Genomic DNA, 137880 nt, shown 5'->3' on the forward strand with positions numbered 1-137880 from the left:
ATGGCTGCACAATGGAGAGGAATAGAAAGTCTGGACGAAGTCAACGCGGCGATGGTGTCTAAGCTCTTTCGAGAGGAAAGCAAACGCTGGAATCCCATTGCAAATACCCATCTGAATCTTGTATGGGAAGTGGTCTGCCGCTTTGTTCATTTGGCGTTGGAGCACTGCGTCGACCGCGGGTTTCTCCCTGACCTCAAAAATCTCCTCATCTACAAACGTCTCGAACAACTTCACCGTTATGCCGAAGAAAAGCTCGAAGAGTTACTTCGATGTCATGATGGTATGAACCCGGCGATACACGACTTCATCAGTGAGTTGGATGAAGATGCTCTTACCTTCGGAGTTCGGACTAAGACGACAAGAGAAGATATTAGAAAAGAGATGCTTCAGCAGCTTAAATCTGCTCTTTCAGCAAAGGAATGGAGAAAGATCGTGGCAGAAGCATATTATCACTTGCAAATTTTCACGAATGATGACAGTTCACTTACCGACAGGTTGTTTGAGAAGATGAGGGCAACTCTCGAAAAAGTTGCTTTGGAAGATGCTTCGCATGGTGCAGGCGATGCGGAGGCTGGAAACCATCACACATCTGAGCAAGCTGCAGTACGCCGTGCTATATTCACCATGGAGAAGTATTACAAGGTACTCGGATTTTACATGTGCAGTGAAACATTCAATGCTAACATTCGATCAGGCGTCACTGGTTTCCTTCGTATCACATGTTAACGCCATGGTGGTTCACAATGGTCTTCTCGAGAGGCTTCCATATGAGATTTTCACGCCCGATATTGTCTCTTCACAAACGTCGGAGATTGTATCGAAGATTGCTGGAGAAAAGGAAGATGACGCCAAAAGACGTGCGGAATTTGGAGAGAAACTTTCCGCTTTTGAGGATGCGCTGCGTTCTTTCGAAGACTTTCAAATTAGCATAGCTTGATGGATGCCTTGTTGCTGAAGCTGGAAGACGTCAGGACTACGGCAGGGTGCACTTACGCGAGGGGCGGGGCTTCTGTATACGATATTCCACATCGGGCTTTCCAAGGGTCTATTCCATGATTGTGCCGCAACCAAATATTGAATTACACTTACCTTTCCAAGAGAGATATTCAATGTGCTGGCTTCATCGGTCCTATTATTAGATTCTATTGCTTAATAGTCACTTCAAGCGGTGATAATGACTTCCACTTGAAGACAAGATTCAGTTGCAGTGCAGCTTTACTTCAATGCAATTTCAATCTCTTTCCTGTATTAGACGGAAAATAGATGATCTGGATCAAGCCTTCGCGTACCAAATGAGTTTTTGCAACATTGATTCTCACCCCCGCACGTGAATTAAGATATCATATTGATTTCAGGAAGAGTAAATCACCCCAGCAGCCTTCAAATTGAAATCTACTTAGCAGACATTCTTGCTGTTCATGAGAGTTAAGATGTGTCTTGCGAATCAGAACATATCGCCGTAAAGGTAAGTAAGTATTACGTTGGCTGTGTGAGAAGGTGGGCAATCAGTCTATCATTACAAATGGCAATGTTTTCGCATGGCCATTGCTAATGCTAGATGTGTAATGCCCTCGACCAGGAGATTACCGAACCCAGGGTCAATTGCTTCAACTACTCCAAGCTTGCTGGGCTTCACTACCTCTTCGACGGTAGTTACAACTATCTATCAATTGGTGGATCGAAGTCTGCAATTTTGCTGCCCAGATACTGTGTGAATTGATTCACCAAATCGAAATGCGTCACAAGAACCGGTCGAGGTGCCAAAGTTTGGCAGTCTTTCGGATTATAGAAAGAAAAGTCTGGAAGTTTGAGATCAGAAGGCTGCTTGAGGCCGCAATTGATGATGACGGTAAAAGCAAAGAGGGCAAAGAGCGTGTCAAATCGCTCTTTCCAGCCTAGCGGGTCAAACACCAAATGTACCTGGGCAGTCCTCCAGGAGACCACCCTCTCCACCTATACGCGATCCACCCAGGTCAAACTACATGGCAGCTCCGATTCCGCATCAGCTACACCAGGTCATGACTGCTACCTTGTCGACCAAATCACGTCAACCTTGGCAGTCATGACGATTAATATTAGCCGAAGTCACTACCGGAGGCTCGTTGTAACGGCATGTTTAGCCAAGATATCCGGAGAGATGAAGACTCGGACGATAGAACTCCCTAGCGGGATCAATGACTGTATGTTACCGGGCAGCAGGGGATACGCAAGCGAATACTGGGGCCGGAGTAAACTATCAGAGGACAGAACATTCAGAGCTTCGTCCACGAACCTATATTCAAAACGACATGAGAAACTTTCGAATTGGCTTAGCGACTGTATTAAGCACATGTTAGGGAATCTTGGTGCCATTGCAACACTGAACAGAGACTACGATTACAACGACATGTGCACTCTGTTTCATAAAGCGGGTACTACTACAAACAAAACCCAAATAGTTGTTAACCAGGATCGATTGGATGGCGTTAGTGGCTCAGCCGATACGCTTGAGCTATCTTGGGCCATCATGTCCCTCAATCTGGCTCTAGATTCTGGTTTGGAATTCCTCCGCCCTGCTGATGGTAGGACAACCCCACATGCAGCCAGCACAGCACCCATTACCTTCACGGCCGCATTCAATGGAGAAGAATGGCGATTGGACGTAGGAGAGCTCATTAAACTCGTTTTTATCATAGCACCACTTTCGCTTGCCGCTCCATCACTACCTTGGAATTTCACAAGAAGCATTAAAACGGTCAGCGCTTTGTCAGTACATGAAGAACAGGCTGTTGCCCCAATCGACACTTCTTTCGGAGTCTTCATCGGCCTGAGATCATCGGATCTTAACACTATTCAAAGACTTCCGAGAGCCCAACCATTGTCAAATGTTCCGTTCAGGCGGGACGCCGCATTTTTATCAAATTCACGACTAGTCCAAGGCTTCTGTAATGAAGCCAAAACCAACGATCCTGAAAACCATGCGACTGAGACTCATTATCTGCAAAAGCTGGATCACCTAATGCAGAATGCCGTTGGTATCTTGCCGAAGGAAAAAAACGCTCGACAATTTGACGTTTCAGGAGACATTTATCAAAGTCAAATGTTGGACTTATGCCTATACTGTCTTATGTTTCCGGTTGCGTTGGTCTCGGGTGGCCTTGTGTGGAGCTTTCTTGTGGGCGAAAGCATACCAGGCGTTCATCCCTTCAACTTGGCCCATACTCATAGATCATCAGGGGTCTCCCTCTACTCATATCTAAGATTATTCACGTCTCGGACTGGAAATGGAGGGGGTTTTTCTTGGGGGAGGCAGCATGACGAAGCGTCACGGAAGTCTCAAGCCTAACCGGCTTTGATCCACAAACCATCCTTTTTCATCTTCTTGCGATAGAGGCCGACAAGATTTTGAAAACAGGCAGACCCTACCATAACTGCTTCTCAAAGGAACACGTCCGCGGTGGCTTCGCCATTGACGTGATCCAGTCAAGATTATGACCATTGCAGGCGCTGCCCTCGTCTGGCTTCGACTGATCCCTGGCTCTCGCGGAGTCAAAACCTTGGAGATCGTCGGAAGCGCAGCTGACGCCGATGTCTCTCTGAATCCTCCAGGCGAGCAGGACCAAAAGCAATATCGGGCAGTCATCATTCGACAGAATGTAAGATGGCTCAAAGTCTTTGGGCTTTACGAATTGGACTGGGTTCAGTTTGGGTGAGAGGACTATTGGCTTCGATCGAATGCTGATACTGAGCGTGCCCATTAAGTATCAGGACAATGGTCATCGCTTTGCAACAAGAGAAGATCAGTTCGCTTGGCATCTTGTCACCGTTTTAACTTTGTTTTCCTCTTTTCTTTCCACGCAGGCGGTCTTCGCAACGCTCACCCCAAACACAATAACAAAATTGACCCATCAAATGCTGGCGAGTTGTCCCTCTTTGCTCCACTATCAGTCTCCCCCTCAATTGTTTTATCTTACTAAAGGACCATCTGCCCAAAGGTTTGATAGCCTGGCGGTGTCTTCTAGCCGATGAGAGCCTTGTGATGAGCTGAATATTTCACTCGCGAATAGGGCAGTCTTGCAAACCCTTTGCCCATGAGTGTGTATGTGCATACGCGCGCCCTTTCCTGCGGGTACTTTGTTTACTTCGAAGACAACTCTCACAATAGTTTGTAGATGGCAAGATCTTCGAGTTTTGCTAGCCGGGCAGTTTCAATTAGTTACCCAGGCAGTATCTCTTGTGACTTTAATCGTCGCGCACTTAATACTTCAATACGAGAATTGGTGATTGTGATAGACGACGACAATAACAACGACAACGGAAGTGAGTACACAGAAATATGGTCGCTTTGGTATAGCAAAATGAAGGGGTCCTCAGTAGGGTATACAGATAACGCGCGTGTAGTGGACACTCCCCGGATAGTAGAACTCATATGCTTTCTTACATCGCTCACTTGGTATTACGAGCTTGGAGATGTGCCATTTCACGCATTAGTTCTGTGTTCAAACTTTCCTGTCATCGGCATCAAACTGCTTCATCCTCTTCCCAAGCCATCCCCAATACCCAGCAAACATCCCAACCCCCTTCCACCCTTCACAAAACGCCCTCGTAGCCTCCATCCTCTCCCTCTCAACCTCCCTCTGCCTCCCCTCAACCCACCTGCCCGCCTTTCCCCCCTCCACAACCCCCATCTCCCCAAGCCCATACACAACCCTCGCCTCGCAGACAGGACACAAATAAGGCGGCTGCCTCGCGTCCTCCCCCAACCCCGCCGTGCCCTGCATGACACAGGCATAGTACACACAGTGATCCATCCCAAAACAGTGCCCCAACTCATGCGCCGCCGTCCTCGCGACCCGCGAGAACCACAACCCCCTCTGTTCCTCCTTCGTCTTGGGCACAACAGCCTTCTTCGCAGCATTAATCGCAGCACCCAGCGCCGTGCCTGTCCTCTTCTTCAGATCAAGCACCACTTCACCGCCAGTAACACCCGCCGTTGCCTTCCTCCCCCCGCGCTTCCTCTTCTTGTTCCCACCCACCTCGCCTCCACCCCCATTCTCCCTCTCAAACTCCTCACAAAACCCCTCCACGAATCTCGCACAATGCGCCAGCGGCCACATATGCCCAACCTCCACCCCAAACGCCAGATCCAGCACCGGCCTGTACCGAAAACTACTCACCACCGAGATCCGACTGCCGCCAAACGCCCGCCCGCAACAAAAGTCGTCCTCCTCGTCTTCATACAGATCCTGCGCCGCCACCAGCACGCACGCATACGCGTTTTCCGGCAGCACCCCCATCAGCGCATCCAGCAAATCGCTCAGGTTCAGCTGCATCCTTGCAATCTCATCTTTGCTCGGCCGCGCCCGCACGCCCACCACCGTCTTGTCGCCCGTCGCCAGCCCGACCATGTCCGCCTTTCCCCCGGCCTCCCAGCGAACGAACCTCATCGGCGTGGGCAGCAGCTTCACCTCGAGTGGATGATAAAACGCCGCCAAGTACCCCACCAAGTCCCCCGTGTCAGGATGCTCCAGCCGCGGGAACTCCGCCGGGTCAACCAGGTCCTCAACGTCAGGCTCAGCCCACTCCCGCATAAACGCCGCGCTGTCATCGATCCGCGGGACGTCCGCAACATACAGCGTCTTGCGGTCGTGCGTGATCGGGTTGCGGTACCCGCCGTTGATCCACGACCGCAGGCTCTGCGGGGGGTACCGCGGGTGCAGCGCGAGCTCGTCGTCGGGGAGGACGAGCGGGCCGGGAAAAGTGGAGGCGTCCGGGGCGACGGGGCCGGGCGACGATGCACCGCCATCGGGGACCCTCCCGGAGCGCGTCGTTGCGGCGATGCGTTTGTCAACGGGCACGCGCTCGAAGCCGGCGGTTTTGCGGCCGTAGGTTGACGCGTCGAGGAGGACGGTCTGGTGGGTGCATGCTTTCTCCTTCGCGGGCGCCATGGTGGGAGTCGACGGTGTATGTCAAACGTCCGTCGGCCGCTGGTCAAAAATGAGGGACAGACTTATACGATTCCTTCGCATCCCATGTCCACCGAGATGCTCCAAATTCTGTGCCGCGAAATGAGTCACATACACGCATAACCACCCCGCCGTGAATTCCGAGACAGAAGAGGAGTGAACGGTTTGATGAAGGGGCTAGTTTGCAGCTAGAAGCCAGCGAAACCCCGCTTTCCGCGCTGCTGCCTACGATGCCTAACTCAAGCCACTTGCGGACGATTTCTTCAGCCTCGCATCCTATAGCACTATTCCTGTCAGCACGAGCATCCCTTCTTGCGACTCGTGTAATTCCAGGCCGGGTCGTGTTGACACTGCCTTGCCACTAGGCTGACTCGAAAGACGTGCGGCTCGCCTGGGAGTAATCACTCGTCCGGACCCTCGATATTCTTCGTGCGCACCCAACTTGCCACTCGCCCGAGTGAGTCGTCCGCTCTCACATCCAAAATCAACAACGAGCCCAAAGGAGCAGAGGCAAACACCCAGAAAGCCTCTTGCATCACTCGATCCAAGCAGACGTGCCCCGAGCAGGCCTCCAGCCTTGACTTCGATGCCTCTGCCTCGGCCATCCGCGGGGGACGGAGCATGTGTTCCTCCAACCCAGTCCAGAAGCACAGAAGAAACGTCCCTTATCAGCCTTTCCTTCCTGCAGCCCTACTAACACGAAAATGACGCCGTCAGTCCGTCTGCCCTCTTCACGCTCGGCCGGGTCTGGCCTTCTTGCAGCCCTGCACTGTACTGCACCTCGCCACCGCCTTAATCATGCCGTCGCGCTTGCGCATAACAAGCCGGCATGGCCCCTCCAGACGATCCGCCCGCAACACGCAGCACATCACCCTACGCGCGCTGATCCCGCTACCACCGCCGCGGTACCTGCATCCCGCATCCGCGAAGGTGACGGCCGACCGGATATCCCCCAATATCACACACCTCATCACCGCCGTGCATCGTGGGATAATTATCCCACAAACCAATATCACCGCGCCCGCCCGCCCATTCCCCCCAACGGCCAGCGTCAAGAACATCGTCAAAAGTCTTGCGCGACGCCATCGCTCTCCCGCCCGCGATCTCTGACGCGCCCGGCCTTCCCGCGACCGCTTCGCGATGGTCGACGAATAAGATGATGCCACACATAAGGACGTTGTCGACGCCGAAGCTAACAAGCAAAGGCGAAACCCCCCCCCCCCAAAAGAGAAATCTTGCTTCATCTGCCAAATTGAGCCTGTACAGTCGTCAGCTTCAAATCTCTCTCGTCGCGCCGCGAAAACCATCACTGTCACAAAACTTCGTAAACAAAGAAAAAGCCAACATTCCTCCCCCGCGTCAGGCAAGGTTCACAAGTGAAACCAGCCCGTCTTCCCCGGAATCCCACCTCCGCGAACCGCGACGTACCAAAGCGCCTAACCTCCCACCCTTCCGCACGCCCCCACGGGGAATATACTCCAGATGAACTCCCCGAAAAGAACGAACAGCGAGAACACATCAAACCTTCGCATCCTATCGCCGTGAAGCGGGCGCAACTGTCAAGGCTCAACTTCGCAGGGTCTGCTCGTGCTCTGCCTTTTCGTCCAAAGGCCACTGCTGCATCCGTGACGATGGGACATGGTTTACCGCTGGCCGCACACGTGGTCCAATGGACAGGTGTGATGGGCGGCAAGGCAGCGCGTGAAAGACGTCGGGAGGACCTCGTCACCTCGGCAGGCTGCGCGCCTGACATGACGTTGGGCATCCTGTGCCGTCCGCGGAATGCGAGACCGGCGCATGTCCATGTATCGCGAATGCGACCAGCAGCCGATAAGTGGGAGGCCAGCCCCGTATGGTATTGAAGCCTGACTGCAAAATTGATATGGCGCAACCTGGAGTAACATCGCCAGTCGATGGTTCTCCCATGGTCCCAGGTCATCAAGTGAGCCCTGTTTCCCATCAGTGCGTCGTACCCCGAGATGGCGGTAGATTGGGCAGATCGATCCGGGGTCTGGTATGTCGCAGCCAGCACATCATCGCCAGACTACTACACTGGATAAGGTCCTTATCGCGGGTTGACGGGCGATCATGGTCTAAGACCTTTGTGGCGCCGAGCCTTTGCATCACAACCATCGTTCTCGGGACCGAATGGTCCTGGCGCCAGTCCATGCTGCCACGAGGTTCGCGGGGTGTAAGGTAAGAAGGGCCTTGCGAGTACGTGTGCATCTTCGCCTCTTCGCGACTTCGCGAGTACAAGAGGTCTGCTCTCATGATAGTGGGCAGAAAGAAACGTAAGTTGACTGCTCTTCGTGTTCCGCATTGACTTTGTCTTTGCAGCGCAATAGTCAGTCTCCACTGGTTTTAATCGAAGATCTGGGGCTGCAAGCCGGCAATACCAAGTTTGAATGACTTTGAAGGGAGGGAATTCAGACTCCAGAAAGGTTTAGGCAACCTTGAAAATGAGAAACCTGATGCAGGGCGTTCAAATCTGTTTCGGCATCGCAGGAATATTCTCTGAGAAAGCCGCGATCTATTTGCGGTTATCTGGTAGCCTGTTTCCGCATTTGGAACCGCCGTGCACTCGAGATGGTGACGGAAGATGGGCGCTGGTGCCTCGAGCCCCCAGGGGTATCGTGCGGCGTGCGAAGAATAGTTCTCCCCAGATGGCCATGCCGCACCATCGCGGATGGCTGGCAGACCATGGCAACGGGCCATATCAACAAGCGCACGACCGAATCGACGGCAGGATGAAGCCCGCCGTCCCGGACTTGGTGCGGTCTGACCTGGCCGAAACCACCGTTTCTTTGCCAAGAGACTTCGAATGACTGCAGAATAGCTGCCATTGTCTTCTGTGGTCATATAATGAATAGCTTCAGGTTACCTCAAAAGATTCAAGCCAGTACAAAGGTTAAGTGCCTCATCTTCGAAGCACAGTATCCGCCATCTGTAACAGATCGTAATGGAGTACGTGGACACACGGGCAGTCTTCCTTCATCCGGGCATCGAATAAAGAACAAGATCTCAAACTGCTCGGTGCCGCCTCAACGGGAGGCTTGCGACCGTCGTCTTTGCCCTCGTGGTGGCCATTCCCCTGGCCCAAAGATAGCATCAGTCCGCCGCCACAGGGTCATTAACTTCGGGCACCATCGGCACCGGAGAAAATTCTGACATGTTCTGTTGAGAATGGAACACCGACGTGGCTTGCCGCTTGCCGCTCGACGGACTGATCGCTATGTGGCTGCATCCACCGATAAGTTAGAGAAAGAACGCTGCCGCCTCAGACTTTTCCACCGGCGACGATCAACTGTCAAAGGTAGCAAGCCAATGGGTTTCTGCCCGAGTCGAGACCGGTCTGAAGGCGATGTACCGCAGGGCTACATCATCCCGGGGCAAAACCCGATCAGCGTCTCTCGGAGGCTCTGCAACTTTGCGTTCGACCGATGCAGCCTTGGAGACCAAGAGAGTAGGCGCTTGCAACTTCACATGCGAGTAAGCAGTCCTGGCACTCAACGATGGGCCGCAATGCGACGGAATCGCCGTAACAGGAAGTATGCCCTGCACAGGATAACTTCGCCGGCCTTCCGCTGAAGCTCTAACGCGCGGCCAGACTGCGGATAGTCCCCGTCACCCGTCTCTTCCCTTTCGCTTCCGTCTTCTTTGCAGGTATTTTGCAGGACTGACGAATGGCCTGCCATGGTAACCCTCCATCAGGGTAGGGCTAATGCAAGGGACACAAGACCGAAAAAAAAACCTCACTCCCGGTCATTCGTCGGGCTGGACACATCGACTCAACAAGTGAGTCGCCTCTGACGCTGCACACCATCTTCCAGGCGCGATCCTGCGCCAGTCAGATGCAAGTTGGAACCGCAATCGTTCGCGTGAAGCCAAAGTGGATGTACCGACCCTTGCAAACTCGGTCGGATTCCAGGGCACCCAAATGCAATTTCTGCTCCTCTGAACAAAAGTGCCAGTCAAGGAAAGCTCAGCATAGCCCGGCAGACTATTGCATCCCGTGACGAAAACATTCGCTCCAGTCCATGATGACCCGTGTTGGACAACTCCGTCGAGATGATTTGTTCTCGTATTTCTCAAACCTAGGCACAAGCCAACAGGCACCGAACAGTGGAGCGAGGATTTGACCCGCAAAAGTGAGCTTCGTTATGATCATTATGTGATCACATCTCAACAGATCGTGTCGGCACTGGATGTCGTCAGATCCGGCTGGGTCATGAGGAGCGCCCCCGATCTCGCTGACCCCTCCTGCCCTTCATCGGCGTGCTTTACCCAAGACCGGCGGCTGACGGGAGAAGGGGCCTGAGAACACAATCTCGGCATGTCAAGATGCCTGTCCCGCTACAACAGGGAAGAAGGATTCGTCCCCACACCGAAATCCACCGCCCGGCCCAGATGAAGTGATCCGGGGTAGGAAAGCATTCGATGTGCTACGGCGCAGCAACAAGATTTTCCATCGATTCAAGGGTTTGGTCGCAAAAAGTGCCAGATGGGGATTTCATGAACGGCTGCAGATGCAGAATCAGGTTTTCAGTGGCAGGCCTGCATAGGTAAGCAAGCCGTGCAGCTCCAGGCATCTTGTCAGCGAGACAAATGTCCGGCATGCAATGATGTTGAGACATGTGGCCCAAGACCCTAACCAAGTAACCACGTACCAAGAGGCCGTTAAGTGAAGTGGCCGACGGATAACTGGCGAGTTGCCAACTGATGATTAGCTGGCTAGCGAATGGCCTGCGTGTGCAAAGCAGTGTCTGGAACACCTGCGGTAATAGAACGCGCTCCGAAGAAGACACCCATGCCCTGATATTTACTAAGGTAGCAAGTGCTGGATCGAGGACGTGCCTTCAGCCGACTCTTGTGCGATTGCTGGCGCAAAGCTGATCCATCAATATACAACGGGTGATCAAGAAAGACCAGGTGACTCGACCTCTATGCTTGTGTAAGTGGCAGGTTTGGGGGACGCCGAGACGGTTAAAGTTGACCAGTTTACATCGCTGGCCTGCCTCTGGAGGTTACACACGCGCGGTGTGACAGGGCCTCCTGTCAGCCTCGAGAACCAGACGGATACAGGAATGAAAGGCGAATCAACATCCCGGGGGCGTAACCGCACCGCCGCCGGACGTGGTCCGAAGCGAAGTTGACAAAGGCGAGCTCCCCGCACCGGTGAAGTTTGAGCAACTCCCCGCACTTCGTGCTCCGTCGCGAGATGTTAGAAGTGCAAACCCAATTTGTAAGACGACTTTGTCACATATTGTGCGACCACTTGGATGGCGCGAATGTGATGCGATTGTGATCTTTGGGAGATGGATGCGGGGAGGCTGAGTTGTTCAAAGCGTAGAGAACCGTTCACATTGAGGTAGGTGATCCCCGCTCCACGTGCGAGAGAGCCGCCTTTCGATTTCGAGGTTGAAGTAGTCAGCTTCACAATTAAAACCTTGCTTTGTATTACTTTCAAGCGTCTGTAAGTGCTGGGAAGTGTGGGCGCTGGCCTCCGCGATTCCACGAGGTCACTAAGGGCGTGCCGAACGATTCGGAATACATCCACGCGGCAGGTTGCCGGTCCGGGAAAAGTATGTGTTTCGAATTGCTCTTTGACGATGTCCATCGATCAGATGGGGAATGGTGAAATTGCCAGCTCAACTCTCGATGTTGTCTTACCCTGGCCGTGGGACAGAGCAGGTCTAGATAGACGATGTGACCTTGATGCCGTCATGGTGGTGAGCCGGTCTTTCGAGTCAAGTCTTCACGTCGCAAGTTCCCAGGCGTCGAAGAGTCTGCAGAGTTTGCGAGACTCAAGCAGTGACATTGATTCAGGAACAGGAAATGATCGGCAGAGTCAAAGTCGTCTTTAGGTTTGTCTGCCAGTCATCCAATTGGGCGCAGGGAAAAGAAAGAGAACTGTTAAAAAATGGAGATGCTCAGGATGACCTGTCCATGCACCCGTTGCATGCGCAGACTGGGTTGTGGCGATGCGTTCGTTGTAGACGACAGTCCCAGGGCATGAACGAGCCTTTGCTTGACTTGTGTCATTCGTATCCCAGTACGAACCGCCGAGGCTGAGCAAAGTTGCGACTCAGCCCAGAATAGAGGCAGTCGGAATCTAACTAATCATCAGTCCAACCGGTCAGCTGCTCCAGCAGAAGCGGCGCATAGTAATAAGGGCAAGTGGTGCCGGCGTTTCGCTGATGGTCGCACAAAGGATCTGGCGCCATTGCATCTCTTGGAGGCTCCTAGAAGCGGTACCAACAGCGAACCGCAGCGGCGGCTCAGTAGAAGCTTCCGGGGAGTTTGTGTCTGGCCCGCTGGCAACAGTGAAGCCACAGCATTTCGATGTCGGCTGTCTAGCATCCCGAAGCTCTGACTTTGCAGGGCATGGGTACTCTGTCGGCGCATCGCCCGCATCGAGTAACTCGCCGGTTCCATTGGAGGGGGCGAAATCAGTCCACTCTCCAATATTCTTTCTTTTCCGCAAAGAATCGTGACAAGCCCTTCCACTCAGTCCTTTCAATTGACTCGGGACGGCACACAATGGAGCCGCGACGAACTGGTAGGGGATGTGTGGACACGGCGACCGAGCAAAGGAAAATTTCGTGTCCGCTGTACGGATAGGTCCTGAGCGTCAGAGCCTGAACAAGGCATTTTCTGGGTTGGGCTGTGGGAGAGTGTGGGTTCAGATGACGCAACCGAGGCTCTTAGTCATTCGGATGAAAGTTGCAAGCAAGGCCCAGTGGTTCCAGCTGGAAGACTTTGAAGACCCAAGCATCGACATCGTGGAGTGATACGGGGAAGGCTGTGAAGAAAACCCACTTGCGATCAACGGCCAAGTTCTCCTCACAGTGCGTTCGAGAGTGCGCGCTGGGATGCTCCTAGACTGCTTATGCAACTCTGTTATGACAACCACTGCCAAACAAACAGTGATCAGACAGTGACGGTGTTTGTTGTGATGCACTGACCTATTCCTAGACGGTGACAATTGCTGCGGGGTGGCGCTCTCTCCACCTTTCGTTAATGGTGGGCACTCCAAAAGAGACCACTTCAGACTTCCTTGCAGAGACCTCTGCGATATCGCAAGTTGCAAGAAATCGCCGTGGTAGCAGTCGTTGCTTTGACCTCCGGCGTTCAATTCAAGATCACGGAACCAGGGAGCAACTCCGTTCAAGTCGACGATGGGTGTCCCTTGCAGCCTGGGGGCTGTGATCCGAGGCGAGATAGCAACACGTTATTTGTCAATTGGGGGTAGCCTGTGGCTCGCCAGGCTCACCTTGATCAACTTCCACTGTTGATTCCATGGCCGAATTGACTTGATTGCACCCATTGCCTGCGCAGCTCTCATCGAGATCCCGCTCATAATGTTTTGCTCGGCTCATATGTCGATCAGCTCCATATGCGTAAACCGGCTGTGTTGATCTGCTCGGTTCAACAGATGGCCCAGGCTTCTCGGGGTAGAGAATGACGTTCGCCAGCCAGTTAGAGCAAATGATTAGAGAGAGGCGTCTGGAGTCATCGAAAGATCCTCCAGAAAAAAACCTCCGAATGGCCAATCAAGCCCAGTTGAAGATGCCCATGCAATGGCACATGCGAAAAAGTTGATCCTGCAGCTGAGCAAGACCGACCGCAATTCAGTCCTTTGCCTCGGCGTTAGGTGTCGCTTGCTGTCGCCCAGAGATTCCGCCCCCAAATTTTCATCGTATGGTTCCATTACATTCCATCGGCTCCCATCCACTGGGACCGGCAACTAGCCCCCAGCAGGAAGGAGACGTCCACCTTCCTTGACACCCACGCCACAGCGTTGCGTTGCCCACCAACCTGGAACAAGCCCGTGGACAGGGCAAACCAGAACAGCATCGCAAGGACAACGGCGACAATGAAGAAGGCCGATGATGGCTAAAGTGGCCGGGAAACTCAAAGACCGAAAGTGGAATGAGGGGCCGCCGGGGCTTTTCCGCTTGCGACGGAGCTCACGAGAGACTGAGTGGCTAGCGGTCGAACCAGCAGTATCAAAGTCTGACAGGACGCGACCTCTAAAGCCGGCCTCTTCCTTTTCTCGACGGTGGGGCTACCAAGGCCGACGTCGCCGGAACCAGACTAAGGGCTCAACGGCGGATGTCATGGGACTTTGAAAGTTGCCGCTGTCTGTGTCGACCGTAGTGAAGGCTGAAATCTGGCGACATCCATAGCGAACTTGCAAAGACTCGTCGCTCGTTGGTTCAATGCTGGACTTCGTGCCCGTTTCTGCTGTCATTGTCGCTAGCAGCATGGGCCACTCTTACCTAGTAAGCTGTGGAGCTCCTCATTGGCGACTCGTCAGCTCTTCCTACTGGCCGGGGAAGCAAACCGAGGCCTGTTCCCTGTGGGGGTTCAGAACCCAGGCAAACGGTCCAAATTCCGACCGCAAACCTGGGTCTTTCCGACTCATTGAAGAGAAAGCCAGGGCAGGGCTCACCGATGTGTCCGGATTTTGAGACCGACATCCACATACTGCATACTGATCCTGCCAAACTGCAGAGCTGGAGGCAATTCAATGCACCGCACCGATCATTGAGAACTTGAGATGGCAGCGCGAAGCGTATCATGTAGACCAAGCAGCTGATGCCCGTTTTGTTTTGTTGCAGGTTTGGTTTTCGGATGGCATGGCATTGAGTTTGCCCACCACCAAGAGTTCGGCAGGGAGCTCCAGGCGAGCGACGGTTCGTTCGGACGGGGTGCACCGTTTGGCGGAAGGCATTCGCAGGCAAGTTGGCAGCGACCTTGGTAATCCGTCATCGGGCAGTGAGCTCTGCAACGGCTTACTGGCGATGCATAAGTTATGCACTACCTCGTGGGTTGTGCAGCTCCGCCGGTCCGGCGGGCAGACCCATCAGCAGCCGCCATGTCCATGTCCACCGGGCTCTTGGAGCTGGTCCCAGAACCGGCAGAGCGTGAGGTCCATCCAAGTGGAGAGAAGACCAGCCCAGAACACTGAGCGACCCAGCACAAGATGCGGTGCTGGGATACGTATCCCCGACGGTCGAAAGTAGTGCACGGCGCATCGCCCAACGCTGCCGGGGCGTTGGAAGAGGTTGCTGTCGGCTCTGTTGTCAGTGGCTGGCACCGCGCGAACGTCTCCCGAAAACCCTGCCCGCCACGGCTCACGGTCTACGGGGATCGAAATCCGAGCAAGGATGAGGTGGAAAAACACAAGGGGGGAGAAGACGCTTGGCCGCTTTCGTGGCCCCGGTCGAAGCACCCAGAGAGGGAAAAAAACGTTGAACCTGAACCTGGCACCCTGGGCAGCTGTCTGGGTGCAAGGGAGAGCAAGGTGCCAACCGAGCTGTAATCCCTGGACTCCGCGAGGGAAACGAAACGGACTTTGGGTTAGCGTCTACGGAGACGGAGAGGCGGTGCGATAGCGACAATCAAGAGCAAATGGCGGAGAGGGCCGAAGGCAATGCCAACGAGGGAGACGGGAGGGTGCAGCTGGAGGGTTTTGCAGACATGTAAGGCAAGGTAAGATGCGTGAGGCAGGTTGAGTTGGCGGCCGTGGTGGTGGTCGAGTGACGATGGCGCTTGGAGTTGTGTTCGTTGCTGACGATGAGGAAAGAGGGAGGAGGGAGGAGCCGGAGGACGGGAGAAGCCTTAGGCAACGTGAGAATGACGAACGAACGCCTGCGAATACGGACTCCCGTCCGAAGACCTAGGTAAGGTACCTATCTACGAATACCTACCTGGTTTATAAGGCAAGAGTGACTGACGAAACCGAGCCTGCCTGCCTCTTGCTCTTTCCTGCCTCCCGTCCATTTTGGGTGGTCGCTCCTGCCAATTGCGCAACGCTGGGAACAGGCCCAAAAGAAGATGGGGAAAGAACGGGCCAGGCATTGGGCAGCCCTGAACCCTGCGCTGTTGCCGTTTGCCCACGCTCCCTCTGCTGCTGCTGCTGCTGCTGCACGCACGCACCTGCCTTTCTTTTTTGTTCGCTGCTGTTGCTGCGGTCTGCCTGCTGCTTTCTGCACTCTGCACGTTGCACCTTCCGCGACCAATGGTGGCCGTCCCTGCTGCTGCAGCAGCGTTGCCGTTGCCGTTGCTGGAAACTGGAAAGCCGCGCCCAGCAGCAGATGCATCTGAGGGTGTGCCGTGTCCAAGATTGTCCTGCAGAAAAGACGGTCGGTTGGGTGCTGGACCTAACGTCCTCATTGATTGACGGGTGAATCTCCCGGCAGGATAATGTCTGAGAAGCCCTGCCAGTGGCATCATCCTGCTTCCTGCTTGCCGTGTGCCAAATGACGGTGCCGTTTGAAGCAAGTCCGGCATCTTGATGACTGCCCTCTGTGCTCTCCAGACGGCGTCATCGTGTAAGGCAATTGGATGGCACACCTGGACATGGGCGAATACGTACTTGATGGCTTTCAAGTACCTAGGTGCTTTACTGGCCCTACGTGCTTCAACCAATGTCCCTCGCTGTATTTCGTGCAACTAGCAAAAGAGTAGTCAGATGCGAGTCAAACTAGCTGTGTGCACCGCGTTCTGCCGTGCGGTTGGCAGAGCAGTGACGCACACCAGCTGGCTTGAGAATCGCCTCGTTGCAGAGCTACGGGCAGCCATTGATCTGAAGCTCAAACAGCACGGAGCAGGTTGAGCCGACAACCAACCCACCCCGCGGCGGGCCAGAGACATTTCACAACTCAAGTCATGCTGACGCTGACACTGTCTTGATCCGTTGCGGTCGTGTCTTGAACGTCGGAACCGGAGTCAGCCCCAGGGAAAGACAACGGCGTCGTTGTCGTTGTCGGGCGTTCTTGGTCCACCACCGAGTGCCGTCCGAGTCTCTAAGTCTCCGTCTATCCTTGGCTTCTGAAAATTCCGTCCCCCAGAGAATGACGGTAAAGACGGATGGAGGTACGCTACGTACAAAGCGCCTGTCCCCATCGCACATGGGTTCCCTAAAAAGACGCTCGACACGGACAAGGGAACGTGGCTGCGGCACAACGCACCGCGCAGACCCTGAACGGCTTGGGCCCTCTTGTCTCCTCGGGAAAGACCCAGAGGGCAGCGAGTGACTCGGCGGCACTGGATGGAGGCAGACTGTCGGTCACAGAGAAAGACATGGCTCTCGTTCGTGGACTCTTGGGGAGGAGGAGCCTGGGAGGGGGGGAAACTCCAGCGGTCCAGCGCTCGTCGTGGGCCTCCTCCACTCTCCTCCACACTGCGCCTACCGCTTGGTCGGCGGCGCACACGGACCATCAGGAAGAGGCTTAAGCTATCTTGGGCCTAGGAGGTTGCAGAAGGTTGTCTGGCAAGCTTAACGGAAGAGGGGGCCAAAATAAAGAGCCTGCTTCTTTTCTTCTTTGCTTCTGAGACAGCCGAGGCGGCGGCGGCGGCGGCGGCGGCGGATCATGAGGGAGGAGGGACGACTCTCAGCTAAACAAAGAAAAATAACAAACAGAAGAGGCTTGCGCCAGTGCAACAGCAGGAGCCCTCTCTCTCGCACTTTGCATTCGTTTCCGAGCTCCCCGAAGCCGCGGCCTCGAGTTTCCTTCTGCTTCGTATGCAGCTGTCGTCAATGGGGCGGAATGGACTACCAACGGACATGGACATGACTTGAAACTGTGCCCATTTCATTGTCTACGACGTTGGAAGCTGAAGCAAATGACTCCACGTCCCTTGTTCTTCGCCCGTTGCCGTTGACGTCGCCCGCCCGCCGCCGCTCTGTCCATCGGCTTGGCTTGAAGCTGGACTGCTGCTGTCCTTCTTTCATCTCCCTCGCCTCATCCTGCCGGCCGAGTGCGGGTTCTCTTCATCTTGCCTTTTTGCAGAGTGTGTCATGTCGTGGGATTGAGGGAACATTGGGGGACGGTAGTGTCGTCGGGCTAGTTTGGCGCGTAAAGAAGTTCGAGTATCCGGTACGGATACTTGGGTACCTCGCCTCAAGCAACCTTGGGCTGGACAGGACTGGGATGATGGGTCTCGTCACTCTGCTGCTTGTACCGTTGTACCTTGCCTTCCAGCGTCCCATTACCCGGGCCAGAAGGAAAGAAAAAAAAAAAATCATCGCAGGATGCAGGAAAAAGAAAGAAAGACCAAGGGGATGGGGGCATGTGCCGCTGTCCACTCCAAAATGGAAAGCTGCTGCCGCTGCACGGCGAACGCAATGTGCCTTCCCAGTTTTACATAGGCAAGTACGTGACCCTGCGGTGCCTGCCTTCCATCAACAACGTGCCTTCCTTCCCTCCTTACCAATCTGCTGCCAAATGGCAACTACGAATACACTACGTATTCCATCGTCAACCGAATATTAGAATGGGCAGTCTATCGCTCCTCCCCCGATCCATGTCATGTCCCGCGCAGTGTGCAGTGTATGTATGTACTTCCATTGGTATCTTCACTAGCACCCAGCAGCACCTCACTCTGCCCCGTCTCCATTCTGCCTTCCCCCAAAGGCTAGCTTCGTTAGGCTGCGGTTTTCAGCAAGGTTTCCCATCAAGCCTTTTTTTTTTTTTTTCTTCCCATCCTAGCTCCCGGCCTTCATCCACACAAGAGAGAGTCCAATCCACCAGCACCAGCGGTACAGCGGTCCAGCACCATCCACATCCACACCCGCGCCCACCACACCCCCGGTCCCTTCCTCTGTTGTTGTTTCCTAGGTACCTTACCACGTCCACACCCCCCTGCCCGCACTTCGCTCGGTGTCTTCCCACCAACGAGCCCACATCCACCACGCTCAACTCGGCCGCCCACCCCCCTGTCCACCAGCTCACACCCTTGCCCCGTCTACCCTTCCTGCTTTTTTGGCTACGCTCGTCCAGACATTTTCCTCGCCCACCCTCCTTGCGCTGCAAAACCATTTGGGAACCCTCTTCCCGCCGTCCAGTCTTTCCCGTCGTCTCTTCTCTTACAGCAGCATTCCTAGCAAGACGTCGCCAACCGCCAGCCCGCCGCCAGTCGACCGACCTCTTTTCCTTGCTGCTGCCGTCCAACCCAGCAACCACCACGCCCACGTCTCATATATCGTCGTCGTCGTCGACCTACCGCCTCCCGCTTCCGGAATCTGCCTCCGTCGCGAACTGCCTTTCCGCACCCCGTCAACCGCTGTCATTCCCCTCACGTGTCTATCCTGCAGCAAGACCCGGAGCTACCAGCGAAACTGTCGCATTTGGTCCCGCGCACTCCCGTTTGATTGGAAGAGGACGACTCTGCACTGAAGGAAACAACAACGCACGCATATACATACTTAGTCTTGCCCGCCCCCCCAGTACAAGCACATCCGCGCCCAACCACCACGACCCAAACCGCCGAGGTACCCTGCACCCAAATCGTACACGTGGGACGAGTCACCGCCATATACACAAACGGTCGCTTGCACCTTCGAACCGCATCATTGGAGAACCCCAGGAGACTTTCTCAGCTTTCTCACGCAGTCACCGGCCACGGCCATCACCAACCCCGGAGGTTAACCTTGAAACATCACACCGACACGTTCTGTGGAAAAAGAGAGGAAATTTGGAAACCAGACCGTCTCGGAGAATGTGGAGGTAGAGAACCGGTTCGCAGGAAACACCCAAAGCGGCGTCAGCAACAATAGAGTACTTACATCCCGTCACAACTCCAACACCCCACGAAAACCACGGCAACCTTACACAACTTCACCAACAACTACATGACGGATGTGTGCCTGGCAATGACAGAAGACTAAAATCGAGCACCACATCTTTGCCCGATCTCACAGCCACCGCAGTGTCTATTTTTTTAATCCTCCGCCTACCCCACCACGTCTGCCAGGGTACAACAACACAGCGGCTCCAGCATCGTCATACTCGCTGGGTCTCCCCAACCGCCACCCCAAATCCTGACCATTGCCACCCATTGCTCCAACAACAACATCACCAGCAAGCACCTCCACCACCGCACGCCTTTCTCAAACGCATCTCTCTGCTTCGGCGGGGCAGCCCCAGGCCACGGCAGACAAAATGTCGCCCAGACTCAAGCCTTTACTCCTCCCTCAGCTTGTAGAAGAGCGCCGGAAGTTCGAGGAACAGCACCCCGATCTTGCGGAAGCCGAAATGGACCACCAGTATGTTTACTACACAACAAACTCGTCATCTTCCGACGTCGCGTCTCCGGTCACGCCAACGTTCTCGACCCGCGGACATCTCCGCTACTCAAGCTCTACATCTTCAATTGACCTCCCGCCAACCTGCTGCAATGACAGCCCGGCATCACCAACGTCAACCTCCCACTCCAAGTCCTCCAAGCGCCCTCTTCCGGATGTGCAAGAGGAGCCTGTGGAACGCGATGAGCTTGACGAAAGCACAATTCTAGCTGAGCAGTTTGACCTCTACGACTGTTTGTGTAAGTTGTTGGCCTATGCCTCATGAGCAAACGGGCGTCTGCTAACACTGCGGGATAGGCGACGAGCCATGCATCCACCACGGTTACGAGAGCGCCGAGACGCTCCACAGTGTCTACCCTGCCGACTTCGACATTGACTATGACTTGGGCTTTGGAAGCGACACCGATTATTCTTCAACCTTGGAGAGGAAGCGAACGGGAACCGAATCGCCATTCTCTGGCTTGGCTACCCGCATCGGAACCCGCTTTCCTCAACTGTCTCGTTGGAAGTCTACGAAGCGGTCGCAATTGACTGCCTCCCCAACGACTGAGCTGACGTTTGAGACTGCTCACCCTGTCACCTCTAGGGCTGCGTCGAGCCGATCGTCTTCACTCTCTGGCCCCTCCCGCCACATGAACGAGCCCTCGATCCCTACCCCTGCGACTTCGTTTTGGGAAAGCAGCGAGAGCGTAGATGGTCCCGCTCCCATTGACATCGAGAAGGCCAACGAGAGGGAAAGCATTGAACGCGACCGGGCACTGGCTTCGACACCTCTCCTTCCTCCTCTTCTCAACACGCCTCCAACCGAAGCCCCGCAGCCTAGCCCTCTTCAGTCTCCCACAGTCGCACCAACCATCTTGTCCATGGACGTTCCCTCAACTCAGTCATTGGCCCACGTTGTGACACCCTCTCTCAGCACGAGGCCGTCGGTCTCCTCTTTCCGCCACGCTCAGTCAAGTCAGGAATTGCCCATTGGCTTCCCATCCATCTTGCAAGACCACGATGAGTGGTCAGACCGGCTTGGTCACGCGAACTTTAGCATTGCACCTCAACCATACGAACCTGAAGAGGCCAACATGGAGTCCCTCCGTCTTCTGCGCGCCGACTGGGAAGCCGCTCGTGTTAACTACACCAAGCACCTCGTCCGAACCGGCGAGAACTATGGCGAGACCTCCAAGATCTACGCCCTCACTGAGGCAAAGTGGTCGGAGATTGAGAAGAGCTGGCGCGCTTTCCATGAGCAGACGATGGAGCGCATTGTCGCAGGCAGCAAGGCCAGCGCTCAGCGGCCTGAAGCTCCCCGCAGCCGAAGCCGTGGGCGCGGTCGCGCGGGCAGCGGCGGTTCTGCCATCCTGCGTCGCCCCACCAACGACGACGTCTTTGCTAGTGAGCAATGGCGCCGTTTGGAGGACGGCCTGCCAACCACGATGCCTCGCCTTGTCGACGCCGAGGGCAAGTTTCCAGAGCGCGGAGATGAGGACATTGTTGGACCCATGGAGCGCGACACAAAGATGATCCGCGCTGGGAGCGAGGAGCGCAAGAGCAGTCGATTCTGGCGCAACCTGGCTGGAAAGGTTGGCCTCCGAAAGTGAGGCGACCTCCACCACAGGTCCTCCTCAAATACAGATCCTGAAGCTGGGCACTTCAGACGCGAGCCCAGGGGCTCGCTGATCTGCTGTTACGATTAATGCCCTCGAAACAACGATGACGATCACAGGTCGCTGACATCGGCGACCTCTACTCTTTTTCAACGCTTGTTCTTTACGAGATACCCACCTTCGTCACTCCTTGACCAACACGCCTCGACTAGGCTACGTTTCTTACGACACCTCATGAACCTCGCGTTGCTTTTACGATCTTTCCTTCACCTAGAAAGGTCCCCAGTCGGACCGCACCAAATTTTATTGTCTTTTATCTATTGTCTAAAAACCATATTGTCTAGAGCAGCAAAGCGCCCTTGGCGGCGCTTGAGGCCTGTAGATACCCTCCATATTGCTGGGAGGAACGTATGGAGCCACTGGGAGGTGTTCAAAAAAAGGGAGGCAAAACGATGTTAGACCTGGGGGGAAACCCAGCCGGAGTTACAGTCCAGGCCCACGGGGAAGTGGCTGCCTGTTGTTTTGTGGATTTACTCGGCGTACCACAGGAGCGAGGCTTGGTGCTACGGTTGGACCGAGCCCGGTCATCTTGTACAGAGCTGTTCTTTCTTGAAAGAGCTTGACTGCCGTTGACAGGTAGTCGAGCTCAGCTGTGCCCGCTTTGGTCACAGCCTCCGGCCTTGCGCCGAGAGTGTTTGTAGTAAGAGCCTGCAAAATGGCCCAGAAATAACAAAAACTAGTTGATAATCATCTGCCTCGTGTGTCTCTTCTCATGTGAATCATTTCGTATCGACGTCTGCTCACACCATCTTCTTCGCGTCTCGTATCATGAGCGGCGCTGCCTTGGTCATGGTAAGCACGTCGCGGTTGGGGAAACACGACATCCCGGTCTCTCTCCCAACCCCTCACTTGGCTGCTTGCCTGTCTACCTCATCCAACGCGTCGCGATCGCGACAAAATGCAACGTTGTCGATCACCCATGCGGCGGCCTGCGAATCTATCTTCCGGGGCTCAAGCACGCCTTCGCCCTTCCCGTGTTCTCATCTGCCGCTGACAGAGCTGCGCCCGCATTGCAGCCGGCAGCAGCGTTATTGTCCGTTCCGTGAGGCTTGTCCCCGGGAAACTCCAAGGGAAGCGGGGGGTTGAAGTGTTGTCTGCCATTCATGCAGTCGCAACGTGCACTGGAGCGGGAGTGTATCGGTCAGCCGTCCTGAAGTGTAAGTGGGTTTTCCCATTCGGCGCCACGTCTGTTTCAGACGCGGGTCGCCGTGATTTTCGCTGGAGGGGCGCATGAGGCTGAGGCTGATGCGGGCTTTCCCCTCTCTGACTTGCCCTCTCTGAGTTGTGTGGAAGCCTTGTGAGGGGGGACTGCACTATGTGGCGGCGCGGGATGAGAATGAGGCGTTTTTGGGGACGGGGAGGGGATGGCTGTCGGATGGCGGGGAAGTGCAGCCAGCGCGGGGATTTCGGGGTTGGGGGGAGGAGGTGTTCTTTTTCGATTTGGATGAGACTGGTGTCATGCAGGCCGCCGCCGTCTTTCTGAGGCTTTGCCGTGGGAGAAGTGAAGGGTACCGGACCTCGGGACGGACCTTGCGGATGTGGGCTCTTCTTTGGATGCGTTGTGCTTCTTGTATCGGGACGGAAGTGTATGCTGGAAGTTGTGGTGTTTTTGTGAGAAATGAGATGTGAGCAATGATGTTCGGTTCCTGCTGAGGGGGGCCTCCATCGGATGCGACGGACGGGAGGGTGCAGATGGTAGGCGCGGTGGCGCCGCTGCGAGGGCGGGAAGTGGGCTTGGGATGAGTGCGTTTGACGGCGTTCTATTTCCGGCTTTGGGGTGTTTCGGATGGGGATTATCGTAGATGAATCGGAGATGGATGGTGGGTTTGGTGGTTTCTCAAGATGCGGGTGAGGGCACTGCGTCTGGGCCGGGCCGGGGCCGGGAATCTGCGACGGATCGAGGCCGATCGGGGCCGATGTGGAGATGTACACGGCAACAGGTGGGTCTTCTGAGGCCGGCCGAGGTTGAATGCATGATGATGTCCCCCTAGTCGAAATGTCAGCGCCAGTGGCAGACGAGATGACAAATGGTGATTGGGATGGGAACAAAGGTCTGATTTATAATGTGCTCGTGCGCGATGAATCGCGGATTGACACCGTCTGATTGCTTTCGAGCGGAATATGAATGCCGTTGAGGAAGTTAAAGGACGGACTTTTGCGACTATGATGTGTAGGATTTGAATCATTCAAAAGAAAAATGGTTCCTAAGACTTGCCCATTCTTGAGTACAATGGCACCCATCCGCATCGCGCTCATCGGCCTATCCGCCAGCGCGAAAACATCATGGGCCGCGGAAGCTCACCTCCCGTACCTCCTCTCCCCACGCGGCCGGCGGCACTACGCCGTCGTCGCGCTTCTCAACTCGAGCGTGAACGCGGCCGAAGCAGCCCGCTCGCATTTCTGCCTACCCGACAACGTCAAAACGTACGGTGACCCCGAGCTCCTCGCGCAGGATCCGGATGTAGATCTCGTGGTCTGCTGCACGCGCGTCGATACGCACTCATCCGTCATCGCCCCCTCCGTTCGAGCGGGCAAGGCGGTCTATGTCGAGTGGCCCCTTACTGAGAATCTACACAGCGCTGAGGAGCTTACTGCGTTGGCTGCGGAGGGCGGGGGAGGCGCGATCGTCGGGCTTCAGGGGCGCGTTGCCAAGGTTGTGCTGAAGATCAAGGAGGTCGTGGAGTCCGGCAGGATAGGGAGGGTGTTGGCAAGCGACGTTGAGGCGTACGGGAATCTTCTGGGGCGGGACGAACTCCCCGCGGGGCTGGCGTATTTCGCGGAGCGGAGGGTTGGCGGGAATCCTGTGACGATCGCGTTCGCGCACATGGTTGACTATGTCCATCATGTTCTTGGGGAGTTTGAGGAGGGCTGGGAGAGTCGGATGCAGATTCAAAGAGCCGCGGTGAAGGTCATCGGGGACGGGGAGGAGAGGATGGTGAGATCCGATGTTCCCGACTTCATTGCGGTGCACGGCGCGTTGAAAGGAAGAAACACGGTCGAGGGGGCGACATTGGCTGTGAGGTTCCGGAACGGGACGCCGTTCAAGGGCCGGCCGGGTTTGGCGTGGAGGATTGTGGGGGAGAAGGGGGAGGTGGAGGTTGAGAGCCCGGCTGGGCCGTATTTGCACTCAGATTCATACGACAAACCGATCAGGATTAGGGTCCATGATCATGGGAGGGATGTTGTGGAGGCGGTTGAGTGGGAGTGGGAAGATTGGCAGGAGGAGTTGCCCGTGAGAGCAAGGAACGTTGGGGAGGTATATGAAAGGTATGCGACGTGGGTACGAAATGGGAAGCGTGTAGGTGAAGAGAATTGGCCTGGCATTGAGGATGGCTTGGTGAGGATGAAAGAGTTGGATATTTTGTTCAAAAGGTTCGATGAGCAGTTCGTCTGATTGCGCTAGACAGTGGACACATGTGAGGTACCTACAACAGGCCTCAGTGACAACGGCTGATGTGCCCAAAGCATCTTAATCTGAAAATTCGTCACCTCATTCAAAGCTCGTGGTGACTGGCATTTCACACAGTTCTCATCAGGTAATACCTGCCATTGAAATGTACTGAGATGCGTGTAAGTGGCTAACTGATCCTTCTCATCACCACGGTCCAGGCCACCCGGGGCCGGGCCATCCAGGGCCTTCTCTCCTTCTCAGCAGATCAAACCACATATCTGGTCTAACAACCGCAAAGTCATCCCCCAGCTTCTTCACCATGCTATTGACACTCGCCGGCGTCACATCAAAGGCACTCACAGCCCCGGCTACAAACAAAGGACCGCGTCCCCTATAACTCTCCGAGATGTTCTTCAACGTCGTAGCGCCGCTGTCTTCGTTCCCGATGCTCACCATGTTCGTCACCGGAAAAGCCTCAGTGACATTAACCTGCAGCGCCTCCAGCGTAGAGACAAACGATCCGTACAAGATCCCCCGAAGTCTTTGCTTTCCCACAGCATTCTGAAACGCGAGCGTCAGCTCCGGAGTCAACGGGATGTCGGTAGCGTTAATGCGGTCGTACACGAACAAGACGCTATCAGTCCGTGTCTCCCGTACGTACTCGCCGCTTTGGGCGAGGAAGTCGGACAGAGCCCTCTTCGGCCAGACGCCCGGGTAGGTGTACCCTGCGCCGTCGGGTCCGGCGATGAGCAAGTCGTTCTTGGTGGCAGTTCTTTGGTAGTACGAGAGGATGCCTGGCCCGATGTCGCGGAGGAGGGGGCTGATTGTCCAGCCGAGGGGGACTGATCCCCTTTCCGGATCGTTCCAGTGGGTGAACATGGCTCGTTGGTCGTATTGCAGGTTGTCGCCTTCGAGGTAGATTAGGGACAGGAAGACTTTGGGGAGTTTTCTTGGTGGAATGCCCCAGGGAGGCTGTTTGGGTGGACTCTTCGACGGATCTTTCGAAGGATTTTTCGAAGGGTCTTTTGATGGGTCTTTCGACTGTTCCGTTGGTTGATCTGCTGGCTGTTCCTTTGGCGCAGACTGTTCCGCTTGGTCTTTCGATCGGAACCCACTGAACAACGTCGGATTGAAGTAAAAGTCCGCCGCACCCACGTATATGCCGTTCTTTGCCAGTTGCGTAACTCCGGTCATCTCGTCGCCGTTGGGAAACCAGCCGAGGTAAGCTGCGTTGGGCTGGAACTGACGAAGAAGCTTGTCCAAAAGGGCCGCCTCCCGCGGCCTGTTGCTGTCCAGCCAGATGCACGGAGCCGCGGTGCCGACGATGTAGTCGCGAAATATCGAGTTGACCTTCTGGTACCCCGGCTTCTCCGCCGATGCGGAGACTAAATACTGATTCCACATCGACAGTGTGAGCGTTAACTGAGTGGCTCGTCTGGGGTAGTCGAACTTGTAAATCATCGCGGCTGAGCCGTCTGCAAAGCGCCAGCCTCCAGGGTAGTCGGCCAAGTGAGAGCCCCCATCGTCAAATAGGAAAGCGTCTTCTGCCTCGTCACCAGGTCGGAAGTCGGCCACGGTCTGGTTGTCCGCTGTAAACTGGACTCGGTAGACCGAAGGACCAAACCCATCGGCAGGGAAGGCATCTGTGATGTTGATGTAAACAGTCTTACTGGGGTTGATAAACCGGGACAGGTCGGTAGTGTAAGTGCCGTTATTAGAACTATCCGTAACGGATGAGTTGGCCTTCAGGAGAGTTTCCCAGGTCCTGTTTGCGTACAACACAGTCGAGATAGGTTTTATCGCTGTGATGAGGCGATCCGTGACCTTAGGCCACACGCTCCGGGCTGCGTACTCGTATAACTCGTATTTATCCTTGAAGCGCCCTCTCAAATCCTCAATGACAGATATGTTGAAGCGGCGCGCCAGCTCTTCGGTTGCTATTACGGCTCCGTAGAGGCCAGCCAGTGTCGAGGCGAGATTGATTGTGTCTGGTAGTTTTATATCATAAACGATGGCTCCGCGAATTTCAGATTTGTACTTGTCAACCAGCCGAAAGGGGTCACTCGTCACATCGGCACTCTTGAATCCTTGACCTTCGATTTGCCGCAGCCAGGCTTCGTTGACTGCATCGTCGGAGTTCGAGGAGTCTGGTGACCAGTAAAGATATAAGCGTGGTTGGCGCCGGTTCACCAGTCCCTGCAGAGAGACGAGGAGGATTTGCTCCTCGCCGGACAATGCCGTGAGTTTCGCGTATTCAATTTCTTTTGCGGCATCCGGGAACAGCGGCAATGCTCGATTTGCTGGCCAGTCTAGGCCAGAGACGCCAGGCGCTGAGGAGCCCAAAGCAGCTAAATTGCTCAATGCTAGAAGCAGCAGGACACGCATCTTTCGTCCTCTTCACAAGTCATATGACCTGGCCGTGATACAAGAATGAACGAACAATGGTGCGACTTTTCTATGCAAGAAAGCGACCATCCCGGATTCATAAACAACTCATGAGAACTGAACAAACGAGGCGAGCGAAGCGGGGAACAGAGGTCCATGAAAGTTTGCTTCAAATTCCTCAGCTTAACTCTGTTTCAATGACTAGTGCATTACTTTTGCAGCACTACGAAACATCGTCGCAGAGTTCACTCTGGTAGCCGCACTCTTGTAGATCGTCCAATCTTGACTGACACCGGGTCATCTCGTCTCATCCGAACGATAAGTATAACATGGCTGCTTGATTCGTATCTTCAGACGACGTCTACAGTTTACGGCGCACTACTAACAGTTCCCGGCCTAAACTCTATTTCACCGGCACTTTGATTGGGACTGCGGCAGCTTCAGCGGCTGCAGCGGCTGTCGAGGTGGGAAAAACAGACGTAAATCAAGTCCTTAACTCCCTAGTCGTTCTACTCGCCTTTGACCCCTCCCCCTTTCGATAGGTTTCCATGCCCTATCGTCTTGGTTCTATTTCCCAGACTTGAGAAAGCTTTTCCTCCCACGAAACCTGTAATAGACTTCCTGGTCATGTCTCCCAAAGATCATGCCTAGAGTCTTGCTATCCGGGCGGGTAACTACCTATATTAGGTCTAGTAGTTGATACTTTTACTAATTTTGTTGCTGTTCCTATTCCCCTCTACATCTCTATCATTGTTCTTATTGTTGTTGTCGTCGTCGTCGTTATTATCGTTGATTATCCCTATTGCCGTATATCCACTGCCCGCCTGCATAGCAAAACTCCATGCCTATTGTTTGCGTAATTGACACCATTGCTAGATACTGTTCATCTCTTCAATCCAAAGACTACCTAGAAAGGCTTTTCCCCCACGGTGGAGCCACCTATTGCAGAAGCTTCGCGATGGGGCATATGAAACAGAGGCGTGGTCTGATATATGAATTCACTGTGGAATCAACAAATCAATGAATTTTCCTGCTTTCCAAACGCATTGTTTCTTTACGGCTACCTTACATTCGCAAGCTTGGCCTTCTGAGCTATTGATCTTACACCGCATGCACTGTTGTGGCTTAATACTCACAGGCTCAACACTAACTATCCTTTTCCTGTGATCAGTGTGTACTTATCCCCAAGCCTCTCGCGACTGAAATTTGCAGACCCCTTGTAATATGATTGTCTTCCGTCTGTCCAGCATATGCATACATATCCTTTAACATACCATCGACTTTCTCGCTGGAAGATATTGCCCGGAAGGTGTAATCGTTCTAGTCGGCTACCTCACGCTAGACGGTTTAGCACTTGGCACGTTTTTGACTGAGGTTAGACGCGAGTGGTAGCTGTGGACATGGATGAAGAGCAAGATGACGAAGACCTGGCCACTGAAAAACTGGAGAAACCTATCGATACCCCATACGATATGTATTCGCGTCGCCCGGAACGGAGCCTGATTCTCGTCTCTCGAAGCCCAGTGGCGACTAAACCACCAGTGTATTATATCCAACATCGGAGGAAATTCAAGCGCCGGCTCCGTCAAAAGTATCATTTGCTCCGTCCTCGAGGAAGCCGATCCACCGTCTGCGAATGTTGATCTTGTAACACTCTAACTGCATGAAAGAGTATGTTTCAAGTATCTTCTTCTTCTGCATTTGTTGCATAGGACGTAGAACGAAATGAATCTATGGATGCGCCTCCCTCCAGTTCGATCGACTGGCGTTGGACGAACTGAACGAGCACTTATGAGTATCATTTTGTTGGCGATACAATTTAGGAAAATTGATCGTGCGATTTCAACATAGCAGATTGTCATTCTTACACCATACGAGATCATCACCCTCTACAAAAATTTCAAAGACACAGTATGATTGACAGAACCACGCAAAGATCCAAGTGTTCGAAGGATGGCTCCTGCTTCTAAACGTGCGGGCTCAACGGACCAGCGTTTGACTGTTAGTCTGTCTTAAGTGACTGCTTTTCTTGGAGTGTTGAAAGAGGCGAGACGGACGGTAGGTGCGCAGGGCCGGTAAGGATGGCATCGCAAAAGGCTTTTGCCGCTCACGCAGCGATAAAATTATCATTGTCACTTTTATGACCAGATCACCAAGCTACTGACCGTCATGCCTTGTGCATCAAGACTGCCACTTATGGTTGTAGAAATATTTTAGTAACAGAGGTCATTCAGGGCTCTTCAGAATTAGTCTCAGTCGCAACGGAATTTGAGTTGAATGTGAGCGGAGGGGGGTGCACCAAAAGTTACTACAGAAACTTTGCGCGCCACTCACCTTCTCTCTTCTACAAAGGTAACACTTGATCAAGGCGTGGGTGTTTCGCCATACTCAAACTCTACAGAGAGGGAGGGTCGCACAAGGTCGTTTTTTTCTAGACAGGGGTGGTAATTTCTTGAGCGGTATGATTTCTATAAATTGTCCGCTCTTTTTAGAGTCTCAGGACGTATTGAGTTTCCCTTACAATCCGAAATTCTCCTTCTCTTTCACCCCACCTCACCTCAAAACACACAATGGCATCTCAAAACCCATTACCGGCCCCACATTCGATTCTGTATGAGGCAAAGTGCTGCTTGTGGAGGGCGGGTTCTGAGTCCTATCGCTGGGGCTTCTATCTCTATCGGACAACCTACGATGACCAAGCACTTTAGGAACGGTACCTCGAACACATCCACGGGTGCATCGATGCCCAGCTCGCTGTCGAGACAGAACTTGATAAAGAACGTTTAAAGCGACACTTCCGTCTCGCCGTTATTGAAGAACCAACCCTCAACGAGGCACCCGTCGAGCTAGTCCGGCAAAGATTCAGGACGTGGGTTTCAGACCTTCCACCTGAAGGCGACCAGCAGCAAGATGTACCTCCTATCGAGCACCGCGATCCCGTCCTTTTCAGCTACCCGTTATATGTGGACACTGAGTGCCTTGAGTCTTTGCTGGCCTACGATAAGGCCGTCGAAGACGGTCAACATGAGGATGACGCGTCTGACCTCGTCTTCGTGAAGGCAATCAACGCCGAGCAGCCGTGGGCTAGAAACGATAGCGAAGATGAGGAAGAAGATATGGACGAAGAAGATATGGACGAAAGAGATATGGACGGCGGTAACAACGATGTGCAAAAGGATAATCAGCATGACCCGGAATACTACTGGATGCTCGTAACATGCACTTACCTGGGCGGTTACTGGGAGCAGATGGGGCTCGGCTGCCAGTGGCACATGCAGTTCTCGTCGTGCAGGTACCCACAAAAGCAACGCCGGGAGCCTTCGTAGAAACGGGTTCTCGCAGCTATGTGGGTTGAAGTCTCAGATAATCACGTCTTGCCGAAGATGTGTGCTCCGCCATGGACGCTTGTCGGTAACAGTTACTTCAACCACCTTGGGGCTATCACTTCATGGTCAAGGATCCACACATTCATTCTAGTACTGTATGTCAACCCGCAGCAGGAGAGACATCATGTTTATCCAGCCATTGGCATTCACGACATCATTCACAGGCTGTGTATGGCTGGTCTCGAGACTTTGGTCGAGGACGAGGTCTGCAACGAGGATACTTGAGTCACGAGGAAATGCGTATTTAAGGTGTTCGTGACTGTCGCAAGCTTATGAGTCAAGGCAAATACAACACCAACATGAAATCCGAAACTCTTCAAAGTTGGACTCAAATTTTCTATGAATATTTACTCAGGCAGCCTACGTACGGTCTTGCACGACTTGGAGGGATGCAGCAAACCAAAAGGCTCAAACGTGCCCACATAAAAAGCCCTGATAATGCCAACAACCATCAATAGGTGTATTTAAGTTGAGCAATCACACCTGTTATTCCTATCCCTATCATAACCCACCTTCTCTTCGATGATAAACTTGCGATTGTTTTATTTTGGCGGCATCACGAGGATATCCAAAAGATCTGTAGAGCTAGTTCTTTCTCCAGTGACAAGGTGCTTTGGGGCAGCTCACGGTAATTGCCGCTTCTAAGATTGTGGCGTTATTGATGGAGGTGTCCGGTGCAACAGGAACGCAAGCGTCGGGAAATGAGGGAAGGATTGTCGCAAACGTTCAATCCTGGGGTAATCTCTCTCCCAAGCAAATTAAGAGGCGTGGTCATCCACTGGGCTTTAAATGCCGATACCCTTCTCGAGGATGCCAACACACAAAGATGACGTTATCAAAAATTCCTCTTGGGATAATTGTGATTACACAGCCAACACGTTGCTGACGGCGGGCGATGTGAAACCCTGGTGGAGGAGTGTCTGGATCTACTCTGCCATCCGTGCCCGGCATCCCCTGCCCCTTCTGCTGATTAAGCTAACGGGATTTCTGCTTCTGGCCGCCTCTGACCACAGACGTGAAAATCTGAAACCAGCTCAACCCGCGCCCAAGCTTTGGTTCCCAATAGATTGGATGAGAAGGCTTAGCTTCATTGACTTTGGGCTGTTCAGACGACAGCTCCGCTAAAAAGCAACCTTGAAACTACTGTCTTACGATGGGTTTCCTGACCTACAGAATGTGTAGAGGCCAGAATATCCCGCGGCGTATCTGATCAGGCCGCCGCTCACAAATATAAATGCGCTTGTAGCTTCTTTGCAGACTCTTCGCATTTGATCCAGGTTTCCATTCGTTTTTCATTTTAATCCTCCAGTCGTTCATTTCTGTCGTTGATAGCTGGCCTGTCTACACGTATTATACGTCTTCTAAATCTTTGAAATCACTCATTTAGTTTGAAATCACTTCTTTTTTTATTCATGCCATCATGCATTACTCGTTTCTTCTTGTACTAGCGATCATTACGGTCGGCTATGCGGCCATTCTGCCTAGTTCTTCAGCAAGCGGCGACATTGGGATGGTCGTGGCAAGACAGTCGAAGTCAGCGTCGGAAAACTGTCTGAAGAGCAACTTGATCCAAAGCGCAAGTGCTTTGACCGGCCAAGAAAAGGGAACAGACGGAATCAAAGCAGGGCAAGCAAAGTCGGCGACGTAAGTAAAGCTTCACTTCTATAATGCGTCGCTGAACTGACTTTTCGTGATAGAGATAAAGACAACTTCATCAACTTCTGCGAGGGCCAACAAATCACCAACGGCAAGCAAATCACGGCAGGCTCTTGCAATGGTATCCCGATGGGCAAGCTCCCCGCCCAGAAAAACATGATCTCGGCCATGATTACGAATCCGCAGCCTGGCACCAAACTTCAAGCTGGCCAAACGTTCAATGTTTCTGTGCAAACGACGCATCTCAAGGCTGGTAACTTTGTCAACCCGACAACCAACTACTATACCGCGCCGCAGGATCTCGACGGCAACGGAGACATCATTGGTCATTGCCATATCACTATTCAGGACATCGGCTCTCTCACGTCTCAGACCCCGCCAGATCCGTCCAAGTTTGCATTCTTCAAAGGTATTGACGATGCGGGAAACGGCAAAGGGCTTCTCCAAGCCGCGGTCGAGGGTGGCCTTCCGGCGGGCACGTACCGTGTGTGCACCATGATCGCGGCCCAAAACCATCAGCCTGTGGCTATGCCGGTGGCTCAGCGCGGTGCACAGGACGACTGCACCAAGTTTGTGGTTGAGGGATCCTCGAATGGCGGAAGCAAAACAGGTGCTGCCAAACCAACGGCTAGTGCTAAGCCGAAGAAGAAGCAAGGGTAGTTTCGTGCCAAGGTTGGAGAGCAAAATCTCCTATTGCTTGAGATTGAAGAGCTTGGTTCTTTCGGAGTGGATGGCTATAGAAAGTAATCAAGAAATGCTAAAACTCACGAATGAGAGATCTAAACCTATCTTGGTATATCACTTTACTGCCCGCAAGTACACCTTTTGTGCTAATGACCGCGAGGGACCAAAAGGGAAGCACAGGAAATTCTGATCTCTAGAAAGTTGGCTGTGCTATCCTATTTTTTGCATGCACTTAGCCCGGGTAAAACGGCTATGCTTTGAATTCAATACCTCCGTGCAGCTTATTATGTCACGCCGAGGATCGTTGAGATCATACAAGCATACACCTAGATCATCATACGTCGGCAGCGCAGGTCTCCACGTCCGAGCAATGAATCTAGACAACCTCTGAACTCAAGTAAGGCTGTTGATTGTTCTTGATATCAATCATGACGGCGTTACGGGCAACGTTGTGTTGGGAACAGACGAGGAAATCAATTATGATAGCAGCCGGTTTGATGTGCAACTTTTGGCCCTGATAATGATCTAGTATTATAAAAGAGGTCATTTGAAGAGTATCGGGCTTGTATTCCACTCGAAAGGAGCACCCTCGCTTTCAAATAGGCGTTGTTGTCTTGAAAGCCAATTTTACTGAGGGCAAGGTCGATCAATCCAAGAACGTTGATGATTACGTTATTACAAGTGTACATGCACCATGTTTCCTTTAACTTCGCCCAGTAGCGGGTGCCTACACGTCATTCAGCAATAAAGCTCGATCGCCAGCAGTCGAAAAACGTAGACATGGATGCTGAGTGCTGTCGCACACTCTATGGGCCATCATTTTCCATCCGACGTTTCTTCACAGGAACTTCTGACTCTTCTGTATCAAGATGTACCATCACAGGGGTTATTGCATGCATTAGTGCTGACTGCTTACTTGAACTGATTTGTGTCTCCACTGACAATCCCCCTCATTCCACAATGCTGGCCGCAACCCCTCAATTCTTCTATTCCCACCTGTAGCTGCGTACAACACTCCGTCATCTTCATAGCCTTCCAGCTCAGTCAAACGATAACCAACTATCTAAAAATGGCTTCACAGTTTGTTCTTTTCGATATCCCCGACAAAAATGGCAGAGCCTGGTCATTCAACACTTGGAAAAGTATGAAAAGCATGCGCCCCATACGACGACTTCTGCTGACGCCAAACAGCTCGCCTGGCTCTCAACTACAAAGGCGTTGATTACAAGAGCGAGTGGCTTGAGTATCCCGAAATCGGGCCCCGATTGAAAGCTGCGGGGGTTGAAGGAGATTCTGAACAGTACACACCATATACCTGCCCCACGGTGCAGTTTCCCGATGGGACCTATGTCATGGACAGCGCAAAAATCGCCAAACGTCTCGAAGAAGAGTATCCTGAGAGGTCCCTAGATCCCGAAAATGATCTAGCGCAGGCTGCTTCTCTATTCCAGCGCAAGATTTGGGGTCCACTGCAGCCCGTCTTGATGCCCGAAGTTTATCGAACGATACTTGGCGAACGCAGCAAGCCTTTCTTCTGGGATACTCGGAAGAAGGACTTGGGTGGCATGACAATTTACGAATTTGAGAAAGACCACGGCGGCGAGAAGGCATGGGAGAAGGTCACGCTGCCCCTTCAAGAGGTATCTGCCCTCCTCAATAAGACGGAAGGGCCCTTCTTCCAGGGTAGCCAGGGTAAGTTACTATCTTCTGGTCTTAGACTGAGGTCTAATGAGATCTCAGTGTCATATGCCGACTTCATCTTGGTGGGCTTCCTTGAATTTGTCAAGAATTACGCTCTTCAGCATTACCAGAGAATAATCGGGCTGTCCGATGGGCTAGACAAGTTGCATGAGGCTTGTCTTCCATGGTTAGAACGAGACGACTGATGAATTCCAGCGACACCATGCTGCTCGACCTAACTTGTGGTGTTGTTAGACATATGGTCCAACATTTTGCGAATAAAGACAGCTCCGGCCTACAGTGTTTCCTGTCGTACGTTGATAAGGAAAACGCGATTATATGAGGATGAAGCCTTGAACCTTAATTCAGGGGAGGAGGGAGGGGAATACAGCAGTTCATGACTTTCAGATCTGATTAAATCTTGCCACAAACCCTAGAGGTATTACGGCTCCAAAGGCCCCCAAAGTGGCGTGTATATACGTCATTTTCTATGAGTATCCCAGCAGTGCTTATAAAACTTTGATTCTTGTTCCGTTTCCTCGCAGACATCTCAACCTGTTTCAAATTGACTGGAACCTAGTCTCCCAAAGTCCAGTTTCCCCAATCCCGATCCACACCATGTCATCAGAGAATCCATACCCTCCCTATGGCTCCTCTCTTAGAGAAGCAAAATTGCAACTCTGGCAGCAGGGATCTGGTTCTTATTACTGGGGCTTTTACGTATACCGAACTACGTACGACGAGCAGGAACTTTGGGAGCGATACATCGCCTACATAAATCAATGCATCGACAATACGCTCAAATTTGAATCAGAGTTCGACAGAGAGCGCTTGAAACGGCATTTTCGCCTTACGATCATCGAAGACCCGTCGCTCGCAAACGTATCTACTGAACATGTTCGGCAAAAATTCATGAAGTGGGTATCGAGTCTCCCTCCTGGCGGAGACCAACCTGGCGGAGACCAACAGGGAGAGGTACCCCCGGAAGATCAACGGGATCCCATCCGTTTCGCTTATCCTCTATACGTGGATTCTGAGTGCCTCAACTCTTTGCGGGCTTATGATGAGGAACTTGAAAAGACTGGTTATGAGTTGAAAGCACACCGACTTGTTTACATAAAAGCAATCAACGCCGAACAGCCACAAGTCCACAGCGGCGCCGAAGTCGAGGACGATGATGCGGATGAGGAGGCAGACGAGAGCGAGAACGACGATGGCGAAGAAGAAGAAGAAGAAGAAGAAGAAGAAGAAGAAGAAGAAGAAGAAGAAGAAGAAGAAGAAGAAGAAGAAGAAGAAGAAGAAGAAGAAGAAGAAGAAGAAGAAGAAGACAAGAACAATGGCCATGGAGACGTTCCGGATGACCTAGAGTTTTATTGGATGCTCGTGACTTGTAGATACCTTGCTGTCTACTGGGAAATAATGGGGCTCGGTGGTCAATGGGAGCGACAGTCCTCATACCCTCAGAAGCGACCTTGGAAAGAGACTTAGGCCGAGATCTCTTTGGTCGTTGCTGAAAAATTGGACACTGGAGTTTAGAAGAGCTCACTAGCGACGCTCACGGTCAAGAAGAAAACAGAAGTGACGAGCGTTGGCGGTAATAGCTTCTCAATAACTGAGGATTTCATTGATTTCTTTTTGAGGAACATTCCAGGCTAGAAATTGTGCTATGGAATAACCTACTTCAAAGTGTGAAACATAAACACAAAGCCCGCCATAGATTTGCTCATACGATGTCGTGTTAGATCATGTATAATATAGGTGAACTGTGAAGGCGGTAAAACACAAACACGGCATCTTAGTTGGCGCTGCTAGCAGGAACATCTGTGAAACCGTGAAATTTATGAACTGCACGTGGCGTCCACATCGACGTCATCAAAGTAATCAATGTCTGTAACATGTTCATAAGCAATAACAGTTGCCCCGAATACTTTGCGATGCGAGGTTGCTTCCTCATCGACGGAGTAAAATACAAACTTATCTTTTATCAGCCAAGCTTGAAGTTTTATCAGTTTCATAAGTTCATAACTGCCTTCCACGATAGAAAGTAAGTCCTACTTGCGCCCACCCAGTGATACATACTCTAGCACAGAAAGAGCGATATGCCGATGCACCATTTCTGAATTGCTTCTGTTTTCAGAAAAGCCCACAGAAGTCGGTGCAAAATAGGAGGAAACTTCGATAACAACATTGCCTCTGACTGCCGCGGACGTGTGCCTGGAAAGAGCAATTTGAGTGGGCTCCTAGAGCTAAAATAGAATTGAAACGGTTCGACTGCCGAATTTGCCAAGAGCCTGGCATCGAAATCGGATTGAAGTGAGGGGAAATCAAAGAGATAAATACAGAACAACCATCGCGAGCAAAACACCTGTCAAATAGCTTGGTCGCATGAGGTCAAGCCGAGCTGTAATCTTGAATAAATTGTACGTCAGCAGCACATGGCGAGTCGAGACCCTGCGAAAATCGCCAACCGAAGCTCCCATCCCTGGCGAAAACTCTCACGGAGATTTTGAAGAAACAGGCAAAACGACCGACAGTGAACCACCCGCCGCGTGCTCAAAAGCTGGCTGCACTGCAAAAGAAGTCGGCCTCTGCGTCCGATCCCATCCCGGCGCACGTCAACTTGGCGCGCGGGATGCCAAGTCAAATCCAGGCACGAGGCCAGAAATTAGCCCAGAAACAACCCATTTTTGGGGTCTTGCGGCCTATGGTGCCTGTGAGAGGTAAATTCAAACTGTCTGGGGAGACCGTGGGTTAGAAATAGATATGGTTGTCTGGGGTTAACAGTGATTGTGGGGCGGAAGTCGTCTTAACGCCGTCTGATAAGTTCCATATCGCTGGCCGATCCGGGGTCTGGTGGCTTGCGCATGAACGACAGCGGGAGAGCAGCGATATTGCCGAGTCAGTAGTCATAAACAATCCCTTAGCCGATACGCAGACACGCGAGAACGAGGCTTACATACTGTTCAGACCCAGTTTCGCGGGCCAAAAAATCAGGGGTCGCTCAGGAACTCAGCCCTCTTGGTTGATTCCCGGCCGACAGGGCGGCATGTCGGAATGGTTCACGTCAAAGATGTGACCCCGAGGACCCACTCGGCCATCAGCTTCGGTAGCTTTTTATGGGATGGCAGCCTTGAAAAGGCCATCTACTTGGTAAGCGACTAAGCTTAACAGTGACAACTAAGATAGGAGAACCCTCATGACAGTGGTGCAATTGGACGCTGAAAATAGCGGGCTTCCTTGTTGGCGATCCACAGATCCCACCGGTAGGGTTCACTCACTTAGACTTAGAATAGAGGTAGAGATCGAACTAGACGAACCATCTAACCGAGGGGAAATGGGCAATAGTGGTCATGATATATGATTCCATCAGATTTACAATGACATAGATTATAAAGTCTTTGAAAATCCCGTTAGACTAGAGAGTTCTGGATCATCCACCCATCTTGTTCTCCTAAGGTCACCAAGCGCAAGCGCATCTACTACCTTCGCTTTCACTTCTCTGCTCTTTTCTCCACTTTCTTCTTGATGAAGCTGGCCAACATGTCGACAAAACAGGTTTTGTCAGTTATTGCTCTTCTTGCCAGCTACGGCCTGGCGACCCCAGCCCCCTTCCCAGTCAGGGGTAACCACCACGGCCCCGAAGGCTTCAAGCCGGGCTCCGGCATCCGACCCTCCGGTGCCGTCTCGTCACTGCCCACAAGTACTCCCGATCCCGTTACTCCCGATCCCGCCTCCAACCCTCTCCAGCCCGCAGCGAGCGGCACCCCGGGCAAGGGCAACAGCACCGGCGGCGGCCCCACCCTACCCGCCGGCTACAAGAAGATCGTCTTCCAGGACGACTTCTCGACACAGAAGGCCGGCGCCCTACCCGATTCAGCAAAGTGGAAGTTCGACCTCGGCACGAGCTACCCCGGCGGCGCTGCGAACTGGGGCACGCAGGAGATCCAGACGTACACCAAGGACTCCAAGAACATCGGCATCACCTCCAGTGGCACGCTGGCAATCACGCCTATCAAGAGCGGCGAGTCCTGGACGTCGTCCCGCATCGAGACCACCGCCGCGCAGGACTTCAAATGCCCTGAGGGCGGCAAGCTGCGCATGGAGGCGAGCATCAAGGTCCCGGCCTCGGACCCCGCGACGCAAGCCGGCATCTGGCCCGCCTTCTGGTCCATGGGATCCTCGTTCCGCGAGAACGTCACCTCCTGGCCCAGCGTCGGCGAGATCGACATGCTCGAGGTGTCCAACGGCGTCGGTACCGTGTTCCAGACCGCCCACTGCGGTGTCATCGACGGCGGCCCGTGCAACGAGAAGACCGGTATCAGCTCCAGCGCCGAGTTCCCCCGTGGACAGTTTGTGAAGGTTGCTTGCGAGGTGGACCGCTCCGCGGGTGGCAGCTTCCAGCAGGAGAAGTTGGTGTGGTACGTCAACGACAAGCCGACCCAGACGGTCACCGGCCAGCAGATCGGCGATGCGACATACTGGAACAACCTGGCTCGCACAAACAAGATGATTTTGCTCAACGTCGCCATCGGTGGCGAGTTCCCCGATGCCAAGGCTGGTACGAAGACACCCAATGCGCAGACTGTCGGGGGGGAGAAGTCCATGATGGAAGTCAAGTATGTTGCTGTTTACAGCACATAAGACGATTCGCCGAGACATTTCTTCCTCTCGACATTTACTTTCAATTCTTATCTTTCTCTCACGAGATTATGGGATCGGATTTGGTTCAACGAGTTGGGCGTGTATGATTGAATTTGAGCGAGCACTGCCCGGCCTGCGTGGAATTCATTAGGATTTCTCTGCACTTGTACATTAGCCATATCGGAATATAAGAACATAAACACTTTACCTTCCTATGCCTATTTGACGTCCTTGAATAGCTATTTCCATTTGGCTATGCCTTCTCGTTCAACATGTTCTTGAAACGATGCAGAGGAAGAAGTCAATACATACGTATAAAACGATTCACCCGCTAGGTTCACCCGTTGACATGTTCGTCTGGGACTACATTCAAGACAAAATCTTGACAAAATCGAGTTGGCATTCGGCAGTTACAGCTACAGTCAGAAGGAAAGGAAATCGAATCGAGTGGAAGCACGTGTTGCTGTCGATGAGGTTCAACATTGGATCACATTGTAGACGGGACAAAGACTGTCTGAACAAGGTAAATAGTCTTGTTTGTGCCACTCAATGGGGCGTAAATCGCAGAAGTACGCGAGAATATTATGTACAAAGAACTTCTAATATGTACCTGAAAGATACACGTCCTATATCTTCTCTCCTCTCAACAGCGGACCGGAGTCGACGCTGCTTAGTACTGAGCGGCGCGGCGGGCCTTGCGGGCAGCACGGCGGCGCTTGCAGCCGGTGCTGGGGGCAGTGGGGGTGGCAGCAGCGGCAGAGGTGGTGGAAGGAGCGGCAGCGGAGGGAGCGGCGGCAGCGGAGGTGACGAGAGTGGTAGGGGCAGCGCTGGAGGGGGCAGCGGCGCTGGTAGCGGCAGGGGCGGAGGCAGCGGCGGAAGAAGCGGGAGCAGAGCCGGAGCCGGAGCCGGAAGAGCCAGAGCCGTAGACAGCAGGGCCGGGGATGACGCTGAAGACAATGTTAGCTGCCATTTCAAATCGACATTGATATTTCATGTACTTACTAGTTGGAGATGGTGTTGTAGATGTTGATCAACAGGCCGGGGTCGGTGGCCTTGTAGGCACCAGGGAACGAGACACCCTCGGGCTTAGCAGAACCGCTACCCTCGACCTTGATCTGGTAGCAAGACATGTAGTACTGAGCACCACCCTCAGAGCCGGCGGCGTGGAGAGCGACGGTCTCGGCACGGAGGAGGTAGTCACCGGGGGCGATGTCGGAGGGTATGACGAAGTTCTGCTTGCCGCAGCCCTCGTTGATCAGGTCGTTACCCCAGGTGTTGTTGTTGGCGAAGTAGCCGGACTCGAAGACCTTGAAGAAGGAGCTGGAGCCGTCGGCAGCGGCGGCGTCCTCGACGGAGGAGAGGTAGATCATGACGGGGCCGTGGTGGGCGCCGCCGATGGCCTCCTCGGAGCAGGCACGGGTGTTGTGCTGGTGCATCTCGACGGTGATGGTGTCACCGGCCTTGACGCCGCAGGTGGTGGAAGCGGCGGCGGAGCCGGCGTTGCAGCGCATGTCGTTGGAGGTGACGTCGGTCACGGGGGAGTTGGAGGCGGGCATGCGGACGCAGGTGGACTCCTTGTCCTCGCCGTTGACCCAGAGTTGCTGGAAGATGGCGTGGCCGGCAACCATGTTGGCCATGGAGGCGGTGAGGGCGAGAGCAGCGATGGTCTTCATCTTGACGGTTGGTTGAGGTTTTGGTAAAAAGAAGGACGGTGATTCCGGGCGTTAGAAGCGATGTGCACACAATGGTGAAAATGAGTGAAGTGACGCCGGCGTCGAGCTGTAGAGAATGACTGAAAGTAATGAGTGGACAGATGAGTGACTGTTCTGTTGGAGAAGAGAGCGAGATAGAGTTCCTGGTGGTGAGACAGAACTCTACTCATATATGTGTGCCTCTTACACGCCGTTTCTCTTCTCCTCCCTCGTCCGTCACCCCACCTTCGGATAGGTCATGCCAGTTCAGACCTGCCAAGCCTAAACTATGGAAAGGGGCAGGCGTGATCCCGTCCCAGTACCCACGATGCCGCCTCATCGGTTCGATGATACCCAGTCACGATCCAGGATCTCGCCATGGGCGTTAATCTCTGGTGAGCACAGGCAAGGATGGCTCGCGAGACTCTCGAGAGAACCGCTACCGCCTCCGAACAACCTGGCCGCAGTCTGGCTCGCGGCGAGAACCGCGATTGGAGCAATAATCTTGAAAGGGGTTAACGTTGTGGGGAGGCCGTTGTTGTATCTAAATTGCGGGATACGTGCCTTGCAGCTTGGCAGGCGGGTGATGTGCTCAGTTCGGTTTGGTCGAAGGGCCATGCTACGGCCCTGCGGTTTTTTCTCGCATCCCTATGGTTGGCCCTTCTTTGGGAAGCAAGCCGTCCCAACTCGACCCCAAAAGACCCCAAGCTTAATTTAACCCCTTGACGGGCCACCTGCTTGCGCTCAACCGAGCCAACCACCTACGACGACCCCAGTCTGCGGCCCCTCCAGCTCACGGGTTGCTCGTCCGAACCTGAAACACAAACAGCATCTTGCCCCTGGCGCTACTGAGTCTGATAGATAAGGTCAGCAACGCGTGTTAGTGGTGCTGTGGACGTTCTCAAAGAGAGTTCTGGAGCTATCCGCGAATTTTGCGATGGTTTCTGCGGTTGTTCGGATCGTCCGCTGGTGAGCAATCTATTTGCCTTGGCCCCGTCGTTGTGAATTGCAAACCTTAGAATCTCCAGATCTTCCCGCCCGAGCTTTGCGAAGTTCGCCAAGGTCTCCACATCCTGGACAGTTTTGGCTGTCAACACTGGGCTTGAATGATTCCGATTGGCCCAGAGCCGCTCACTGATCATCCTCCTCGACAGGGATGCTGGTCGATGGATTGTGTCAACCAAAGTGGCCCGAAAGGGGCCTTGCCTGCTGGGATTGAACCGCCCACGAGCGGGAGCCACTACGGTACACGTGCGTTACGAGTAAAGGAGTTGGAAAGGCCCCATTGAGGTTCTCACCACAGCCGCTCTTGACTCAATATGCTTGCTCACGCGCTTCTCCGTTGTGGCTTTCCCTCCTCGATTGAGCGGCAAACCGTCTGAATTCAGCCGTCGAAAACGCATTGGCCTACTCTTCTTGCTCGCTTGTCGTCCGAACTTCGCGAGCCCATGATGTTTGTCGAGGGAGGATCGTCTGCGTCCTCGGCTCATTCAGTTGAGATATGTGGAGAGTGGACAACATCATTTCCGAGTGAAACGGGCCTAGAGATCTTGGGCGACTAATTTTTTTCTGCTTATCCACGGTTGCCACGAAGCAAAAAGACGAGACTCAAGAGGCACAGCGGGACAAGGGCTTGTGCACGACTGACCGCTGCCTGGGTTAATCAGCTTGAAACTCGAACTTTGGCTCGGCATGGATGAAGGATGCAGCATTACTAAGGGATGTATGAACACCAAGAGTCAGGGCGGCTTGATGCCGCTGCGAAAAAGAAATAAGACCAATTATTGTTTCTATGCAAGCGCGGGACGTTATTATCCATACGTCATTCGCACTTGCAATTGAATGTTGCAGTCAATTGTCACTGAATCGCAGGTCGAGCCGAGTTTTTTCGCGACGAGCGACTCGCGAGCCCAGGCGACGGCGATCATGGCACGGAGATTGGACGACCAGCCGCTGTCGGGGGATCGACTGAAAGCGATCCTCCGGGTAGGCGAGAGCCCCTGCATCTTATTACCCGGTCTTATCCTTGGTTGCATCCGTCGATGAATGGCAAGATATCTCTCCCAACCGCCAACCAGTGTCTGGGTTTATTATGAAAATCACACTCATAGTTGGGAGTGTCGGCACGAGAATCCGAAGAACCATGGCGCACCACAGGACGCAAAAAATAAGCTTGAAGTAGGATAGGTGAGTTTAGCTCCTCATTCTAAACCATTCTGGGTGAGACACATTGACCCACTTGGCCTGAGAAAACTTCTGGAACCAGTGGGCTCTTCCACTTCCAGCATCATCTCCCTGTATTGTTGATAAAGGCATCTTCGCCCACTATCCGCTATCTTCGTGAAATTCTTGCTTCATGCGAGAATTGTTTATTGCGCTTCGCCTCTGTATTGCCAATAGTTTCCGATTTTCCCCTTGTCCATGTCAACGGAGAATCTGAACCGAGAAGCTTGGCTTCAATGTTGTAATCTGCGATGCTGGTGGACTCGTGGCCAACGCATCCACATGTAGCTTCAAGCATGTGTGGCGGCACGTGTAAAGTCTTGGTCGTCGGTGGGTTTCAGGGCTATCGTCCCTTTAACAATGTGGAAGAAATTCGTCTTCCCGGTTTGTTATGCATGTTTCCGTCTGAGCACTGCCGTGGCTTCTACGGTAAAGTGACGGTGAAGCCATTCACGAGGAAACCCTGGTAAAGCATCGAACAACGCTACCACCGACAATCGGATAGGCTCTCGTTCCACACGTGTGTGCTGCTATTTCCTCTCCTCCTTCATTTAGTTGTTCCCGGATTCAGTCTCACCGCTGATCGGTAACAGTCATGACTTGCGGCAGAGGCGCGGGGGCGTTGCGCATCTCGACAGCAACCCTGGTGTCGTGAATGCGTCTGTCGAACTGCTTGAAGTCGAAAACGCCCTCCAGTTCACGTCTGATGGTGGCCAGGTGTTCGTGTGCTTTGAGGATCTCATCAGGCTTGTTGTCTTGGTGAACGTGGACCTTGATGAGGAACATCCAGCGGCGTCCAGGATCAGCCGGTGAAAGATTCTCCCATGGCGCGAGGTGAGTGAGGGGCGCCCCCCCTCCGTTCATTTGAAGAATGTAATGCCGTGAAAGGCAGAACTCAACCTCATCTCTGAAGAATTGATACGTCTCCTCAATAGCCTCGCTCTTGAACCTGTTCAATGTGAGTTAGTAGCCTACACATCTAGTCGCAACGTACGCACAAGTAGTTGTTGTCCTTCAACACGGCCGGCAGGTTTCGCTGGTCCCAGATCTCCGTCTTCTTGCGCTGCGTAACCGTCGAACGGCCCCCCTGAGGCGGGTCGGGAAAGTCTGTCCACCGCAGGGTGCCGGGGCGAGTGTTGAAGTCAACTTCCGGGGCAGTCGGGCCGAAGTCCTTGTCCTTGAAGACCTCATAGCGGGCTTGAAGAATGTACGACTGACGGCTGAGTTGTTGGTGAAGATCCTTCCACAGCATCTGGATGTCTTTTCGGGGAGTCTTGACGATCGAGTTCTGGTTCGAGATGCCGCCGGGCTTAGCAGGGCCCTTGAAGTAGAGAACGCGATGGAGACTCTGCCACGCTGGCATGGCGCAGAGGCCACCTAGCACCGCGCAAGCCGCCTGGATGTCGTCATCGTCGACGAGCGTCGTCAAAAAGAGCTCGTACATGACGACGATTGAGTGCTGGGACGCTGGAGTGAGATGACTGGGCTGGGCACGATGAGGCCGCAGTGGTGAAGCTCGGTGAGGTGAGTTGGACGTCGGTAAAATCGCGGGGAATCTGGTCGCTGGTCAATTGGAGGTCACGTGGAATTGATTGGTCCGTGCTTGCTCTTTCCAAAGACGCGCTCCCGGCGCGTTCTGTGCACCTGCCGTCACTGCCCCACCAAAGGTCACAGCTTCCCCGGAGCGCCTTCTGGGTTCCTTACCTCGATATGCGCTTGTCGCTAATTCTCCTCCCCAACCGACCAATCTCCGCCTCGATTGGAAGTAGACTGCTTCACACAACTCTGAAGATGTCGTCTTCAAATTCGTCGGCGGCGAAGCGGAAACAGAGAGACTCGATCTCTCCTCCACCAGTCAAGCGAAAGGTCCAGAGCGGGACGACCAGTAAGTAGCTTTGCACATACGCATGATTGTGCTCAATCCAGCTGACCATTTTCAAGAGAGCGCAGTCGCAAATTTCTTCAAGCCCGCCTCCCAGAAGCCGAAAGATCGCACGATATGGACAGAACGAGCCCCGAATGAAGACGCCCCAGCGACCCTTTTGGTTGGTCGTTACGAACCTGAGAAACCTCCTGCCGAATCGAAGAAGAGAACGAAAGTTGCCGCATTCGATCTGGTATGGCAGATCTGACACGACGTGACTGCTGAAGAAGTGTGGTGTTGACGCACTTCGCCCAGGACTCTACATTGATCACCACAGCTTCTGGCAAGAAGCATTCAGACGACGGAACAGACTGGAAGTGGTGGCATGCCTCCGTTCCCGGACGGCTGAAGGAGCTATATAACGATGAGGGGTAATGATCGTGTGCAACACATTTAGAAAAACCAGCTAACATGGCCAGATACCGAGTCGTAGTCCTGTCCAACCAAGCAGGGCTTGTACTACACCCAGATCCGAAAGCCAAGGGCCCCAAGTCAACAAAAGACCGAGTATCTTCGTTCAAGCAGAAGGTCAACGCCGTCCTCACACAACTCGATATACCCACCACGATATACGCAGCGACAGAGAAGGACATCTACAGGAAACCTCGGCCGGGCATGTGGAAAGAACTTTGCGAAGACTACGATATCAGCGACGAAGTCGACCTGGAGCACAGCGTGTTCGTTGGCGATGCAGGTGGGCGGATAGCGACGGTGAAGTCCGCCGGTAAGAACGGCTCCGCCACAGCAAAAGACTTCAGCTGCTCAGATCGAAATCTGGCCCACAACATCGGCATCGACTACAAGACTCCAGAGGAATTCTTTCTTGGCGAGGAACCGCGCGATTTCGTTCGGGGATTCGACGTGATACACTACTCCTACCCAGAAGAATCAAAGACCAGCTCATCAGACGTCCTATTCGAGAAGAAGAATAAGCAGGACATCGTTATCTGCTGTGGGCCACCGGGCGCCGGTAAGAGCACATTTTTCTGGAATCACCTGAAGCCGTTGGGTTATGAACGGATCAATCAAGACATTCTCAAAACGTACGTTGAACCCTGAGAAACCGTCTGAGAGACTGAAGTTGACATTCTCATCAGACGTGACAAGTGTGTTCAAGCGGCCAAGGAGTTCTTGAGCGCCGGCCAGTCTGTCGCAATAGGTAAATATTCATGCTTTCCGCGTCTAAGAGTCTTGCCTGACAGTCCTCAGACAATACGAACGCCGATCCTGATACCAGAGCTGTATGGGTTCAGCTAGCAGAGAAGCAAAAGGTCCCAATTCGATGTGTATGGCTGAAGACGCCATTGAATGTCTGCGAGCACAATGATGCCGTGCGGTCGATGAATGCATCAGTAGGTTCATCTTGCTCTGAATCCATGGCACCAATATTGATTTAATGCAGCTCAATCCTGAATCCCGGGTGGCCTTGCCCAAGATGGCCTTCAACGGCTTCAAGTCGAGGTTCAAGGAGCCCAAAGAGAAGGAAGGGTTCCAAGATATTACGGAGATTGAGTTTGCCTTCCGGGGTACTAAGGACGAGCATGATGTGTGGGCAAGATATTGGCTATGAATGGAAACGGGAACGAGTGTTTGATGTGAGCATGAATATGCTGGAGCAAAGTGCTTTGCAGAAATAGCATAGCTTATAAAGATCCACGCTCAGCCCTGGCATTGACATCAAACTGTCCATTCAGCGGTAATCTTAACGGTGGAAGGTTTTCTTAGATAGACCGCCTGGATTTCTTGCGCTAGAGCGACTACTTTCCCTGTGGCTATACTCTAATTACTTTACTCTCGTCGTCGTCGACGTCGTCATCGTTTCTATCCTCGTCGTTACTTCTATCTTTATCGTCGTTCTTATTATAGCCGTCGTCGTCGTCCTCGTTTTCATCCTTATCGTCGCTATTGTTTTTATATGATAGGAGTAATTAAGTGCATAGGAAATATAGTTGCGGAGGCATAGGAAAATGGGGCGATCTCTTCTTACAAGGCTTCTCTCATTCCTTTCCAGATAGCGACGGGTGAAATTCCTAACCCGACATGAACCCTTCACAGCGCGTCTAGCAAGTCAAACATCCATTCAAGCTAAGAGGGCGTCAGGATACAAGGAATCTTCACCCACAAGCCTCTTTAGTTGCTGCGGCGAAGTGCTAACCCAAAAGCTTTCAGCGTCCCAACTTTACCATCTGTAAAAGTACTTATTCATTTTCATATATCCTACTCATCTTAGGGAAATCAGGCAGGTCAATAGAGAATCAAATAACTAATCGATTTATATTTATATTCTAGCAAAAGGTTTTTTATGTGATAGCGATCGCAAGCAACTTGCTCGACGTATCAGTACTTCTAATCTAAGTATCCTCATGTCAAAATTGATTCAGGCCTCACATTTAGGAGAACGTAATCAGAAGACAAGATTAGGCAACGTGGTTAATTTGATTATGACAGGTATGTATAAATGGCATTGCCGAGGAGTCTTAACACTTGCGGCTACATTAGCAAATATGCTCGAACGATCATAGGATGAGACTAACCAATGCAGACTAATATGGGCACAGAACATCCTTCTCCCAAGAATTGATCATTCTCCATTCCTTCGAGGCAGAGTTTCAGAACAATTTCTTCTGATGTGGACTGACAAGAAGTTACACAGGCGACGGAGATGCTGATCGGCATCGTCATCATGACCTCAGTGGAGCAAGATACCAGGTTTTGTCATTGCTCAAGGCTCTACACTACTACTAAGGAACCTTTATAATGGCCTTAACTTATTGAGAATAATACGAACAATTTGTCTCTGGGTCGCATTTCCGCATCTTTCGGGAAAACCCACGTTGGCAGATTTGGCGCAAACACCTTTATATCTGCCAAGACTCCTGGCGCAGCTGCCCTGGCAATTTTCCACCACTGGCATCAATCCACCTCATCCCACGATTGACCCCGCGTAGGTCATCACGCATCACGCCCTCGGGTCAAATCCGCCCGCAAGCGATCTCGAAATTGTTCTTGAATGCGACCAAAGCCACCTTTCGGCCTTTCCAACTCCTCCTTTGCCTCAATTCAGTTATTCCCATCATCACGGCAACACAATGTCCCTCGCCGACCACGCACAAAAGCTCACCAGCACCCTGGAGCAAGCCAAGCTCGTCCCCGGGTCCGCGGCGGAGCTCATCCCGGAGGGCTTCAAGCCCACGATCAAGCTCGGGGTGTCGTTTGCTGGCAAGGCCGTTGAGACGGGCAACTTCTTCCGCGCCGGGGAGTGCAAGCTCGCGCCCAGCATCTCGTTCGAGGCCGAGGAGGGTGCATCGTCGAATGCTTCCTACACGCTGTTCCTGACCGACCCGGACGCGCCCACACCGGACAACCCGCAGTTCGCCTTCTGGCGCCACTGGGTCCTCCCCGGCCTCCAGCCGCTGAGCGGAGAAGCAGTTGTCGGACAGACAAAACCGGCGTTGACGGAGTTCCTCGGGCCCGGGCCGAAGGATGAGTAAGTGTTCAGTCTTTGTCTTCGGGCAGGTTCCCGTTGGCTGGAGTGAACGCCGCTGACTCTGTTGATGCATAGTTCGAAGCCCCACCGATACCTGTTCTTGCTCTACCGTGAGCCTGAGGGCCTTGACCTTAAGAAGGACGACGTTGGCGGAGAGGAGTTTGTGCAGAGGCGGTCGTGGAAGCCGGCTGAGTTTGCTGAGAAGCATGGGTTGAAGCTTGTTGGTGTTAATTGGATGACTTGCGCTGGAGACGGCTGGACTGAGTAATTCATATAACTCGCGGGACACATCGATAATTCTAGACGATCAATCAATGACTCAATCAAAAGCCTAAGCCATCTGAACGAGATAGGAGTGAGAGAAGCGGTCACTTGCATAGCTGTGAGCGAAACTGTCGGCTGGCAATGGCTTCATATTTTTGCATGCTACCGTAGGTGTCACGGTCCTATAGTCTAGTTGGTTAGGACGTCGGATTCTGACTGCCATCAGATCCTTCCGTAGGCCCAGGTTCGAATCCTGGTAGGACCTTTTTGATGCCGCTGCGCGAAACAAGATGGCCATTTTTGCTTTGTCTATTTCAACATTATCCAGTTGAAACCCGGCCAACTGCGTGGAAACATTGTGAGGTTGTTCTGACTTTCTTTTGCCGTGTTAACTAGTTTATTCGCGGGCGGCTTCTTTCGCAATGCCAAAGTGGTACAGTGAGCGACACAGCAAGACAAGGGTCCAAAGTCCCTAACACGATCCAAGTTCCAGCGGTCGACTGCTTGAATCGGCGCTAAAAGAGCACCTACCACATCCTCACTCAGCGCGCGTCTCCAACGACACCAAAAGCTAAAGTGCTACGACGCGTCTTGGTAGTGACTTTTTTTTTTTTCAACACTGATGCCATTCTTTTGAACACAGGCCATGGAGCGTTTCGTCATCAGGCGGCAAAGCTCGCTTGCGGCAGCCAAGAGGATTCTGGCCCAGGCAGACGACGAGCCTAGTTTTGAACCAAAGAAAGCTGCGCCGAAGTCAAGAGCGCGCCAGGTCGCTTCCAAACCCCGGGCGCCACCAGCAGCAGCGCGCAAGGACGCGTCTGAAGCGGACTTCACTCCGGAGGACGCCGAGCAGGACGAGGGCCACGAGGTCATTGAGCCAGTACCCAAGCGGCGCAAAGTCGAAAGGCCGAAGAAAACGAGCAAATCCGACACGGCGAAGCTCTATGCGAAGCTATTTGAGTCCTCAGGAGATGTTTGCACAGACGCATGCACGCCTCCCTCCCGAACACACGCAGACTCATATCACCGCCCACTGCTCCTCCACGGCCAACCAGGTAGGCGGGGCCGGAATGCTCTGCTCTCATGGTTCGACTCCATCAGCACGACCCGCGGCATGCCGTGGCGCAAAGCGTGGATCGACCCGGCCACCGTCGCGGACGCTGCCGAGCTGCGCCGCGGGCTGGAGAAGCGCGCTTACGAGGTCTGGATCAGCGAGATCATGCTGCAGCAGACGCGCGTCGCGGTGGTGATCGATTACTGGAACAGGTGGATGGCGCGGTGGCCGACGATCCAGGACCTGGCGGCCGCGGAGCCGGAGGACGTGCTGAGCGCGTGGCGCGGGCTGGGGTACTACTCGCGCGCGACGCGGATCCACGAGGCGGCGAAGCTGGTTGTCGGGGACGCGGCGTGGGAGGGGCTGATGCCGGCGGACACGGCGGAGTTGGAGGCCAAGGTTCCGGGGGTTGGGAGGTACACTGCCGGCGCGATCTCGGCTATTGTCTTTGGGAGGGCGGCGCCGATGGTTGATGGGAACGTGCTGCGGGTGTTGAGCCGGCAGTTGGGTGTTTTCGGGAACGTGAAGACGGACAAGGCGACTATTGATCTCCTTTGGGCTGCGGCGGATGCACTGGTCAAAGCCGTGGCGAGGGATGCGGTTGGTGATGACGGGAGGGACGGAGAGCAGGCGCCGACGAGTGATCGGCCCGGACGATGGGGACAGGCGCTGATGGAGCTCGGGAGCACTGTTTGCACACCGAAACCGAACTGCAGCGAATGTCCCATCACGACGACGTGTCGAGCCTACGCAGAGGGCCTCCTGCTCGCTGCCAAGTCGAAGAAGCCCAAAGTGGAGGACATCGAGGACTTGTGCTCGATATGCGAGCCGTTTGAAGAAGACGGCGATGAGGGGTGTCTGTCTGGGAATGACTCTGATACTCCCCCGAAGAAGCCGACGAAGGGCGTCAAGGGGGCAAAACCCGCGGCGCCCGGGCCCAAGCAAGCCACTCTCGCCGCGTTCAAGTTCGTTTCTAAGAACGCTGAAAAGGACGACGCATCCCCGAAGCAGCGCCCGACCGTTGACGCGAAAGCTCTCGAGACCGTCGCCGAGCATGCCAGGAAGTTCCCGCTCAAGGTCGTCAAGAAGGCGGTTCGCGAAGAAGAGGCCCTCGTTTGCGCGATCCGGCGCGCCGATGGGCAGCTCCTGATCCACCGCCGCCCCGAGAAAGGCCTGCTCGCCGGACTGTGGGAGTTCCCTAGCCATACCCTCCCTGCTGCGACTAGCAACACGGCAGCGTCGCGGAAGGAGGATGCTCAAGCTTATGCGTCGGAGCTACTTACCAGCGGTAAAAAGGTGAAAATGCGGCATGCGGGAGAGCTGGGAAGCGTGCCGTGGCTGTTTTCGCATCTCAAGTTGACCATGCATGTCCACCTCTTTGAGGTGGAGGGGCCTGGAGAGTATGCGTCTTCATATGCGCGGAGTAAATGGGCTTCCGTGCAAGAGGTCGAGGACGAGTCGATGGGTACGGGGATGCGGAAGTGCTGGGCGCTGGTGCGGGAGAGGGTGGAGGAGTAGTCGAGCGGGTTGGATGAAGCAGAGGCTGATGTCCTGGATAATACCCGGCGTGTTTGTGTACCTATACGTGTAACATTGTAATGAGACTCTGACGCCGCGGCTGAAGTCGTCAGACCAATGGTCAAATCATTGAAGGCCTACATCGATTGCTACTTACCCGTTCTGGATCACTACATCCCATTCTATGCTGCCTCGACACCCCTCCAAGGCACGAAGCCGGCTGCGCATCAAAGTTTGACGTTCACGGAAGTCGCCGACCCACTGTTCATCCTCCGCTCCGGGCTCCATAGCCCCGGCCGCGTTTCCTGGAGTCTTCGGAAGGGCCGGATGGGCCCCATCTTCTCACGATGGGGCCGGCTTGGTGTTGACGGTGGATACGCTCGCATCGTGCCCTCGACCCGCCCACAACTTCCACCAAATTCTTGACCATCTTGCCCTCGCGATGTTTACAACCACAAATCAGCCTGCCCGGCTAGCTCAATCGGTAGAGCGTGAGACTCTTAATCTCAAGGTTGTGGGTTCGACCCGTAAGCGCCATCATCATCCAATTACACCTAGCAACATCATCACTAACACATCCCAGCCACGTCGGGCTCAATTCCCGTCAGCGATTGACTTCAAATCCTATCTTTTTTGCTCTCCCTCTGAATTTATCAGGGGTTAAAACTTTTGTTAGCTAGCGAGTATAAACCACGTTCTATACTTCCTCGTAGGCGTGGCCGATGCAGCAGTTGCGATACGATGATAAACCCGTCTCATAATCTCGTCACCCTTCCTTCCCCAAAACCAAGACTTGGCCAAGAAGTCCTCGCCGTATTTTCCGTGGCCCCCAAACACCTCCTCCCTGATTTTGGGGAATCCCCCTTGACCACCTGTTCACTTGATGATTTCCCCAAAAACCAAGCATCTTGGCGGGCCTTGGCACCGCGGCCTGCGAGCCTCCGTCTCCTGCACCACGGGATCCATCCCGCTTTCAGACGGCCGCGGAACCGATCGACTGTGCATTGCGGCTAAATGCGATGCTTATCTTTATCTTGATGTAGGGTGACGGCGGTAACCACACCGGGCTCGGCTTGCGTCAGGGGCCGGAAGATAGAGTTGACTAGGTCATGTCTGATCTGCGCGGTGTGTTTGGGACGCCTCCTTTGAGGGGTTTGATGCCAACAGAGCGCTGCAAGACACGGTGTTCAACTTGAGGAGTTTCTTGTAGTACTGATGCCATCGCGTGATCGACGGCTAGGAACGTTTGACGGTTCTTTCATAAGAGAATGCCCCCGGGTATTCCTTGGAAGACTTGAAGTTGAATACTGCTGTGGTCTCCTAGGATTCCTTTTACCTCTTTGTCGCGATGACGTCGTTTGTTTCGTTCCTCTTGGTTCTAGGAGTTTGTCTGTCATGTGCTTTGGCTCAATCGCCAGATCATTCTGTCAACACAACTCGTCAGTGTGATTGGAATCCCGCGGGGCCACTGCATCTTCCACTGCGTCAGACGACATGCTCCCTGCCGTATGGTCCAGAAGAGAAACCCGATAGCTCGAGGCCGTCGCCATGGACACATAGACCGGTGTGCACCAGCCCCAAGACAAAGTCCAGATACTGCGCCTTCGTCAAGAATGACTTCCACGGCGACTCCGCAGTCCTCATCCTCACATCTCCGGAGACGGCAGCCGGAGATCTCGGTTTGATCGAGGACGTCGATCCTCGGTGGCTCAGCCCTGGTTCATCTTCCTCGCCGCCGCAGATCCCGCCCTACGAAGTCCGGAAGATACCCGGGAAAGATCTGGGCGTCGTGGCTAACTCGACGATTCGCGCTGGAGAGGTCATCATGCGCGACTACCCAACCATCTTGCAGACCGTGTCGACAGAAGTGTGGGAGCAGATCGACCCGAGAGAGGCGCTATGGGTTCTCGAGGAGGGCTTTGTGCGGTTGCCGAGGGAGGTCCAGATCAGAGTCTTTGAGCTCGCGAGGAGTACAGGCGGGCATGTGCTTGAGGATGTTCTCCACACGAACACATTCGCGGCTTCGTTCAATAATGTCAGCCATTACGGGCTATTCGCCAACGTTGCGGTATGAAAGAACTTGTGTTGCTTGACAAAGGATGAAAGAAGGACTAACTGAGAAACAACAGAGAATCAACCACGATTGCAAGCCAAAGTTGGTGGTCCCGCGACAATAGGCGATTGTAGGCTTACATGATACAGCGCGGTGACTCGGTACTCTCCACGAACGCTCGCCTTGGAGGTAATGGCGTACCGGGATATTCAGCCAGGGGAAGAGCTCAGTATCAGCTGTGAGACGCCATCCTCTTTCTACATCACTGGCACTCGCCAAGCTGACACCAATACACAGACTCGCCGCTCAACATGCTCTACGCAGACCGCCAGCGGACCCTGCAGGAGTGGGGATTCAACTGCACCTGTACGCTCTGCAGCTCCGCCTCCGCCGTGGCCGTCTCAGACGCCCGCCGCGGACGGATGCAAGAGATCGTGTCGGCGCTCAACAACAAAGTCTTCCGTTCGTCGCCGGCGCGCATGGCGGAGCTCGCGGAGGAACTGAACGACGTCCTGGAGAAAGAGGGGCTGTCGGCGCAGAAGGGCGACTTTTACGACATTCTCGCGCGGGCTTATGTAGACATGGGCGAGGTCGAAACGGGCAGGAGGTATGCGCAGTTGGCGGTGGAGAAGCTGGTGCATTTTGCGGGGTACGACGACGAGAGGACGGAGAGGGCGAGGGGGCTTTTGGGGGAGTTGGGGAAAGTTGGGGGAGCGTAGGAGCAGCTTACACGGGTACGGGGGAAACGGTGTGGTGTGTGACTGATCATGAACAAGGGCATGTTCGGGGTAATACATGACGGAAGACTGTCACTCCCCTTCTTGCTGGTGTGCTGTGAGTGGTATTGGCCCGGAGTAAAGGAACCCCGGAGAGGAGGACGGGGGTGAGGTTTCCTGATTCGGGGTGCCTCGCCTAACACCGACGGGATATATCTTTTTCAGGCAGTTCCAACATGGCATGGCGTTGGGGGAGAAAGTAAACCGTTTTTTTCTTGGGGGCGCTTATTATTTTCCGACTCGCGCACACCTGCTCACGGCTATGCGGCACCGTTCCATGACCCAAGATGCTGGAACCGCGATTAGGTTCCTGCGGGAAGGGTTGTGACGCCCGACGATCCTCCCGCAACATGCTTTTCCCCTGAGCTGTCAAAAATAAGAATAACGCGTCTCTGCTATGCGTTTCTGAGGGTTGGGGGAGTTGAGGCTCTGGCTGGAGCCGCGTCCATGTGGCGCCAAGAGGCTTGGAAGGGCTTGGACGACCGCTGCCAAGGCTGCCTTGGCATGCTTCTCTGAACGTCGTGCGGATCACCAGAAGATTCAGAGAAGAAAGCCGACGATGGGAAAAAGACATTTGTAGTAAACACAGAAGCATTCTGTTTTAGAAATAATAAAAGGCAAGTTATTTCGAACAAAGACGTTAAACCATTTGACTGTGACACAATGTTGCTCTTTGCAAACGAGAACCTTGTTCGGTGTTCGATGCACGTCCCATCAACACCACAGAAAGACATCACCACCGACACAATGTCTTTATCACGATGGTCCAAATCAACCTGCGCTCCAGTATTTAAATCGGCCCACGTGCGATGGCAAATCCCTCTGCTCTCACCAAACCAGAACGCAACAACACGTCGCATCACATATCTCGGCTAACAATACGACGGCATAAACGAACCCGCGCTATTACTTACACTACCACCACAGCACAGACTTCTTTCCCCAGAAACCCCCAGAGATCTTCGCTGCCATGTGCATCCAGTACATAATCTCCGCAATCTGCACCGCCGCCGCCTGCGGCGTGCCCCAGAAGGGCTGCCGGCGCGAACACGTGGTCGTGTCGCGGCGCGAGGTGTGCCACGCCGCGGTGCCGGCGCGGTGCATGTGCTTCTTCGGCTCGTGCGGGCGCATCGTCACGCACTTTGACGACAGCGACCTGGTGAACATCGCCGAGGCGCCGTGCGAGGCGTGCGACGAGCTGTTCGTCGCGGAGCCGGAGGAGGTGCTGCTGCTCAAGATCTTCGACGCCGAGTTTGCGGAGATCTGGGCCGAGTTCTTTGGGCCGAAGCACGCTGAGCGGTGCACCGAGGGCAAGTGGCTGGGCAAGTATGACGCTGAGCAGTTGTTGTTTTACCTTGAGGACGAGGAGGAGCCCTCTGTGATGCACGACGATGGCGACATTGTTATGGAGTTCTGGGAGGGTGCGCCTGTCGCTGCTGAGGATGGTGAGTTTCATGCCATTGCGGGTGAGCCTGATGCGACTGAGTTTGAGGGATATGGTCTGGATGAGTTGTTTGAGTCTGCAGAGTGTCGCGCGGAGGATATTCCCCTTCCGTCGGACGGTGAGGCTGTGATGTTGACCTGCGATGGAGCGCAGCACGAGGACACCCACCAGATTGAGATTCACGATGAACAGGCTCAGGGAGACGAGAACTAGCAGGGACCTGGGCAGGGGACAACTAGGTGAGTGTACGCATGCTGGGAGGAAACTCGTAGATTGTTTGTGTCGGGCAAATTTGACTACGTAGACAGGACGCGCCAGAAAAGATGACCACGTAATACACACAAAACAGGATTCTCAAAGGGGAGGCCGAAGATCATCACTCGGGTTCGCGCTCTGGGTGGAAGCTCCGACGCCGGCGGATGTTAGAAAACGTTGACAGCGTGCAATGAGCGATCTTTTGCAATTTTCAAGTAAACCCCGTGACCAACATCTGGTGAAAGTCTTGGAAATCGTATGAGGTCCCAAATTGCATGCACTCAGAAACCTCCGCACGTTGGTCGGACTCGGTGGTAATTTACACGCCTGGGCCCGCGGTGGCTGGGTTTACCTGGTATGGGCAGTATGGAGCAGCGGCAATCCGTGCTCCTTTTGCGCCTTTCGCCATGTGACGAGTGGGGGTTTATTTCTTTGGCAGAAATTTCGCGTCAATTCCAAGGTCTCATCGCGTGCGTGCGGTGTGTGTGAAGTGAAAGTGTGGGTGGGAAAACACCGAGCTCGCGCTGCGAGTTGAGCGCTTAGATATCCCCAGTCCAGTTTTTACCCCGTAAAGTCCCCATTGAAGGAAGCTTCTCCGTGGGGACTTTGGGGTTGGGGAGCAGGCGAGCAGGAAAAGGGGACCTGGGGAGTTACTTTGGGGCAGAGAAAGGGTGCAACGAGACGGATGGTCGGATATCCTGGCCATCTGGCTGGACGGATGGATCTCTGCCTGCGTACGAATCACCGGGCGTGCCACTGCGCAATCATCGATGTCCTGGTTGGCCGAGACGGCATGTAAGCTTAAACTACGGGGATTCATTCGCGCGAGATCCATCTCGCCTGGGAGGATTGAGGGGAAAGCTAAGCAAGCAGACTGGAGTTCGTGGAGCAAAATGATGGGGAGGCGAATTGTCGGTCGAGGCCCGATGGGCCTGGCCTGGTCATCTGCATTTCTCATGTAACAATAACCGGCGCAGGCATACAAGCCTACAAGGGGCTACTGCCAGTATGACTCGATTTTGAAGGCTCCGCGGGCGTAAAAACCGCAGCCGTCGGTGGTTGACGAGCAAGTCGCCCTCACGGAAGATGGCCGAGCGGCAGTTGCACGCGCGGACAAACCCCGTCGACTTAGTCCCAAAGCAGCCCGAGCAGGGCCCCACCCGGCCGGCGGCGAGCTGCGGTGTCTCTGCCGCCTGCGAACCTGCGAAGGACCCGGGCCTGGGATTGGCTGCTTTGGGCAAGTCTTGGAGCAAATCTGCTGGTTTACCTTAGGCTGGACTTCTGGTTCTGGAGGCACTCACAGCGGTTCCACGTAAAAAGTTGGGACATGGATCATGGGACGACATGGGGCTTTTGCGAGGGCTTCGGCCTGGCGTTGCATCTCTCTGTCTTCCCACTCTTTCTTCTCCCAATGTTTGGTCAGCAGCAAAAACTGGAAACGCACGCTCTCGACGAGTCAGAGCGCAGCTATTATTCCTGTGAAATCTTTGGCATTGCGGGGGAGAACAGGACGGATGGTCGTCTCCAAACTTCCAAAGCGCGGAGAATGCGGAGCGGTGCACCGCTCTCCCACCTAAGGACAGGGGGGGTTGTCTACTAAGGCTGCTGTGGTGGTTTTGGCCCCGACTTGGCTTGCGCACTTGGCAAGCAAGTAAGCACCGCTCCCAAGGAACATCACGTCACTTGGCACTGGGCGGGATCGTCCTTTGTCGAACTCTTGGTCCAATCCAGCGCCGCGGAACACCATCCTGCCGGTGCAGACAAGCCTTGAGGCGGTTTTTTTCTCTCCTCGCGTGCATCACACCCTCCCTGGGCAGATTTACCCCAACCTCACCTCTCCCAGCGACCGCCGTCCCCTTCCCCCAGCCGGGACGTAAGCGGCCTTGCTTCTTCGGGCGATTCATTTCTTGTTGAGCTGGGAGACACTACTGCATCCTCTGCCCGTGGAATTGTCTCTTGGTGTGTTGCATTACGGGAACTTGCGGGAGCTTCTTGATCCCAAACCGCTGGCTTGAGAACACTAACTGTGAGAGATACGAGTCTATCGGCCTTGATGCGCGGGGTGATGGCCGTCCTCTAACCTCGCGTGGCCTCATGGGCCATCCCAGAGGCGCGAACGGTCATCTGAAGATGAGCGGAAGTCATCCCAGTTCTCCGCGGCAGGTGGTCGATTCTGAGAATTTAGACTTTGTATCAGAGCTTTTTCCGTTAACTCAAGGCCCCCCTTTTCCGTCGAATTTCTCGGGGCCAACTTTTGGGATACCAAGTTATTTCTGACACCCGGTATCACATAGATCTAGAGTCCGTTTTCCAGATCTAGTAAACCGAGGGGACCCCAAAACCGTTGTCTCTGCATGGTGCATCACTGTGGATAATACAGCTGCGAGATACGGCAAAACTGCGCCGAGAAAAACAACGAGAGCGAGAGAGAGAGACAGAGAGAACTTACAGAACGGGCGCGTCCGACAATACGGACAGCGGAGAACATCCCGGCCAGGCTGGCAGGCAATGGTTCAACCAACCCCCGACTCGAGTAGTCCGTCCTACGTGCTCCTCCTCCTCCTCTTCCTCTTCCTCTTCCTTGTCTTTTCCCCAACTACCCCAAACCAAAGCCGCCGGCGCGCGGTTGCTACAGCCGGATATGGGCAAGCTGCCGCCCACTTTACGCACCAAAGGCATCGTCTCTCGTCTCTCCCCACGCATCTCCATGTTCATCCCCATACCCTTCCCCATTCAGGTCATCAAGACATCCTTGTCTAGTTTCGTAACCAGGACACCATTCCACCCGTTCCTCCCCTCGCAATTTTTCACGATGGTGGAACGGAAGTTGAGCGATTGGTCGGTCGGCGGACCATCCCCCCGATGTGCCCCTACGACCCTTTTCCCACGGGGTCGCATTGACCACTGGCTGTCATCTCGCAGAGGGCGGGGGGAGGGATTCCAGTCGTGTGCGCGTGGTGTGTAGTTTGCATTTGTGATCTGGGTTACTCATGTAAGCTGGTGTTCCCTCCGATCACTTCCCTTTTTCCCTCCCCAGATCTTCTTGGGGTATTAATATCAACCCCCTCTCACCCATTCGACGGTTTCTTGCTCTTCAACCGTCGTGTTCAATACCTCAACCTCACGCCCCCTTCTTGTCTCTTTGTACAGCCCGCCGACGAGTCTTAACGAGCGAGCACCGAAAAGAAACAGCTTCCAAAATGGCTGGAGGTGGTGTCAAGAAACCCATCAACGTCTTCAAGCTCGGTGAGCTGGGCGAGCCCAAGGGCGTCTTCAACTGGCGACTATGGTTCGCCGTCGTCTCCTTCGGCCTCATGGGCGCCGCCCGTGGTGTCGATGAGGGTCTCATCTCTGGCGCCTTCGGCTCCAAGGATTTCCAAAAGTTCATCCACTACGACCAGTACAGCGATGTTGAGAAGACCAACATCAAGGCCAACGTCTCTGCCATGGTCCAGCTCGGTTCCGTTGCTGGTGCTCTCTTGTAAGTCGGCGCCCTCTCCCGCCGGGTGGCGTTTGCGCTTGGCTCCTTTCTCCGACTAACACAACCGGTTCAGTGCTTTCGTCATCTGTGATAAGATCGGCCGTATCTGGGCTACCCGTCAGCTCTGCGTCATTTGGATCATCGGTATTGCCATCTTCATGGCCAACAACGGCCACCTCGGCGCCGTCTACGCCGGCCGCTTCATCGCCGGTCTGGGTGTTGGCCAGACGCCCGTCGTCGGCCCCGTCTACCTTGCTGAGATTGCTCCGGCCTCCGTCCGCGGCCTGTGCACCTGCGTCTTCACCGGTTTCGTGTACCTGGGCATCGTCCTCGCGTACTTCACCAACTACGGCTGCCAGATTCACCTCGGCGACGCCACCCACAACCGATGGCTCGTGCCTACCTCGCTGCACATCATGTTCGCCGGCATCATCTTCATCCTCACCTTCTTCCAGTTCGAGTCCCCTCGTTTCCTGGTCAAGCAGGGCAAGATCGAGGAGGCCACCACGACCATGGCTCACCTGCGTCACCTCTCCGTCGACCACGAGTACGTCACCCGTGAGATCTACAACATCCAGGCCGCCCACCACGAAGAGCTCGAGGCCAGCAAGGGCGCCACCTGGTTCGGCAAGGTCAAGGAGCTCTTCCTCGTCCCCAGCAACCTGTACCGTCTCTACCTCAGCACCATGGTCCAGTTCCTCTCCCAGTGGTCCGGCGCCGGCTCCATCACCCTGTACGCCCCCGACCTGTTCAAGATCCTCGGCATCACCGGCCAGAACGAGTCCCTGCTTGTCACCGCCGTCTTCGGTGTCGTGAAGCTCACCGCCGCCATCCTCTGCGCGCTGTTCCTCGTCGACGTCATCGGCCGCAAGCGCGCCCTGCTCACGGGCATCACCCTGCAGGCCGTTGCCATGATCTACGTCGCCGGCTTCCTCACCCACGTGCCGCTCCTCGGCGTCGACGAGAGCTTCGTCCTGCCCGAGAACCTCCTCGGCGTCTCCCGCGGCGCCATCGCCATGATCTACATCTCCGGCTTCGGCTGGGCCCTCGGCTGGAACTCCATGCAGTACCTCCTGACCGCCGAGCTGTTCCCCCTCCGCGTCCGCGCCCTCGCCACCTCCTGGGCCATGACGCTGCACTTCGCCAACCAGTACGGCAACTCCCGCGCCGTGCCCAACATGCTGCTCGCCACCGACCACGGCGGCATCTCGCCCATGGGCACCTTCTGGTCCTTCGCGGCCATCACCATCATCGGCGGCGTCTGGGTCTGGTTCTTCGTCCCCGAGACCGCCGGCCGCTCGCTCGAGAGCATGGACCGCCTGTTCGAGCTGCCCTGGTACAGGATCGGTCTTTACGGCAACGCGGACGCCGAGGAGCGCGACATTGTCCACAACGAGAAGCAGGAGGCCGCCGAGGGCGTGCAGGGTGCCGCGACGCACGCTGAGAAGAGGGAGGTTTAGAGACTGTATAATGTGTACACGATAGATGCTTGAAAGCGTCTGATGGTTGAAACAAAACAAAAGGGCCCATATAATGAATGCAATATGCTCCCAAAGAAGTAATGATACGAAATTCAAGAAAGAATCATGTTCAAAAACCTTTTCGTCTTAAAATCTGATGTGTCGTTTGGCGTGAACTGAACCTCGCTTGATGTTGCTCAAACAGCAAAGTAAAAGCTGTGATCGGCCTGCATGGTGTGCGCATGAAACCCTGCAGGGAACAGAAATCTTACAATATGTATGTGACGCAACTCGACGTATTGGATGAAGATCAGAGACAATTTTACACGGACAAAGACCGCACGAAAGCAGGACGGAGAAGACCCCGTCTGCGGTCAAGGTGGGAACAGGGGGGCCGGAGATAGCCCGCACCCCCTGTGTCTGTGGAGAAGCGGAGAATTGCCGTGAGTGACTACGGCTACGACGGGGAAAGCCCGCGTATGAAAGGTGACAGGGTTCGGCCGAGGACGGGCCATCGGCAAACAGTTATATCAACACCTTCGGAACATCAAGGAAGGATGATGCAGGATGGCCTGGGTAGGATCTGTTGAGGGACGGAAATGCAACCTGTCGGCGCGGCCGTGGCATCGCGGAACGAATTGGACGTCCTCGGCCATTGATATACGCGCCGAATACGGGGCGGCCGTGTTGTTCGTCAATGACTAGTCGAATGGCTTGATTCTGCTGCCAAAGGAACCGAGAGACCGGATCCGGCCACGCTCCCAACGAGAAGATTTCAGTGACTTCGTGGAATGGATCATCGGCATATCTACGGCTCGCGAAAGCGATTCCCCCCGTGTTTGGAAGGCGACCATCCGTGGCGAGCGATCAAAACATAGGTGCCACCGCCCCTGGACCAGGAACGAGTGTCAAGCTACTGGTGTGAGGCTTAAGGTCAAGGGGGCGACAGGTTGGATCTCGGTCCCGAGTCACATGGGGAAAGGGTTATCGAATTCAATGGTTCAAACTGACGATTCCTGTGGCTCAGCCCGGCTTCAATGGGATTACGAACCCGAACAGCTCGCGTCTGCCCTCGTCCTCCCCAAGCAACGCGAAAATGCCAACCATCAGAGCCCATCCAGATTCCAGACCCCGTCTCAATGAAGCTTAGAGCACCCAGGAACCTCTTCCCCGGGTGCGCCACGAACGCCAGCGGCACCCAATCGTATCCCCCGTCTCCAAGACCACAGGACGCCCAAAGCTCCACAACAGCAGCCGATGTCTCAGCCACAGCTCTGCCAATGGCCCCATCTTCTTCAACGAAAGCAATGAATCTCTTTGAGAGGAACGACGTTGGCTTGAAGCGGACAGCGGACAGTAGCAATGGCGGCGCTCGCTTCCCCAGAGCCCGCGCGCTGCCAGCGGCCGTGCTGCCTTTGAAGGCGCTTTGCGTGCAAGCGTGGCCGATCTCCTGGGACTGGGCCATCGCGCCGCCCCCTGACACGCATCGGCAGATTCAGTGGCCAAGAGCATCATAGAAGTTCAAGCCCGTTGGCCGTTTTCGTCGGGAGGGGGACGCACCGCTCTTAATAGACATTGCGCCCATCATGCACCCGCATTGTGATCCCGTGTAACCACTGTCTCTTCGATTGTCTTCGTGTGTGTCATCCCATCGGCATCAACCGTCCACCATGAGGTCCTCTCTGGTCTCGTTGCTCCTTGTGGGAGTCGTGAGGCTGGTGTCTGGATCTGCGTTCACCGACGCCTTGGGCGCGGCCCCGCAGTGTGCTGTTCGTGAACTTTGCCCGTCTTACGTACGATGGATTTCTTGCTGATGCTTGCCTTTAGGTTACCTGCGCTCTCAAGGCTCTGCCTCAGTCACCCTGCACCATCGATAATACAACATGTCTGTGTACGAATCCTGTGTTCAATGGCTTCGTGGGAGACTGCGTAAAGACGGCATGCACCGTTCAGGAGGCGCTCAGTATGTGTGGACGGACGATATCACTGACATCGATTGCTGACCTGCTGGGTAGCCGTCACAAATCTGACATGGTCGGCATGCGGATTCCCACTGACTGATACGACGAACACGGCACGATACACGTTGATTTTCTTGCTCATCCTACCGGTCTCGTTCTTTGCCGTCCGGATGATCGCGAGAGGCCTACATCTGACAACATGGGGAGTCGAGGACACGACGATCGTGCTGGCTTTTGTATGTCCGGCGTTTTGCAATGCTACGTGGAACGACACTGACTTGAGCAGATATTCTTCCTGCCTTTTGTGCCAATAACATTCGTCAGTAAGTCTTAGGAAGATCTCTCGAAACCGAGGCAATGGCGGACTAACATCCGGGTCAGTGTTGAATTATGGCCTTGGCCAAGACATTTTTAAGCTGCACCCCTATCAAATCACAATGTTTCTAAAGGTAAGCCTGAAACCCTACAAGACTTCCACAAGATCTTGTCATTAAGCAACCACAGTTACTCTTTGTCCTCCAATTGTTTTACATCCTCGACCTTGCGGTAATCAAGGCCTCGATCATATGTCTCTACCTCCGAGTCTTCAGCATCAGAAAGTTCAGAACAGTTTTGTGGTGCACGCAGGGCTTCAACTTCCTCCTTGGATTCTCCTACGTCCTCCTGAGCCTGGTCCAATGCCAGCCACTTAACCACTATTGGAACGGATGGGACGGCCGGCATCCCGGCAAGTGTGCCGATCTCAACTTGATCGGACTTACCCATGTCGGGCTCAACATTGGGCTGGACGTTTGGATGCTCATTCTGCCAGCGTCCCAAGTATACAAGCTGAACCTTCCCTTGAAGAAGAAGTTGGGAGTCATGGCAATGTTTGGCGTTGGCGTCTTGTAAGTCACCGCTTGCTCAATCCCGGGCTTGTCCCTTTTAACGTGCCTTTAGCCTCACAATTGTGAGCATTATCCGCATCAAAAGCTTATTGGTCTTTGCCACATCTTTCAACATCACTGGTAAGTTCATTCTTCCCCGACGCTGCCTAAGACTTGACGGAATCGTCACTCACCAATACCGCAGCTGAGACTCTCTGGGGTATCATCTGGTCTTACGTCGAGCTCTGCGTCGGAATCTCCGTCGCCTGCATGCCAGCCGCCAGACAGCTTGCAGTCAAGTTCTTCCCGAAGCTCATCGACCTGACCCGCCAGAGCCTGACGAGGTCTACGAGATCTGCTAGATCGACCCAAAACACAAACACCGAACTGCGACCCGTATCCAACAGTCGAAAATCTATGAAGTCCGACAATACAGGAGTCTCTATTCTCCAACCGGATACACGATCTTTAACAGACACAACTACGCCCAAAAGCGCTACTTTCACGATAGATGGATCGCGGCAGCAGGAATGAAGTCGAAGCAGCTCTTCTCTGTACAGCACGAGTACTGGGCGAGGTGATTTTTGGGGAAACATTGGATAAGGAGTCGGCGCAATATGGATTTCTAAGAGTACACACATATACCCGAAGTTTCAATAGGTTCTTAGACAGGTTGACAATTTTGGAAGCATACGAGACATACAAGAATTATCGAGGACAACAAAAATCATTCATGTCACTGGTATTTGATAAGGGCTCCAAGATTCGGGGTTTCTTCCGAATGTGAGAGCGTAATCGAGAGTGAATGGAAAGTAACTGTCATGTCGTTATGATGTCATCAGAAATATTCGTGGTCCTTGCGAAACGAGTGTCTCTCTCTTGTGGAGATCACCCTCTTATCAACTATGTTTCGCTTCAGAGTGGCCAGACTTGGTTGTTTCAATGGGGTTGTGTCATTCAACGACCTCACATCTCTCGATACAGGGCAAGCACATGTCAAGGAGGGCAGCGTTGCATGAAACTGCATTTGTATGTGAGAGTTCAGACGAGTCGGATCATCTCGGTAGGCCTGCTTTTCACCCCCTCAACCATCGGGGCGATTGAAGCTCAAACATGGCTTGTTTGTGGCGATTTGAATGTTTGGGGCATTGGTGGAATGTCCGCATCGGTTTTGATGGCATCCAAGGTGATTCGAGAATTTAGAAGGTACATCCAGAGTTTTTTGAGTGGAACCAGGCCCTGAGTCGGTGATGGTTTTTGCCAAGACTTGTGTGATCTTATCTCGTACATCTCAATCCAATCTCAAGGCCTCAACGTGCAGCGCATTTCGTTTCGCCCATCACTTGAGTTGTGGCTGAGCATCTTGGTAGTAGGGCACGAGGCTCTCAGCTTCATACTGCCAAGGCCGCTGAGCGGTTATTTAGTTTAACAGCTTCAGCGCATCCCAACATACGGGAAACTGACTTGTGTCGCGCTTTTCCGCCAAAAGTATCTGATTCATGGAGAGCGACGGAGATGACGGATAAGGGCACGGAAGGTTGCTTCTCGCCCGTCTTTGGCCGAAGTTAACTCATCCAAACTTTCAGTCTCGAAACATTGTTCTGATGCGATTGAACAGAGTTGCGGGCGGCATTTGACCTTTTTCCAGGAGATATCGGACGATGGCGGTGAACATCGGCAATTGTTGCACGACCCGCTCGCGATGTCGTCTTCTCTTTGCATGCCAAGAAAGACTACTCCGTCACGACCCGAGACTCGGTTCGCGTTCGTTGACCCGCTTGAAACGGCCGATCGGCGGCGGAGCCGAACTTGCGAATGGCGACATTTCGGCAAGGACTCCGAGCGGCTTTGAATGAAGCCGGGGGCACAGGATCGGCATGTGGGTTGCGAAAGTAATAAAACATAGAGACAGCCGAATAGAACAGGCAAGCAAGCATGATAAGTGTGCACGGGCGTATAGATTTTATACCATCTGCACGGATTACTGAGCGTCACAGGACTCCATCTAACATTTGTGGCCTGAAGAAGACCAAAAGATAGGAAACCCTCAAAAAGCAAAAGTATTGGGCCCTAACCAGGGATCGAACCTGGGACCTCTCCCATGCTGAATTGTCAAAGAACAACCCTAAGGGAGAATCATACCGCTAGACCATCAGGGCGAGAAGAAGGAGCGGAGAAACATACTCCGTTGGGAGGGGTGGAGGACAAGCGAGTTTCGTAGCGTCACAACACGACAGTGGGGGCCTCGGAATGGGACAAACTCTTGATCCGCTGAACAGCAGGGACTGCTTCACGTGTGACAGAGCAGCCATAGTAAACTTGAATGACTGGTCGTTAAGCTCTAGAGTCTTTATGTCATGGCTCAAGAAGAGCAGCGGCTGATTATATGTGGAAGTTGTCTGCTGAACTAGAGCCCTATGTACCTTGTTATGCTCCTGTCTCTTGAAGGTTGTAAGGGGTTGCTGGATTCTGCGTTCCCGAGTCCTGGAGAGAGCCGACGGACTCAGATCGACAGGAGAGCCAGGAAGTTACTAGAGAAATATTCAGTATTTATTATAAAGTGCGAAGGTTTCACGAGTGACAACTTGTGTTGCTTGCGGTGTTGAGTATCCTTCTTCGCGGGTTAAATAGGGTAATAATTAAACTTGTGAATTATATTTCAGAGATGAGTGATAAAGAAGTGAGATAGTCCAGCTTCTTGGACTTATTTTTAAACACAATAGAGACTCTGTCAGCTTCCATGAAAAAGTTTCAGGCTGTGGACATGTCGAAAGTATACTATATCTTGATGTCTCAAGATCTGGCACAGTTAATTCGCGGTTTTGCCGTTCAGCTGTTTTCGCTGAGATCTTAAAAGTCAGCCTTCGAGGCTGTTGGTATATTTCATCCAAGATATCTTCTTGTGATCAGAGCACCATATGAATCTCAGTCAGAGACAGCTGATTATTTCGAAGGAAGTCGGTTGTAATACGCTAACACAAGACAAAGTCAATGGTGACAAAAAGTCGGTCACCGAATCACCCATATGACCTGAACTTCTGCGTTTCGATAGGACTTATGCATTCCTGAAACAACCTTGATAATTCATTCAACCCTCTGAGTCGTCGGACTCCAACAAAGTGAGGCAATAACTTCTAGTAATGATGTCTTTTACATTCAGGGGGTGGAATGAACCTGTGACCCAGCAGAGAGCTTAAAGAGAGAGTATGACATTTTACAAGGGATAAATCACGTTTGAGATGCCAGCTGGGACGTATCAATTGGTATGTTTGGAAAGTCCTTGCCCTCAGAAGCAGGTTGGCGGTGCCAAATAATCACCATTGATCAAAGTCAGACCAGCAACATCATGGCTACTAAGGCTTCAGCTCTCCTCATTGCCGTTAACTTATCTTTATGCCACTTGAAAAGTTCCAATCGCAACTGTCATCTCTGCAATTACCATCTTATTTACGTGCTAGGTATGTATTGACTTTCAAGTTGGCGTAGCTCAATAGAGTTTGAACCGTGTTCATGATATCCATGGCTAAATGAACTCCCTCTGACGCACGTCCCATTCAAGCAAAACACGTCGATATTGCGCAGGGGCCAGGTGCGAAGAAACCGGGACATTTGAATTCACCGGCACGTGGCATTTGTTCTCTTATTGCGACCGAGCTTCATTATCAGTCAAACTCAATTCTGACCCAGATGTCGCATTTCGCGACAGGCAATCAACTTGAAATCTTGAACGTTAAAAACATGTTTTGAACGAGACTTGGCCCATCGCTGAGAGACAACGGGTGATGCCCGACCGTGGGGCCGGGAACTGTGCATCAACACAACGCACACATTTGTCGATGGTACATGCCGCGCCCTAGTGGTACGGAAGCAATACAGTGCGAGACTGATAACGGTGTACAGGCTGCAGCCCTTCCGAATGGGAGTCGAGTTCTTCCTACGCAGCTCAATGCTTGCAAACATTTGCGGAGAGTCTTTGGCACCAGTCTTTCATCCTCCTGGGCCGAAAGAATCAAGCCGGTAGGCGGTGTCATGCTGCCAATCTCAAGGCTTATCAGCATGAATGATGGCGTAGCACATTTTGATTAGCATCATAATTGAGAGATTCAGCGAAAAGTAGTCACCAATAACTTCGAATATGATGAAGGGAACTAAGCCAAGGCATAGCACAATGTCGGATGCGCCGGATCCAGATTCCAGAACGTCAACTATGTTTTGGCCGCCGCAGCTATCTCACACATACATCTCATTTCCAGCATACAGACTTTTGAGCTCTCAACGGAGTGGCTTTTAGACAGAAAAAGGGGCGTCCGGTAGGAAAGATGGCATCAACTGGATTCAACACCACGAAGGAGCGGTCAGCTTTGCCGGGCCAAGACTGTCGAAATTGACTCAACTGGACAGCGGTGTGAAGGCTCCAGGAGATAATGGCCAACGCCGGGTCTGGCCAGAACTCGATCGGGTCATTAGCATGGGCATTGATGAGTTCATTAGTGTGGACACAAAAGTGCGAAGGACGGAGTGTATTTCGGTCAAGAAGAGCCCCTATCGTCTGGATTGCTTGTCCTCGGCCCCCGACAATCTCCTTAGATATCCCGAATATTCTAGCTGCGTCGGTTGGTTGTCCCGTCTCCCCGGCGGTCTAGACATACTTCTTCCGAACCATCAAGCAAGGCGTTATGTTGGGGGCTGGGTCCATCTATGCTCCTGAGTCGGTGAGATCCGCAACGACAGCGTATCCCAAGATACTAGCCATTAAAGAGAGCAAGTCTATCGCCTACTGAACCAGTAAAGAAGCAAGATACAAATTGAATAATGGAGAATGCCATCCCCCCTGACGGCTGTACATGCGCTTTGTAACTCTGGTCATGCGCCCGTAGTGGCTGCATAGGGAGAGCTGCTGTGTTTGAGGGGCGAGGCGCCCGCTTTGAGCACCCACTTTTGATGCCAGGCTGTGCCGCGGTGGATGTGTTTGCTTCCTGTAGGCGCGGAGTTGTTGGCTCAAGGAGAAGACCTCATTCGTGCTTGGCAGTGGTTTTATCGAAATCATCGGATGATAGGCCACAACTTTTGTAACATCCTCGGCGGCTACGTCGATAGGGAAACTTTGTGCTGGAGCTACACGAGGCTGGGCCAGCTGCTCCCCGCCACGATGAATGTCGGCGGCCGTCTCATTCTACGCGGTGAAGATTTCTCACAGTAACGGTAATCAAAAAAATCAAAAGGGCTATTTCCGAATGCCTTGGCAAGGATGTCAGTACGTCCAGCAAGGATAGATGACCCAGGTGTGGTCCTGCTGCGCTGGCATTTGGCGGAATCGAGCTCCGACGCGCCTTGCGTCTCCATCGCGTTCTGCCCACGGCATTCTGCCCAACGTGGAGCATGCCGGCTCCTTTGTTCTAGAGAAAGATGTCGACGACATGTCATTTCTGGAGAATTACTTGCGGAGAAGTCTGATTCGGATACTTTGAATTTACGAACGCGAATGACTCTGCGAGAAAACTTGTTTTTTCACGATCATGCGTTCATGGTGTGAGACCGAACGGGAGTCAATGCTACCAAGGAGATGCACGAAATCCACGGAAGTGATTCTCCCTCCACTGAGAATCAATAATTGGGAATGGGTACTCCATCCGAACAATTGTTTAGATCATATCCCGTCGGCTGCTTCCAGTAGGTAACCCAACAAAAGTGGTTCGGGTTGTAATCGCAACGTCGATTATGCTGCAAGGCAATCTGTACGATGCGTTCACGGGGGCTGGATGTTCGTATCCTAGTGCAAGACCCCTATGCTTATCCAAAGATCCCTTGGCTTAAGATCTGATTGCCCGCAGGTAGGGTAGCAAGTAAGGCGTGAGGCTGGTCCTCACTTGCCTCACAATGTAAATCAGGGGTTGGCTAGGTGTGCTCACCTGAGAACATGGAATGCAGATAGATTAAACATGAGATGAATCCCATTTTTTTTACGAGCTTTCTCGGACGAAAGCAACTTTACTGGATTCTGTCTGGTGCGGTTGACGATACGTCTCCAATATAGAGGTTTTCTTAGTATATTCAAGTGGGCATTGTACCAGCCGGAGGAATCAGGGATGAGTAGAGTACCAAAAACCCCGATTCCTCTTGCTGATCTCAATGTGAACTTGAAGCAGTCTCGTTGCCGCGGGCAAAAAGAGCACGTTGGCGGCCGAGTGCAATGTTTAGATGAGAATACAGCTAGTGTAGTACCCCGTTCAAGCCTAATTAATCAATCAATCAATCAACTAATCAAATTAGAGGCTTTTTGCTATTTAAACAGATAAGCCTATAGCACTAGAAGCTTAGTTAACTTAATTAAGCTAATATTACCTAGAATAATAAAAATCTAATTTCTAAACTAATTAGGATTTTTAAAAGATTTTTTGAAAAAATAAAAAAAAGCTTACTTAGATATTTTAGTACTTAGCCTTATTCTAATTACTTAAAGTTATAACCCTTATAATTTTTATACTTAAAGTAGATAACTTAAGCTAGTTTTAAATTAATATCTTTATAATTACTTATATAGTAGATTTACTATTAGTTTATTAAGTTTTATTATAATATATCTCTAAAAAAAAAAAGATTAAGTAGTTATTAATACTAGTTTAGTAATACTTTTAGACTAATAAGTAGTAGAGTAGGGCTAAATATTTCCTAATAATAAGGTTAGTATTATTAAGAACTAATAGAAGTACTAAAAATATACTTTTTATTTTACTACTAGATTAATATATTTTTAACCTCTCTACTAGAAGTTAAAAAAAGTCTATTTTTAACCTTTATACTAGCTCTTAAAAATAACTCTTTTTTAATATTACTACTAGTACTACTAGCACTACTATTACTATTATTATTACTACACCTCTATACCTTAAAAACCTACCTATATATACCTCTTAATATCTTTTTTAACCTCTTACTAGTTACTATAATACCTCTATTAGTCTATAATTAATATATTAATTACTTTATTAGCTATAAACTATTAACTCCTTATAGGATTATTACTTAGATTTATATATTATCTACTACTACTAATAATATATTAACTATTAATTTAGCTATATATAATACTCTTAAAGCCTTACCTCATACTATATAGAGGGGCTAGTAGTTTATTAATATTAATACTATTATAAAAAAGGGTTCTTAAGATTATACCTCTTAGATTATAAATAAGGGTACCTTTATCTATAAGATCTTTATTAATAATAAAAAAAGTAGTACTTATTAAATTTACTAATACTATAATAAGGTAGAGACTCTTAATAAGCTATATAATACTAAAACTATAACTACTACTACTTAATATCTTAAGAATAAATATAAAGTTTTCTAAGGTTACTTAGAAAGTAGTAATATATCTCCTAATAAAGCTAATAATTTTAAGCTTCTATCTAAGTACTACTAATCTATTCCTATTATTATATTTAAAAAGAAGACTATTTAAATTAAAGAATTAGTTATAAACTTCTTTATTAATACTAGTAACCCTCTTATAATATTTAGTAATTAGTATATATAGTATATATTTACTATATTTAATTATAATATTAATACTTAGATATATTAGTTAAAGACTAATTAGAAGGATTAACTTTAATAACTCTATATCTCTAAGAAATAATAGATTAAAGAGGAGATATAGAAGGCTCTTATAAAAGTTTATATATTATTTAACCTATAGATCTTACCTAATTAATATGCTATTATTACTATCTTTAGCTACTTTATTAATAAGTTAGGTAAATAAATATAATACCTCTTAGGTTTTTATTACTAGCTTAGTATTTATACTAGTAAGAATATTACTACTATAATATATATAGTTATAAGAGACTAGTATTTATTTAATAAGATTAGTATTATAATCTCTAATAATACTAATACTAATAGTACTTATATTAAAGCTTTATATTTATCTATTTCATAGTTATATATAAAAATAAATACCTAATATTATTAAATTTAATACTATAGCTATATCCTTAACCTTATTAGTTATACTATTATTTATAAAGTTAATAAAGAAGTATTTAAATAAAAGTCTAACTATCTTATTAATACTAATAAGATCTAAAAAAACTTAGCCTATTAGAGGACTAGAGGACCTATTAATAAGCTTTAGAATATTATTAAGTATATTAGATTATTACTATAATACTTAGAAGCCTTCTTATCTATTAGTAATAAGGCTAATAATAATAAGTATATTTTTACTCTATAAGAGGAGTTATTATAAAAGCTAAATCTAATATTAAGTAATACTACTTAATAAAACTTAATATATAATATAATCTACTACGCTTTATTTAAATATAGCTAGATTACTAGTTATATATACTACTTTCTAGGTCTTAAGAATAAGGATAATTATATCCCTAATAAGGATATCCTAATTAATAAAGATTAGTAAGTCCTCACTAAGTTAAATAAGATATTTAAGCCTCTCTACTTATAAACTAAGTGATATAAAAACTAAAGTAAGGGTAATAAGTATAGTTAACTCTAAGAGATCTTAGTAAGTCTTAAGTATCTCTTAGATTAACTTAAGGATTAATATAAGTTTTATAATACCTCTATTATAGAAGAGATTAACTTTATAGCTATATAAATATCTTAAAGTCTCTTATTATAGTAATCTTAATTAATAAAAGTATTATATTAATCTAGTTAAGCGTTAATCTTATAGACCTTATTAATTAATAATATCCTTACTTATTTATAGTCTAAATATATTACTATATCGCTATACCCCCCTTAAGCTACTAACTTTAACTCTTATATATTTATATACTTATTAATTATTAATAGCTAGTAAATACTTAATAATTACTATAAAAAGCTTAAAAAGTCTCCTCTTTATATTACTACTATAATATTATACTTTAATAGAGGTCTATAATAACTTAAAAAGTATTAAAATACTTAAGAGATTTATAGGTAGCTTTATATTACTAAAGAAGGTCTTTAAGAGTATTAAGAGTAGTAATATATTAAGATAACTACTTATACTAATAAGTAAGCTTATTTAAAACCTCTATAAAGGTTATTTATATTAATTATAATACCTCTAAAGCTTAAAAACTCTAATTATAGTTAATAATTAGATAGTAGCTTTTATAATATTATTATTAATAAGATTAATAAATTAGAGAAATATTTTAACCTTATAGTTACTTAGTCTATTAATAATTCTATTTAGTAGTAGATTTTATATTAGTAAACCTTCTTAATACTTAGTAAGTTAGTCCTTAATATCTTTACTATCTTAGTAATAGTAACTAACTATAAGAGGGTATTTAGCTTTACTAAACTAATACTAATATTATAGAAGCTATTAATAAAGCTATTACTACTTAAGGAGATATAATACCTCTAGAACTAGGTTTAAGATAGTAGTATTACTATTAATAGGTATTACTTTAAATAGAAAGGTTAATAGAGGGTAGAATAATATTATAATACTAGATAGGTATATTTCTAGTATATTAAGATATTATAAAAGCCTTACTAACTTCCTAAATAGGTAATATTAGTTAAATCAAATTAAGTCTATTAAGTTAAGCAAGCTTTCAGTGAAAATCCAGTCAAACAGTCAAGCCTAACCCCCAGGCTTGACTTGTTTGATTGGTATGCAGCGCTGAATACAGCGCCCACTTGGCACATCAACCGATGCTTGCTCCCGTTTGGGGCGCAATCTCGGGGTGGACATGGCCCAAGGACAATACCCACTCCAGACCCTCTGTTAGCATTTTCGCCAGCTCTAGCCGGGCGACTCCGACCCCCGTAAGCGGCGGATTCGGCCCCCTTTTTCGCCGGACGTGGTTCCAGACGGGCGAGGCGGGAGGCCTCTCGGAGCGTCCGGGGGAAAGCCGTTGAATCTCAAATTCGGCCGTCCGGTGGCGGCTGAAGCTGCAAAAAAAGAGTTTTTCAACGAAGCGCGTCGAGCAGAATTTGGCAAACCCAAAAGACGTTCGTCATGGTCGCGCAGAGCTGAGCTGGTCAGTGACCTCGGTTTCGTGTGTGAAAAGTGCGCAGATCGATGGATGCTAAAAAGTCTTGGCAGAGGTCCAGTCTTGGCATCATCTCCTTTCCAAAAAGTCTTGGCATCACGTTTCTGGAGAAGTGCCGTGGGAATTCCTCGAGCTAAATGGAGACTGCACATTGGTGGGAAAAGGGGGCACACACAGACAACGGACCACCCCCTTGCCAGGCTGCCGGGTTCAAGCGTTGTGGCCCCATGGGCTTTGTTGTTAATGTTGATTGAGGCCATCCGATCTCCGCTCCATGTGCCTGTTGCCCAGTATCCGTACCCGCGTTGGAATCACACACCGCTAGAACAGGCAATAGAGCGACGGAGACTGACTCTATTTTTCCTTCTCTACCTTGTTTCATTGTGACGGAAGTCGGGGCCAGGGCCGATAACAGCCAGGTGACATTGAGGGACAACCCAAAAAGCCCATCGTTGCTGCGCGCGCCCCGCGATGCACTGCAGTTTGCGACTCTGCCTACAGCGACTGTAACGTCCACCCACATTCCAGACGGCACAAGTTGGTGATATATTGCAGAAACTGGAGATCGTTTGACCAATCGCGCGGCGCATTGAAACTAGCGGGGTCCTAGGCATTTTGGACATCAGCGACCGTGGTGTAATGATTCAATGCTTGATCCACATATGACGGAAGACGACTCTTTCAGTAGCATGTTGAATCGGATTAAATCAACACTGTCTCAGAGTCAGAAAACCTGCTGCCGTTGCCCGTAGCCGCTGTAGAGTTGGCCCGTCCTCGGTCAGTGTCAGCGGTACCCCGGACAGTCGATTAAGGTCACGAAAGTTCAGCAGGGGACGGAAAGCATGATCTTTTAGCGGGCATTGCGGTGAAGGTTACGGGTAATGACTTGCGCAGCGCACCAACTGGCCAGTGAGCGACCAACAGTAATATCAGGCGTGCCACGGCTTAAGACTTTGTCAAGTCATGATCCCTGGCCCCAGGCAATAAAGCGGTTCGGTTCAGTTGGCGCCGCGCTCCACCAATATCGAGTCTATCGATAGCATATGCGTATTCTCTTAACCTTTGTAAGGTTATTCGAGAAAAGCTCTAGCATCAAGGTCAGGGTTAGACGAGCGCTACGGATAGAACAAGTCGGCTTGCTGCCAGTTCGGCAATGCCAGCTCAGAGGCGTCCGTCAAGGTGCCAAAGTCCCCAACGCATTTCCATTTCCGTGAGCTCGGGAATTACTCAGGACCAAGGTAACGGGTCTTATCTAAATGGAAGTTGGTTCCATCTGAAGCCCCAGTTCATCTCCCTTCGATATACAACCGAAACATGGGTGGCGGCGAATGGGAGCGCTTCCCGCGCGCTAGCGTTGCTTTCGAGTGCACGGAAACATTGCGGATTATGGCCGACTTTTTGCTCGTTTATTTTTTCTGCTCACTCCGAACGGCTGGCAACGTGACCTCACCGAACCTCAAACCACCCGACTTCTCCCCAAAAAGAAGACTCTCCACTCATCTTTGACATGGGTTAATTCTTTTTTCACCACTCAATCACCCCTGTGACAGCCCCTGACATGTTTCATGGTCCAGAATGCAGAAAGCGCCACTTTTTAGACAAATACGAAATGTGAACCGTCTCTGGACTGGTACGGATACAGTCAATACACTATGCCAACTAGCCCACGGAGCTGATGGGTTTGCACAATCATGCCCCCCTGAGCGGATGGGCAAATTGGAGATCTAAGAGTCAAACGGCCCTGTCCTTGGCGCTGCTCATGCCTTGACATCCTCTTTGGGCAGTCATTCTGCCCCTGTGATCAGCCAAACATGTTGTTCCTGCGCGAAGGTTGCGGCTCGCCGAAGCGTCCGAACCATCCTCCGATAGCAAGGTGGATCATATCGACAGGGAAGGAAAGCTGTGTCCGAAATGAATCGATTGTTTTTGCGCCCAGCTTCCATCCGCACTTTTGCCCCTAAACCCCGGTTAACTCAATGTGAAGCCTGGTGCCATCACTTGCCGCGGCGCAGGCCATATCGCACTCAATCTCACTCCATCGTGGACCGGGCGGTACATTGGATGTTCTGGATGGGCCTCAATCACCCCAGCCCTGGGCGAAAGCTTGTGTCTGTGAGCTGGCCCAAATGCGAGGTCCCACTGGAAAAGTCTTGGCTGAGGGATAGGACTGCAGAATCAGGATCACTACTTGCAGATGGTGGTGTGGACTTGGCACCAGTTCGGGGGGAGCATCTCGAGAGCGACTCTTCGATATAAGAAGGTCCAGATTTCCCGCCCATCAACCGTCTTTTTCTTTCCTCTTTATCCTCTCATCAGCATCTTCCGCTACCGTCTCTCCTTTACCAATCCAACTACTCACATTCTTTAACCCTGGTGGTTATTCATTCGTTGTCAACACTCATCCAACAATTCCAACTCTACGTGTTTTCTTAAACCAACCACCACTTTCAAAATGAAGTTCTCCGCTGTCCTCGCTGCCATCTCGGCCTCTGCCGTTATCGCCGCCCCCGGTGGCCAGTCTGGCCCCAACGGCGCCGCCGCCATCGAGAAGCGCGCCTCCTTCCCCATCCCCGCCTCCAAGGGCACCGTCACCTACAAGGCCGCTCAGTCCGTCAAGGGTACCTTCGACGGTGGCTTGAAGACCTACGGCCGTGGCGTCAAGTGCACTGGCCAGGCTGAGGGTGGCGACAAGGACGCCGTCTTCATCCTCGAGAACGGCGCTACCCTCAAGAACGCCATCATCGGTGCCGACCAGATCGAGGGTGTCCACTGCAAGGGCTCCTGCACCATCAACAACGTCTGGTGGACTGCTGTCTGCGAGGATGCTCTCTCCCTGAAGGGTGACGGCAACGCCTCCGTCATTGGCGGGTAAGTCACGTTCTGCTCACTCCAATACTCACTTCACCGGCTAACAATACCTCTACAGTGGTGCCCGCGGCGCTGAGGACAAGGTCATCCAGCACAACGGTCTCGGAACCGTCACCATCGACGGCTTCACCGTTGTCGACTTCGGCAAGCTCTACCGCTCTTGCGGCAACTGCAAGACCATGGGCAAGCGCTCCGTCGTTGTCAAGAACGTCAAGGCCTACAACGGCAAGATGCTCACCGGCATCAACTCCAACAAGGGTGACACCTCCACCATCACCGGCACCTGTGCCACCTCCGTCAAGGAGATCTGCACCGAGTTCCAGGGCACCACCCCCGGCAACGAGCCCAAGAAGATCGGCTCCGGCCCTTCTTCCGCCTGCAAGTACTCCACCCTCAAGGCTTGCTAAGCGTCTCGCTTCGCTTGGTCTTCGTCTTGGGTCTCTGGTTGCTACGGTGCATCTCTCATGCGCTCAGTCTCTGTGAGACGCGAGTGAACTTCGTTTTACTGGTTAAAGAACGGGGAAGGAAGACAACGAACCACGGCTATTTCTTTTCTGTGGTGTGTAAGCTGATGCGCATTCACTGGGCCGCTTGGTCATTCTGTGTACATATGAACATGGGGTCAGTGTATTTAAACAATATAATCCTCATGACTTGAGTCAAAATATGTCGCAACCTACTTCGCAAGTGACACTTCCAAAAGAATTTCCATCACGATCAGAATGCCTTCCCCGCAAAACGTCAAAATAAACTTGATGTTCGGATCTTTAAATGCATGTCACTGCAGATGCCTCCACCGGGATAAACTTGGCTACCCACAAACACTAATGCTAAGACGTTTAACGACGGCTATCACGGCACTCTCAGCCTTCCCCGGACGGAAGAACGGCACCCACGGCAACAACGGCACACACAACCGAGCCAAGATCATGGAACGCGTCAACTTCGAGCCAAGTCTGCATCGACCCTGGCCGGGCCCCCAGAATAAAATAAATAAGACTGTCTGTCCTCCCGTGTTTATCTGCTCACTCTGGTGAAATACCCGGCGAATTCGAGCAATGAAAAATTATCAGCCAGACACTTATTACGCCATGCAGCAACCTTCTCGAAGACCTCGATATTCAACAACGATGCGAAGCGTGCACAAACGCACAGTCACCAGTTCACATTCGAATTGACGTACGAAGCGAAATCAGCGAAACCAGCGATGCCTCTAGCCTTCGACGGTTTCGAACTCAACGAATTCTTTCCTTTCCTCCGACGAGCCCGATACTGTTCGTGGATTCAACAAGAGTCTTGCTATCCGGGCGGATAACTACCTGTCTATATAAGGTCCAGCAGTTGATACTTACACTACTTTCTTCGCTGTTCCTATCTGTCCCTGTCGTTGTGGTTTTCGTCGTCGATCATCCCTATCGCCGTACATCTACTACCCGCCCGGATAGCAAAACTCTTCAACAAAGGCTATGGTGCAACCAGCGGCTCTTCCTTGGCTGTACCCTCCTTCGATCCCAGGAACATGAAACCTGGATCTCCGATCACACCCACGGTGAAGACTCTAGATTGGTCCTCCGCCCGATAAAACCAACCAAGCCGGAACTCCAAGTCATCCATATGTTCATAGAGCCGTTTTGAAGACAGCCGTTCCACGTCGTCCGGAAGATATGCCCTGATATTCGAGCCCTTGAGCAAGGCAAACATCGCCGCCATACTATTGAAACCATCCGGTGCAAGGCCTTTTACGTCCATATCCAGCGGTAATGGTTTCCCCAGAAAATGACGAGATGCGGTGGAGAGCAGTGTCCAGACATTAGTTAGGGCTATCAATGCCACCATTGTGACAAGAGCCCAAGTCACCTCCGAATTCTGTCTGAGGCGACGTGGCTCATTGTCAGTAGCCGTTGCGTTGAGCTTCGAAAGACCGCTGGATGGAGGAGGACGGTCTGCAGAGCTCTCGGTCATGCTGAAGCGATTTTCGAGGTTGGCTAATTGAGCTGCGATGAGGGCGTAGTTGTGACCAAGTTTTTTGACGATGGCATGTTCCTTGTCTGGATCACGAAGATCCTGGGCTGAGAATGGGCCATGCGGTTCAAATAAGACGGCGAACTGATCATTCTTTGAACCACCGAGTTCCCAGTCCAGTTCCACTGAAGGCTGCGCGCTACCCACGGACAGATCGTCGAACTCGTAGCCAATCGGTGGAATGTTGAAGGTGGGGTTCAACGGTCTCGTGGTTGACTCATCTGGCCTTGGTGGTCTCGTCGTATCCAACACAAAATCCCCGTTGAGAACCCTGAGGTTCACTTCGGTGCCAACTTCTTCCCAGGTGTAGTTGCATCTCCATATTGTGAGGTTGTCGAATTGATGAGTGGAAGCGTTGTAGACGCCCCAAGCATAAGTTTCTGTTCTCGAGAACGTATAGGAGTGGCCGTAAGCATCGGATTCGAGACCCAGCTCGCAAACGTCATTTATCGTAAAAAGGTTATACGGAGAGGCAAACTCCTCGGCGAAGTATATATCTCTAGGCCCCCCCGCAATTTCTCCATCCTCCCTGGAGTCTCCCACATTGACTGCGTTCGTCAGCTCAGCTTGGCGACCGTCTGGGCAAGTAATGAACTCAGCCACATATATGTCTCTGAAGAGAGAGGGATCTCCATGATTGACAACTCTGTAATCTTTCGGCTGGACCCTTGAACACTCAGATCCCAATCTGACAGCTGGTGCTGCCAATTTGAGTGAGACTCTCTCGGAGACGTCCACATCCTTCGCGCTTCCAAGAGCGGGAAACACCAGGTTGGCATATGTGTTCTGCGGATAAACCAATGTTGGATCATCCTGATACAATAGAAGGCTGCTGACCAGTTTTCGGTTGTTCGTAGATAAGTCGAGGCTTTTGGGGGTGTTCTCTATCCTGAAAGAGCCCAGCCATGTTTCCTGTTGGAGCTGGAGTTCGCGGAAGTCCGGATCCACGTCAGTGAAGAACAAGCTAGACGCTAGTGTCGTCAAGAATGCACATATTATAGTGACAAATTGTGAGGCGCTCACAGTCCAAGCTCGTCGTGCAAGAGAGTCGAAGAGAGTGCGTAATCCTAACATGTCGAGATGTGATGTATCAAGATCCTGCACGCGACAGGCCTTGAAAGATAACATGTACAGCGTCGAAAGGTTTCTATAAGCGGAGTTGCAGCAATTCGCGTAGACAGAAATAATGAGCACAATCAGCGCTGGCATTGACGTCCAAAGTAAATGAGAATAGCCGTCATTCGTGTTTATCATCAGCCGGCCGTTGATCTCCGCGAGTTGGTGTGTGTACAGAAGGGCTGCGATAGTTGAGAACGTAAAGATAACAGACAGCGCTCTTACCCATGTCCTCAGGACAAATGGGGTAAAACCACAGCCACTCCAGGTGGCCGCGGTGAGGTTTGATTGAGACGCCGCCTGTTTCGCTTCGCTCCTCAAAGACAGCATGTGTCCAAGGATGGTGGAAGGATTTTGTTTCCAAACCGCGTTCCTTATGCCATGCTGAAGCAGAAGTAGAATCGCAAGTAATACCAAAGTTCCATTCAATACCGCAAGGCATGCGCATACAGTAAGGTTGACAACAAGCTTGTTAACGTTTTCGTTTGTGGAACCAAAAATGGTTTCTTGCGGACCGGTAGTTCCACGCAGGAAATAGTGTCCAAGCAAGGGGAAAAGAGTCCGAGAAACGTTCAGAGTTGACTCATAAAGCATTTCGGTAGAGTAGGATGCTATGTCGCCGACCTTTCTACTCACTAGCTCAGAGGCTGTCAAGCCTTCACCCGCTTCCAGTAGCGTCATCAAGCAGACTGGGCCAAAAAATATGGTATGCGGCCGGCACAGGTTCGCAGATCCGAGCGAGTACATGCTTTCTTCGGCCATGGCCCAAAGATCCGCTGAGACAGATGATGTGTCGCTCTCTGGCACAGGGACTGCCTCGGGGCTCACCCCGTTGTCTATTAATTGCACTTTCGACTTCGAAGAGGTCGATGTGCAAAGAATTGCCGCAAAACTCTGAATGACTGGTATATTTGTTTTCCCTGGCACATTAAGCCTTGTAGAGTAAAACAATTTCTGATTGTGTTGCTGGGGTAGGTTCGAGCATGGTCTGGACTTGGCTAGTCCGCTGTCGACATCTTGAGCACCCCATGAGCCAATCCATTCTTCGAACCCCGTGAAATTGAGAAGGACTTCGTGCCAAGGAAACCGGTTCTCAATTCTTACAGCAGACTCGCACCCTTGAAATCGGAGCATCAACTCAACTACGTAGTAAAGAGTTTCGTTGGTGTTTGGTAGCTGTTCAGGCTTAGGCTCAGTGGAAGTAAAGGACTCAAGCTTCAAGCAATGCATGTCTGCAAAAAGGCCATCAACCTCGACTATCAAAGGCGCGTCTATGCTTCCTCTGGCAGTTGCGTTCCGTGATATGAATGTTTGGTACGCGGTATCCTCAGTAACTCCGAAAGGAAGCTGCAGCTGGAAGTTCTGCAATGCTTTGATCAAATGATATGCTCGACCATCCAGAGCCCTTGTGTCGTTGAATCTGTCTTCGAAAGAGTCGAGAACTTTGACATCGACCTCATTCGCAACTTGAACGCTGTTGACGCTAAGCAAGCCTGGGGCAAGGACGATTTGCGCTTTAATGAGAAGCGATGCGAGAGTTGCAATAACAACAAGATAGTGGCGTCTTTTGAACGATTCGAAAAGGACTGCATGCGGTAGCATTGCGGTGTAGTCGAGCGCATGGTCATCTTTTCTCCGTGGTAAGTGCTGCTTTAGAGCAATCCAAGGCATGTATCGAAGCGCTTGAAGCTCGACTCTCGACCAAAGGACTGAAATGGCCGTGAGAACTAATTTGGAGCTCGCATGTTAAAATACAGAATTGATCTTTGAGTTTCGGATGGAACGCCTACCTGCTACCGGGCCGAAACGCCATCCGGATGCGTAGTCCGTTTGAATCATCATTAGACCATCGTGTTTTTGGGAATAAGCGAACACGCCGCAAAGAGCAGCAGTGCTAACAACGAAGACGCCCATGAAACTGAACAAAGAAATGGGTCGGAGCCAGGTTGGACTCCAGGCTACAACTTGGCCGGAAAGAGCCCTCGGTTCGTCCTCTTTCCCGCCGCTGTCACTGGCATCAGTGAGGGTTAGGTGGTCGACATGTGATGAAAGGCGTTGATATTGCAAACACAACCCTCCTGGGTGCTCTGACCTAACGCCACTATTGACCTTGTGGGTCGTTGAGGCAGACTCGTCTTGGATGCTTTGGGCTGAAGTGGTGCAGCCTGTAAAATAAAGAGGGCTGGTCTCATTGTCCTCGGGATGAACGTCGCCAGCAACATCATTTACTCCGATAAATTGTTGGCCATGCTCCGTCATTATGAGCAGTATTTTGAATCTGACAGAATAAGGTGTTGCGCAAAGTTCACGCGTGAGCGTCCAGTTTAACGATGATCCTTCATCAAAGTTGAAAGGCGTTTGTGATGATTGTTGCTGGAAAAGAATAACCTGCAGACGTCCACGGGGTTGGTTCACAAGAGTAGTGAGATCATCTACGACGGAAAAGAGTTGATAAGTTTAAAACCCGAGAAACAGGCGGATGACGCAGAAGCAATACTCTGGCTTTGTCTACAGCGCTGTATGATAAAAGATTCAGCTACGCGCCAAGTTACGTGTAAGACAGGAGGTGAGATTCGAGCTGCAGGCTGCTTAGCCGAGCTTACTTCGCCTCTTCAAGTCAGCTGAAAATGACTGAGAAGCAAGGGTGCATAGAAGATTGAAGCGAATCAGCTGTAAGCAACGCTTTTGATTTAAAAAATGGAAGAGATTGCTCCATCGGGGCTTCCGGCCTTCTTGAATGATTATTATGATTCTATTGATAACGCGCATGCACCCTGCAAAAGGACTACCTCAGAGTCGCCTGATTTGCAACCGTTGACGGACCCGCTAGGTACCTAAGCAAGCGAGAAAGCATGGGTGGGGCTGGTGCATACCTACTTAGCTGGCTCAGAGGTTCACAGCAACCATCCAATCAGATCTCAAATCCCCGATGGCACAATTGGCTAGCGCGTCAGACTGTTAATCTGGAGGTTGGTGGTTCGAGCCCACCTCGGGGAGTAATAGCGGTTAGAATCCGCCTCGCATTGAGATCTTTTTTTTTTTTTTTTTTGCTTTTTCTGATTTTGTTGATCTGTATTATGTACAAGCAGGCCCGTCCGTGGCTGAACCGGACTTAGACTTGATCTTTCCTTATGCTTTGCATAGTGAGCTTATGATAACGAAACTTCTAGGTTTTTAATACCTGTTATTAGTTTGAGATCTTAATGCAGCAATCTCCTCCCACCCTTCTAATAAACTCTCGAGCGTTACGTTAATCCTTCGCTGAATAAAGTCTTCTGCGAAAGAGTGTAGATGACCCTGGGCGCCTTTCAATTCCCTGAGTCGAGCACGCATTTTACTCAGAGATCGCCTAACTTTCCTGTGTCTGCGCGGCTATATTTTCTGCGGATATTGATTGCTCCTGTCGGAGACAACAGTAGCGACGAAGACAGAAGCGAGGACGGTAAGGTAGATTAGAGCCACAAGAGAAGTAGTCGGCATAGCACAGGAAAAGTAGGCGTTCTTTTTACTTGAACTTTTCAATTGAAAGATGTCCCTCTAATTTAAGGCAATGTGTATCCACCATCAATCACCAGATTGGCACCTGACCATCGTTAGTACTGAAGTTTCCAAGATCAAACAGGACACCATACCTGTCATATAACTGCTGGCGTTGCTGGCGAGGTACACATACGAGCCCTTCAGCTCAGCGGGCTCGCAAAGTCGGCCTCCGGGAATCATGGAGAACCATTGCTTCCTCCACTCTTCGGGGTGCACCGAAAGCACTGCATCTGTCAGCAAAACGCTACGCTCAGTTAAGTCCGACCAAGAGAACTCACTGTCCGTCGCAATAAACCCAGGAGACACGCAGTTCACCCGCGCAAAGTCAACCCACTCCACCGACAACGACTTGGCAAGGTGCACCACCGCAGCCTTGCTCGCGTTGTAAGCCGCCTGCCTCTGCGGCACATTCACCAAAATAGCCGACACTGATGCGGTGAAGATGATGCTGCCCCGTCCGTCACTGCCCGCCTTCAGCTGCCTCTCAAACACCTTGGCCGCCGCCTGCGCAGTCCAGAATGCACCATGGAAGTTGACGTCCAGCATCTCACGGAACCTGTCCTCGGGGTATTCGATAGCAGGGATGTGGTCCGCAATACCGGCGTTGGCCACGACGATGTCCAGCTTTCCGCCGCCGACCTCTTTCGTTGCGGCCTCAATGACGGCCTCGACTTCAGAACGCACCTTGACATTGCACTTGTACGCCTTCACCAGCACGCCGTTGCTAGACTTGGACAGGGCAGCGGCCGTGGCATCGGCCTCCTCCGGAGGCGTGCTGGTGTACGTGATGGCAACCTTAGCGCCGGCCTCGGCAAGACCGCGGGCGGCTTCGAGGCCGATGCCTCGGGTGCCGCCCGTGACGATGGCCGTCTTCCCGGCGAGGTCGAAGTGGGAGGCGACCGGCGCTGCGGGGTTCGGGTGGCTCGGGAGGACCATGTTTGCTGCTGCGTTTGGGGTATAGATTCGGTTATGAGATTACGTTCTTGATACTTGGTGATCTTGTTCGAGCCGAATGGTGTGACTATGGACCAGGGCAGAGACACCAGGCAAGTGCCGGGGGATTTTGTACCGGGTCATTCGCGGGAGGGTGGGTCCATCCGCCGTCGTGGCTTTTGGCGGCGAATCAGGCATTCGGTCGACTGTTGTCCGGAGCGGAAGGGGTTGCTTCGGTGCGGGGAAACTGGGGAAGCGGACATCTGCCACCCCTGTCCGAAGTTTGGGTATGCCGGGACACTTGTGCACCTGACCGCAGATGCTGATGTTTGCTCAGGCTTAAGCTTGCTCGATATCAGAGGGCTCATCGACAGGGGACAAGCAACTTCGATCAATTTCTTCGGGAAAGCCCAGGGTGACATATGTTCATTATCATGATTATCTTGGGCAAAGCCACAGGTTTGCTTTCAAACACGACATACACACATATTTTAGGTAGGTCTAGGCTTGGCATTATAACTCGACACTTCAGTTGACATGAATACTTTACGACGTGAATGACAAACTTCTAAGGTGTGTTGTGAGTGCAGATATGCTATGACAGAAAGCGAAATAGGTTCATGCCAGGGGTCATGCCAGATAGATCAACATTTTGCTACGACTGTAAACATGTTATCATCATGACGTTTCAATTTCTCATCTATGCTAGCCTCTATTTTGGTACACCTTGGATGACGACCTTCAAAGTGTCTTCCTTCGCCTGTCTTACAACCTCAAAGGCCTCGACGGCTTCCTCGAACTTGTAACGATGAGTGATCAACTTCCTTGGGTGGACCTTTCCTGACGCTACCAAGTTGACAGCCTCGGGGTAGCATCCCGTTGTGTACCTGATCGAACCCTTGATGTTCAATGCGCGAATACACGCAGTTGTAATGGGAAATACAACATTCTGGGTAAAGTTAGCGGTCTGTCTGCAGATACCGGCTGAGCTATGCTTACCTCCTTGCCCATCCCAGCTTGCACATAAGTCCCACCCTTCTTAGTAGCAAAAACACCAGCTTGGATGCACGGCTCAGCACCCGTGCACTCTAATACCACATCAGCCCCCTCTCCGAGACCGGAGTCCCTGAGAATCCTCTCGCCAATGGCGCGAGAAGCATCAACAGGGTCCTCAGGAGCATTGGGAAGCTTCTTCGACAAATAGACATCATCGGCTGCAAAGTCCTTGGCAAACGCCGCGCGAGACTCAGAAATATCCACTCCGATGACCTTGCTGGCGCCGTAGGCCTTGGCCACGGCCTGGCAAAGAACACCGATGGGCCCGCAGCCAAAGACAAGCACTGTCTGGCCGCCCTTCAACTCAGCAACCTTGCAGATTTGCACCGCAACAGCAACCGGCTCCACCAGCGCGCCGTCCTCGGAAGTCATGTGCTCCGGGATAGGATAGGTGTAGTCGCCGGCAACAATGTAGTACTTCTGCAGAGTACCGTCCCATGGAGGTGTCGCCGCGAAGACGGTGTCTGCACAGAGATTGTATGCGCCAGCTCTGCAGTGATCGCAGCTTTGATGAGTTAGCACATGTCTATCCTCGACGTAGAGTAAGACAGAAACTCACTGCCTGCATGGCACACCGGGCTCAATAGCAACACGGTCGCCGACCTTGACATTCTTCACCTTGCTTCCGACTTCAACAACGGTCCCGGCACTCTCATGGCCGAGAACGATGGGCGACTCGAGGATGAAGTCGCCGATCCGGCCGCGCTGCCAGTAGTGGACATCGCTGCCGCAGATGCCCGTCTGCTCAATGTGAACGCGCACATCGTACTCATCTCTGAGCTTGGGCACCTCGCGGTTCTCGAACGAGACGTTCTTGATGGAGTGGAGCACGAAGGCAGGGTTCTGCGGAAGGTTAGCGTTGGCTGCGAAGCCAGGATGTTGACAATCTAGCTTACGATTTCGGACATCTTTGAGGTATGGTTAGCTTAATTTCGGTTCGAACCCTGATGGCAGTGAGACTTGGGATATCGTCAGTCCGTTTGAGCTCTACCAAGCTTGGAAGCATCTTATTTGTGCAGATGGCAGACGGCCGTGACGTCGACGCGGGGTACTGCGGCGCCGGCCGGAGCGGGGCCGCCGCCAAACGCCGAGCTGAGTCGGGCGACTGTTGCCCGATGTGCGCCAATCAGCATGTCCTGTCCTCCGCTCGAGTACCATTTGTCCTCTCGCTTTCCCATCCAAATATTTCTTGGATTCAATTCGTTGGTGTGCCATTGTTGGCTTTGCTAGGGTCAATGTTACCGCTCTAAGGCGCCCATCAACAGCCCGACGAAGTCTAGACCACACCCACACCATCGCCATGGAATCCACCTACCAATCATTGTTCCAACGGATTCTCTCCAAATGGGAAGAAAAGAAGGTTTCCTCTTCCAACGCACCGGACACCCATCCCCGTCTGATTATCGCACTGGCGGGGCCACCGGGCTCCGGCAAAACGACCATCGCTCAACGCGTCGTCTCCGCCATCAACAACTACCCCGGACCCCACCCCAAATCCGTCGTCATGTCCGCTGACGGCTTTCACCTACCCCTGGCAACACTCCGCGCCCTTCCAAATGCTGCGGAAGCGATCGCCCGGCGCGGCGCACCGTGGACCTTTGACGGACACGCTGTCGTCGAGATCGTCCGCGAACTGCGGGCGTCTGCAGGCGAACGGCCGGTCTTGGCCCCTACATTTGACCACAAAGTCAAAGACCCCGTCGTTGGCGGGTTCACGGTCGATGCCAATGTCGAGGTCTGCATCGTTGAAGGGAATTACTTGCTTGCGGACGAGGAGCCCTGGAGTCAGATTGCTCCGCTGGTGGATGATCGTTGGCTGGTCAGAGTTGAATCGGCACTGGCTCGGACAAGGGTTGCGAAAAGACATATTGCAGCCGGTATTGAGGATACTATGGAAAAGGCACTACATAGAGCGGAGACTAACGACATGGTCAACGGGGAGTTTGTTGCTAAACGGAGCGAAGGCAGATATGATCTCTTGATTGACAGTGTCGAGGAGTTGCCAAATTAGCGGCTCTGCATAGAATATCATTCCATGTTGAGTCGAGTCTTTTGGCGTAGTTACCACGGATAGTGCTTGGCACGTAAAGTGCGTCGGTGAGGGTGAGAGCACTCCGTCCGGAACGTAGGCCCGCGGCCCACGGTGCGGGCCACCCGAGCCAACATCCGGGGATGGCTTCGAAGAGCTTGGCATGATCTCCCGGGCACCATGTAGGTCTCAAGAAGAAATCACGCATGACTTCTATTTGAACCCTAGTCGCAGAGTCTCGATAGAAGAACTCCCATTCTAAGATCACACACATCTCCTTCGTCAAGACATCAGCATACTGTCTACAGCAACACTAGTCCTTCTTTGATACCCAAATAACCCTAACTCACATCGCCATGGCCACCAACGGCACAACAAACGGTACGAGAAAGTCTATTCGGGCTCCCAACCCTCCCGTTCAAGACAGCGTCTTCAAGCAGTTCCGCCTCGATGGACGCACCGTCATCATCACGGGTGGAGCAGGCGGCATTGGTCATGAGATCGCCAAGGGTCTCGCCGAAGCCGGCGCCAACGTACGACCGTTCTTCCCAAATCCCCTGAACATCGCACATGGCTGAACCACCCGCAGATCGCCATTTGGTACCACACATCCTCAAAGGCAGCCAACTCCCTCACCGAGGGCCTCATCAAGGACTTTGGCGTGAAGTCAAAGTCCTACCAGGTTGATGTCCGCAACTACGCCGCCGTCGAGGCCGCTGTGGCGGACGCTGTCAAGGACTTTGGCCGTCTGGATGTCATGATCGCAAATGCCGGCGTGCCCTCAAAGGCCGGCGGTCTCGACGACAAGGTCGAGGATTGGGACCACGTCCGCGCAGTGGACTTTGACGGCGCGTACTACTGCATGAGGGCAGCCGGACTGGTCTTCCGCGAGCAGAAGAGCGGCGTCGGAATTATCACGGCGTCGATGAGTGGCCACGCCGCGAATGTCCCGCAGGAGCAGAGCTGCTACAACGCATGCAAAGCCGGAACCGTAAGTTCGATTTTGTTTGCTTGACATGCCACCGCCCGGACTAACACCGAGCTTTTGCAGATTCACCTGGCCAAGTCTCTGGCTGTCGAGTGGGCTAAGTGGGGAGGCCGTATTAACTCCGTCTCCCCTGGTTACATTGATACGGCCATCTCGGGTGACTGCCCATTCGACATGAAGGAGGAGTGGTTCAGCCTGACACCGCTGCGCAGGGATGCTGATCCCAGGGAGTTGAAGGGCATTTACCTGTATCTCGCCAGTGATGCCAGCTCTTACACTACGGGGGCTGACTTTATCATCGATGGTGGCTACACCGCTCGGTAAATGTTTTATGCTAGATAATGACAAAACTTTTGTGCTGAATCTGCCTCAAATCAATCAAGCTGAACACCAAGTGCTTTTGAAAGAATCGACTGAGTGAATTGAGCCTGTGTGCTTCCATACGCATATGATCAAGTTGATTTTAGAGACTGGACCTCAGAATGTACTAGTGCTATGAATTTTGTAAAAGATTTGAATAACTATCTCGGATATCAAAGTATGCACACCTTGGAATCAACAATGCGCGTTACCTTGGGTTTGTAAGAAGTGAATTGGCTATAGAGGCTCGAAACATTGGCTTGACTAAATAACTACGGACGAACGTATTCAACTAATCATAATTCAAACGGATTTCTGCCCAGTTGAGCCTTCTTCAGACTTTGATAACTTTCAACTCTAGTCCTCTTAAAAAAAAAGTTGGCCTCGCCATCAAACGGAAAATTCGAGAGCTTATTCGCCGACATACAACTTTGTGCCTTCACGTTCATGCACAGTCGTATGACTTACACTCTTGATTTTCTCAGGTAGAAACTACACGTTGCGTTCTTCATGGACGATAATCAGCGGAATCCACTTTCATTCTGGCTTGCGTGTGCACCTCATAAGTCCCTCAGACGGCCGGCCTCCTGTGGGCCGGATGCCAAGCAAGCATGGACGATGTCCGAGACCAAACGCCGGTCTCCGATCAAAAAGAATCATCATCACAGCCATCATAACCAAAATCCAACTTTGAAGACATCACGATGTCGCAACAGGTCCCGGTTCAACCTCGTCCTCACCCGATCATCGAAAGATCCCAGCAGCCGGGCCTCGCTCACCCCTGCCCAGCCTTCCACGCATGCGTCTTATTGCCGGGCAGAGCCTGCATGGGCTAGGCACCAACAGCCCCCGTCTAGTGAGGTTTTAGTGAGGGTGACAGTCGTCCGTCGTCCCCGCACTGCCAAACAGCCGCTCTGGGAATGTTCTCTCCGCAAACATGACTCGTGGGCAAACAGATGCAGCACCGCAAGTACGATGATGCAACAGGTCGCACCGCGCTGTACCCCATGGGTCAAATCCCCCCCGTATTCCACCGACCCATCAACCACGTTAATGTGGGGTAAGAGGGAACATGCGGAGTGGCTAGCTGGGCGCGGAGGTTCCAATTACCAGCCGTCTGGGTGAGTGAGCGTGTCAACATCACGCTACCTGGGAATCATCACCTCGTTCCTCGTCCATGTAGATATAAATCTCCTGCGGGACCCGCGTGACCTCGCATCGGGCAATTTCTTTGAGCCTTTTGGTTTCTCATCAAGTCCATGCCAACTTGGATGTCTTCATATTCTTGTTAGTCGATGCCAGGCACGCGACCTCGGATTTAAGCAAACATGAAAGACGAGCAGATTGTCGGCGCCGCTTTGGCCGAGGTCCTCCCCAAGACGGACAAGTATTGGTTCCAGCAATCGCACCTGTTGAGGTTGAACCTGCTTCTCCTGATTCCTCTCTTGTCATCATCGGTTGCCGGGTATGATGGTAAGTTGAAAAAGCCTCTCGCATAGGCCTTTCAACGTCTAACAGGCGCAACTCACAGGATCGTTGATGAACGGGCTGCAGTCACTTCAGCAATGGCGAGAGTATTTCGGTCACCCAACCGGTGTGAAACTGGGTGTTGTCAACGCCGCGCAATCCATCGGTTCCGTTCTGGCTCTTCCAATCATCGGATACCTCGCGGACCGCTTCGGCCGAAAGCCTGTCCTCCTTTCGGGCATCATCCTCATCATCGTTGCGACGATCATCCAGTCGACCTCGATCAACCTGCCGATGTTCATTGTCTCTAGACTCGTCGTCGGATTTGGAGGCATGTTCGTGGTCCATCCAAGTCCACTGCTCATTGCAGAGTTGGCTTATCCGACACACCGCGGAAAGTACACCTCGGCATACTGGACCATGTACTACCTAGGTGAGTCTGAAGGCCGACATCAAACATTAAATGATAAAGGTTCTGACCAGGATTTCTCTAGGTGCTATTCTAGCTTCATGGACTACATTCGGCTGCCAGGATTACGCTACAGAATGGTCGTGGCGAATTCCCAGCATACTTCAGGCCGGCTTCCCCATCGTCCAGCTCTGCTTCTACTTCATGGTACCAGAGTCTCCCAGATGGCTCATCGCAAAGGAGAGAACAACCGAAGCAGCCGCAATTCTCGCTCGATACCACTCCGGCGCCCAAGACCCTACCGAAGCCCACACCCCCCTCGTCCGCCGTGAAATAGCCGAGATCGTACAGACAATCCGACAAGAAAAGCTGGCGGAAACCACGGGCTGGGCGGCCCTCGTCTCCACCCCGGGCAACCGCAAACGGACCCTGATTGCCGTATTAGTCGGCGCAATGGCTCAGTGGAACGGCATAGGTGTGGTGTCGTACTACTTGACTTTGGTGCTGAACACCGTAGGCATCACCGACACATTCGACCAGACACTCATCAACGGCCTCCTTCAAATATTCAACTTCGGCGCCGCTCTCAGCGCGGCATTCCTCGTGGACCGTCTTGGCCGGAGAACCCTCTTCCTCTGGTCAGGCGTTGGGATGTTTATCTCGTACATCGTCTGGACCGCCTGCTCGGCCGTCAACTCGGACACGGGCTCCAAGCCCGCGGGCATCGTCGTGGTCGTGTGCCTGTTCACGTTTTACTTTCATTACGACATTGCGTACACCCCGCTTCTCATGGGTTATCCTACTGAGCTCTTCTCGTATTCGCTGCGGTCCAAGGGTATCGCGGTAGAGCTGCTTGCGATCTACGGCTCCCTCATCATCCAGGCGTTCGTCAACCCCATCGGAATGGAGAACATTGGATGGAAGTACTACATTGTGTTCTGTTGTCTCCTGGCGGTCTTCCTATTCATAACTTGGTACCTCTTCCCGGAAACAAAAGGACACAGTTTGGAGGAAATTGCAGTCATCTTTGATGGGCCACAGGCCGTTGAGAACTTTGAGGGCAGCTCGGACATCAAGGAGGAAAAGATTCTAGCCAACGGTGGTGTAAGCACTGCGGTACACAAGGAGGAAGCGTAAGGGGCGTGTTGCCTAGTTGATCTATCGTGTGAAACTACTCCAGATATTAAAAGGAGGTTTGAATTTTCGAGTTCTGCAAATTTGCCAAACCTAAAAGTCCACATTGCAATGATTCACGATGATCTGTATCCGCATCTACCTCTCGACTCAAGTCAAACATTAAAGCCGTCTCAAGCACTTCCTTATATCGGTCTGAAAACCCATCATAAAGCTGCAAAAGCAGCTTTCAGCCATCCCTCGGTAACATCCAACAGCCGATAACATGCCCCGAGCCTTTCGTCCCGCCAAGCTGTTCCCCAGCCCATCGTGCCCGACTAACACCGGCGGAGCTCGGATTACAAGGATGTTTGGCCCCGGCCCCCTGATCGCGATCAGTCATATTGTGGATCTCCACAGCGCAAGCGTGTGGAGAAAATGGCGGGGTTCATGCACCTGGAGACTCGCTGGAGTTGAATGTTGGAGAGGACCGCCTGGGGGCCGCGCTACCCAACGTGAGGAGCAACAGAAGCAGCCTCCCCTCCGACCTCGTCCGACCCGCAGCCACCACCATCAACCCACACCACAAACGTCCGCTCCTCCTCAATTTCCATATCTCCTTGCTGCATGCTCGCTCGAATGTTATGACGGCTGCATACCTCCCCAGAGAACGGACGACAACCGCCCTACCTCCGAGAGCCGGCCAACGTCACTCCGGGACCGCCAAGTGCCAAACATCAGCCTGGATCGCGATCCCGCAAGCTTACCACCCCTGAATGTGAGAGGCTGTCGAGCTGTCTCGGGCTAAACCTCTCTCGGCCCTTGGATCAAACATAATGTCATCATCGGGCCCCATCGGCGACGACCCGGCCGGCTCATTCCCTCCGGACCCGGCCTCCGTCAGCATGGCCTTTGCATCTGCCGATCAGGCATGCAAGGAGTGCAGGCGACGCAAGGCCAAGTGCAACCGGGCCATTCCGACATGCAACCTGTCAGTCAAGAGCCTCCAAAGGTATCAGCCCATGCTAACATTGGGAACAGCTGCGTAAAGTACCGGCGTCACTGTCTCTATGAGAAGCACGCCCGGACGCCACTGACCAGAAAGTATGAGTAGCTTGCAGGGGGAGGGGACGTTGGTGGTGTGGCTGGTTGTGCTTTACCAAAGAAACTTGACTTACACTTTTATGCAGGCATCTCACCGAGGTTGAGGAGAGGTTGGAGCGGGCCGAGGCACTCATTACACATATGCGGGCTCTGCTTCCAACCAACAATAGGTCGGGCGCCCCCTTAGCCACGCCCGGGAGACCCGAGCCACCGGCTCCGCGTGTTGATGAGCCGTTTGACTTCTCAAGGCTGGATTCACCGGCTTCGTCCGGCGCCAATGTTCCGTCATCACAACCTCTGCCCGTCGAGGCAGATCTTGGCGCGCTTCCGCTCGGCGATCCTGAGCCGGCCCCTCAACTTCAACCAGCCCGGGCTTCCCTCTCGCGACATACAACCTCATCCTCCGCACCAGGATTGCACACAAACTCCAACGTAGTCCGACCCCAGCGACAAAATCATCATCACCACCCAGCAAACGACATCGCCCATCGAGACCTCAACCTCCTTGAGGCGCACCCCACAGATGACTTCGAGTGGGATGAGCAGGAGACCCTGACAAACTACTCCGCCTCCCCGGAAGCGATCCAAGAGACAGACTCCAATGGCGAGGCCACCATCGCAGACGGCATGGCCACCCTCGCCGTCAGCGAGAAGGAGTCCGGCTACCTCGGCGTCGCCTCCGGCGCCGCCCTCCTCCGCCTCCTGGAACCCTCGACCCCGCGCCGCAGGACCCAGTCCTCGTCATCGCGCGCCGGCCCCGTCAACCACATGCAATACGCCCTCACGCCGCAGCCAGACCCCAACAGGCACATCACCGACGCCATGATAGACGCCTACTTCCGGCTCTACCACGTCAGCTACCCCATCATCCACGAGGCCACCTTCCGCGCGCAGTACGCCGGCGTCATCCCCCGCCCCAGCGGCGACTGCTGGCTCGTCCTCGCGTACACCGTCGCCGCCATCGGCGTCTACACGACGGCCACCACCCTCGACAACCTCGACGTGTCCCTCTTCGCGCAGGCCCGCTCGATCCTGTCCTTCAACTTCCTCGAGGTGGGGAACCTGACGCTCGTCCAGGCGCTCACCCTCATCTCCAACTACCAGCAGAAGAGAGACAAGCCCAACTCGGGGTACAACTACCTCGGCCTCGCCGTGCGCATGGCCATGGGCCTCGGGCTACACAAGGAGTTCCAAGGCTGGAACATATCGCCCCTGAACATGGAGATCCGCCGACGGGTGTGGTGGTCCTTGTGTGTCTTTGACGTCGGGGCCACGATAACATTCAGCCGGCCCTCCGTCTTTCCATCTGAGGGTGTCGACGTCTCCCTCCCCCTCAACGTCGATGACAAGGTGAAGTCAAGCCCTCCAAACGATCTCGAGAGCATCAGCTAACAGCGACCACAGTCCTTGACTGCAATCTCCAAGTCCTACCCGCCCGAGACGGAGGGCATCACACCTTACACCGCAGTCCGGACCCAAGCATCCTTCCACATCGCCACGACCCCAATCTACACCCGTGTCATCTCCAAGCCCCTCCCCTCGGCAGACGAAATGCTCCGTCTGGACCAGGACCTCCTCGAACCCTGGCTGTCCAGCATCCCCCCTTACTTCTCCGAAGCAGCAACGAACCCTCCCCCGCCGCCCAAGTACGCCCTCGCCCACGCCGTGATGAGCTGGCGATACCGCAACCTGCGCATCATAATGTACCGCCCCTTCGTCATCCGCCGCGCCCTCCAGGCCCGCGACAGGCGCGCAGACGACTCCCCCTCCAACACGCGCGCCTACGAAAAGTGCCTCGCCGACGCAAAGGCCACCATCACCAGCATCAGCGACTTCTGGGACCGCAACGAGCACAACCGCCTGGGCGCGTGGTACGCTCTGTAAGTCCCCCCCTCCCGAGCCCCCCCTCAAGCCCTTTCCATCCACAACTCTGACCAAAGACCACCGTGTAGCTACTTCCTCTTCCAAGCCGCCCTGATCCCCTGCATCTGCCTCCGCAACGACCCGACCTCCCCCAACGCCGCCGACTGGCGGCACCAGGTCACCACCACCACCCGCTGCATCGCCGCCCTCGCGCCCGTGAACTCGAGCTCCTCGCGCTGCTACCAAGTCATCGTCGACCTCTGCGGCCGCTTCCTCGACACCAGCTACGTCCCGCCCGCCGCCGCCCAGGAAGCAGCGGCAGCGGCAGCGCGCTCGACGCCGGGCTACGACGCGCTCGAGGCCGCTCCCCCCGAGCCCATCGATGAGAGCCCGCAGACGCAGATCAACAGCGTCTTCTCGATGATGTGGCCCAACGTGCCGCCGATGGAGGCGGCGGACGTGGTTATGGGCGACGATGCGTGGATGGAGTTTTTGAAGGGCGGGAGCGGTGGGGATGGGGATGGCATGTGGTTTGAGAATTAGGGGTGAGAGTACTTCTGTTCATGATTTAATCTCTCGAAGATGAAGATAGGACGTCAGACTTGGAGGAGAGCCGGATACACAACATGGGATTGACACGCTCAGGGGTACAGAAAGCCATAGAGCGACTTCGCCATGTACGAGACGATATTATCGTCCTACGAACGGGTCCTCACTCACGAGGCGGCATTGGTCCAACTTTACAGCAGTTGGCCCCCATCAATCCATGCAAAATTGCACCACTTTTCCTTCCCCAATATGCTGAACAGCGGCTTCCTTGTCCAGAGGAGCATATCACGCATATCACACTGATTGATGTCCCAGTTGTGCATTCCCTGGCTCTGACGATATCTTCCTCAGAATACGGCAGACGCCATCTCGCATACACGATGACGTTGGCCAAAACCTACTGTGCCAAGATCTCTTTTCTGTCGGCAAAGACAACAAGCGTCACCTACACTTGTAGGAAAGATCACATGCGGCTGGGTCTTGGACCCTTATCAGCGGCAGCTGGGTCTGAGACGGGGTTCGTCCCACTGGGGAGACCAGGTAGAAACATTGAAATCATAGTTTGGAACACATGAACTCCACTTTGTCGTTCGAAAGATTTAGGGGACGCAGCTCGTGATGCCTTCGTCGACGCTTCGGAGAGACAGAAAGTTGGCTGGCCGTTGAAGGTATGCCTCCTCCCCCCCCCGCCAACCTACTTACACTCGCACCGGGGTGGTGTACAACAAGGAAGACAAAAAGAACATTCGATCTGACGTCTGAAAACACCATCGGGCTGTATTCTCCGGCATCCCGGTAAACACATGGTTTGCTTCTCGAAAACGGGCGCCGAGGCCAAGTCACGAAGCTATTCGCAACCCGTGGCGCGGACCGCACAACGGAGGCACGGGAAGGGAAGTGACATCAACGCGCAGCAACCCGTGGCCAAACGGCGCAACACGTCCGAACCTCCGCCCCTCCCTTCCGTATCTCGATTCCGTTATCGAGACACGATGGCGCCGCATCGCCGTCGATGAAGGCATTCACAGCCGGCTACGTCAGAGAGCACATGCCCCGTAAAGAGGACCCCTTCACCCGTCTGCCCAAATAAGCGGCCATGGTGAACTGTCTCAGCGCCACGAGCCGCACGCCGTTTGTCTGCCCCCAAAGACAGCGCAAACACCACAGCGAGGGAGTCTCAGGTGAGGTAGGCTAAGGAGGGGGAGGCAGAGGACTGGGAAAGAACGTGTTGACACCTGGTGCCTCGGCCGCGCAGTTGTTGATGGGCACTGCCGACGGCCAAAGAAGAAGGCCCAAGGCCGCTGCGGTGATGTCAGTTTCCAGTCAGGTGAGCGTCGAATGCCTTGGGCAGGGGGGGAGTGGTCTTTTGGTTGGCGTGTTTTGGCTAGCTCCGGGGATGTTGGGCCATGTGGTTCCGGGGGTTGGACAGCCTTCTTAGTGCGCCAGCCAGCTGAGGTCCAGTTGCTGTGGAGGGAGGATGCAAAGTGTAAAAGCCGCACAGATGGAGGATCGCGTTAGTACCTGCTGAAAATAACACTTTGATTTTAATCCGGTGTTTTCAAATAATATTCTTTTTATTTACAATAAATTTAATATTCCGAATAAACTGAAACCTAGAGAACAAACCACGATTATCCCGAATACACGCCATCTCTCCCCTCGTTCCCCAGATGGGCTGTGTAGTCTTTGAATTAGTCACCTCGATCGCGGGGATGAGAATGAGACGGGATGACACATGCCGGAGTTGGCGGGTAGATGACTAACCGAGACTTTCTGCTTCCAGCTCTGCTTTGCCCAAAGTTACCGCCTGTAGCCGCGGTCTACAGCGGACGTCCATGTTAAACGCCCATCGAGGGCGCCCGAAGGCCGCGCATTCCCACGGACCGGACGACGATGCGCACTTCCCTTGCTCCCCTCCCGCCGTGCTCGCTCTCCGTCGCCCAATTGATCGCAGCTGAGCCACCAGGAACAACTTGCCTCGCTGATTTACGAAAGGTTACTGGACTCCCTCGGATATCACGGTCAGCCACTCCCTTGCGCTCCAGCAGGGGCTGGTGCTTGCTTGTATCAATCCCTGAGGCGGTGCTTCCGGCTCCCTCCCCAATGAAATCAAAATCGCAAGACGATGAGTGCTGCGATTGAACGAGCAATAACACGACACAAGCACAGCCCAGTCATCACCATCATCACCCTCGTCGTCCATCATCAGCTGCAGCCAACCATCCATTCACAAATACCGAGGCGATTGATCTACAGCAACATATTTTTGAGTTTGAGAAGTACTGAGTCACACCTGGTCTGTCAACGTCCGACAGGGCCTCGAGTTGCAGCTTCGCTTCGTCTAGAACCAGAGGAAACGCGCAGGAACCAGTCACGGCAAGCTTTCGGGAAGCACATGGACTGCCGTGCATGGCAAGCGTGTGCGTATTGCGCCGCCCATCAGGTTTTTGCGCCCACCTCTTTTGCTCCCTTTCGCATTTTCCAAATTGTTTCTTACGAATGGCAATGGAGAGGAGAGATGCCATGCCGAAAGCGCGATTGTAATTGGGGCATAATTCTGCCCTTTTATTCTTACTTTCTTCGTCAGTGTATGGCCAACGTCGCGCGTTCCCGTCAGACTAGATCAGGTGTCGCGCGAACCACGGCCAGAGTGCGAGAGTTTGGGAGAGGGTCCCAAACAGTGATTGAAACCGAACTAAACGGTCTGAATTGAGAAAGGACGTTAGGTCTGGCAGCCGTGTTGATTGTTGTGTCTTCGGCCGAGAGAGACAGATGCCTATCGCGCCTGGGGGAAAGACGTTCTCGCATCTCTCCCCTCCCCCACGCGCGCAACACACCAAACGTTTGGTTTGCGCCGCCACTTGGGACGGACGAGGGCAATCAAGGGCCGAGGATGGGGGATGCCAGAGATGGGCTGCTGCAAGCGCCAGGTGCACGGCGCATCGAGTCCCAACATCTTGGGATTGTGAGATGTCTGCATCGGACCTGATTGACCCAAATCGGAGTGGCATGGGCATGGGCATGGGCGTGATGGTGGTGTTGTTGACGAGGGAGGTGGGCAGGAAAAGCACAAAGAAATAAAAATAAGGAATCTGATATCTGGAAAATAAGAGTTGAATAAAATAATAATATTATTATTATTCAGAGCTGAGGAGGTATCTATCTGACAAGCATGTCACCATCATCACCACCACCACCACCACCACCCACACCCATCGACACCATCAACTCCGACCTGGGACGGCCCCACCGTTTTCCCCAGACAACGGTTACGGGACTGGACTGGCTTGGGAGGCTTCAGTGTTCCTCCACGCCTTGTCTTGGGTGGCGGTCCAGCGGTAGCGCCAACGGTCCGCCACCGTCCGGTACCTAACGTAGTCCCCGCGGGCGCCTCTTCCCACTTTGGGGCCCCCCAACTCAACTCAACTCCCGTCCCTCACCGCTCGGGAAGGCTGACTTGGACTTGCATAAACACCATGGTCACCAGGTCCCTTCGCTGATGTGCTGGCAACTCTCCCTACACCCAGTGTTGCAATCCAAGCCCTCACGAGCGACCGTCCTCGAGGCCGCCCGGCATCGTCGTCATCGAAGGAGAGCAGAAAACCGAAAATAAACCTTTCTCCAAGGCATCCATCCGAAGAGAAAGCCTTGGTTTTCGACCAACATCGGCTGATGAAGGGAAACTCATCGCCCAAGACGCCAGCAACCTAAGGTAGGTCGTATTGCCTCCTTTCAACACATCGAGATGCTGCCACGACAACTGCCTAGATCACCTCCCATCCCAAACAGACAAGACACTGATGGTGGGCTGCCGTCGACGGTCGGGCAGGGCCCTACACACCTCCAGCGTCCCACTGCATCTGCCGGCGAATCCTCTCCGTCGCCTTCCCGCTGCGCCGGTCTGCTGCCAAAGCCCATGGTGAGCACCATACACACAACAGACTGACCGAGTCTCTGCTTCAAGAAGTTCCAGGCACGCTACGCATACACTTAGACGCGCATTCTCTCTCTCTGCAGTTGATTGACAGGCTGTCACCGTCACGGGCCGTCCATTCTCATCCACTCACCCGTCTCCAATCCCTATCTTCGGCCCTGCCTTCGCTCACACTTACATGCAGCGGGCTTGCTTCCGTCGCACTCCCCCGGGCCACTGGTATTCCCCCATCGCCTCGATACGAAATGCGCGCCCACGCCAGATCCCATTTTGTTTCACACCATCTGCTCCAAAAGTCCATCTTCTCCTCCTTCACCGGCCAGCCCAGTCCTTTTGAAAAATCAGTATCGTCGCCGTTTTCCCTCTCAAAAACGCCCGCCCGCGCGCCCTCATGCACTACCTTCCCCCACCGTCGCAAACACATGTCGTCCGTCCAGGCCCTGTGGCGTCCTGTCGTGCTCCATGCACTTAGTCAAAACGTGCAACTTTTCTCTACATGTCTTGGTCGACCCGTTCCAGATCAATGCATATCCTGCTGCTGGCGTTGACCGGTGATACGGTGGTAAGAACGCTTCAGATGACCCACCCCGCCCCGGGAGCGCCCAACGGCCACTCTCTACCTCTTGTCGCCGGTCACTCGGCGCCTGCTACGCGCAAACGAGGGATACGGAGGCCCAGGTGAGGCGAGAGCACCAGACAGAGGGGGCCGTCGGTGCTGCGGCCGGATTGTCGGTGTGCCCTTCCTCAGAGGAGGGATCGGCAGCTTCAAGCTTGTCACGTTCGCATATGCTGCATGTACGCTGTATAATAGCCCATGATGCAGAAGGTAACTTCCTTCGCCAACAATTGTCGGCATTTTTGGTGTTGTTGGGCAGCGACTGAGCAACCCTTCATTCGGCGGCTGCTTTCCCCGGATTTCCATCACACCTCACCTGGGACATGCTGCGCTGGGCATCACGTTGTTGAGAGACACGCCAGCTCATACATTTCCAGTCATGCGGATTCATGGCTCACCGGGTGTGGACTTCATCCCATTCAGGAAGATATTCTGCCCATGGCGATGGCTCACGTTGGGCATAATTGAGATGTCCTTTGTCGAGAAAATAATATCAATGGTCACATTTACGTCACCTGGACGCGGCGACTGGTTCATGGCCCTTGGATGTGTTGAGGCTCCGGTAGCCCTGCCTTTGCATGGTACGGCGTCAACGACAACCAAACCAGATGAAAATAATGATAATCAAACGTCAATTAAATAAAATATTAGCTGTTTTTTTATTTTCCATTATTTCTGTCACCTATTCGTTCGGCTGGTATCGCATCGTCTCACCCGCATGATGCCGCTCCAGTGGCGCATGCTTCACTCGCGGTGGCTTCGGCGTCCAAGACCCCTGGTTTTAGGGTGGCGTCCGGTACTTCTCTCACTACTACCAAAACAACTACCGTTTATGCGAGGCCTGACGGGCTCATGATGATGAAAGAAAGCCTGGATGCCCAAGAGTTCGTCTGTGATTCACAACCATACGGTACGCTGCGAATCTGGCTGTGGACGGTGCATGTGATTGAAGGCCCATGGTGAGGGTCTAGTCGAGGAAATTACCATTTGTGATTCCACAGTCTCTGTCTTTTCTCATGATTGGTGAAGCTCTGGTTGCAAACATCGTGATATGGACAATTGGGTCGATGAGTGTTGGTCTGCCTATGTCCTCACTAGAGAACGTGGAATGCCTGCGGTCCTGACTGGCGATAGACACATTGAATATACACTCTGCGACGATGCAGAAATCCGCCGTGAGAAACAAGCAACACAGCTACTGAATTATGAAACCAAGTGAAGCTTCAGTCTCCAATCTCAAGTTGCTTGCCCAAATGGGACGATGAGTCAACCGGGGACGGCGGCGCTAGTTCTCAGACCGATCAAACGAACCAACCCACTAACATGCTGCCACCGCAAACCCGCAGGCATCTGTTAAACGAGACGAACCACTGGCCCCACATTGACTCACGTCGACTCATCGTGTATACCAAGCGCCGTTGCGGAGCTGCATCTCGGAGATTCCACGACATCCGGCCCGGGCCAACAGTCGCCACAACATCCACCCGACCACCACCCTCAAATATAACGACACATCCGCCACCCTCATCTCAAGTTGAGAAGGCTTTCATCCGACAGCATCCCGTCAAATCACCTGCTCGCCCGGCGACAAGCACTGCTCAGCCCGCAGTTCGTTCTTTGCATTTCGTCAGTTCAGCTCATCACCTCATTATCTCTGTTGAGCATTTTTCTTTTCCTCCCTCGTCAACATCCAGCCCGCCCGCCCATCATGATATCAATCAACCAGCAAGGCGGCACCACCCACCAACAAGCCGTCCCCCGGCCCCGCAACGACCGCGTGGTCCCGAAACCAGTCCCTGCCGCCCAGTCCAAGGACCCCCGCGGCTACCAGCTCGGCCAGCTGCGCAAGCGCTTCTCGCCCCGCGAGTCTACCGTCGACGGCGGCGCCGCCACCTCCCTGGTCTTCAAGCTGAAGCCCTCCGACCCGGACTTCCCCTTCGAGCTGGAGCACCTCGAGTGCGACCTGCGCGTGCCGGAAGACTACCCCGAGGCCGCCCCCGTGCTGCACGTGCGCAACAGCGACATCCCTCGCGGCTTCGGCGTCAACGTCGAGCGCGGATGGGACCGCCTCGTCCGCGAGCGCCAGGGCGCCTCCCTCCTCGCGCTCACCTACGCCCTGGACAAGAACCTCGAGGTCTTCCTGTCCGAGCAGAAGGCCGACACCGTCAAGCTGGTTTCGTTCAAAGACACCAAGGACACGCGCCATCTCGAAGCAGCAGCAGCCGGCGGCGCATCTTCGCCAGCACCGGCAGCGCAAGCGCCTTCTCCAAAACCGGCACCCGTCAGACGCTACGAGCCCGAGGAGTACTTCACCCAGGAGGAGATGGCAGCCGCCAAAGCCCGCCGTGCGCAAGAGACGCGGCAGCTCGAGACCCGCATGGGCCGCCTGTCGCTGTACCGCCGCTCGCCGGACGGCATCGTGTACACCCTGCCCCTGGAGCCTCGCCGCCGCGGAGAGCTCCCCGGCGGCCTGCAGAGCGTCAAGACGGTGCACCTCATCGTGCCGCTGCTCTACCCTCTCCAACCTCTCCGCATCCAGATCAACGAATGCGAGTCCAACGACGCCGAGCCCCTTGAGGAGCTCTTCGTGCGCAAGGCGGCTGAACAGAAGCAGATGACGCTCACGAGCCATCTGAATTACCTCGCGCAGAACATGCACGTCCTCGCGAAACAGGCCCTAGCACCGCCCAAACCCGCCAAAACTGAGCCTGCCGTGGCCCCTGAAAAGGACGCCAAGGCAAAGGCCCCGGAAGCCGCCGCGGACGAGGATCGGAGCCACGTCAAGGTCATCCCCCGGCCGCCGGAGTGGGACCGCCGAGCCCGCCACGGAGCCGACGCCGATGACGACGACACCTCCGACAGCTACGACTCTGACTCGTCCAACAACGGCGGCGCCAACCTCGACGCCGAAGCACCCACGCTCTCGTCCGGCCTCACCCCTGAACGCGGCACCTCCATCTCCTTCCCCGACATCGAGCTCCACAGCATCGAGCTCTTCCAGGTCTCCATCCTCAACCTCAGCGTCAAGTGCACCCGCTGCAAGACCGCCAACGAGATCACCGGCCTGCGCCACGAAGCCCCGCAGACTTCCAGCTGCCGCAAGTGCGCCGCCGGCTTCGCCGCCCAGTTCCGCCACCAGCTCGTCCACGCCAACTCCACCCGCGCCGGCTTCGTCGACCTCACGGGCTGCACCGTCGTCGACATGCTGCCCAGCACCTTCGTCCCCGTCTGCGCAAAGTGCTCCACGCAAAGCCAGGGGCTCGTCTCCGTCCGCGGCGACGCGACCACCAACGTCTGCCGCACCTGCCATGGCAAGTTCACCTTCAAGATCCCGACCGTCAAGTTCCTCGCCATCAGCGCCAGCACGCTCGCCGCGCCCTCCGCCGGCCCCGTCAAGAAGGCCGAGAAGCTCGGCCTGCACGCGGGCACCCCGCTCCCGGAGCGTGGCGCGTGCGCGCACTACCGCAAGAGCTACCGCTGGTTCCGCTTCTCGTGCTGCAACCGCGTGCACCCGTGCGACCGGTGCCACGACGACGCCGAGGGCCACGTCAACGAGTGGGCGAGCCGGATGGTGTGCGGGTGGTGCAGCCGCGAGCAGCGGTACTCGCCCGACGCGTGCGGGTTCTGCGGGCGGAGCGTCATCGGGCGCAAGGGCCGAGGGTTCTGGGAGGGCGGCAAGGGGACGCGGGACCGCACGCTCATGAGCCGCAAGGATCCGAGGAAGCACAAGAGGGTTGGCGGCGGGGAGTCGTCGAAGAAGGACTGAAGATGTGGTTTACTTTTGGGGGTGAGGTGTGTGTCTGAGATGATGGATGGGTTTGCATGTGGTGTGGTATATTGATATCATTAGCTTCTCCCTGAGTGTTTCTCGAGATACCACCACCTCCGAATTCACTCTTCATGTCTCACTATCGTGTTATCATCCCGCGCAGAAACATCTCGTTGCCGCGAAGATAGGGCTGCTGAGCGGCTAGTATACACCCTCGTCACAAAAACGCAACGGTGATGGCTGCCGCCGGTCTCCCCCTCCCCCACGGAACAAGCGCCGGACCCTGGCGGCAGACAGCCGGACGAGATTCGTTGTGCAATGTCAGATTTTGTGCAACCCATTCAGGCACAAAATGTGATGAGGAGCCGTAGACACCGTGATTGGGTCAAAATGATGGTCATCTGCTCACGCAAATAGTTGGCGGTCGAGCCGTGATTGGGGTAAATTCGGTGAGCTGTAGTGTTGCATGCCGACGGTGTCATTGGTCAGAAGACGTTAAGCGCTTCCTTGCCACCGTCATCACCTTCAGATCAGCAGGGAGTCTGATTTGTGATGAAGCCTGTAAGGACCGATACGTTGAGAACAAGTAAAAGAATTCAAAAATATTCAAATATTCTTTTTTATTCTAAACAGCGGACATGATATTTTCGAATAAATCAACCGAATATTTTAGACGAATACGTCCCACAATCCCCTGGCTTTCCCCTTGTAACGCCACCGTTTACGCCGACATTATATTAAAATCCCCGTCTTTCTTGTCTTTTAAAGTTTTCAACCGCCAAAGTCCATCCTGCCACATGGGGATTATTACTCCAGCGAAAAGAGCGGTACAGGGACACCCCGTAGGACCCCGTAGGGCAGCTAGAGGAAACAGCGAGCATTAACCACGAAATCCCACGAATCACAAGCGGGAGGGTGTAAGCAAAGCAAAGAGTAGTTCTTGCGCCGGCGCGGTCGCCGGGGCCCCGGATGGATGCTTGCTTCCCCGGAAGACCCAGCCGGCTGGGTTTTGTGGGGGAGGGGGGAGAAACCAAGCTTCTTCTGGATGTCAGGCCCGTGCTTCTGCATCTTGCATCTTGGGGGAAATGGCCTTCTTGCCCTTTTGGAGACATGTCGTGAGAGACCATGAGCGAACGCACTGCAGCCAGGGTAGAAGGGTGCGGGGAAATCGCGTGGTTTGGACAGAGTGACTGGAGCGATTATTGCATCGCCGGTCGAGGGCCTGGAACGCTTGGGACTGTTGACTGCATGTGAAAGGCGAGGGGACGCGTACATGTTGGCTCGGGTGTAGTTCACTGGATAGGGTACCGGTGTGCAAGGGGCGGATATGACCACAGGTTTCCATCACTTTTCGGAACTGATACCTGTCATCGAAGCGATTTGTCCACGTCTGTACCTTGCATCAATGTCAGGGGCGCATGGCCTCTTGCCAACACGTGGGATGGACTGGCTGCCTTTAGTGCCAGACTTTCCGGTCCATTCTTTGCTTCGGGTTAAAGACGAAACCGCAGGTTAACCCAAGCGTAGGAATGTCTCTCCCTGAAGCTGACGGTTGCTTTCCAAGTGCTGTTGCTGCCGGGGTTTCTCAGCCTGTCAGCGTACTTAGCCGCTCATCCGCGGACAATAGAGCTCCAGCTAGCTCGAGATAGCTTCCCTCCAAGGAGCTTCCTTAGCTTCCCCGGCATGATTTGGCATATGCTAATCATCAGCCATCATCATCTACGGCGGTTACATTCAGAGTCGGGCTTGTGCCGCCACCTTGGACGTCAAAGGGCGCGCCAGTGAATGAGACATTATATCAAGCCATCAGCACTATCTGCTCGCATCGGAAGCATTCCCCTAGGGCGTGAATCCCGCCCGCAATGCCATATTGTGACCAACGCCGTCAAATCTCGCAAACCTCTTTGAGGAGGACCATGGGGGCGCCTCACAGGTAGTCCAGACTCTAGTTTGGACACGCGCCATGTGGTTGACGACAAATTGCATCTTGCTGCATTGTTGGTTGAGTAGGCTTCCGGCGCACGGCCCAGACCTTCTCGCCCGATGCCGCCGCATTCCCACGCCGGCGCAACACCAAATCTCGGGGTCTGCGTTCCGGTCTGCGGGATTGGCTCGGTAGGCTGCTCCGTCGGTAGGCTTCGCGACCAATGCAACAATCACTCACACACACCCACTTTTCCGTCCCGCGTCCCGGTACCATACTTGGTGGGTTCTTGGGTCGTTAGGATGATCGGACGGAGCGGTCTGCCCGCCGTGCCGTGCAGCTTCTTCTGCCTTGCGCCGAAAGGAAAAAAGGCCCCCCTTTTTCCTCATGTTTGGAAACGTAAGTTCCCTTTAGTTGCTTATCTGGTTCCTTTTATTATATTCTGCAACGATATGACGGTGCTTTTTAAGGTTCTTTCTCATGTCTATTCATACTTGATATTACAGGAGAAACGGTGTACTGATTGCTAACGGCGAAATCCGTCTCTGATTTTGGGCAGCCTATCTCCCCGTCCCGTTTCTTGGCCTTTTTCCTGCCGTGCCATCTTGTATCACATCGACGTGACTCAACGACGACTAATAGTTCTACACCCCGAGCAGTCGTTACATGTGGAGGTCATTCTTACCCCGGGTTTCTGCCTCCATCTTTCATTATACAACTTTACCCCAGAATCTGACATCGTCCCCGCGCGGGCGCCTGGGGAGTTTACACTCCCGCTCGAGTCACTTCGGGCGATCCAACTGGTTCGCGATAATTATGAAGCAGCGCCCTGCATCGTGCGCCCTCGCGACTGGACCAACTGCACCGCACGTATCTTGTTCCGGAGGCTCATGAGTCGAGTCTTGCAACCACCCTCGCCCCGGAAAAGTAACCAGCCAGTCGGTTGAATGAACATCCTCAAACCTCGACCAACGAGAACCTGCGGAATCCGACTTGACGTTCGTAAATTGTCAAAACCGCATGCATCCGTGTCAGGGTCCTTGACATGTGAATATCTCCCACCCACCAACCAAACACCCCTCCTCTTCCCAATCTTTCAAGGGAACAGTAGCGATTCGATGTCGTGACCGTAAGAGAGCGGGGTGCAAGACGAACGGCCTACCTACATCATCGCCGTCGACAAAGCATGTGAAATGCCCCAAGCTCTCCCCTCTTTCCCACATCATGAATCAGCCGCAAGGACCCTTTCTTTTTCACCCCCTCCCATCGCGAGCAAAGTAAAAATAAGGTGAGCAGCTTTTCGTCCGGTTTGGCCATCAACCCAGCACCTCGCGGAACGGGGATCTGGGGAATGAACCCATGAAGGACCACCACCTTAGTATGATCTCCAGTATTCCCTTCAATCGTGGAGACACACCACACACAACCATCACCCAAGTTCAGGTACGGCCTCTTTTCCTGACTTTTCGTCCCAAGGCGCATTTCAAGCGAGAGAAGACAACAACCAACAGCCAATCAGAGACGACCAAGGGAAGCCCGGGAGTGGCACGCACCAGGTTGACTCGTCGTGCCGTGTTTCTGCCTTTCCTATTCTTCCCGCTGCCCGTGTCGCGGTCTTACGTACGCCAGCTACAACCAGAGCCTAGCCGTGTGCCTCAACTTGGGACGAAAGACAAAGGACACAGGCAGATCGGATAAGACAAGAGGAGGAAGAGAGGACATGACTCCACCTGTCTCTTCCTCCGTCATGCGCATGCGGAAACGCGTTCGACGATGAGGAGGTGCTTCATGCAGCGAGGGGGAAGTGGTCTGGACCGGTGGCTCTCGCTTTTTCACACGTGATGGGCTTTAGGAGGAGGGGAGGGAGTTTCTTGTTCCTGCTCTCCATCCTTCCTACGCGGGAACGAATTCGAGATTTTGTTGATGGGTGGATGGCCCTTTGCAGTGCATCCTGATGAAAGGTATTTTACTGTGATTACAGAGCGTATGTCCAAGTGACCTCAACAGCAACTGCATGTACGAATATCGGTATCAACTCCGATGGCTCGAATTGCTTTCCCAATCCGGAAGTCTTAACCGCTTGGCTGGCGGCAGCAAGCAGAGCCGCGTGGTTACAATTGACCTCAAAAAGGGGACGCTATTCCCGTCTGCTGAATTCGGACCGCAGGACGACGTCGAACCATGGGACATCCCAAGCGACCGGTAACTGTCCCGACAAATACCCCTCCGGAAGGGAACACGGCTTCCACCCCACATCAAAAGGACTGGCAGAGCCTCTCTGTATCTTGTCTGGCCCTTCTCCGCCCGAAGGTTGGTGACAGGCTGGCTGGAACCCTGTGACTCGGGATACGGTATGCAAGGTCCTGGTCCTGGGCACCAAATCCTCAAACTCTGGCAAGCCCATTTTGCCTAAACTGCCAGCCGGAGCATAGAGACAGAGATCGTGATCAGATGCCAAAAGAGCACTACACAACCTAGAATCATCTCTCTCCCCGACCCGTCAAACCCATGAGGCTGACAAGTGCGCAAGAAAGCTGGTGCCGCGACCCCAAGGATAATTGAATGGAGAAATCACACGCCCCCCCCTCTGGTCCCTCTCCGCCCTTTTGACGCCCAACGAACGGCATCCCTTGTCTTGGTTCGGGCGTTGGAAATTGTCAAAAGGGAGGAGCACAGCTGGGAGACAGGCCCTGGTAAAGCACCCTCGCTGAAGAATCGGCCGAAATTCTTCACTGTGTTTTTTTCCCTTCAGGTCTCTTTACCCGCAATCTCAAAGTCCACACCCGCAACCGCAACCGCCCAGGGATCTCCCGACAGGGGCATATCCGTTACCTGGGAACCGCCTCCTTGGGAAGGGGGGCCAGAAGAAGCTGGGGGCATAGGGATGGGAAATGGTCACAGGTTCACAGTCACTTTTTTGTTTTCCTTTTTGCCCATACCCGCAAAGGAGCCGCGGTGCAACCGACACTTTCTCCGGGAGCATAGCACTGAACACGCGAAAGGGCAAAAGGCTTGGTATGGTGTTGGTCAAATCATGAGGGAGTGAAGGCAAGAAAATGCCACGCGGCGACGTAAAGTCTCTTTCAATGCGGACGCAATAGCTGCGAAAGTCTGTTCCAACTCATGTCAAAGGACTTCACCACACTCCGCTGACTCGGTGGAGGGTGCTTGGCTTCGGTGACAAATTGGTGCACGATGTGTGGTCGATATGTAGCCATCGGACTTGCTCCGAAAGAGAAGAAGGAAGAAAAAAAACCACCTGCTGCGGCTCCGCATGCTCGAGAAGGGGTGCGAATGGGAAGAGAAAATGGTCGTTTTGGCGGAGGTCTCGGGAGGTGCCTAATTTTGCCGTTATAACGCCGTGAGACACATGCAAGAGATGCAAATGCAGGTACGGATGCGGTTTAGCAGTAACGGTTTGCCGACCTGTCAAACTCCAGAAATGCCGGCATCGTTGGGCTTCGGCTCCACGATGTCCACAATATCGCAGGGCCAAGGACAGATGGGAAGGGGGAAGGGGGAGCGCTCTCCCATCCCCCATCCCGTATCACGAACTTCTCGTGTAATCCCGTGGAGCCCACCTCTCTCGGTGAGACCTTACGCAATAGCCCACGGTTTGTGGTAGCGGACTCCATCGTCTGGCCCTCGAGCCGCGGACGACGACAGAGCAGGTGTGGTGTCTCCGCAGCCCCTCCGATCGTCCCAAGAACTTGCCCTGGGAAGACCACGGCGGGCCGCTCGAATGCCCTCCCCCTTCCACCCCCAAAACGCCCCTGTAAGAGAGAAAGAGAAGGTGCTGTGGTGAAGAGAGTCAGAGTCATGCCATGTTCTGGAGCGGAGAGCAGTGCGCTGTGCACGTTCCCCCTCTTTCGGTGTGTTGGACCTTCAACCTTTTTGATACTGGCCGTTGCGAATCGCCTCACATGTGATGTCTGAATGTCCAGAGTGCGTGTGGCGACGGTTTAACCGCAGCCAAGCTACGAATACTGTCTGGCATGTATGTTTGATGTGGTCAACAGTCGACGCGACCTGTTGACTCGCAACCTCACCCGTCACGCGCATCCGTCTATCCAAGCGCAACACCACCAGCTGTGCAGCGGCAACCTCCAGAGACGAGACGTGTTGGCTAGCGGTTGCAGAAGACCGGTCTTGATTTCCTCAAGCGGTACAGCCCAAAAAGAACCAACCCATGGTGGCATCGTGAAAAAGACCAGCCAAAGGAAAGAAAGAAGAGCGACCTGCGAGTCATGGTGCTGGTCTGCTCACCCTGGGATGGGCCTGGCTCCGGGACGCGGTTCCGCAGCCGGGTGGTCGTCGCTACCACTACGTTGGGGCCGTCAGGCCAGGGGAGGGGAAAGGGCTGTTTGGGCTTGTCTGGTGCGCCTCCTGTCCTGAAGCGGAGATTCTCCGCTTGAGTCGAGAATTGAGGGAGGAGTGTAAAAAAACGTGGCAGGAAGATTGGTCTCTTTGCTGGGGAAGGGGGGATTGTGTTTCTGTGACAGGCCTGCCCCTGGTTGTAATGAGAGAGGTCGTGCGCAGCATTCTAGAAGGCCTGCTAGAATATTATTATTTTTTGGGAGTTGGAGAATACGTACACCTCCTGAATATTTTAATGGTTTGTTATTTTTTTATCTTATCCGTTGGCGGAAACGGAACAGAGAGGTCTGACCGTCGCTTGACTCGACGCCTTCACGTTCCGTTTCCGCGAGGTGTAATCAATTAAACGATGGCAGCATTTCTTGATGATCTTCTTCAATCCCTCGAGGTGACAGAAGGCTCCGCAGCGATATGCACCGGCACCGCAAGAAAAAGAAAAGAGCAAACCGACAGAGAGGAACGTATGGAGAAGCAATGCGGCTTCGCCCAGTAACAGTCCAGCTGTGCGACAGTTACCCGCAACGGCTGCATTCGATTGTGACCAAACTACCGGGAACTGCTTGACGCGGAAAACCACAACAACAGAGAATGGGTGGTGTTAGAAAACGGCAACGGTGTCAATCAGCCCAAGGACAAACGGACGTAGAAACGACAGGGTCAAGAGAAAAGAAAATAATCAAATCGAATAAACCAGAGAAGTCCCAGCGCAGGGTCAGGAAAACGCTACGGTGTCGAAATTGGGAAGACGGGGCAAGCAAGCAAGCAACATGGAAGAGGTCCCGCTGTTCCCCGGGTGCCCCAAGATCAGAGATCAGACCGAAAACCAAACGTTTCTGGCGGAGCGCGACGTCTGGAAAAGATGGACGTTAGGTGGACTACGGTTCGACCACGGGCATGCGAATCTGCGCCCATCGCACCAGTGTTCGGATTGTCATCCGGACAAGAGGACCACCAGACTTGGACATGAAGCGACGTTCTGCTTTGACAAGAGAAGGGTTCCGCGGTCCATCAAAGCGTGCGTCGTCCGCTGCATGCACGCCACACACTTGAAGAATCAAAGACGTAGGCCATTTCGCGCCTCTGTTGCTGATCACACGTACCGAGAGAGATATCCCCTGGATTCCGTCTTCCCCCGGTGTGCTCGTCCCGAGGTGAGAGCCGACGTCTTTGCCTATCCTTCTCCCCGTCTGCCTCGTCTTGCCGCCTCCCCCAGATTCATCCTTGGCTCCGATGCTGGATGGTCTAGGTCTTTTTGTCGGCGCAAGGGAAAATCAGGTCAAGTGACGGGGGCCTGGTAAACTTTGTTTTGGCGAGGCTGCTGTCCCTTTAGGTGAACATGGGACGAAAGAGGGGAGGTTTCATGTGCCCAATGTCGGATATTACACCGTCGTGCAAGATGACGCGGAGCCGACGACGATTGCGAGCCCATAGCAGCAGGCGGAAACGGCTTGGGAGATACGAATAGCCATCCCCCTTTCATCGCCGGCCGGCTGCACGAGGCATTGATGAACGGCTGGTGTGGTTATGCGCCCTACTAACGGAGTTGTAAGTTCCCAAATACCCTCCCCCGTGATGTTCCCCTAAGGAATGCTACCCTTCGCTGGGCCGCGAACTCGGGAAATAGCAAACGTGCGGATCAACGTTTAGCAGTCGAGCGGGAAGCCTGATGCGCACTTGTCGCGTGGCTCCGAATTCTCTGCAGGGTTGAAGGTCCCGCGGCTTCTGCTCAGCGCATTTCGTCAACCCCCTGCCTGGCGTCAACCCGTCACGAGGTGGCCCCCGACGGATCGGCGGCCTGGACTCTGGCAGCTGGCACAGCACACAGCTGCTGCCCCTACTTAGCATCGCGTCAGGTGCCGAGGTGCATATTCGCGGAAGCTGGGCTGCAGAGCATCGGCAATGGCATTGGCATCCTTTGCTTGGTCAGTTCGTGGGAGAAAGAAGGTTGTGACGTTTTCTTGTTGCCGGCAAAGCTGAGGAAATCTCGATGCGAGGACAAAAGTAAACATGCCATGCTGTCCGCGTCGGCGATTCGACTGGTTGCTCTTTGCAGGCTCGGCTACCTAGCTGCAGGACGAAAGCCATTGTGAATGTACTGCCGTTCCAGTAGGATTGCTGCAGCTGACTCCCTGAGAATTCGATCTCGCTCGCACGCCGTGCAGAACACGCAGGCGCGCATCGGCGGTCCGGCGACAGTGACGTAGCGGCTTGTGCCAGGCCCAAGCTCTTCGGCGTCGCCCAGGTTCTTCTTCTGTTTTGAGACCATCACCTGGCCCTGCGATTTTGCCTAATGGGGACTTTCGGTGTGGCCGGCATTGAATGTTGTGGCAGAGACCACCTGAGATGCGCTGCCGAGATTGACCTGGGCCGCTGCGCCCAATCTGTCGCGGGCATTCGTTGATTTGCGTGCCAACTGTTTAAATTGCAACCCATCGAGATCGTGGAGAAGGTGCTTGTTCATGACTGAGGAACGGTAAGGGGAATCGGAAATGCCATGGCAGCTTCAATTAAACTCGGCGGTGGCCTGTGCTTAATGAAGCATCGTCACATGGCCTTTCTATGCACTGCCACATGAGATATGGCTTTATACTGTGGCTTGGACATCCCATGTTGAGATAGGTATCAAGAAGGGGTTGATAACTTGAACAGCTGTTAGCCCTAGGATGAGTCTAATTGGAGATGCAATCGAAGTTCGAGAGATGCTTATGAATCGCTTCAATTGACGAAAAATTGAACCATGCCAATACACCCCTGAGAATCCAGCTTAGTATGGTAAGGCACAAGCTGTTTCTCTGATCGTAAGCGTCTTCAGAAATGGCAGCTTCATGTAATAAGGCCATATCAAAAAAAATGTTACACACCCAATTTTCAGTCTCTTTCTATCGAAACTGTCGATAATTCTTGATTCAATTCATACAAGAAGGCTTGCTGCTCAGACAAAGACGACGGACTATGTATGAATATCCAGCTCCCCCAGCTGGACCAACAGTTTGTACTACAGCCTTGACACAAATGCGCAGAAACCTCGTGTGTACGTTTGAGAAACCTTGGAGGCATTCGAAGACGTTTGCACGCTCCTTCAGTCAAGGGCTTGGGGATCCCAATGTCAACACAGATACATGTTCGATATGGCTACAGCCACATGACTTCCTCATTCAAAGGGCACACAAGGAGTAGAAAAAAAAATCAGTATCAAAGACCAAAAAGCTGCACTGCTCAAAGTCTCTGTATTAGATGACTGGAATCATTTTTCAATGAAACCCATACCTTATGTAGAAGATCTCCACGTTATGTCGCACGTCACGGAGTGATTGTGAGTACTTTGAATGACTGAATACGCCACGCCAAAGCCGGGTGCCGAAAAATGGTTACGAAATAAGTCTCTTCCTAAGCTATTCGTTGATCGAGACGATGGAACTAAGAGACGGTACAAGAGATGTTACTCCGTCAAGGCGAGTAGCGACTGACGACCTGGGCGCGTGAGGTTTCGAGGCCAACATCATGTTTTGTGCTTTCCATGGTATTTACAATTAAACTTATAACGTGACCTCTTGTTTAACTTCCATGAACTCACCTTGACACACTATGGGTGTCTTGAGAAGCTTTCTTTGCCAGCCAGGATGTGACAGGCACAGCCTATCCAATATCTCATATTCGATCACCACGGCCTTGCAGGATACTTACCTTCCTACCACAATCTCTGGGAAGAAGAAACACACACAAATACCGCAGAGATATTTTCTACATTGCGTGCTGTGTCGATCTACTCAGCGGTCTGCTCGCAAACATTTGCAAGCCGCTCCAGGCATGTCACTCATTCGCAAATGAGGTTGGATAGTACCCTTGAGCCTTATATTCCATGGTGACTAGGCAATTGATTATTTACTCTTATTCAATACAGAAGAAATGAAGGAGACGTCGTGGTTGTGGTTCTCCAGTCCCGGATCCGGCCCCGTACCGGTACGATGCCGGTGAACACGGGGCTATCGGCTCCGCCCCGGGCCCGACCTGCACCGGAGTGGACCTTGCCCCAAAAACGGCAATTAATAGCCCACCATACGATCGGAATAAATCACCGCAAATCTGTAATCTAGTGCATTTGTTCCTAGTTCCTACTTGACAAGGTAGTACCGGCCGATGTCCTGTACCCAGACCGCTCCACCATCTCAGGAACCATCCATCTCATATCGAAAAGGAAACGCTTCGTCGGAACAAGAACTTACTTTGCCCTTAGCATCCTTGGACATCGCCAGGCATACTATGCAGTAGAGCTGTTCGGAGATGGGCGAGGTTCAGTGGCGAGAAAGTCCACCACTCGCGTGACCATGCCCAAAACTCAGCTTTCGCCAACACTAACGTCATTGAACACAGCCAGTGTCCAAAAAAGCGAAACCCTGGATTGCCGAACTCGAGAGCCTCACAAGACCCGAAGGGCCAAGGCAGAAAACGGCCTTCATCTTAAAATCCAGGCTAGACACGTTTCTAGCTCGGCCCCGTGTTCTTTGTGACATCTGGATTGCCGTCTCCCTTTGCCGGCAACCACCATCACAAACCGTCTCGGTCTGGAGTCCGCGGGTCTGGGGTAAAAAGCGGCGCGCTAGTCCGGGGTTAAAATCCCAACGTCGTCAAAGAAAGTTTGTCGGGGAAAGGCGGGATGGCAGAGCTAGTTCCATCAGGTATCTCCTCTGCCGAGCACTTCGGCTTCGCTAGCAGAGCCAAGTCTTCGAGTCGAATCTGAGAACACGAGATGGACTTTACACAAGTCCGATCCACGCTTGGCCTCGCAGAAACGCTAGATTACAGATTGCCCGTCAACTGGGGACCCGGAAACCAAAACGGTCACGCATTCCGCACAAAAGACCGCCTCCCGATGCCATGTTCCGCGGCGGGCGGCCGACAGTCAGCGTTGACCAAGAATCAAAGTCGTGGTTATTCCTTTCGTCATCCCGTGCACACGGGACCTATATCGCCAAGGACGGCGGAACGAGAGAGCGGAACGGTCTTGGGTGGCCAAGGCTATCACTGACTCGACTTGGTCCCTAGTGTGAACGTTTTCTATCTCTCCCCCGGCAGTCAGCTGCACCCAGAAGCGGATCCGCACGGCAACCCGCGTCGGGAAAGATCAGGAAACGTGCCGAGATGCGAATTCCGGGGTAACGGAGAGGGACTGGAGGGGGCCCATCATGACCGGATGACGACGGGCGGCTGTTGTGTCTGCCGCACGGTTTTCTGGCTCTGGGTTGCAAACGGAAGAAGCGACGGAGGGACGGTTGACATGTGGATCACGCGGAGAGACGGCTCGTTCTTTGAGTAGATGTTGCCGTCGCTCGACATGGGCACCCTTCATCAACCTCACCTAGCTACGCGGTGCATTTCGTCTCATGGTGAACCAACATTGTGTGCAAGCTTACAACACGCCCTCCCCGGCTTGCCAATTTGCCTGCCCTGTGATCTCGAAAGGAGATACTGACTCGTCTGGGAGGCAATGCGGACTCAGTCTTGCCGCAACCACACACCCATGCTTGCCATCCCGCAGTAGGTTTCCTCCGAGTTTTATCCCACCTCCCCCCTTCCGCTCGCCGCACACACCTTCGTGATCGCCTCCCTCAAGGGAAAATTAAACGCTGATGACGTGGTTCGCGTTTCTTGGGACGAATTCGCCCGTACACCTCCCCTCAGCCTGACATGGGGCACGGAAATGAAGGTTGCGGAAAGACAAGCACCGCAAAAGAAGACGGGAAAGGCCAGGCGGATATAGAGTTCGCGCTTGCGTTCCCCCTCTGCAATGAAACGGCATCTTTAGTCATGAATTCTGTTCTGTCCTTTCCGTATTCCCAGCCAACAGCCGAGCAGGCAAAGTCGAATCACAATTCAGGCCATTGTGCGACTGACCCCTCCAGGATTGGATGAACGACGACGTCCCTCCCGGTTTGCGCTCGGGCGGAAACTCATTCACCGAACGACGAGAGTTGACCGAAGACCTCTGCTCCCTGCTGGTTAATGTTCTTCCGGCCTTGGACGATGTTGGCTTGTGCTTCTTTCACATGCGGATTACTGTCACAAAAAGTATCGAATAGTTTTTACTGCTTGTAGCACTCGTCGCCGATGAGTTCTGCAACTTGCTCACGTTTGACGTTTTGCCCGGTCGCCCCCTCGGGCCGGTGTAGCTCTCGGTACGGCGACCCCGCGCCGACGATGGCAGAATGAGGGTGTTGTATGTGTTTTCCCATTCAAAGGCACATCTTGAAAAAGTTATAGCTGGTGGCCGTGTTGGTGGTTGCAGCGCAAGGGGGTGGTGTGACTTGGTGCGTCTTGGAGTGAGACATTGTGCCATCCTGACGGCCTTCTTTTGTTCTCTGGCCCCGACGACCAGTGCAGTGGGATTCTCTCGACCTGTCTAACCCAGGTTGACCAACCACCCGACACGCAAATGTCGAACCCGACGGCCTGGAAGGATAGATTGCAGCACGCCGGGGCTGCTACGGTCTTCCCTAACCTGCCAACGTACTTCCAACGTGTTGGATATTAACCGTCCGCCGAGGATGCAGAAGATGAAACCTTCATGATGGTCTATTGATTCCTGGCCCCCCGTATCGGTGAACGTATCCGGATAGTATGCGCACGCTAGCCACGGTCCCTTGAGGACTTTTCCCCCATCCCGCTAAAGCTTCAATCTCCGAACGTCATGAGTGCTGCAGCAGCAGACCGGACCAGGTTGCTAGCTCACCAACACGTGTTGGTGTTGGCGTGGGCGACGATCACTCTTCGGTCGTGGAAGTGTTCTAGAAGGGTGGCCGGGGTGGCCTTCCGACCCGGGCAATCAGTCCCGGGAGCTACGAAGAGGGGCCGACAGAGAGAGGGGCCGGGGAAGGGAAGCCGGGCTTCGCTGCGCAAGAGGAATGAGCAAAGTGCCTTGGAAAGGGTGGGGGCGCCACACCATCTTGTCCTCGGGGGGGATAGATAGCGGGAGGGGGAGGGGGGGATGACAGAGACAAGCTCTAGGGGAAAACCATAAATAAAATAATAAATGATTAAAAAAAACAATCCGAATTTAGGAAGGTAGACAGGAAAAAGGGTGGTGGGAACCTGGGTGACAAGATGGCGTAATGGAGGGTGTGGGAGCGATAGCGACCTATTTTGCAAACGCCTTGGCGCGAATCCGGGAACTGTAAAAGAAGCTTCGGACGCAAGCTACGCCGCGATGGGGAGAGAACACCGAGCTGCTACCGAGAATTTTAGAGAACCTGGGCCGAACTTGCTCCCTCTCCCTCCCACCGTGTGTTGTTGGTCTTTTCGACGAGATGGTGCCGTGGAAGGCCCGACGCTGCAGAAAAAATGCAAAAGGTCTGGTGTGGTTAGCAAAGATGTCATTGATAGTTTTTCTATCCCCTCTACGCGAGTTAGGACGACGCCTCCAGGTGAGGTTGAGGTCGGGGGAGGGTCGCAATAATGGACAGGGAAGTCTGGACATGCGGGAAAAAAGGACAAAATGGGCGAGTATTGTTGCGAATGATGTTAGATCGAACGGACGAATGAAAGCGACGCACCGGTCGAGCAGTAAACATCTCCAACGCTCGCAAGGTCAGAGAAGCGTTCGAACGTGGTCGCGCTGCCGACATGGCTTCCCTCATCAAGGAGAAAGATGCCGCCGCCGAGTGTGGGTTCTGCTAATTCACTCTGCTGGTGAAGCGTGCATCTCAAATACCCGTCTTACATCATGCACTCCCGAGAGATTGCCGGTGAACCTCCGAGCTGGACATCTACTGAGCGGGATGCCCCCGAATAATTACAGTCCCTGCAGATCGGCCAGGTTGCACTGCACTGCACCGTACCGAACTGCCACCGGCAATTAAGGTTGTTTTCCCAACTTCAGCGTCCGTCTCATCCAGGCCTTGGTGACAGGTTGGCGCTTCGGATTTCCCAGCCTTCTGGTCACATTACCTCCTTCCTATTTGGCCCCCAGGGCAACTCCAACTAAGTCAGTCAGTCGACGTAGCTGTCAATTGAACGCCGTTGAAACCACGGCACGGGAAGAAGACCGATTTTTCTTTTTTACTTCCCTGTATTTTTGGACGTTACGTAGCGGCCTCGTGGGTTGTCAGAGATCAAGCTCATGTACCTTCTACAAACCTGTCAGAAGTATCTTGTGTACCTGATGTACCATCATTCTTGAATCGTTCACTTTTTTCTAGGAATACACCAGGTTCATGACAGCCATCAGGATAAACATTGGTTGTCGCGAAGAAGAAAAGAAAGGTGTTAGCCGCGTCGTCGCAAGGGAGTCTGGAACTGAGTCGGCAACGCGTAACAGGCGGGAAGAGCATCCGAGCCTCCCCCACCGTTTTAGTGTGCTTGGATGTTGGCAGCGGGTAGAGACGCTCCAATAGCGATGGGTCTGTATGTCTGTATGACATCAACTTCTCCATCGGCGATGACAGACAGGCGTCCGGCGTCCGGCGTCCAGCTTTGGGATTGATCCTCGCCTTTTCTCGTTCCCGCAAAAAAGCCAATTCCCCAACCTTTGGATTTTTTGGGCTTGTTGAGCAAAATAACGGAAGGAGGGGTGGAGTGGAAAATCACCAGATTTTTAGATCGCATGCTGGGGCGATCTGGGAGTATGGGGAAGACATGGTGATCGATGCCAGGGAAGACTTTTGACACGGTCACCACCATGCGATCAACATTGAGGTCACAGCAGAACGGGTCTCGAAAAGGGCGAGAACGTGAACCGTTTCTCCATCTATGATGTCTGTGGTGGAGAATAGGGGTCCAAGAAGGGGTTCAGCAGAAGCAAAACTCTGATCAGATCATGCTTGGGATCCTGGGGGTGTTTGCTCGAACTCAATAGTCCGTCATTGCCCCCCATGGGGACCCACGATGTCGTCAACGGGGTATTCAGAGCCTGATGGATGGGGTTTGAACGGTTGCGAGCGTTTCTAGTTGCAGACCTTGTGGAACAGAGGCATGACCTGGGGTTACAGATGAACGAGTCAACAGGAGACCAAAAGCAAAAAGCAAGAAACAAGAATCTCGGGAAAAATCATTGTTCGGTGCACACGACACACGGGTTCCGGGCGCCCACGGGACTTCCTGATCGGCGGGTGGTTGCTGGAGCCGATGGAGTACAGGTACTCGGATCCGGGGTAGACGATAACGTCATTGCCCCGTGGGTTCCTCACCCCGGGCGAATGTTTGTTTCCCATGTCGTGCGCTGGAGCGTCAATCTTTTACGGGAACGGGAAGACATCTCAAACGATCTTGGCTCCGTTTTGACGTCTGTCGGACTCCAGATGTGTAAGGATGTATGTCCTTCTGTTGAATAACGTAGAATTAAAAAAAAAAAAAAAAAAAAAAACCAAGATATTGAAAAAACAATTGAGAATGAATAAAAATTTAACAAAATATTAGCGCATCGAAATTCATGATACCCAATTTTTGGGGGTCCCCCGTGAAACGCTCTGGGGCAGCGCATCTACAACCTCAACCCCCAGAACCGACAGAGCCACACTACACCCCTCCCTTCTGGAAGGCATGATATGCAGTACATGTTGCAGCTTCTTCAAGGGTGGAAGCAAGACGGGTGGGGGGCAACTGAGCGGGAAGAAGGCATACTCCAAGATGCATGTCAAAAGTCGGTGAAGAGGCTATTCGCCGGCTGGCTGGCTGCCACGACAGCACCAAACAGGGCCCTGAGGGAAGAGTGTGGTGGGTTTCCTCGCTCACGGCGTCTGTAGTCACCTTAGCTGGAGGGGCTCTCAGCAACCACCACGAGACGGAGGGGGCGTCTTCTTTCTGCAGCGGCCTACGTAGAGGGAAAACAACAAGCTTGAGGTGTGTGTGTGTGAGGGTGCAGTCCTCCTGCAGCACCTGATAACTTATGCGTTGGTCTGCTGTAGCTCGCCTTACTCCTTAGGCTTCTTCACCTTGCCCCAGATGAAGAATTGGCGTCCACGTCGCGGAATCTCCTACCGAACCCGGAAGACGCCGGCGTTTCTCGGCAGGCGCTTTTCTCTTCAGCCAACAATCGCCAACCAAGTTGCAGCACGGCCGATGCAGTCGGACGGGGACTCTTTAGCACGATGACTCCTTCAAAACCACGCGACGGCCTCGTTTCCTAGGGGCCCGTTGGCCGCAGGCGTCCAAATAAAGACACGGCAAAGCTCAATTGAGACTTGGAGAAGGAGGGTTTCTCCGATACCTGCGATTTCAAACGGTAGCAGCGGGGCCCGATTCGAATGCATACACCCAGCGTTGATGGACGGCTATACTCGCCATTCGGAGCTTCGCTGCACAACCAACTCACCATGAGCGTGGAAGCCCAACTCCAACTCTGCAACTCCAACACTGCAACTCCAACTCCAACTCCCTCCAGGCGGTCAACGACGCAACCAGGCCCGGCCCAGGCCAGCAGGACAACTCAACACCACCTCACGTCCCATATCCCGCCGCTAAGGCGACATCGAGAGCGAGGCAATGAGGTGCCGCTCAAATAAACGAGTGTTACACACCACCAACCACAAAACCCCTGCCTAGCAAGCTGAGCATTGGGAGCTAACGCCTCGGAACCAGCCTTAACCGCCATCAACATCCTCGTCAAATCAAGGCGGTGAAGGCATCATGCTTCTTACCTCACCTTATTTTCCGTCAATCGTTTTGATGGAGCAGGGAAACAGCGCCTGAGGCTACTACTACATTCAAAAGGCACAGTCTCTCATAACGCTGTTTTTCGCGGTCGAATCCCGTGGCCTACCTAACCCCGCAAACCAGCCTTGCCACCGCAGCCATTACGTGCAGTCTTAGACGCGCGGGGTCCCATCTTCATGCGCGTAGTCTGGTCCTTCTCGAAAGAAGAGAAGAGTCATCGTGGCCAGCGCACCAATTACTAATCTGTCAAACGCTCTAGGTATGGAGCGCCTTACACTTTGCGTAGTGGGGCATCGTGAGCCGTTAGCCACGCGTGGTAAAAAAAGCCCTATGTTTCCCGAATCTGGCCTCGCGCAGCAGATACCCGTTCTCCAGGGACAACGAGGCCGAAATGCCTCGTGCGCAAAGGAGAAGCAAGCGCTTTGGGCATCAATGCAAAAGAACATGCCCCTCCTCGATCTGACTTATCTTTTGCAGAGGGGGTGGTAATCCATAGCGAAGGAGGGAAAGGGAAACAATGCCTGGTACAGTCTGTATGTACACTTGCACCCATGCCAGCTTCTTAGGATGCCTATTACCCCGCCGCAGCCTTGGAGGGGTAGCGAGCAAAGCTCGTCAGGGTCGGCGTGCGGCGTCAACACTTCACTCACCGTAGGCTCTCTTCGGGACAAGTCGGTAGTGGATGAAGAAAAGGGACCCTGCAGAAACGGATCGATTGGACATTCCGCGCACACACGCCACAACGAAGCTGGCATTTCCGTCCCAAACGCTCCCAACTCAAAAATATCTTCGGCCATGTCCCGACAAACGGGCCTCCGACGCAACTTGCTAGTCGGACAACAGCCAACGGCTCTCCGCCGGGGGAGTGAAGGGTGGGCGTTCGTCATCAAGTGTCACATGGCCTAGACACCACAGCCAGCCAACGCCGCAAAGGCCGAAAGAGGCCTCGACACGCGGACAGCGGACACTTCCCCGCGCTCTTCATCCCGCCGGGGCTCTTCGTGCCCACGGGCAGGTGACCTTGATCTTGACTCGTTCAGGTCCTTTCCTTGGCAGGCACAAAAACCAGGGGAGGAAAGACACCGGGAACCAAGCCACACCCGCTCAAGCCTCACACGATCGGACCTCGGCCGGGCACGCCGGACCTCCACAGTCGCAGTGTGGCTTATCCACCGGAGACACAGCCCCAGCTCCCTCCATGCTTACGTACACAAGCGCCAGTTTTCCCCGTTGAGCGCGATGCAAAAGACACATCGTGCACGAGCCCCAGGAAAGTCCACGTGCGATCCACCGCTGTCCCCATCGGTCCAGGGACCAGGCCGTCCCAATTGAGCCAATCAACGAAGCCCAATTGGAAGGCGTCTTGCTCCTCTCGACGTTCTGGCCCCCAAAAAGCGGAGATGGTTCTCGGGGACAGCAGAGGGGAAAAAAAAGAAAAAAAAACAAATAGAATACCCCAAAAACTGAAGGGGAAAAAAAGAAATCGAATATTTTGAATGGCGGATGGCTTGACTGACGCCCCTCTCTGCCACCCCACCACGGCCTAATTGTGGAGTTGGCCACATCCACTGTCCCAGATTCACACTCTGGAGAGCGCAAGAAAAAAAGGCCAACATGCATTGTGTGAAGACGGAGACCTGTTGTGCTCCAATTCTCCAATCTGCGGCTGTTGCTCAGCTTTGTCAGTTTTCGGCACCGTGTCGACTGGGATGTAAGGGGTCTAGAAGCTCTGGACAACACCGAGTTGGTACCGAGATATTTTCGTGCAAACCTCCACATCTCCACGAAGAGCTTTTCCCCCATCGCATTTTGTGAATTGTATTTTTCTTCTTATTATTTCACAATGCGCTGCTGTCCAACGCGTCTCCGCAATGGAGGTGCCTTCCGGGGGACCGTTCAGCTTAGTCTCGGCCACACTCTCCGGCCTACTGCGACGAACTGCTGGCAATTGACATGGCCCTATTGACCCAATAGCAGCCGTTCGCATCCCCGAGTCTAGCCTGCTATTCGCGAGCCCCTGCTGCGACGACGGCACAGGTTCGAAAAACACACCGGACGAGATCTCCGGCGGGGAGAGATGCCACAAAACCGATCTCAAGTAAAGAAACAGCTTGGCGTTTTTGGTGGTATTTTTACTTTCCCAACCGTGCCGTCGGCAACCAGATTTCTGCCCACAGTCGGAACACTTCACCAGTTTGATATGCCTTCAGCAATTCCGACAGCACCTCGAGGCCTTCGGCTGTAGTTAGAAACTCAACAGTGTTCTTCTTGGCGGTCTCGCCCCCGACCAACAGCAGCACGGCCGCATGGTTCGGGGGGCAGCAGATCGATGAAGGTTGTTCGGCTGATCGGTAAACTCCCCTACATACCACCAACCTTGAATTCTATGAAAGAGACGCACACTCGCACGCAAAGACAATAGGGAGTGTTGCACTGCCATCGCATGACTTGCATGTGTCAAAAAAAAACAATGGCAAAATCACCGACCCTTAATTGCCGTTCAAATCTTCGAAACTACCTCGGACATACTTCCCTTCCTCCCACCCACCCCCTCATCCTCCTCCTGTCTTGCGTGTGAATATTCAACCCATCTCGGGCGTTCTAGATCCCGGGTCCCAGATTGAAAATTCAAAATTGGAGTAGCCATCTCCACGTCCACGCATCCCTTCCCAACACCGTCTCCAACTATTTTCCAAGCAAAGAGATACCCACGCGTCAGAGAAAACCGGTCGGCACATCATGTCGTTGGGTGAGCTGTCAAACCCCTTCCTCCCGGCGGTCAACATCCCATTGCAGGATCCATCCCATAACACATTTCCCAATCATCAGAGCCTCATCGTGACTTCATGCGCGCCCAGAAAATCATTTCAAATTGCCCTCCTCGACAAGATTTCCAACGAAACTCCTCCCGCTTTTCTCCTTGCGCAGCACACCCCGGGTTCTCCACAAAGACGCCGAACGTGAGTTCCAGCTTTTCGTCTTCCCTTCTTCACGGATGCAACGGGCAGCAACACACGCCCCCTCCCCCCCTTCTCCAGCCTGTTCCCTCCCTCTCCACGTCTCTCCTTGTGCGTGTGCCTCAGTAAAGGGCGGAACCACTCCCGTCCAAAGATCTAGGACCCCTCCGCCCTCCGGCGCGACTGCGGCGCTGCTGCCAGCGAAGCCCGGCGCGGAACCTGTAGCGCGGCTGCACTCTGCTTCGCCGCGCGCGTGGTGCCCGTGAATAGAACGCGACAAGACCGCCCTCCCCCACATACGCACGTTGGAAGTGGCCTGAGACGCGGTTGTTAGTCCGATCGAGTTCCAGCGAGATTCATCGCGCCCAATTACTCTAGACCACCCACCACAGAAACCTGCCTTATCTACCTAGCTCACGAGCCGCAAACTCGCTAACGCATACTCTGCATGTGCGTGTTGGGACAAACAATACCAGCCTACTGGATTTCAAAACTGCTGCACTCTAAAGCCGCATTTCTCGACTATGAAAACGTGTTTAGAACTATTGGCTGGGCTCCCTCTGGCCAAATCGCAGAGTTTGTAGATACATCTCAGTGTAAGTCAGACACGGGCGCAGGTCTCGACCCGACCGGCCGTGTCTATCAAAGGAAGTCCAGAACTCTGCAAGTCACCAATTCTCCAATGAAATCCCCCATTCCAAAAAGTTCCCATTCACTGGCATTTGCAATCCTCGCGCCATCCCACACACCCCGCAAAACCCCCCCCCAGAAAACGGGAACAGAAAAAGCCCCCGTAGTTTCCAATCGTCGTCGCCGCCACAAAGATGCATCCTCCCTCCTTCCGCCGCAAAGCACACACACAGAACGCCCTGCCCGCCGCCATCAAACGCCACAAGACCATCCAGACAAAAGGGCAACGGGCTTCGCCCAGTGCACACAAACATCTTCGGCAGAGTGCCGTGCGCTCAAGCTGCCCTCAAGAAACATCAAGGTGTAGTTCATCTCTAGCGTCTTTCCCGATCCTTCCCATGCGCCGCCCCCTTGGCCGAAAGGGCGTCGATGTCGTTGTAAGGCATCCTGGAAAGGGGACAAGCAGACAATAACGCCCGCTAGAATCTCGAACCAAGATCTGGTGGTTCCACGACTCTACCCCAGATACGCAGAGCCGCCTCCGTCTTTCCGGAACAATGAAAATAGATTAGAAGCTGATGTTGAACAAGGTACTTCGAGCAATACAGTGGCCAGCGCAACGCAGCGAAAGACGACAGAACTAACTAACACAAGCCACCACCATTAATCCCCCAGAGCAAAAACCTCGGACACGGCAGTTGCGAAAATCAATCACAGACACTCACGAAGAAACATCGGACGTTCGAATTTATCCCCATCCCCATACAGGCGTAATAACATTGAGCAAACATGACCTCCCCCAAAAACCTATCCATCCGATCTCGCCCGTCTTGATGCCTCTTCATCCGACGCATTCACCAGGCGTTTACGCGTCCCCACCTCCAAACACATACATCCCCTCAACTCCTCTCCTCACCTGACAGCCTCAAACCTTAATAAACACCCACTGCCATTCCACACCGCAAACCTTTTCGTTTGAACAACGCGATATACTGCGGGACACCACCGCACATGATCGGAAATAAATCAAAAGCAAAAATACACCAGACGAACACAAAAAGCTCCTCGGTACTGCATCTCGGTAAGCCATTTCTGGCATGAGGAATCGAAAGCAAGTCACCAGCAACAGCAGCAGCAGCAGTAGCCAAACGCAAATGCATACAATGACTCCCTCTCGTGACTCCTCAAGCCGCTTCACCCAATTCCCTTACGCATTACGCCAAATAACCATAATCACAAGCATTTCTCCCTCACCCTGCACGTACTCTACAAGTGTAAACCGTCACAGGGGCAAAAAGAAAGAAGGTCACAGCCAAACCACCACCACCCGATTCCGTAAGCCATATGCAATGTACGTACGATACCGGACTTTCACATGCCCACAAAAAACCACAATCTTCTTCCCTCACCCCAAGCAAAATGCCAAAGCGAAGCGCGTGTGTGTGAGTGAGTGTGTGTGCCCCAACCCAAGGGGCTAGAACTACTCTCAGTGCAGCCCTAGCGCCGCACGCCGTTCCCGCCCGCGTCCTGTTGTTGGAATCACCACCTCAATGTTCGGGGAACAATGCGGCCGCGACGCCCTCGCTTGTGATTGTGAGCTAAGGTACGGTACGGCAGCTACCGTACCTGAGTAGTGGGCAAAAATACACTGCTTGGCCCTGGCAGTGTAAAGCGGTGAGCGCATGGACGTGGCCTTGCTCCGTCAGATGGGTGTGTCCGGCTGCACCTGCGTCAGTCAGCAGCAGTCATCGGGCTGGCTCCGGCACGTTCAAGCGAACAGTCACAGGGACACGTCTTTTGGGGGTAAGGTAGACAACAGACAACAGACAGACATTGGCACGAGAGCGATGATGTAGAGACACAGCAGTTGTTTTGATTCAATGGCCAACTTTTATTTTGTTTTTGATAACCTAAGCTCTTTGACGATTTTCCGATTTTTTTGTTCGTCGTAATGATTTCGCTTTTTGTGGCCCATCATCTGCGCCGACAGCTTTCGCGCGCAGGCACTTTTCTTCCCCCGTCCTTTTTTCGCTTGTGGTACATCTCCACTTTTGGCTGGGTTTTCCTCTGTCCGTTTTGCCCGTAATCGTCGGCATCCCCAACAGTGTCTGACTGACTGTTGTTGAGGTCGCCCTCGGGTGTCGCCTGTTGTAGCTTTGTCTCCCCGTCATCCCATAGAATACAGTTCATCCTCCTCGAGTACAAAGCTTCCAGCAACCATGATGTAAATATAAAGACCCAACCCAATTGGTAAAACATAAAGGTGGTATGTTGCAAAACCAAAACAGACCATGGTATCATATGAAGAGACGCCGTGCAAATGTAAAAATTAGAATCAAGTCCAGGTGGCAATCGCCGTGCCCATTGGACCAGTCCCACCCGTGCGCGCCCAACATTAGGGTAACAATGATAGAAAGCAGAGCAGATGCGATACCGTCGCGCGCGATGCAATGTAAAATAGCAACCAAATCATTTTTTGCTCGAGCAGGTGCGCGCTCGTCGGATATCGTGTGAAATATGTGCTGTGGTGTGGTATGTGTATGATGATGTTGTGGTGGTGTGTGGATTCTTTACCAGCCCTTGGAGTGGTAACCGCCAAAGTTGTCCGTGTCCTTGGAGAAGTACTGAGGGGCCACAGGCACATCCTCGTTCTTGTTGATGTAGGCCTTCTCGGGGTACTGCTTCAGGTTCGCGACGTCGTGGGAGGTGTGACGGCGCTTGAGGACAGCATTGGCAGTGGATGACTTCTGCTGACGCTCCCAGAGGAGGTTGCGTCGGAGAGACTCGGTGAGCTCAGTCGCGAGCATGTTGCGTCGCGTGGTTCGGGGAGAAAGGGCGGCTTGCAGATGGCTGTGGCTGGCAGTCGCGGTGATCGGCTGAGCAGCGGACCGAGGCACCTCGGTGATGGGCTTCAGAGGCGAGGATCGGTTGCCACGCTTCATCATCAGAGGAGCATCGTCCGAGTCGTTGGGGGAGACAGCCAGGGTAGGCGGGGCCGGGTGGCTAGTGCGAGTCCAAGGGAGTGCCGAGGTAGACTGCGAGGCAATGTTGCCAACGCGGCCGCGGTCGTTCTGCTGATCGATCATGAGGGTGATGAGCGAGCGACGCGAGGTCAGGTTAACCTTGGAGTCGACGCGCTGGAAGAAGGTCTTCTCGTCAATGCTAGACTTGTTGCTGTCCTCGATCGAGTCTTCCCAGTCGGAAGAGTCATCCTCGTCGTCAATGGCGCTCTCGTCGACGTAATCGGTGTCCGAGTCGTCGGCAATGGCAGAGTTGTCGTTGATGGTGCGGGTGAGGACGTGGTCGGCAAAGGAAGTGGTCTTCTTCTGGCCGGTGAGCAGCGAGCTGGGGCCCGAAGCAAGGGCGCTCTTCAGGGAGCTGTCCTCCTCAGAGGAGCCGCCAACCTGGAACATCTTGCGCTTGGGGGCAGGTGCCGGGATAGGGCGCAGTTGCTCAACGCTCTGGCCCTGCTCACTAGAGGAGCAAGAACCGCCAAGAGCGAACATGGGCTGCTTCTTTGACTGCACGCGCTTGGCGGCAGGCGAAGAGCTCGGCTCGGGGATAGCAGCAGGGGAGATGACCTTGGGAGATGCCGGCACAGGGCGGGCAATTGGTACTTGGGAGGGAGAGAAGCCGCGGACGACGGTAGTGCGGGAGTTGATCTCGGGAGAGGGAGGCTCTTGGGATTGCTCCTCTTCTGAAGACTTGCAAGGAGACTCGGTGGTGGTAGATCCAGAGTGCTCATAGGAAGGCGAGGCAGGAGCCAGGTCGGGGGTCTCCTTCTGAGGGGGCATGTATGGTGATGCGATCTGGGGAAGGGGGGCAGAGAGAGGCTCGTTCTCCTTGATGATGGAGACGACCATCTTTTCAAAGTCGCCGGCGGTGATGTGGCGCTCCTTGCCTCTGCTGCGGTTGCTCGCGCAAGAGTCTTGTCTTTGGATGCGGGGGCGGATCTCGAGGGGAGCGGAGGTAGAGGTGAACTCGACGGCTTCGTCTTCGTTTTCGGAGTCGACGCTGCCAGACAGCTGAGGGACGTCTTGTAACCTGCTGGTCTGGGGAATTTCTCTGGGTTGGCTGGTGGCGGTGATGGAGGCTTCTTGCTCGTCCTCGGCGCAGCAGAAGGTCTCGTGGTTCCACATGCGCCAGCTGAGGTTCTCTAACCTGCGGCCCTGCTCAACAGACTCTGCGCACTTTGCGAAGACTGAGGGGAATATGTTAGCGATTGGGTCCGGGCTGGCTCCGGATGGGAGCAGCCGACTGTGTTGCTTACCGGTCCACATGCTGTAGAGGTTCTGGGGATTTGAGGTGTCGACCTTGTGGATAACGTTGGGGTCCACAGTAAGGACGTGAGTAGCGAGAGGATAAGGCATGTTGCCGAAGGAGTCTGCTCGGATGGAGCAGGTTGCGGCAGACTGTTCTGAATCTATGGTGACGGTTGATATGGCGGCGGCGCCTGGATACAAGGCGCGGTGACTTGGTCTTTTGTAGGGTGGATTCGGCACCTGGGGCGGGATGGAGTGGTGTCTCGTCGAGCAATGGATCGCTAGCGGTTGGTGGCGGACGATGATGTCGACGGTGGGTGCTTTGAATGCTATGTGGTCGTCGTCGGCGGCGAGCTGTGACGGTGTCGAAGGGCAGATGGGCGACTCCAGGAATGCTGCAATATGAAATTGGTGTTCGGACGGTGAGACGGGGAGAATGCTGCAGGTGTAGGATGCAGATGCGTCTCTCGGGATGGTCGTCGACGGGTTGGGTGTTGCTTGGTGGAGCAATGAAGTAAGAGGAGAGGACGGGTGGAAAGTCTGGGGGAAGGACTTCTTAATTATTATCGTCACCTCTGCAGTCCGGAGTGAGTTGGGAGATGTGGATTAGATGGCAGCGGAGTGGGATGCATGTAAGTAAGTAGTAAGGTAGGTAGGTAGAGGTATGTAATGTGTGCGATGGGAGAAGGGCCATGGGCCTGGGGGGAAGAAAGAGAGAGAGACGGGGGGGGGCGTGAAGGGTGATGGAGATGGGAGGGGGGTGTGGGCGTGGACGGGCTGCCCTGGGTGTGGGGGGTGTGGACGAAAAGTCGTGGGTGCTGGGTGGTACCTTAGGGGAGGGGGGATGGGGGTGAGTCGCGGTGTATCCCAAGTACCTTGCACCAAATTGTATCTCCTCCTCATGGACATGGGGGGCATGGGACAAGCGAAAAAAAGAAGAAGAGAAGACAAGAGGGAGGGAGGATGGGCAGGGGCCCTTAGGGCGAGGTGAGGTACGGCGTAAGGTGGGGTGTGCGAGTCTGAGGGACCGCGGTGTTCGTACTGCGTAAGGTACTGCGCGAGGTACCTCCTACAGCACCTGGACCGCTGCGAATACCCACCCTCCTCCTCACAGAGACACTGGAAGAACGACGACCTGTGAAGGAAAGGGAGACGAAAGAGGGTGAGGGAGGTGCCTTGGGTGCCTTGGGTGTGTGTGGTTCAGGTTGTTCGGGGAAGGTCGGTACACTGTCTTGACGGGGAAAGGCGCGGTGGCTCCCCCGGAGTCCAGTTCAGAGGATCAGGAACGTGTGTCTTCTGCTCGGGTGCGTCTTTTTTGTGGCCGGTCTAAGCCTGAAATGGCCCAGTCATGGGAGGGAGAACTCCCGCGCTGGTCTCCATGGGGTAGCCCAACGCGCTTTTGCACGGCGGATGACCAGAGATGCTACTCAATCTGGCTTAGCGCTTTGGGAATCAGACCTTACCTCTTTGGGTAGTACTTTGTGGCCCCCGTTGAGGCAAACGTCGACGGTCATCTGCCCTCTCCCATTCTCCAGGCTCCTCCGTTCCAGCGGTACTGAGAGGCTCAGAGGCTCAGCAAAGGGTTCCTGAACTGCCCAACTGAATGAACCGACCTGCCCTAGACCTGGACTGGACCGTTCAGCTCTCGCCCAGCCCGCGGTCCAGCTCTTCTCCTCCTCCGTCCTCTCCATTGCTGAGAGGCTCCACGTTTAAGTGAAAGTGGCCTCTGCGCTGCCCACGGGACCGTTTTGCCTGGCCCGTACCCCATTTGCCCATATGGCACGCGGTCATGTGATTGACGACGGCTGCCTTTTCGCCGTCATGGAAGGACCGACTGCACTTGCTCAATTCCGCAGTTGCCCTCCCGTCGCCATCTCCGTCTCTGCCGTCCACAGCCACGCCCTCCTCTCAACCATGCCAACTATGCTAATGCCTTCATGCCGACGAGTCTCCTACAGACCAGACCTACTAACCGTGTGCCGTACACCGCGGAACTGAGTCCTCGACGGTTGCCTCACCCCGTCTGGCCGAGTATGCGCCGCGCCTCATCTCCACGTTTACCATCTCCTCCACCTCTCTCGACATCGCCTCGTCTCGCCTCGTCTCGTCCACCCCCTCCACCTCCGGTCCTCCGTCGCGCTTTTTCCGTCAACCGTCTCTCGGTACCTGACCGAACGCCCCCATACACTTCCCCAACAGGAAAAGACGCCCCGACTGCTGCCCAAAGAGGCCTGGCGCCATCTCTGATCTACCGTCCTGCCGGCACTGTTCCCCCTCTGCCACTCTCGCAGACACGGCCTAGAACAGATGCGGCCTCGACACCTCGCTGCCCTTTACAGCGACTTCCGTCTGCTCAGGTCACTGGTCACAAGCCGCCGTGCCTCTTGCCGCGAAACGGATCGCCCTCCACCGATTACCCTGCCGTACGGCGTGACCCAAACGCCATTCGCAGTTGCCAGCAGCCAACAGCCAACAGCCAGCGCCCCGAAGCCTGTCCCTGTCGTCGGCCCTGTCGTCTGTCCACCTGCTCACCTGCCCTCTGGCTCTCTCCTCTCTGTGCTAATCCGAGAGCTCGACTGCCACGCCTACAGTTCAACTCGTCCTCCCGTGACTTCGGACCAACCCAAACCGACAACGACGCTGTCCCAACCGTCGGGACGACCGCCAATCGCTTCCCCGGAATCCCCTTATTGCTGCGCCAAACGGAGCCCTGTCCCGACCTTCATTTCCCCATGCTCTGCCCTCCGTGGCCCGTACCTCCAGCCCGGATCACGAGTCCCCAAAATCGCTGCAAATACAGTGCCCAGTTGATTGGATTGCCATGGCATTATCGCCAGAGCGCACCTGCTGCGATTCCATTCTCCATCTTCCCCGGGCCTCCAATGCGAGCCTCGGGACGAGATGCAGCCTCCTGAATGGAAGAGAAAAGGAATTCCCAAAGACTACAGGGGAGAGCACCTGGCGACTCGCAGAGCCCGTGTCCACGAGACTATCGCCCATGGCGGTTGCATAGCCCTCGATAGTGTGCTGCTTTCTTGATCAATCGCCCATCAGAAGTGCGTGCTTGGGCCCGCGCCCGCGCCCGCGATGGCGACGAACGAGGTCAATTCGTAGCCCCCAAATTTGCTTGCGGTCGAATCGGCGACGACCCGTCTTCCAGCGCTGACACGGCGATGTGACATGCTCTGACCCCCCCGGTTGCTTGCGACTGACTTGCTGCTTGACTGGTTGCGGCGCCTCTGCGCTCGCCCCAAAGAGTCCCCGTGATGCTGTCCATCACTTAGGTCATCAAGATCCTGCCGTCTGTCGCTCGTCGTCTGCCGCCCGCTTGCCGCTTGGGAGCTGTCGTCTCGCGACAAGGGGACTGCAGTATCACGGTTTCGTTGACGCTGATCGCACACAAAATAAAATAAAAAGACGCCTTGTCTTTGGGCATGCACATTCATTCCACCAAGCAGCAGCCAGCGACGGGGCCTCAACACGGCATTGCACCCGCAGTTCTTCGCATCGCCTCATTACCCCGCGGTTAGCAAATCGTCATGGGATCCAAACTCGCCCACGGCCAGACAGGGGGCCGTAGCAGGCAGACACGCGCCTCGCGAAGCTTCTTGGATTTCCTCGCGCTGAATTGGGCATCTCTCCATGCTCACGAGAGACAGCTTGCCGTGCCAACTCAGAGGTTGACTGACGAGGATGCGCAACAGCGTATGCAGTCAAGGTCAGAAGGCAGTACTGGGACTGGCTGACTGGAGAGAGTGAGAGAGTGCAGGGCGCATGCGTGCGCAGCACCCAGCGTGCCAGGCCTCCATTGAACGAACCCTTGATGACTTCCAGGCTTTCGGTTCCTGGACTAGCAGAGACACACCCGGCCCCAACTCTCAAGCCTCCGACATGGCTTGATGGTCACCAGGCCCTCATCCCCCAAAAACGAACCAGAGGGTTCTCGGGGCAGGTTGCAATTGGGACCCCGGAAACGTCACATTCAATATGCAGCAGGCTCGCTCCCCAAGGGGCTGGCTGTCATCGCTGCTAGACTTTCCACTCACGTCAACAATGGCTGGCATTGGAGTTTTTTTTTTGATACTCCCTCACGCCAGACCGGTTTACTCACCCACGCAACGACCATCGCTTGTTTAACGGGTCACTTGAACTCTCCAAAAAAGCAACCACGCCTCAATGTTGTCAATCGACGGCTCAGTGACACGCCTCTGATCAAACTTGATGACCATCCCTCCGGCGCCAGCTCAAGCCGAACTTACATGACACATCGCGCCTCAGCTGCCACGGGTGGCGACCATCGCAGCCCAAGGCTGAAGCCACCGTTCAGCGATCCGTCTTCCGTTGTGATGCCACAGCCGGGTACGGATACGGCGGCGCGGACGGCGCCCAACTTTCCCCCCGTTCGTCATTTGTCACGTTAGCGGGTGACGGGAGGATTCTGGGCTCTCTCTTTCTAAGAAGCCTGGAGGACTGGATGCATGGCGTGTGTGATGAAACGGGTACCCGGAGTCGTCCACTCATGACAGGCCAGTCGCGGCCTCGTGAAAAAGAAGGTCCAATATTTGATTGTCGGGCTGAAATGAAGTCTGTCCAGGGGGCGGCCGATCACAGAGAGGACCACCGGCGTGTTGGTGTTCGCTTCCGCCAGAGTTTTGGGTACTCCGGGGGACCACGATGTGTGCTTCCGCGCGGCCTCTAGCCCAGTCCCGAGGACGTGGTAATCACACATCGCGGTGGAGCTAAAATGAAAGGGAAGCAGGCAAGGCCAGGTCTCTCCTGTTCAACTTCGTGCCCTCCTCCGACTCCCCGGCATGGAGGACGGACATGGAGCCCGAAAGTATTGGCAGGATCGTGATTCCCCCGTGAGGAGCGTGATGAAAATCATACGAGCCGAGTGACCTTGCGCTGCATCGACGCGCATCCGTTGGAACTGGGTAGCATGTCACGAACAATCGGATGCATCATTCCAACGCCCTGGGAACCGGTCTGCATGGGTGAGATGAAGACTTGAAGCAAACAACACCCATGAGAAAAAAGGTGATGAAGTAAAGAGAATTTCGCCAGGCATGCAGAGACGAAATGGCGCGATGGGCCAGGCATCGTGCATGCAGACGAACTCCTCTCCTCGACTACACGGGGTTCCAACAACCCGGATTGCAAAGAAAAAAACTGACGATGCAGCAGCAACGGCGCGGCGGGTTGGTCATGGTAGGGGTGGGAGTGCAGATAGCTGTTGGTCCTTCGTTGCGCTCTCTTCGCTGCCGTTGTCGTGACCCAGCCAACAGCAGCAAGCGAAAGCCGCAATTTCTCATCGTCTCCTTCACGATACGGGGCTCTCGCTCGCTCACCTGAACCAGCCCCGGGGACGGACTGGGGAGGGGAAGGAGGGAAAAGGGGGGCCGGTCACGGCAGCGCCATGCCATCCCAATCAAAATTGACCTTCTTCTTTGCACGACACCCGGTCACCGGTCGAAGAATTGGGAAGTTGGGTGACGCGAGGGGCATCAAAAAGTTCCCAAGAACCGGGGACGCACACGCGAGATCTCCACTTTGATGGCTTTTGCGATGTCCGCTGGCGCAAGTCGCAACGGTCTCTTCTGCGTCGCCTTTATCTTGTTTCCTACCCTTGGAGTTTTTGATTTCCAACCGTCAAGGGATAGGAAAGTCCGAACGGTCCCGATTGACGAGAAACAGGTATCCCAGGTGCCTGGACCAGAATGCCACAGACAAAACCCATGATGAGACGAAAAAGAGTCGCTCCGGTCCCCTGGTTTGCCCCAAGTGCGATTATCTCTTTTGATGGTGGTGTTTTTGCCGCGCCGTCGGCTAACCGCGAAAAATGACCTCATGGCTTTGTACAAAATAGAGTTTGATGCTAGTCACGGACAAGATTGCAAGGCAGAACGATAGCGAGCGACAGCAGCAAAACCCGCAAGATTGATTGTGTTCTGCTCACTGTGAACACCAAGTGATGTGATTCTTGGGTTCGAGGCAGGGGAGTAAGGAACTCAGCTCCAGAACAGGAAGATTGTGGGGGGTAGTAACGCGGACGGGGCCGCTTGCCGCTGCGCTGGGCGGGCCCCCGGCTCTGGTTCTGGAAATGGTCGACCGCGGCCGGCCGGTGCATGGTCAGCTGGGTGGCAGTGGTGGCAGTGGTCGGCCGCGCCAAAGAAGCAAAGATTGTGGCGGCTGGGCGGCAGGGCGGCTGTGTGAAGAGCATCCGCGGAGTCTAAGAGCCATGGTGCCGAGTCAGAGGATGCGATTTTGCCAGTGACGGACGGGAGGGAGCAAACGTTGCGGCGGTCAAGGAAATGTGACGCAACTCAGAGCATCTCATCTCCTCTGGAGACCGTCCTCGGGCTGCTGGCATTTTGCGCCCCGGGGAACGTGGAATAAGCAACTGCCGTGACGCTGCGCTCGTGAAGATGCATGGGCCCGTCCAAGCAACGGCAGCGGGCAGGAAACACATCATCACCGCCTCTGACGCCGTGGAGGGCGCGCACATCGGTGATGGGGGAGAAGGGAGGCGCCGACGGCTGGGTCAGCTGCGCGGCTTGCGGGCCGGACGTCTCTCCCGCTCCAGCGACGCAGTTGAGAAGCAGCAAAGAAGCAACCTGCGCCGGGACGGACGGACACGCTGCGAGTGCGGTGAACCCCCACGCCGTCATCCCCCCTTCTTGAGTAAGGGAATAGGTGAGATACAAACAATTCCATGGGAATAATAGTAAATCCCTCCCCCTCCAAACCGCTGGCACCCTCACCCTGCACACCAACTTCTTTCGGGACCCCGGCTGGCGGTATTGTAACCACACGCTTCTGCTACCCTCACAACGGCCGAAACGTAACGCTCCTTCTTTTCCCGGGGGGCCTGCCCCCCACACCCCAGTGCATGCATGTTCGGTGGTGGTTCGTCCTGTTTGCGCGGGCTTGATTGTGCGGTGAGGTTTGCTGCATATCGCGCGCAACTATTCTAATTGTTGAGGGCTTTGGAGATTGCCATGTAGGGGTGTGATGGGATGGGATGGGGGCTTCCATCACGCCTTCGAGAAACGTCACACTACAATCTGGGGGTGGGTTTGTTTGTCGATAGGAAAATGGGGCAGGCTGGAAGTGTCAGTTTGGCCCGGCGATAGGGGAAGCGGGATGCCGGTAGTTTTGACCGGAGTGCACCGTAGGCATAGAGAGAACACCGGTCGGTGAACGGATATGGCGAGGCGTTCGTCTGCCTGGCACCGTCTATCCAGCACTGACATGGGGTAAGGAAAGGGGTCTTTGTTCTCGCGAATGCGACATTGGACTTATCTCACATGACCACGTCCCGATATCAGCGTGGTTCTATATGGCTGGTTGGGAACCTTTTGTTTCATGGTTCGCGTATCATCCATACCGCAGACCAACCTTCTCTCAACACCGAGAAAGGAAAAAGGGCTCGAGAGCTTTTTTTTCAGGAGGTGTTTCGCGGTATGAGACTGGTTTCTTAGACCCAGTCAAAAGGTGAGTTGCCGGCCACGTGTTGCGCCGTTGCGGATTGCGGGGGGCATTCATTGTTTGTTGCGAGTCTTTTGGTTGCGCGGATATGTATCAGTCATTTCTTTTCCGGTCTTTGCTTTTCAGTCAGTCTCGGGGTTAATGAAAGAACAGAGACCTCAATGTATTGAATCGGTTGCGAATAATATTCTTAGCGATATTCGATGGTTGTGTGAATGTCCAATGTGATAACATTTTATTACGGTATAATGGCCGGCCGGGGCATTTGAATGCGTTTGATGGCCAACGTATCCAATTTACCAGAAGCGCGGGTAACAATCACGTTGATCGTGCAGCAGCAAACACAGCAGGTAACGTGCGTACCGACGATCCGGGGCTGAACGAGCAAATGCAAACCTCGATCCCTCAGACACAGTCCAGGGCGGCGGGATCTTGCGCGGAATGCTGATTATCTGGGTATGGGATGCCGATTGACAACAGTGACGGCGGCGCTGGAGGGGTTTGTTGATTGCCAATTGACCGATGGATTGGGAAGGCGCGCAAGGCAGGGCTTGTTTTAGGTGTGCTCAGCTGATTGAAATGGGTGGTTGTGAATCTCTGTCATTTGTGACGACGGACTGCGGGTTGCGTTCCCCGGACCAGGGTGGATGGAGGGGGAAGAGAGAGAGAATGTTGTTTGTTCCGTTTTGGAGAGAGGGAGGGGGGAGGGGAGGAGTTTGGATGAGTTGGAGTTGTCAGTGTGGGTGGTGTGGAGAGTTGGGGTATTGGGATTTGTGACGTCGAGGCGTTGGGGTTTTTCCTTCTTGGGTTGTGTTTTCAGTGGTTGGCGGTTGTGCGCATGCCGTCTCCCATGTCTGATGCGTTGTCTGGCAACTCTCAATTCGGTAAATGGTCTCTGAAAAGGAGTTGAATCAATTGGTTGAATATCGTCGGGGTTGTATCACAATCTGTCTGAAGCCCTCCAGACAACGGCAAGCCACGAGGGTTTCGGTGGTATAGTGACGTGACTTAGGATTCTCAGCGGTGAGTCGTCGCAGCAAGCCTACTTCTTGTTTGCTTTTTTCGCATTCGATACGGACCAAGGCGTAGGGGAACCGGGGAGATGTGATCCGCGGACGGGCCGCGTGGTGGGAAGGAAAGCTGGCGATAATCAGGGGGAGGCGGAACAGTTTGCGAGTCTATTGATAACCTAGCAGGTGGAAAGGTATTGTTCAGGTGGAAGATGGGGACACGAAGAAATTTTACGAGTTGGGTTGCATTATTCTTCAAATGACTTCATGAGCAGTTATTTTTCGATACGAATATTTACTGCAGGCGGCTGCTGTACGGACGTAATGTAGGCTGTTCTCGATGAGGCAATGGCATTTCCAGCAACAAACACCCGACCCCCCTTGGACGAAACATCACCGCATTCTTCTCGAAGATGGAGGAGGGGTCTGCTGATAATTTCTGTTGAGATAATTTTTGTTGTTTTTCTGTACAGAGACCGAATCTGCAGGTCCTGCGTGCGTTGCGCAGAGCAGCTCATCGTTTCCCCCGGACGATCGAGGCCGGAGAGCCAAGCCAGGCGCCATGCAATGCATGCACGCGGTTTGCAGGCGGCCTGCAGCGGGAAACCCGACGACGTGTTGGTGGGCGGGGCCGGGGTATGTGGCGGCCGGCCGGGCGGCCGTTTGGTTTTGCGCACCTGTTCCCGTGAGACGGCTCGCATCTCTATGGCGGTGTAAGTTGATTGTCCGAACTGGCGGCAGGCACACACACGCACACACATACAGACGACTCATCCGTGGCGCATGCGATGATGCGCAGTTTGCGGCTCGCGACAGACAGTCACCTGGACAAGTTGAAAAGAA

The 137880-nt window shown here is 53.4% G+C and overlaps 30 protein-coding genes across 30 annotated transcripts in view; 22 read left to right on the forward strand and 8 right to left on the reverse strand.

The window, feature by feature from the left end:
• GCG54_00014768 (Interferon-induced GTP-binding protein Mx) overlaps positions 1–937 on the forward strand; it is a gene marked incomplete at both ends in the record, with an annotated part of 2878 nt that extends 1941 nt beyond the window's left edge. The window contains 2 exons of the mRNA XM_045414589.1: positions 1–642; positions 695–937. The exon at positions 1–642 is cut by the window's left edge and continues 1941 nt beyond it. Coding sequence (XP_045260711.1) covers positions 1–642; positions 695–937 — 885 coding nt within the window. The remainder of the gene's footprint in view (positions 643–694) is intronic.
• A 3541-nt stretch (positions 938–4478) lies between these two features.
• On the reverse strand, positions 4479–5927 carry GCG54_00014769 (Archaemetzincin-2; the record flags this gene model as incomplete). Its single annotated transcript, XM_045414590.1, has 1 exon — positions 4479–5927. One exon carries the CDS (start codon positions 5925–5927, stop codon positions 4479–4481), a length of 1449 nt encoding a protein of 482 aa, XP_045260712.1.
• A 9766-nt stretch (positions 5928–15693) lies between these two features.
• Positions 15694–16244, reverse strand: GCG54_00014770 (uncharacterized protein; the record flags this gene model as incomplete). Its single annotated transcript, XM_045414591.1, is given in 2 exon segments — positions 15694–15876; positions 15891–16244. Coding segments are annotated over 2 exon segments (537 nt in total), but the record flags the coding sequence as incomplete, so codon positions are not given.
• A 3653-nt stretch (positions 16245–19897) lies between these two features.
• Positions 19898–21632, forward strand: GCG54_00014771 (uncharacterized protein; the record flags this gene model as incomplete). Its single annotated transcript, XM_045414592.1, has 2 exons — positions 19898–20279; positions 20338–21632. The coding sequence occupies 2 exons, from the start codon at positions 19898–19900 to the stop codon at positions 21630–21632; spliced, it is 1677 nt and encodes a 558-aa protein (XP_045260714.1).
• Positions 21633–23928: 2296 nt separating this feature from the next.
• On the forward strand, positions 23929–25092 carry GCG54_00014772 (Dehydrogenase aclE; the record flags this gene model as incomplete). Its single annotated transcript, XM_045414593.1, has 1 exon — positions 23929–25092. One exon carries the CDS (start codon positions 23929–23931, stop codon positions 25090–25092), a length of 1164 nt encoding a protein of 387 aa, XP_045260715.1.
• A 201-nt stretch (positions 25093–25293) lies between these two features.
• On the reverse strand, positions 25294–27474 carry GCG54_00014773 (uncharacterized protein; the record flags this gene model as incomplete). Its single annotated transcript, XM_045414594.1, has 1 exon — positions 25294–27474. The coding sequence occupies one exon, from the start codon at positions 27472–27474 to the stop codon at positions 25294–25296; it is 2181 nt and encodes a 726-aa protein (XP_045260716.1).
• Positions 27475–30165: 2691 nt separating this feature from the next.
• On the forward strand, positions 30166–30800 carry GCG54_00014774 (uncharacterized protein; the record flags this gene model as incomplete). Its single annotated transcript, XM_045414595.1, has 2 exons — positions 30166–30187; positions 30241–30800. 2 exons carry the CDS (start codon positions 30166–30168, stop codon positions 30798–30800), a joined length of 582 nt encoding a protein of 193 aa, XP_045260717.1.
• A 1480-nt stretch (positions 30801–32280) lies between these two features.
• GCG54_00014775 (uncharacterized protein) lies at positions 32281–33176 on the forward strand (the record flags this gene model as incomplete). The annotated part of the gene is made up of 2 exons (XM_045414596.1): positions 32281–32504; positions 32558–33176. The coding sequence occupies 2 exons, from the start codon at positions 32281–32283 to the stop codon at positions 33174–33176; spliced, it is 843 nt and encodes a 280-aa protein (XP_045260718.1).
• A 1093-nt stretch (positions 33177–34269) lies between these two features.
• Positions 34270–35086, forward strand: GCG54_00014776 (uncharacterized protein; the record flags this gene model as incomplete). Its single annotated transcript, XM_045414597.1, has 3 exons — positions 34270–34342; positions 34392–34892; positions 34941–35086. The coding sequence occupies 3 exons, from the start codon at positions 34270–34272 to the stop codon at positions 35084–35086; spliced, it is 720 nt and encodes a 239-aa protein (XP_045260719.1).
• A 412-nt stretch (positions 35087–35498) lies between these two features.
• GCG54_00014777 (uncharacterized protein) lies at positions 35499–36246 on the forward strand (the record flags this gene model as incomplete). The annotated part of the gene is made up of 2 exons (XM_045414598.1): positions 35499–35964; positions 36035–36246. The coding sequence occupies 2 exons, from the start codon at positions 35499–35501 to the stop codon at positions 36244–36246; spliced, it is 678 nt and encodes a 225-aa protein (XP_045260720.1).
• Positions 36247–38420: 2174 nt separating this feature from the next.
• Positions 38421–39521, forward strand: GCG54_00014778 (uncharacterized protein; the record flags this gene model as incomplete). Its single annotated transcript, XM_045414599.1, has 1 exon — positions 38421–39521. One exon carries the CDS (start codon positions 38421–38423, stop codon positions 39519–39521), a length of 1101 nt encoding a protein of 366 aa, XP_045260721.1.
• A 670-nt stretch (positions 39522–40191) lies between these two features.
• GCG54_00014779 (Endoglucanase-4) lies at positions 40192–41194 on the reverse strand (the record flags this gene model as incomplete). The annotated part of the gene is made up of 2 exons (XM_045414600.1): positions 40192–40468; positions 40524–41194. 2 exons carry the CDS (start codon positions 41192–41194, stop codon positions 40192–40194), a joined length of 948 nt encoding a protein of 315 aa, XP_045260722.1.
• Positions 41195–44008: 2814 nt separating this feature from the next.
• GCG54_00014780 (uncharacterized protein) lies at positions 44009–44879 on the reverse strand (the record flags this gene model as incomplete). The annotated part of the gene is made up of 2 exons (XM_045414601.1): positions 44009–44384; positions 44434–44879. 2 exons carry the CDS (start codon positions 44877–44879, stop codon positions 44009–44011), a joined length of 822 nt encoding a protein of 273 aa, XP_045260723.1.
• Positions 44880–45145: 266 nt separating this feature from the next.
• Positions 45146–46929, forward strand: GCG54_00014781 (Bifunctional polynucleotide phosphatase/kinase; the record flags this gene model as incomplete). Its single annotated transcript, XM_045414602.1, has 7 exons — positions 45146–45320; positions 45377–45552; positions 45615–45730; positions 45779–46402; positions 46457–46518; positions 46569–46711; positions 46762–46929. The coding sequence occupies 7 exons, from the start codon at positions 45146–45148 to the stop codon at positions 46927–46929; spliced, it is 1464 nt and encodes a 487-aa protein (XP_045260724.1).
• A 1519-nt stretch (positions 46930–48448) lies between these two features.
• On the forward strand, positions 48449–49114 carry GCG54_00014782 (Carboxypeptidase Y inhibitor; the record flags this gene model as incomplete). Its single annotated transcript, XM_045414603.1, has 2 exons — positions 48449–48846; positions 48922–49114. 2 exons carry the CDS (start codon positions 48449–48451, stop codon positions 49112–49114), a joined length of 591 nt encoding a protein of 196 aa, XP_045260725.1.
• A 642-nt stretch (positions 49115–49756) lies between these two features.
• Positions 49757–51682, forward strand: GCG54_00014783 (Adenine DNA glycosylase; the record flags this gene model as incomplete). Its single annotated transcript, XM_045414604.1, has 1 exon — positions 49757–51682. The coding sequence occupies one exon, from the start codon at positions 49757–49759 to the stop codon at positions 51680–51682; it is 1926 nt and encodes a 641-aa protein (XP_045260726.1).
• A 1348-nt stretch (positions 51683–53030) lies between these two features.
• GCG54_00014784 (putative protein lysine methyltransferase SET5) lies at positions 53031–54454 on the forward strand (the record flags this gene model as incomplete). Its single annotated transcript, XM_045414605.1, has 4 exons — positions 53031–53750; positions 53812–53837; positions 53885–53973; positions 54033–54454. 4 exons carry the CDS (start codon positions 53031–53033, stop codon positions 54452–54454), a joined length of 1257 nt encoding a protein of 418 aa, XP_045260727.1.
• Positions 54455–55481: 1027 nt separating this feature from the next.
• On the forward strand, positions 55482–56168 carry GCG54_00014785 (uncharacterized protein; the record flags this gene model as incomplete). The annotated part of the gene is made up of 1 exon (XM_045414606.1): positions 55482–56168. One exon carries the CDS (start codon positions 55482–55484, stop codon positions 56166–56168), a length of 687 nt encoding a protein of 228 aa, XP_045260728.1.
• Positions 56169–59410: 3242 nt separating this feature from the next.
• On the forward strand, positions 59411–61151 carry GCG54_00014786 (Quinate permease; the record flags this gene model as incomplete). Its single annotated transcript, XM_045414607.1, has 2 exons — positions 59411–59691; positions 59765–61151. 2 exons carry the CDS (start codon positions 59411–59413, stop codon positions 61149–61151), a joined length of 1668 nt encoding a protein of 555 aa, XP_045260729.1.
• A 1670-nt stretch (positions 61152–62821) lies between these two features.
• On the forward strand, positions 62822–64559 carry GCG54_00014787 (uncharacterized protein; the record flags this gene model as incomplete). The annotated part of the gene is made up of 9 exons (XM_045414608.1): positions 62822–62920; positions 62979–63114; positions 63167–63348; positions 63399–63435; positions 63494–63561; positions 63617–63999; positions 64052–64119; positions 64184–64400; positions 64454–64559. The coding sequence occupies 9 exons, from the start codon at positions 62822–62824 to the stop codon at positions 64557–64559; spliced, it is 1296 nt and encodes a 431-aa protein (XP_045260730.1).
• An 11902-nt stretch (positions 64560–76461) lies between these two features.
• On the forward strand, positions 76462–77284 carry GCG54_00014788 (putative pectate lyase E; the record flags this gene model as incomplete). Its single annotated transcript, XM_045414609.1, has 2 exons — positions 76462–76877; positions 76936–77284. The coding sequence occupies 2 exons, from the start codon at positions 76462–76464 to the stop codon at positions 77282–77284; spliced, it is 765 nt and encodes a 254-aa protein (XP_045260731.1).
• A 1057-nt stretch (positions 77285–78341) lies between these two features.
• GCG54_00014789 (uncharacterized protein) lies at positions 78342–82274 on the reverse strand (the record flags this gene model as incomplete). The annotated part of the gene is made up of 4 exons (XM_045414610.1): positions 78342–79863; positions 79923–79966; positions 81120–81742; positions 81806–82274. 4 exons carry the CDS (start codon positions 82272–82274, stop codon positions 78342–78344), a joined length of 2658 nt encoding a protein of 885 aa, XP_045260732.1.
• Positions 82275–83557: 1283 nt separating this feature from the next.
• On the reverse strand, positions 83558–86452 carry GCG54_00014790 (putative D-xylulose reductase A; the record flags this gene model as incomplete). Its single annotated transcript, XM_045414611.1, has 7 exons — positions 83558–83598; positions 83648–83779; positions 83834–84499; positions 85215–85437; positions 85488–86049; positions 86104–86387; positions 86441–86452. 7 exons carry the CDS (start codon positions 86450–86452, stop codon positions 83558–83560), a joined length of 1920 nt encoding a protein of 639 aa, XP_045260733.1.
• Positions 86453–86844: 392 nt separating this feature from the next.
• GCG54_00014791 (ATP-dependent kinase YFH7) lies at positions 86845–87555 on the forward strand (the record flags this gene model as incomplete). The annotated part of the gene is made up of 1 exon (XM_045414612.1): positions 86845–87555. One exon carries the CDS (start codon positions 86845–86847, stop codon positions 87553–87555), a length of 711 nt encoding a protein of 236 aa, XP_045260734.1.
• Positions 87556–87929: 374 nt separating this feature from the next.
• Positions 87930–88885, forward strand: GCG54_00014792 (putative NADP-dependent mannitol dehydrogenase; the record flags this gene model as incomplete). Its single annotated transcript, XM_045414613.1, has 3 exons — positions 87930–88106; positions 88163–88564; positions 88625–88885. The coding sequence occupies 3 exons, from the start codon at positions 87930–87932 to the stop codon at positions 88883–88885; spliced, it is 840 nt and encodes a 279-aa protein (XP_045260735.1).
• Positions 88886–90249: 1364 nt separating this feature from the next.
• Positions 90250–91934, forward strand: GCG54_00014793 (Low-affinity glucose transporter HXT3; the record flags this gene model as incomplete). The annotated part of the gene is made up of 3 exons (XM_045414614.1): positions 90250–90394; positions 90453–90821; positions 90883–91934. 3 exons carry the CDS (start codon positions 90250–90252, stop codon positions 91932–91934), a joined length of 1566 nt encoding a protein of 521 aa, XP_045260736.1.
• Positions 91935–92746: 812 nt separating this feature from the next.
• GCG54_00014794 (Acetamidase regulatory protein) lies at positions 92747–95420 on the forward strand (the record flags this gene model as incomplete). The annotated part of the gene is made up of 5 exons (XM_045414615.1): positions 92747–92901; positions 92952–93014; positions 93101–94364; positions 94419–94894; positions 94967–95420. The coding sequence occupies 5 exons, from the start codon at positions 92747–92749 to the stop codon at positions 95418–95420; spliced, it is 2412 nt and encodes an 803-aa protein (XP_045260737.1).
• Positions 95421–101684: 6264 nt separating this feature from the next.
• GCG54_00014795 (uncharacterized protein) lies at positions 101685–103742 on the forward strand (the record flags this gene model as incomplete). The annotated part of the gene is made up of 1 exon (XM_045414616.1): positions 101685–103742. One exon carries the CDS (start codon positions 101685–101687, stop codon positions 103740–103742), a length of 2058 nt encoding a protein of 685 aa, XP_045260738.1.
• Positions 103743–126847: 23105 nt separating this feature from the next.
• On the reverse strand, positions 126848–130230 carry GCG54_00014796 (uncharacterized protein; the record flags this gene model as incomplete). The annotated part of the gene is made up of 3 exons (XM_045414617.1): positions 126848–128478; positions 128548–128893; positions 130003–130230. 3 exons carry the CDS (start codon positions 130228–130230, stop codon positions 126848–126850), a joined length of 2205 nt encoding a protein of 734 aa, XP_045260739.1.
• A 130-nt stretch (positions 130231–130360) lies between these two features.
• Positions 130361–130537, forward strand: GCG54_00014797 (uncharacterized protein; the record flags this gene model as incomplete). Its single annotated transcript, XM_045414618.1, has 1 exon — positions 130361–130537. The coding sequence occupies one exon, from the start codon at positions 130361–130363 to the stop codon at positions 130535–130537; it is 177 nt and encodes a 58-aa protein (XP_045260740.1).
• Between the last annotated feature and the right edge of the window lie 7343 nt (positions 130538–137880).

This window comes from Colletotrichum gloeosporioides, assembly GCF_011800055.1.
Source record: "Colletotrichum gloeosporioides strain Lc1 chromosome Unknown consensus_66, whole genome shotgun sequence".
In the NCBI taxonomy this organism is placed as follows: domain Eukaryota; kingdom Fungi; phylum Ascomycota; class Sordariomycetes; order Glomerellales; family Glomerellaceae; genus Colletotrichum; species Colletotrichum gloeosporioides.